Source organism: Bos javanicus, chromosome 16, assembly GCF_032452875.1.
Source record: "Bos javanicus breed banteng chromosome 16, ARS-OSU_banteng_1.0, whole genome shotgun sequence".
In the NCBI taxonomy this organism is placed as follows: Eukaryota; Metazoa; Chordata; class Mammalia; order Artiodactyla; family Bovidae; genus Bos; species Bos javanicus.
The window spans coordinates 2,993,850-3,136,626 of NC_083883.1; the positions used below are offsets into that span (position 1 = coordinate 2,993,850).

At 50.6% G+C, this 142,777-nt stretch overlaps 1 protein-coding gene, 1 long non-coding RNA gene and 1 other non-coding gene across 5 annotated transcripts; 1 reads left to right on the forward strand and 2 right to left on the reverse strand.

Annotated features, from left to right (window-relative positions):
• Window positions 1-6,401: 6,401 nt before the first annotated feature.
• On the reverse strand, window positions 6,402-14,404 carry LOC133227474 (uncharacterized). Its single transcript, XR_009729836.1, has 2 exons — window positions 12,846-14,404; window positions 6,402-10,197 (listed from the first exon to the last, which is right to left on the reverse strand). It is a non-coding gene; the product is annotated as an uncharacterized LOC133227474 (long non-coding RNA).
• Window positions 14,405-19,112: 4,708 nt separating this feature from the next.
• LRRN2 (leucine rich repeat neuronal 2) lies at window positions 19,113-80,388 on the reverse strand. Of its 3 annotated transcripts, none has more exons than XM_061381956.1 (2): window positions 80,299-80,388; window positions 19,113-22,138 (listed from the first exon to the last, which is right to left on the reverse strand). In XM_061381956.1, the coding sequence occupies exon 2, from the start codon at window positions 21,908-21,910 to the stop codon at window positions 19,772-19,774; it is 2,139 nt and encodes a 712-aa protein (XP_061237940.1). In that variant the 5' UTR covers window positions 21,911-22,138; window positions 80,299-80,388; the 3' UTR covers window positions 19,113-19,771. The 3 variants fall into 3 exon arrangements, with proteins under 3 accessions (XP_061237940.1, XP_061237941.1, XP_061237943.1); XM_061381957.1 differs by lacking the exon at window positions 80,299-80,388 and adding an exon at window positions 49,105-50,060; XM_061381959.1 differs by lacking the exon at window positions 80,299-80,388 and adding an exon at window positions 35,033-38,004.
• TRNAS-GGA (transfer RNA serine (anticodon GGA)) lies at window positions 73,509-73,580 on the forward strand. The gene has a single exon. It is a non-coding gene; the product is annotated as a tRNA-Ser (tRNA).
• Window positions 80,389-142,777: the final 62,389 nt, after the last annotated feature.

Consider the following 142,777-nt stretch of genomic DNA (forward strand, 5'->3'; position numbering starts at 1 on the left):
CCCTCTCCCTAGGCTGCCTGGAGATTCTCTTAAGGTAGCAAGCTGGGGCAGTCACAGGGATGACCTTGTTTATTTCCCACTTCTCAGGGATCGTTGTCCTTCATTGCCTGATGTGCTATGTTTTATAAATAGTTGTTTCATGTATTTTGTCTGGTGTTTGGATGTTTTAGGTGGGAGGGTGAATCCTGCCCTTGTTGCTTCATTTTGACTCCAAGCTGGTCTCTGGATTTTGGAGACCGACCTTGGGATGCTCTGTGGGTCCCATGGCAAACTCTGTCCTGAAGTTTTGGGAATGAACACACGCTTTGTCAGCTCACCATTCTTTTGAGAAATAGTTTTGGCTTATTGCCGGCCCTGATAGACTACATCTCTGACCACAGGATAACACATGACCTTGTAACCGCAGTTACTCATCACGACTGACAAGCCGTGAATTCAGGCCTGCCCAGCGGCACTCCATAATCAGCTGCGGGTGCTATCAGCGGGACTGGACTGAGTGACACCCATGGCTCACCTGCGTTCTCGTGGCAAGTCACTCAAGCCCCGAGGGTGTCCACTCCTGCTTCTCTGATGCTTCTTCCTCAGCTGCCCCCTGTGGCCTCAGGGGGAGGTGACTGAGGAGGAGAACAGCCCAGACTGCGCTGAGGAACTCTTCCTGATACGCTGGCTCCCACCTGAAGGGACTCCCCTCACACCGCAGCTCATTCTGGAGTGGCCCTCACATGGGGACAGATGCTGCCTGGGGTGAGTGCTTGGAGTTGGACAACTTGACTTGGAAGGAGAGACGGCCTGAGTTAAGGCCTAATTCGTGTGGCTTGGTCATGAACTTGGAAGGGATAAGATTCAAGAACTGGTGACAAGGAAGGAAGTTTAGAAAAAAGGTGTGTGGATGGGCCTCTTAGAATGTGCACAGAATGTGAAAATATTTGTGTTCCGCATGAATTTTACCAAGCTCCCTCTGGTAGTCAGGTAGACAAGATGGTCCCCTTTGTACGTTGAGATTCTCCCTCAGCCTCCCCCAGCGTTTGCTCAGTGGCTTGTGAACAGAGTGGCCACAGTGACCAGGTTGAGAGCCTGGCATAGCTCAGCCACGTCTTCTCACCAATGCTAAGCCGATCACTGCCATCGTTAAATGCCCAGCATTCCAAAAGCAGGAACCAACCCTGAGCTCCTGACTTGCACCATAATCTAAAGGGATGTGTCAGCTGCTTTAGGCTAGGTTGGTTAATTCAGATAATTGCTTCAAATTTCCTTCTAATTGAGATGTAATGTGGCTCCTGATCCATGGAGGGGGCTACGGTTTGTTCTCCTGGAACAGACACTTGTTCCTGGAGGAAAGAGGGTCCCTGCTAACCAGGGTCATTTTTGTAATGGTGGAGTCTGCAGCCCTTAGCTTGCTTACCCAAGGAATAGGTATCTGGTGAGCCAGGTTGTGGCAGAGAGATCTTACTGCTGGGCTGGGTCATCACCAGTGTCCAGAGACAGCCTGTGAACAGGGTTCAGCGTCTGTCGTGTTGGTGAGGGCAAAGCACTGTGGTGGTGGTGGTGGTGGTGGTGTGTGTGTGTGTGTGTGTTGCATGCCAACATCTCATCCTTCTGATCAGCTGGGGAGGGCTTTAAGGCAAGAAATGATTAAAGAGCTCTCAGATGGAAGGAGGAGTGTGAGGCAGCCTCTGATCCTTTGTCTATTCAGAGTCTAGCATGGTTTCTGTCACCGAGTGGTTTCATTTGTTGAATGACAAAAAAGAGGGAAAAAAATGAATAAGTGGCTCTGTATATCCTTTGAGTTGGAAAGGATCTCAGATTATCTATTCCCATCTCGAATCATTCTGAGACTCTCTTTGTTAGCCTCCCCCAACTGGTAGTCACCTAATTTCTGCTTGTTATTATATGTAAGAATAGTTGTAGCTAAAATTTATCAAGTGCTTATTACTGTGAGGTGGTAGTTGTTATTCAGCCGCCAAGTCATGTCTGACCCTTTGCAACCTCATGGACTGCAGCACGCCAGGCCTCCCTTTCCATCACCATCTCTCAGAGTTTGACCAAGTTCATGTCCATTGAATTGGTGATGCCATCCAACCAACTCATCCTCTGTTCCCTTTTCCTCCTTCTGCTTTCAGTCTTGTTCAGCATCGGCATCAGGGTCTTTTCCAGAGTCGGCTGTTTGCATCAGGTGGGCAAAGTATTGGAGCATCAGCTTCAGTATCAGTCCTTCCAATGAGTATTCATGGTTATGAGGTACTCTACTTTACATGTACTAATCTCATATATGCCTCAAAATTTGAGGAGGCAATTATTATGCTTATGTACCAATGAGCAAACAATTTCAATTAACTTCCTCTGGTCACACAATTAGTAAGTGGCAGTAAGGAATTGAAGCCAGATATATCTGAGTCTCTAGCTTAAGCTCCTAAACACTACGCTGTACTGTTTGAATACATGCTGTGACAGAGGTCTCAGCACCTCACAAGAGGACGGTGTTATCATTAGCAGCTTGGATTGTTAGGTTTTCTTCCCTTGAGTGGAAACCCACCTCCCTGTAACTCACGGGCCCTGTTCTGAGTGTCCATCCTGACCCTGCTGAGAACCATTCTCCTCTGCCTTCTGCCATCTGAAGATGGCTCTCACAGGCTGCAAGTGGGGAAGGATTCCCTCTAGACCCCCACCCCGCTTTCTGGAGGTCTTGCTGAAGGGAGCCCAGGTTTACCAGTGGCCTCTGCATGTGGCTCTTAGGCTGAGCAAGGAGAGGCCTGACCAGGGCAGAGAGTTTCCGGACCATTGCCTCCTGTCTAGACACTATACTGTTATTAATGCCATTTCGCCTCCCATTAGCTTTTTTGGCAAGAGAAATTCTTCCGCTGCTCTGGCCTGTGTGGGTGAATTACTGTGGTGCTTAGCTCAAAGCAGGAACTATTATGAGAGGGTAAGAACTGCAAGCCCCCTGGGTCTGGCCTGAGTCATCCGTGCGTCTGGTCCCTGGGTCTAAGTGCTGGGCAGAGAGGAGGCAGGAGGGTTTGCCTTTGAGCTAAGTGCTGGGCAGAGAGGAGGCAGGAGAGTTTGCCTTTGAGCTGGCTGTTCGTGGTTTGTCTCTGATGCTTAGCAACTGTCTCTGTTGGGGTGGAGCTGTGGTGTGTGTGTGTGTGTGTGTGTGTGTGTGTGTGTGTGTACACACATGTGTTTGTGTGTGATGTGGCAGAGTAATCTTCTAGAACAGCTGTCGAGTGCCTGTCTTCACCTCACCTATCTGGACCTTTCCTTTCTTACCTTGGCTGTAACTGAATCTCATTTTACTGGAAAACACCTTCTTGCAGGCTGAGCTGAGCTCTGCACGTGAGATGACCTCTGGACCACCCCCTGCATCCCCTCCAGTGCCCAGTGCAAAGAGATGACCGAGAAGGCTGCATCTGTGTGCAACCCAGGAGGTCCCCAAAGCCCGCTTCTGGTAACCTGGCCAAGACCGCAGGCCTCGGCCAACAATAGTGTCACACGAGCCCAGGTGAAGTGCGCTGAGACCCCTGTGTGTGTGGAGCTGGTTGTCACTCTCTGCTAATATGCGCCTTGCAGGAGAGCCCATACTAATCGCCTCAGATTTCCTCCTAATTAAGATGTACTGTGGACTTCTCTGGCCGTCCAAAGGTTAAGAACCACCTGCCAGTGCAGGGAATTCCCTGGCTGGGGAAGATTCCACATGCCGTGGGGCAACTGCGCTTGTGCACACAGCCACTGAGCGCGCGCCTGGAGCCTGGCTCCGCAGCAAGAGAAGTCACTGCGGTGAGGAGCCCGCACACCAGAGGAAGTGGCCCCTGCTTGCCGCAACTAGGGGAAGCCCAAGTGCAGCAACAGAGGCCCAGTGCAGCCAAAGAAAACTGCAGTGCGGCTCCCGATGCGCAGAAAAGGAGGCGCGAGGCCTTGGACGTGCTGTCCGACCCTCCCAAGTCCTGAAACGGGTAACCGTTGGGGAGCCAAGGTGCCCGGGACCGAGTGAAGGGTGTGGTGGGCTCTGTGGGCCCCCACCACGGTGCCCTCGGTTAGCCACATGACAAAGAAAGGAGCGCGTTCCACCTGCCTGCCACAGGACAGGCTGGGGAGCAGAAACGGCCCGGGCTCTGTGGCATGGCAGTGCCGTGATGTACACAAACCTGGGCACGGGGTCGGACCCCTGTCTGCCCTCCTCTCCCCAAATTGCTGCCCTTCCCTTCTGAATGCTCCTGGTCCAGGGCTTGCTATTTCTCTGCTGCGAGGGAGAGATTCAGGATGCTGCAGGGGAGACTGTTGTCTTGCCAGATCTCTACACGCCATGCAGAATGGCCCGTTAGAGCCCAGCTCTGAGGTGCACCACTTTTGTACCTGGGGCCTTGGGCCTCTTGGCCAGGGGGGCCCCCAGGCAAATGGCCATAGGTCACAGCTGTCTCCTAGCAATGGGGGTAGGGCCAGAGGGGACAGAGCGTGATCACTGTGCACAGTCTGGGAAGCCAGAGGAGGTGGAAGAAGCCATAAACTCTTCATCACTCAGGGTCACAAGACTGGGGACGGCCAGATAAATTCAAATATCCTGTTAGTCCAGAGCTTTGGAACAGTTCCCCAAGGAACTCCAGGGTTTATGCTTCATCTGTATGGTCCCTGTCCCCTTTTTGGAGTATCCTCATTTCCCCATAACTTTGGGGGACACTAAAAGCCAAATGGATGTGAGAGTTGGAATTTGAAGAAGGCTGAGCACCAAAGAATTGATGCTTTTGAACGGTGGTGTTGGAGAAGATTCTTGAGAGTCCCTTGGACTGCAAGGAGATCCAACCAGTCCATTCTGAAGGAGATCAGTCCTGAGTGTTCATTGGAAGGACTGATGTTGAAGCTGAAACTCCAGTACTTTGGCCAGCTCATGTGAAGAGCTGACTCATTGGAAAAGACTCTGATGCTGGGAGGGATTGGGGGCAGGAGGAGAAGGGGACGACAGAGGATGAGATGGCTGGATGGCATCACTGACTCGATGGACGTGAGTCTGAGTGAATTCCGGGAGTTGGTGATGGACAGGGAGGCCTGGCGTGCTGGGATTCATGGGGTCACAAAGAGTCGGACACGACTGAGCGACTGAACTGAACTGAACTGAACTGAAAAGCCAAAAGACAAGGATGAGGTTAAAAGCGGGGTGGAAGGAAGCCAATCCCCTGTACCTCCCAGGTCTCATCAGCCTCCTGACTAAAGCCTCCAATGCTTTTATTCGCACACTAATTCACTCATCAAAAATTTGTCATGAGCACCTACCCTGAGCCAGGCAGTATTCTAGGAGCTGGGAGAAACACAGACAAGACTCTGCTCACAGGACCCAGTGTCCTAGGAACACGAGGCACCAGGGAACATAACCTGCGGCACAGTCCCGAGATGATCCCCATGGTAATACTTAGAATCCTGGAGGCCATGGGAGGCTTCCTGGAGGAAGTGACATCTTAGCTGAGACCCAGAGGATGCCAAGAACTAGTTAGATGAAGAGAGGAGAGAGGGTGTTGTGGGGGAGACTGATCCAACTGAGAGAACATTATGTACAAAAGCCCAACAGAGACCAAGTGTGGCACGTTCTAGCAATTGGAACGCATTTGTGTGGCTGGATCTCGGAGTAGGAGGGAGGGACAGAGGAGATGCACTGAGAGCCGGGCAGGGCTGGGATGTGAAGGGCTGTGACTGTGTCAAGGAGTTCAGTCCGAGGGCAGTAGGAGCAGTGAACCACTTTCAGTAGGGAAGTGAGAGGACGGGGTTTGCATGTTCAAAGGCGCCCGCTGCCTGCTGCTGAGCCCGCACAAAACAAGGGCGGCAGGGGACCGGTTGCCGGCTGCTGGGGGCTCGGGGGGAGCTGGCAGCAGCGTGGACTTCCACACTCGTTGAGAAGGAGGAGCTCCCCACCCAGTCTCTCCCCCATCACCCCTTGCCACGCAGGCAGCTCAGCGTGGGGGCAGCGGCCCACTCCTGTCCTGGCCCGGATCTGTCCCGCTGCTGGGTGCTCCTGTTACTTGAGTACCATTGCGCTTGGGGATTTGTTTTGCGGGCTACCTGGGAAGACTTTGTTGCTTTTTTTCCTCCCTGGCCTGCTGGAGAGCTGAGGGCTGAGGGATGACGTGAGACCTCTGAGGATAAGGCCAGAAAGGACAGGACAGCAAGCATTGTGAGGTCCAAGCTCCTCATCAAACCCAGAGATGCTGGGAGCCCCTCCTTCTTGGCGACTCCTTAAGAGCAAAGCAGGATGGAGCGACTGGGACCCTAGTTCACCATTGGTGGGAATGTGAAACGGTGCAGCTGTTGTGCTGAAACAGCACAGCGATACCTCAAAAACATCAAAAATAGAATTGCCATATGATCCAGGAAGCTCACTTCTGGGTATATATAGAAAAGAACTGAAAGCAGGATCTCCAAGAGATATTTGCACACCCATGTTCACAGCAGCATTATTCACAATAACCAAAAGGTGGAAGCAATGCAAGCGTGCACCAACGGATGAATGGATGAACAAAGTGCGGTGTATACACACAATGGCGTGTCAGCCTTCAGAAGGAAAGGCGTTCTGACACGTGAAGTGCATGGATGAACTTTGAAGACATTATGTAAATGAAAGGAGCCAGTCCCAAAAGACTGTGCAGTTGCCATACCTGGAGTAGCCAAATTCACAGAAAGAGAAAGTAGAAATGGTGGTTTCCAGGGCTTGTGCGGAGGGGGAAATGAGGAGTCATTGCTTGTCTTCTTTGAAGATTTCTTTCTTTCTTTATTTTTGGCTGCGGTGGGTCTTGGTCGCTGCATGCAGGCTTTCTCTAGTTGCGGTGAGCGGGGCTCCTCTCCGTCGCGATGTGAGGACTTCTCGTGATGGTGGCTTCTCTCGTGGTAGGACACGGGCTCCAGGCACATGGGCTCAGTAGTCGCGGCTCCTGGGCTGCAGAGAGCTGGCTCAGCAGCTGTGGCGCCTGGGCTTAGTTGATCTGCAGCCCGTGGCATCGTCTGGGACCAGGGATTCAACCAGTGTCCCTTGCGTTGCAAGGCGATTTTTAACCACTGGACCTCCGGGGAAGACCAAGGAGTCATCGCTTAAAGGGAACTGAGATTCTGTTTTGCAAGATGAGAAAGTTGTGGAGGTGGTTGTACAACAGTGTGAATATCTTGAACACTTCTGAGCTGTATACTTAGAACTGGTTTTGCGTGTGTGCTAAGTCGCTTCAGTGGTGTCTGACTCTTTCTGATCCCATGGATTTTAGCCTGCCAGGCTCCTCTGTCCGTGGGATTCTCCAGGCAAGAATACTGGAGTGGGTTGCCATGCCCTCCTCCAGGGGATCTTCCCAACACAGGGATCAAACCCAGGTCTCCTGCATTGACAGGCACATTCTTCACCACAATACTACATTTTATGTTGTATGTTTTAAACCACAATTTAAAATGAAAAATTTTAAAATCAGATGATTTAAATTAAAAAAAAAAAGCAAAGCAGGGGCCAGGGGGTGGGGGTATAAACAGCTCCCCGTTTCTGAGGGCGTAGGAAGGGAGAGGTCGGCCTGTATTCTGACTCTCCTTCCCTGAGCAGCCCTAGGTGAGGACTCTGATTCCCAGGGGTCCCCTTGCCCTCACGGGGTCGGGGAGGACATGAGGTGGCTGTTGGGGCAGCAGGAGAAGTACTTGAATGTTGAGCTGGGACCCAAATGGCCAAGGTCACAGCTGTGGCTTCCCCATTGAACCTCACACACACACACACACACACACACACGTTGCATCTGCTCTGAGCACATACTTTCAACTGACTTTCCCCTCGACACTAGTCCTAGCTTGTCTCTTCTCGTAAATACAGTGGGGAGGCTGAGAGGTGGAGGCGTGACATTGCCTTGGTCCCACACTCATCTAGAGGTGTCTCTGGCTCCCTGTTTCTCCTCCCTGCTCTGTCTCTCCACGCGATCTTAGCCACAAGGCCGAGAAGCAATCTCTTTGCTTCTCCAGAGAACTGAGCTGAGGTCCTGCTGAAGACCCAGGTTGGGTTTCTTGGTGGGTGGGAAGCTCTTTTCACCCACATGGCGGGGAAGGCGGCTGTTGGCTCCCCTTTGCCTTCCTCACCCCTCCTCAGGCTGAGGCAGCCAGACCCACTGGCGTCCCAGGATTGTGCTGTTGGCGCGCCCCCAGACGGGCTGGACCGACGTAACCAGGGCCTTGAGTGTTTCCTCGGCCACCTCAGGCGTTCTCCGGCCCTCGGCCTTGCTCTGCCATTTGGTGTGGTCCATTGCTTGCTTAAGTTCCTGGGATCTTGACCAGAAACACGGGGTGTGCTGGATAGGTCAGGTGCGTTTGGCTTTCCTAAATTTGGGGGCCTCTTGACTAGGATGTGATGAGTATCCACAGAGGAGTCAGGAAGGAAGACGGGTGGTGTGTGTACATTTTTCTTGAAAAACAAGCCTTTTCCTGACAAAACCTTCCCTGGCCTCTCCAGACTTCACTGGTTCTCCTCTTCTGAAGTCAGAATCTGTGTTCCCCTTAACCCAACTCTTGATCGTCACTGCTGTGCGTTACTGGCATAATGTAGAAATTCTTTTATTGGGTAAAACTGAACTCCTTAACCAAATGATAGATTCTTAGAGAGAAACAGTCTTTATTTCTTTACTTTTGCAACAGGATCTTAAAGTGAAATTGAAGTTGCTCAGTGGTATCCGACTCTTTGCAGCCCCATGGACGGTGGCCTACCAGGCTCCTCCATCCATGGGATTTTCCAAGTAAGAATACTGGAGTGGGTTGCCGCTTCCTTCTCCAGGAGATCTTCCTAACCCAGGGATCGAACTCCGGTCTCCCACATTACAGGCAGACGCTTTACCATCTGAGCCACCAGGGAAGGAACACGATCTTAAAGAGGGTCTTCATTTTGTACAGCTATTACAGTGCTTCCTCCATTTCCCATGGGTGTCTCAATTTTGGGTGTCCAAATCATTTACTTTTGAGGTGACTACTGTGTATAATCCTTGTGGATTTTCTCTTCTTCATTGTTAACTGGTGTCCCCACCCCAGTGTTAATTCTTCAGTGGCTTTGTGGGTGATTTAAATATTTCTCTAACACTTTTCAACATTAAATATTTCTCTAACATTTTGTCAACAGCATTAAAATCTGCATTTTGGGGGCAAGATATGCAGTTTTACTTTGCAATGGGCTTGTATCTTGTTTGTTTCCTGCTAACCTCCCACAGTCAGCAGAGCCTGGACAAAGACCTTTGCCCCAGGGATGAAGTCAGCCTGAGGCTACAGAACAAAATTGAGTGAGGGTTAAGGTTAGAGTGTGGTCAATTCATTGTGTTTTTGTTTTACATAGACTTTTGTGTCCTGGCACAACCTATGAAAGCTGATGAATTAATACTCGGTTACCAAGAACCTCTACATTGCCTTTCCGACACTTCGATGGTAATCAGAAAGCACTCTCAACATGCAGCTGTAATCACCAACCCCCCATCCCACCACGAAGGCAGCTCTGCACAGCTGAGCCCACGTGGGCAGGGAGGCCTGGTGCGAGTTGAGAGCTAATGAGTGGGAGTCAAAGGGCTCTGCTTCTGTTCAGTCTGAGGGAAAACTTTTTAAAAGGTAGAAATGTTAAACCCCGTGGGCCGCCTTGTGAGGTAAGGAGCTCTCTTAGTATTGAAGCTAGGATGAAATGATGGGGTGGTTGTGGAGAGAGCTCCTAAGGCAGAGAGGAGGAGAAGCTGAGAACTTCCAAAGCTGAGAGGCGATTATTCCAGCTCCTCTGTGCTATGGCACGAACTCCTGTGGGCAGGATTGGATTCTATTCATTCTCGTACCCGCCTCCAGAGCACCTCATAAATAGAGCAACTTGGTTGTGCTGTGCTCAGTCGTGTCCGACTCTTGTGACCCCATGGCCTGTAGCCCACCAGGCTCCTCTGTCCATGGGATTCTCCAGTCAAGAACACTAGAGTGGGTTGCCATTTCATTTTCCAGGGGATCTTCCCGACCCAGGAACCAAACCGGAGTTTCCTCTATCTCAGCAGATTCTTTACCAACTGAACTATGAGGAAAGCCTAGCAACTTGGTTGTTGGTTAGTAAATGAATGACTGACAGCGTGCGTTGAATGAATGAACCAGTTCTCATCTTCCAAATGGTCCTCAGCACCTGGCCTTCCAGCAGTCAATTCAAGGTTACGTTTCCCCACAGTCCTTCCCAAGGGAACCAGAGTGGGTGATGGGGCCCTGAGGAAAGAATAGAGGTCATGAAACAGCGGCAGCTGGGTGGCTTGTACAGGGCGTTTTAAATGTGCTGAGCTCCTGCTACAGTGGCTCTCAACCTTGACTGTACGTTTAAGTCACCTGGGAACTTTTTTGAAAAAGTAGTAATGTCTGTATCTCACCTCTGGAGACTCTGATTTAATTGATCTGTGATGCTGGGCACCACTTTTCAAAGCTCCCTAGGTGGTTCCAATGCACAGTCAAGGTGGAGACCACTACTATACTAAGTGCCGGGGGATTTACATCTATTTTCTCATTTAATCCTCACAAGAACTCGCAGGTTAGGTCAGTGCTTCTCAGAGAGTGGTCCTGGACCAGCGGCACCCTCTTGAGAGCTTGTGTTAGAAATGCAAATTCTCAAGCTTCACTCCAGATTTGAGGGTGCGCCCCGCAGTCTGCGCTTCAGTTGCCCTCCAGGTGACTCTGATGTGTGCTCAGGCTGAGAACCATGGAGGTGCTAGCAGCCCTCCGTCACAAATGAGCCAGACAGGTGTAGTCAGTAGCCAAGGTCTCAGGGCTGGTAAGGATCACCACGAGGATTTATTTTTGTTTATTTGGCTGCACTGGATCTTAGATGACGCACGTGGGCTGTTCCTTTGGTGCACGGGCTTCTCTCTAGTTGTGGCAAACGAGCTCAGTTGCCACGTGGCACGTAGGATCTGAGTTCCTTGACTAGAGATACAACCTGCATCCCCTACATTGGAAGGTGGATTCTTAAGCATTGGGCCCCAGGGAAGTCCTTACGGCAGAGGTTTAAATTCAGGTGTATGGCTGTGTAGACACCACACTGCTGTGGGGAGGTGACTGGGTTCTCTTGCTGGCCTTGGGTTGATGATTCTTTCTCTTTCTCTTTGCTTGATGCCAACACATAGCTCCATCTGGAGCCCAACTGCTCTTGTCCTGGGGAAGCAAAGGGCAGAACATCCCAGGATTCATTCTAAAACAGTTTTATTAGGTGCTTAAAATAGCTTCTGGCAGATGGCGTGTAGAATGGAGACTGGAACAGAGCTGCAAATGACATTTACAAAGTTGTGTGTGTTTGTGCAAACACATGGACATGCACGTGTGCACACAGCTTGTGTGTGTGTGCATAAGGGGTCAGAGAAGTTGAGGAACTGGGGAAGGGGTCTAAAGGAGAAATAGAACAGAATGGATGACTCTAGTCTACTCAGGATTAAAGAGAAGGGCTTCAGCCTGGGTTTCCCAGGGAACTTCGGTGAATCCTGTGCCTTCCCTGGGCACATGCTTGTCAGATGGGTGCTGCTCAGTGGCTGAGTGAGCTCTCCTGGGGCTCTCAGGGCTGGGGGACCCATGCAGCTGAAGTGGGGGGTGCTGTGGAGTTCCAGGGAGCTTATAGGTTTTGATGAGTTGAAAGCTTGACGCTTTGTTTGGTTAGGGGCAGACAGTGTTTGCAAATGAAAATGCTGAGAATTCACTTCATCTTCCTCATTTTAAAGGAAATGTCTATATGAGGAAATCTGAATCCATTTAGTTTAAAAATCCACCTTCCAGTGCAGGGGATGCAGGTTCGATCTCCAGTCAAGGTACTAAGATCCCACATGCCACACGTCAACTGAGCTCGCTTGTTACAATGGAAGAGAAGCCCACACATCGAAGGATGGGGGATATTCATCAACCTAATCCTCCCGGACAGACCCACAAATTGTGGGTGGCCCTGTTTCCTGTGGTAACTCCCAGCAAAAGACCTACAGCTATGAGTGGGACTCTAGGACCCTCTAATGCAGTAATCCTTGGTCTTTCTGGATTTGAGGCCCATTGCAGTCTTACTAAATCCAAGGTGCCCTTTCTCCAGAAAATGTCACATATGCATGTGCACAGAAAAATTTGCCAGCCTTTCAGAGAGGCCCATGGACTCTCCAAGTCCATCTGTGAATGACTGACTCTAACGGAGGGCTCTGAGGAGAGTGCCCATCCGTCTCCCAATGACAAGTCCAGCCCTGAGTGGAGAGAGCCGGTCCCTCTCCTCCTCTCACTGTGAAATGCACAGAGATAATGATATTGAGGCCATTAGAAGGCAGGGGCTTAGGCCAGGGGACTCTGGGAGGCTGGCTTCAGCTGAAGGAGGTGGACTTTGCCATGCCCTGGCCTCCGAGCCCCATAGCTGGGCACTGCCCCGGCGTGGCCCTCTCTGCTGTGGCTCTGCTGCCTGGGCCAGCCCACCCCATGGTCCTGGAGCCCATCTGTGGGCTGTTGCTCCTGGCACCACTCACCAGCTTCCGTGAGCCAGTCAGTACAAGGGACTCCATCTCCTCTCTCCTCTGCAGTCAGTACCTGGTTATGTCCATCCAGCTTCGCCCCCTGCCCCCATCCTGAGAGGAGCACACATCACTCACTCCGTGTTCGGGACGTAGAGCACGGTGTGGGTAGGTGAGCAGAGCACGGGGATTCAGAATTAGAAGACCGGGCTCAAACTCCCATTCTACCTTTATTGGTTGTGTGACGTTGGGTAAGCTTAAATTTTCCAAGTCCCAGTTTCCTTACCTGCAGAATGGGAATAATAATCGTATCTGTACAGTACAACTCATTATGACTAAGAGCAAGAGAGAAAGCACATAGCAATAAGCTTAGTAATAGGCCACCACATACTGCACCTTGTTCTTATCATGTAGGTGAGCCTGGGTTCTTTCTTCCCTCAGAGGCTGACAGCCTGATGCTTTTTGAGTCCTGAGGGTAGCAATGAAGGAACGAGGGATCGCTCCTTAGTGTTTCCTCAACCAACTGGTGTTTTCTTGTTGCCAAGGGAGCTGCCATTTCCAACACTGGCTCTTCCGCTCTAAGACATTCACAAGCAAGACAAGCAGGTCTCTTTTTGTGCACAGCAGTGGTGGGGGCTATGGCAGAGGGAACTCTGGGTTCCCTGGCTGGGGACTGTAGGAAAGGAAACCGGAGGGGCACAGAGGCTTGGAGTGTGTGGTGAAGACGGGCAGTGGGGACGCTGGTTGACGGCTGTGGCGGGCAATGCAAGGTCGTAAGGAGCAGAGCCAGCTTTTGGATGAAGCTGAAAGGAGAATTGGACACTGTGGTATGAGAATGACGTGGGCCACTGGGTCAGAAGGGGGCTACGGGGACCGTGTTCTCTAAGGGATGCCATAAAACGGGCACAGAGGCCAGAGGAAGCAGTAGGAGGACTTGGTGCATTGCTTGGCTCAAAGTGGAGCCTGTGATGCATTCCTGACTTGGCCAGCCGATGTCTGAGCTCAGACGAAAAGGAAGCTCATGGGCAAAGGCTGCTCTGGATGTGATTCTGATCAACAGAGAACTGACTGATGAGGAGAGACAACGGAACCTCCAGGGGAAGCCACTGTGGAATTTTAGAGTTCACAGCATCTAAGGATGCAGAGGGAGAGGGGGCAAAATCAGACACCCGGGCTTCTAAAAGGCATGTTCCAAAAATTCAGAGAAAAGAATTAGAAGCTGTGGTTGATTCTCAAGAGAATATAGTTCAAGAGATTTTAAAACTGAAGGCCTGACAATAAAGCCACAAATTATCCTGAGTTTAAAAAAAAAGAGGGCAGCATCTAAAAATAGCTGTGGCTGCACAGAGAGTTCTCTAAAATCTGCACACGGATTTTAGAAGTGTCCGTGTTCTGGAAATCTATTGACACACTTTAAAAGTACATATATTTGAATATAGTACAGCAGTAGTTAAGACTGAGTTTTTTGGAATTAGCGTTTGAATCCTGACTTTGCCACCTACTTGCTGTGCGACCTTGGATAAGTCCTTTAGTTTTTCTGAGCTCTGATACCTAAATTTGTAAAATGGGGATAATTGCACCCACTTTATTTATTTACATGTTTATCTGTTTATCTTTGGCTGCTGGGCCTTCGCTGCCGGACGAGGGCCTTCTCTAGCTGTGGAGCGCAGGCTTCTCACTGTGGCGGCATCTCTCGTTGAGGGGCACGGGCTCTACAGCGTGTAGGCTCTTTTGTTGCAGCTCACAGGCTCTACAGCCTGGACCTCAGGAGCTGTGGTACAGGGTTAGTTGCCCCGAAGCATGTGGAATATTATTGGACCAGGGATTGAACCCGTGCCCCCTGCATTGGCAGGTGGATTCCTAACTACTGGACTACCAGGGAAGTCCTGTACCCATTTCATAAGGTACCTGTGGCTGAAATGAAGTGGTCCGTCGAAATCCCTTCTAGAGTGGCTGCTGCTAAGTCGCTCAGCCGTGTCCGACTCTGTGCGACCCCATGGACGACAGCCTACCAGGCTCCTCCATCCATGGGATTTTCCAGGCAAGAGTACTGGAGTGGGGTGCCATTGCCTTCTCCACTAGAGTGGCTAGCATATGGTAAATGCTCAACGTTAGCCATTATTACCGTTCTATAAAAAAATACAAAACACTTTTAATCAAAGGGCATCTGTAAAAGGATAGCCCAAATGGGTAACAATTGTACTAGGAGGCGAGGGATGTGTGTGAAACCTATGAGGAGCACACAAGGGTTCTTTTGGTAAAACCATCCAGTAGGAAGGTAGACTTCAGGCCTGGAACAGCCAATGGGCTGTCATCGCGTTGCTTCTGCAGCGTTTTTGCAACACTCCACGGCAATGCGTTGTTAGGGTTAGTCAGGCAGGATAAGGACTCCCGCCTCTGCTGTTTCTCCTTTGGAATGACTAACGTGCTTGAATGGCAAACATAATTAAGATGGAATTAAGGCCAGTGAAGATCATCCCTCACTACCTTGCGTAAATTCCAGTCTCTGTTATGAGGCAGGCTCAGGCAGAACTAGCAGACTTGATGATGGAGTCTTGACCTAGTGAGCTGCCGTGAAGAGTCACAGGGAGAATGAGAGGGGTCAGGAGCCTGCAAAAAAGTAAGTGAGGCTTTGATTTTCAAAAATGGGGGAGAGGATAGACTTAGGAAACGGGCACATTAGTGTGCGTCTCTGCCAAAGTTCTAGAAGCGGTGGTTAAGCTGAGGCCATTGCTGCTGTGGCCTCCTGAGTGGCCTCTCTGCGCTGCCCTTGGCCTCCCCACACGCCTGTGATCTGAGGAACCACATGAGTCAAATCCGGCCACGTCTGCTCAGCTCCGTCCAGTGTCTCCCCTCTCACTGGAAGGAAAACTTTGAGTCTTCACAGGAGCTTACAAGGCCCGGCCCCACCGCCAGGCTATTCCCTTCCCTCAGGGCTCACAGTTCCTCTCCCTCCGCCCTCCTCCTTGCTCTGCGCTTCCTGCCTGCCTTCTCCCTTGGGACCACTCTTCCTCCAAGATAACTGGTTGGTTCCCTCCCCCAAAGTGTTGCTCAAACATCAGCTTCTCAGCAAGGCCTTTCCTGAGCCCTCCAATGTAACGTCCCCACCCCAATTCACCCTCCTCCCTGACTCAAGCTTTTCTCCATGGTATTTGCTACTACCCAAAAGGCTACATATCCTTACTTATCTGTCCTGTTCATCAACTTTCTTCACTCACTAAAACGCAAGGTTTATGGACTCTGAGAGTTTATCTGCATCCCCAGTTGCTCGAACTGTGTCAACTGCATAGTCATGTTCATTAAATGTTCGTTGATGGGAAGGCAGAAAGGAGAACAGCAGAAAAGAAGGTGGCTGGTAGGCTGAGAAAGAGGTCACTAGACCAGCATGACCAACCATCCCAGTTTTCCCAGCACAGAGAGTTTCTGAAACAAGGGACTTTCAGTGCTGAGGCCAGGAAAGACCCAGTTGGTCATGCTACGCTAGGTCAGCCCGGCTCACTGACTCCTGAGCATGGGGACTGGTCTGAGGGCTTGCAGCACTGCCTTACACTCACTCTATCCTTGTGTTGGCAGAGCCTCCCATGAAGTCGGTCTCGTGGGAGAATGCAGGGACGTGGGCTGCAAGAGGGTGGGTTTAAGTGGTTTGTAGGTGGTTGAGCATCTCAGATATGTTGGTGGATGGGTCCATGCAGTGGGAAGGCCGCTGTAGTGAGCCACAGAACCACATCCTGGCCTCTGCATCTTCACCACCTGGGCCGCAGATGAGGACAGAGAGACAAGGTTGGATCCTGCAGAGGCGTGTCCTAGCCAGGGACAAGTCAGCAAGTCTGAGCTGGCTTTGGAAATCATCTCAATAGATGGAAATGATAGGCCCAATGGAACAACCTGAAATTCAAACAGTGACAAATACTGCTTCCTATTTAGCATTTTTTAAAAAGCAATCTTAAATATCCAGAAGAGACCAGGCTAAACAGCTGCTCTGTTTGTCTTAACCCCAGCATGTTTCGTTGCCCACACACCCAGTCTAGTTGGAAAGCTAAGACTTTGAATGGCACTTAGGTTGAATTAATAGAGATACAGGGCGTGAGTCCCACTGATCTCCCACTTGGTCGCAACACACCTGAGCCGCGTGCCCGGCTCTGTACCAGGGTAGAGGCTCTCATTTGATCAGTTTCTAGCTATTCTGGGACACGGCAACCCCAAAGTGTCTATCCCTCCCCTTCACAGCTGGCTTCAGCCTGGCAGCATCAGCTCTCTTTCCAGGAGAAAAGAGGCTGCTCACCACCATCCTTCCCCAGCTCACCTAACTTCTCTGGGGGCAGCCACATGCTCAGGACCAGGGAATTCAGTTGAGACCGGGTTAAATCACCATAATGCCTTTCCCCCCAGAAGAAGGGATCACCTTCAAGGACTCAGTGCAGGGAACTCCCGAGGACATGGAGCCAGAGCAGCACCCCTTTCCCTCAGGGCTCCCTGCCTGTAACTCAGGAGTCTTTGGGAAAGGAAGGTAGCAAAGATGTTTTTCGTCTTCCAGCCTTTCACCCTCCAACCCCAGGCACCTTTACAAGCATTTGCACTTGCAGGATCTGAGGTGTGCTGGGGTCACTTTTGGGGTTGTTATGATTGAGCCTGAGCTCTTAGAGGCGTTCTGGGTGGGAGTTCTGAGGTGGCAAAGGAGGTGTTGCTGGGAGATGGCTGCAGGGCTCACAGGGCTCTGGGTGCTTATATAAAGGACCAGCACCTGGATTCTCCTTGCCATGTGGGCCCGTCCAGAAGGTAGCACCTGCCCTTCATCCTAGACAGAGGAGGTGTTGACTTCTGACTTCAGTTTTCCGAGATCAATGCAGGTCCTGCCCTGCCTCTTCCCCACGGAGCTTCTGGATCATAGAGGATGAACCCTCACCAGCAGTGAATAGGCTGCCCCGAACTTGGCTATGATGGTCCTAAAGCTTTCCCAGCTCCCTCCCCTAAAGAGGGCTTCCATTGTGGCTCAGCTGGTAAAGAATCCACCTGCAAAACAGGAGACCTGGGTTCGATCCCTGGGTTGGGAAGATCTGCTGGAGAAGGGAAAGGCTACCCACTCCAGTATTCTGGCCTGGAGAATTCCATGGACTGTATAGTCCATGGGGTCGCAAAGAGTTGGACATGACTGAGCGACTTTTCTTTTCACTTTCCCCTAAGAACATGTAAGTTGCACATGGGGAAGACCACATGTGGGTGGAGCCTGCTGACTCAGGGCAATGGGCTGTCCTTTTGAAACGGGGCTGAGCAGCCCTGCAGTAGAGGGGAGAGGAGCCAATGGACCAGCCTCCAGCCCCCCCTACCCTGCAACCCTCTCACAGGGCCATAACCTATACCACTGTCTAGGAAAAAACAAAACGGACCTAGAGGAAGCAAAACATTGCAGCCACCCCAGGTTGGAGCTCCGTGGTTCTCCAGGTGTGGTCCCCAGACCAGCAGTATCAGTATCACCTGAAAGCTTGTTAAACATGCACACTCTCAAGTCCCACTTAGACCTGGATCAGAAGCTCTGGGGGTGGGACCAGCCTCCGTGCTGACCCGGCCCTCAGGTGACTGATGCAGGCTGGTGTGTGAGAACCCTTCTGTCCAAGAGGAAGAAGTCTTGTAACCTGGCTTTTTGCTGAAGGTCTTCAGAGAACCCTACTGTCTTTGTGTTCACTGGGAGAGGGGCATCACCCTCTGACTTGGGTGAGGGCTCTCTTTCTTGGGTCCATGGGGTCGGAAGCTCCGGCTACTGGTCTGGCTTCCTTGCATCTACATTTGCAACCTTGAGGGTGACTTAAAGCCCACTTCCTTCATGTCTGCTAACTGTGTCTGTAACATTGGAGTCCTCAGGTTCACATGTGGCTTCTTTTCCATCTCAAGAGACCCGTCTCAGAAACAAGAGCTGTTGTCTGGCAGCCTCTTGCTCTGGAACCCCCACTGGCTGGCCATGGCAGCCCCCTCCCCTCGGCTCTTCTGCTTTTCCAACAGATGTTTCCCTTCACATTTGGTCCTAAGAAGTTGATCCATTAAAAAAAAAAACTGCAAAAGCAAACCTGGCTCATTGCAAACTATACTGAAATGGACTGGAAAGGTAGATGCTACAGTCTCCCACAGCCCTACCCTCCTCAGACCCTCCATCACCCCCCCCAGACCCCTCCTACCCCAGTGAGCCAAAGTCCTTGCTGTCTTGATTTGAAATTCTCTGTGTGACTCTGCCTCTTGGGTTTGTTTAATTAGAAATAGGCTGGGAAGTGCTTCCTATATACTGGCATGTTAATTGCTTATCACAGAAAAGGAAGGGGTGACAGTGTGTGGTGATGGAAATTTCCACTGTCGCCATCTCCAGACTCTTCTCCATTTTTCTCTCCCTCTCACTCCATGTCTCCTCTTCTTTCCTCTCCTGTCAGCCTCTCCTGCGCACCATCCCCAGATCTCCTGCTCAGTTACAGGGCTCTCTGGGGAGCAGTCCGGAGGTGCCTGCACGTCAGACTCCAAACCTGCGGGGCAAACTGCGCCTCTAGCTCCAAGCTCCCCCAGCTCCCTCATCCCCCCAGCCCTCCTGTCACCCTCAGGCTCCAAAGGGATTCAGAACTGAGAGTTCTGTAGTCACACTCAGTATTTGAATGATCACTTCTCTTTTGTTCCCTTCCTCTCCCCTTATTGTTATTCTTATTTATTTTTATTTTTTACAAAACAGGAGCAAAACTGAGTTGAGGGGAAGTGACACGTTTCTCCACGAAGGTACAAAATTGCCTACAGAAAGTCACTGTCAGTGCGAGCCGGCTGCCGGGCAGAGCCGTTCCTGGGCATCCCTCTTCCACGCGTCCTTCCAATCCAGCGAGGCCGGGGCGGGGCCACGTGGGGAGCAGTTCTCCCCAAGGTGGGGAGGAGAGGCCTTCAGCCCTTGCCCAGGGTGGGGGAAAGAGCAAGCAACTGAGACTGCACAGATACAAAGAGGAGGGGGTGCCTCCTGTGGGCTGGGGCCCTGGGGACGCAGGCAGGGGACATCCAGGCAGAGGCCCAGGGCTCTCCGGGCACAAAGCCAACTGGGGAGGCAGGCGGCTCTAGCCAGAGTCCTTCCTGCTCCTTGGAGCTGCTCCTCAGAATGGCAGCAGAGGCGCCCCCAGAAGGTGAGGGCGGCTCCTGGAGGCTGCGGGGCACCCCTGGGGCTGGAAGCTGGTTGTCTCGGTTCAGCTGCCAGGCCTCAAGCACGTGGGTCCAGGTCAATTTCCTGGCGGGGCGTCTGGCCCAGATTGCTTCCCTCTTGGTGAAAAGTAGTCCGAGTTATTTCTCTACTGCCGAGAACAGGCTGAGCTTCAGGAATTCTGTGACGGTGGCGGGGACCGAGTCGCCCCTTCGGAGGACCTGGGCCACTTCCTCCCTGGATTCCAGTGCAGGACGAGGGGTGCCGAGACCACCCGGGCAGAAGGGGCGCTCCAGCCCCAGAAAGCCCAGACTGGGAGCAGGGGCCGCCCACCCACGCTCTGCCTGGGCTGGCCGGCGCCAAGCTGGGCTGCCAGCCCGGCTGCCAGCAGGAGGACGGCGAGAGCCAGGATGGCTATGAGCCCGGGCCGGTCCCCTAAGCCTCTGCGGCAAGGGGCGGCCTCTGTAGTCCTGGCCCACACACAGGCCAACTGGGTGTGGGCATCCGCGAAGGCCACCTGCAGGCAGGCCCAGTACTCCGTGGCCTGAAGGAGGCGCGTGATGTTGTAGCTGTGGGTGCCCCGTGGCAGGCGGGCCAGCGCGGTGGCCCTGTGGCCCCGGAGGGTGGAGGCGCTGGCCCAGGTGAGGTTGGTGGAGACTGTGTTGGGTGGGGAGACCCAAGACAGCAGGATGTGGTAGGGGTGGGTCTCCTGAACTCGGAGCTCCAGCCCCCACGCCTCGTCTCTGCCGCGTTGCAGCGGGGCCCGGCCGACAACCACACTAACCGTCTTCGTGTCGGCCCCAACCAGGTTCTGGGCCACACAGGTGTACAGCCCTGCTTCTTGCGCTGTCACCCTCCGCAGCTCCAGTGTCCCCTCGGGGTACACCCGGTACTTGCGGCCCGCCCAGGCGGCCGTCAGCCTAACCCCAGCGGGAGTCACCCAGTAGATCTCGGGCTCGGGCTCCGCCAGCGCCCGGCAGTGCAGCAGCAGGCTGTCTCCGCTGGCCACCTGGAGGCGCGGGGGGAAGCTGCGGGGGGAGATGAGGGGCAGGCAGTGGTCCGTCATCTCCCGGAAGGCCACCTCCCGCACTGGGAGGCGCTGAAGGTCTGGGGGCTCGGCACACAGCGTGGACTGGGGCTCGATGAAGCGGACGCGGGTGCTGGTGGCGTTAGCCCAGCGGATGACACAGTCGCAGCGGATGGGGTTGCCATGGAGACCCACCTCCTGCAGGTTGGGCAGGGACTCCACGGTCTGCTGGTGCAAGGCACTGAGAGCATTGTTGTTGAGCATGAGGGTCTCCATCTGGGGCAGGTGGCGGAAGGCTCGGGGGTGGATGAACGAGAGCCGAGGGTTGTTGGTGATGTCCAGCTTGGTCAGCTCGGGGAGGTTGACCAGGGCAAATTTGTCGATGGAGACCAGTTCCTCCATGTTGTTCAGCCCCAGCTCCTTGAGGTGCAACATGTTGGCAAAGTCCCCGGGCCCCACCCGCTGGAGTGGGTTCTTGTTCAGGTCTAGGAACTTGAGCCCTGGCACCTGCTCCAGCGCCCGCCGGGGCACACGGGCCAGCTGGTTGTCGTAGAAGGAGAGGCTCTCGAGGCTTTGCAGCCCCTCCAGGGCATAGTCAGAGATCTCCCGCAGGTTCATGCCCGCGAGCACCAGGCTGCGCAGGTTGGCCAGGGGCCGGAAGTTCATGTCCAGGATGGCATCCACCTTGTTGCCGCCAATCATGAGGATCTCCAGGCTGGGCAGCATCTCGAACCAGCGGTTGTCAACGGCCCGCAGCAGGTTGGAGTTGAGGTGTAGCCGTAGGAGGTTGCTGAGCCCCGCGAAGGCCCTGGGGGCGATGCGGTACAGCTGGTTGTGGTTGAGATAGAGCTCCTGCAGGCTGGCCAGCCCCGCGAAGCTGTGGTCCTCCAGCCGGGTCAGCTGGTTCTCCTCCAGGTGCAGGCTCAGCAGCTGGGGCAGGGCACGGAGATCACAGTCTCGGGGGTCTGAAAAGCTGTTCTGGGACAGGTCCAGCTCCGTGAGATTGGCCAGGTAGCCCAGTTCACTCTGGTCCACGCGGACGATGCTGTTGCTCTGCAGAAGCAGGGTCTGTGTGCCTGCAGGCAGCGCTGGGGGGACCGCCGTCAGGAATAGGTCATTGCAGTCCACGGTGGTGGCCTCGCGGTAGGACGATCGGGGGGTATACCAGGGCCGGATCTGGCAGGCACACCCAGGGGGGCAGGGCACGTGCCAAGGTACCACGGGCACTGTGGCAGTGGCACCAGCCACCCACGCTAGCAAAAGGGGGGCCACGAGGAGCCTCATGGTGGAGCTGCAGGGCAGGGGACCATCCACAAGAAGAGTCTGGAGTCCCAGTGCTCTTGGCGGCTCGCAGGCTGAAGGTCAGCAGCCCGGCCAGGACCCAGGGAACCACCCCCCCAGGGCAGTCATTCTATGCGGGGACGGGAAGGCACCATTTCCTGCCCTCCTGGGAACAGCGCTCCATCCTGGTGCCGGGTCTGCTCACTCGTCACCATGCCCCGTCAGGGCAGCCTGGAAGGAGAGGACGCAGAGTTAAGGAGGGTTCAAAGGATCCGAATCTACCCCCTCCTCCCACGTCTCCCGCATTAGACTCAAGAGGCCAAAGGACAAGATGAGCCAGGGCTCCTGCGCTCCATCCTACAGCCCTTCAGCTTTGTTGTCCTTTTCTCCCATCTGCTGGGGGAGGGACTGGGAGTCCTCAGGGAAGCAGCAAGAGATTGAGCCTTGGACGCTCCCGGGATAACTCGGGGAACGTGTGTGCGTGTGGAGGAGAGGGAGTGGCTGGAATTGCTGTCATCTTCAGAGCCCTTCTGAGCCCAGAGAGACGAGAAATAGACTCTCCGGCCTGCCTCTCTTCTCTCCTCCCTCTCTCCTCAGCTCACTGAGTAAATGGGAAATAAAGTGACAGTTTTCAGACATCTCTCTGCACAGTGTGGGTAGAAGGTCGCAGAACCAAATGTGGCTTCTCAATTCCAGGGTAAGCTCCTAAGACTTTGAAAGCTGAAAGGCAGTGGGCCCCAACCCTGTGCCCAGACCGGCTGGGGCAGTGGGGTGGTCGTCTGGGGTCTGCTTAGGCTGTCCTGGAATGGAGATCGGCTTTGTTTTTTGCCAACTTTCCTACCTGGAGGTAGGGGCTTTCCCTTCCCCAGCACCCTGGCCAAGCTGCTAGGAGGAGGAGGTGGGTTTAAGCCTGGGTCTGAGCTCTTCAGTCCTGCAGGTAAGACCTTAGGTGATCTGGCCTCTGCCCATTCTCCTAGCTTTGGCCACTGTACTGACTCACTGCAGCCAATATTCTGGGCCAAAGTTACCCTCGACATTCACCTTCTCATGGTCTCCCAGACAACTTCCACTTGTTCTTGAAAACTCAGCCTAAGGCCAGTCACCTCCTACAGAAAGCTGCTTCTCACCCTCTGCACCCTTGAAAGGCTAAGGGCCTGGCTCCTGCTCTCCCACTGCCCTCTGCTTTCTTCTGTCACAGACCTGATCACACCATGTGGAAATGTCTCTCCAGCTGGGAACCTGTGTCATTCATCATCATGCTTACATCCCAGGGCAGGGGCCCAGGGAGGGTTTATCATATAAATCAGTCTCTGTGGTCCCAGGGCTCCTTTCCCCAGGAGGCTGGGTCCTTACTCCTACTCCCATTTAGAATCTCAGCGACTGCTGTTCCTCCTTCGCAGGCATGGACAATCCAGTCTAGATTCTCTGGAACCCAGGGCCCGGCTGCATCACCCTTGATGCAAGTCCAGCCTTGGCCTAGAACCAATATGGGGAACTAGAGGACGCCTCCAAGCCTCATCTGACTCCCAAGTGAAGGTCTGACTGGGTAGTTTTCCAGCTGCAGGCGTCAGGGGAGCACACGGTTACTAAACACCTGCAGTTTGCCAGGACCCAAGGCTGTGCGTGTCTTATTTCACTTAACCATCATAAAGATTCTATAAGATATGCATTAATACTTCCAGTTTCCAGATGAAGAAACTGAGGTTCAGAGATGGTTGAAGAGTTTGGCTCAAGCCACACAGCTGGCAAGTGGCAAGAGCCAGGAATCCAGAGGGTGTGCTTTTTACACTGTCCTTCTCTGCCCCACATCTGGCCCGACCCAATCCTGGGCACCCTGAGCTGCCCTGGCCGCTGCAGCAGCAGGCTGGGTGCCCATTTGTGTCCCCTGAGGAGATGACTACTTGCCAGGGAGCTATGAGAAGCTGGGAGCTGTGTCTCCCATCACCTTCCAGGCAGGTGCCTCTCAGTCGGCCAGAGGCGCTCTTTGGCTTCCTCCTCCCGCTTCCAGGATGCTGGGGCTGGGAGGGGAGCAATTGGAGGCCTTCTCTGAGCAGGGGAGCGGCATGCCTGTTTACATTTGACTACTTCCCACCTTCCTCTGCAGCTATTTCTGAAGGTGGGAAAAACAACATGACTTAAAATGCACAGAGGTTTTGCGTGGGGGGTGTGTGTACACTGACACATAAAACTCAGGGCAAACAAACACACATGTACAAAAGCATGCACACCTCCATCCACGTGCAGAGGGGAGCCGGGGGACCTCAGCCGCCCAGGCCGGTGAGTGGCGGTCGGGACGAGGGGTGAGGACTCTGTCAGCCGCCCAGGCCGGTGAGTGGCGGTCGGGAGGAGGGGTGAGGACTCTGCAGTGTGCTGTGTGGTGCAGAGGAAGCAGGGCTGTCCCTGTCGTGGGGCTAAGACTGTGGTCCTGCCTCACGGGCACACCAGAGGCCTCTGCTTCTTGCCCAGGCCTGTCAGCAAACAGATCTTACTGTTACTTACCACTTCCTACCAGAGCACTTAGGGAAAAGCTGTTGACTATTCTGAGCATCTGTTCCTTAGTGTAGAATGAGCTCGTCATTAGGATTGAAGGAGCTGGGTGTGGTGCACACAGAGCTCAGGAAGTCTTAGTTCTCCGCATCCCCCAGGATGGGGAGGCACCCCAGCTCCAGGACTTCTCAGAGGGGAGAGAAGTTGGATCCTAGGACTTAACCAGTCCCTATGAAGCTTGCCCACTGTGGGCCCAGTGTCATCCCCAGGTGGGGTGGGGAGCTGGGGGCAGAACCAAATGCCACACCTTTAAGAGTGCCACTCTGGCAGGACCAAAAATGTAAAATGATTAGGAGAGCCCAAGACAGCTCGTGAGGGAAGAGAAGGCTGCAGTGGGTGGAGAGGGCCCTGAGGCCCTGACCGAGTCCCAGGCTCCTCTCCAGCGCCTCTGTCCCGGCGCCTCTTTCTGCTGATGCACAATGGTGTGAAGGGCATGGAGAAGCCACTTAAAAGCTCATTTAAAATGTTCAGAGACATGCCTTTCCCTCTACCCCAGGCTCACCCACCTCCTTGCCCCTGTGGCTGGGCTGGGGTGAGAGCCGGCATCTAGAGAGGGGCAGTGGCTGGATGCCTCACGTTCACATGCACCTCTGGCCCCGATGCTTGGCAAAGGCCTAGACAAGTCCTCCCCATCGCTGCTGAGCTTCCAGGATAGAACTCAGAGCTGCCCACTCACCTGCCATCACCACTTAAGGCTGTCTTGCACATGGCCCACTCATGCAGGCTTGATTAGCAGTTTCTGCAGGAGCTGCAGAGAAAGCTAATTGTCTTTTATCTATAATCTCCCCGGGTGAGCAAGAGTTCAGATTATCATGTGTATGCTTTCCCTGAGAGCTGGATTTCGGGCTCTTGGTGGCAGGGGCCGTGTCGTGCATGTTTTTGTGTCCCCATGGTGCCAAGTGTAGGACTGGCAGAGGGTACTGGTGAGTGGATACAAAGAGTGAAGTATGTAATGCTCCTATCAATCCTGTGTGCAGGCAGAGAAGGAAGAGATTATTTAGTCTCTGCAGCAGGAGCAACTGAGGCACCTAGAGGTTAAGTGACATGTCGGAGGGTACATGGCTTCTGACGTGGTGGGGTCAGAATTCAAACCCAGGTCTCTGACTCCATAGCCTGCCTCCCCGGCCCACGGCTCACTGCCTGGCAGACCGATGCTGGCCGGCCTGGTGGCCCAGCAAGCCTGCCTCAGTGGCCAGCCCCTCAGGGACGACCTGACCCTCTACCTCTCCTCCCCAACAGCGACCTGAGGGGGCCCTCAGGCACCATGCCTTGATTCCTATCTACAGGGACTCCCCTGGGGACACACAGAGAAGCCCCTGCTCCTCTGTGTGGTGGCACAGACCTCAGTCTGCCTCTGGACTGGGGGCTGGGGGCTGCTGTGTGCAGACCTCTGCAGCCTTGGCCTTCAGTGAGGGGGACATGGGGGGTCTAGCCCAAGAGAAGAGAGGAGCAAAGCTTCTTTTGGAAAAGCTGGCTCTGTGAGCTCTGACGGACCCCCTCTTCCAGGCAGCTGCTCTGGAGCTAGCAGAAAGTATGGAATGGACTCCAGACACTTCCCACTGAACCACGATCCTTGGCAAAGCACCGAATGAAGAATTCTGGAGAAGCTGGCGTCAGGGGCAGAGCGGCCCTTCTCCCGTTTCTCTGGCGCAGCACAGCTGGGGGCTCCTGCCAGCAGACAGCGATGCTCCTCCAGACGGCCGTGGGTGCAGAGTGGATCTATCCCCCTCCCCTCCTTGCAGCCCAGCCCCCCTGGGCTGGGAGCCCTCAGGAGGGAGGAGCAGCAGGCAATGATCGATAGCCTGGCCTTCACTGCAGCTTCAGTGCCAGGGCCCCCTGAGCTGCAGAGACAGATGGGCAGCATAATTGAGTGTAGCGTTGATAAACTCCGGCCTCCTCACTGGCAGATAAGCTCTGGGTGGGGGGACACGAGGGGCGGGGGGCGGGCAGCGCTCCATCTGTACACCTGGCCCCTGAGAGCTCCTCCTGGGAGGGGAGCATGGCCCTCGCTCCCGCCTCCCATTTAATCACAGACAACCAGGACCTCAGGGCTGCAGGAGACCTCAGCGTTTATCTAGTCTTCCAGAGTCTGAATTCCATAAATAACTTATGCAAAGGAGGAGTGGTGAAGCAGAAGAAAGCCGGCCTCTGCGATCAGTTTTGAGTTTGGCTCTGCCGCTCACTGTGTGACCTTGGGCAAAGTCAGCGCCCCGGGCCGGGAGGTGAGGATGAGACCCTCTCACAGAGCTGCTGTGAGGACCCCGGATCGAGGTCTAGGACGTGCCTGTTCGTGGCCCTCATGGCCCCCTTCCCCATTGCCCCTCCCCCCATCTTAGCTCCTACTTCTCAACTCTTACCTTTTGTAGTTAACTTTTCCTTTCTCTTATTCAGGTATAATAAGAGAGCACATAAATGGCACAAATCCCAAGTGTGCAGCTTGATGAATTTCTACATTAGTAGATACCAATATAACCACCCCTTGAACAAGAAACAAATACTTCCAAGCCCTCCTGAGGTTCCTGTGCGATGCTTCCCAATGTCCAGCTCCCACCTGGAGCAGCCATTGTCCCCCTGTTTCTGTCACCATCAGTCAACTTCATCTTTTAAGCACAGAATTCCCCTTCCTTCCCCATCACAACTCGAAACCACGGCTCTGGAAATATTGAGTCAGGCTCTAGGGAACTCCAGAACCTCAGACTTGAAATTCACTTAATTCATCCTCCTGCTTCACAGTGACTAGAGCTTCTCAGGGTCTCATTCTTAATAAGTGATCTCCAAGAAGGGAGATGCCTCTATTTCTCTTTCTTGATCTACAGTCCTACATCTTAGGGTCCCCTCTCGGGTTGGAACCCTATGACCTGAACCCGTGAGTGCTATGCTGCCTCGAGGCAAAGGCAGGATGACCTCCTGGCCCCACACACCCCTGGCAGCTCTTCCCCAAAGCCCTGCTGGGCCTTGGCCTCCTCCTGGGGCAGCACTGCTGGCCGCTTTCTGCTGCCAGATCTATAGATATTCTGATGACAGAGTCTGCGGCAGCAGGCAAGGGGACAAGCGGGGGAGCGGCCAGAGAAGAGAGACCCAGACCAGACTCTCTCTCACTGCCCCGGGCCCCTGCACCTACCCATTTCAGAGGCTCCTCGCACTCGATGGGCCCCAAGCCCAACATCTCCCAGCAAACCTGCTCAGGCAGCACCAGCACCCACCAGTCTCCAAGACTGGAAATCGCCACCGTGACCCTCTCCCGCCTCACACTGCCCTCCGCAGTGCGCATGCTTACGATCCCTTCTCATCGCTTGTCTTGACTCTTATGATAGCCTCTTTTGGTGTCTCCTTCTCAGCCCTGAGTGACCCTCTTGTTCCCAAACACCTCATGCTCCCCCCAAACTAGACCTGCTATTTCCTTCCCTTCCTCAGGCCTCGCACTCAACCGGCAAAACCTCTCCCCAACTTCAACTGTCAAACTCCTCTCCAGTCATTAAAAACCCATCCCAAATGCCACCTCCTTGTGACATGTTCCCAGAGTCCCTCCGAGAAAGGTGGTCATGCCCACTGCAGCCCCTGGAACCCGGAACAAACCTCCACTGTAACAGCATCTGTCTTACTGCCATTCAGTGAGCCTGTTTCCTCAACCAGGATGCAAGTTCCTGGAGGAAGGAATGGTTTGGTACTGATTTTTATCTTCTCAGAACCTAGGGCAGTGCAGAGGGTGGGAGGTGTTTACAACCATGAACTATGAGCGGCAACCCATTAGTGGGTCATGAAAACAGTTTAAAGTGGATAACAATGTGCATTAAAAAATGAAATAGACAATAGAATGTGTGGTATGTAGCTAGAGGAAGCAATGTTTTAAGAAACGTTTTTCTTTCTGTTTTATACACACACACACTTGTACACAGTCAGATATGATGCAAAATCATGCATTTTTGCCCTTGAGTCGCAGCTATAAAAGCTTGGAAATGATGAGTCTGCAGGGCCTCTCTGACTGAGGTGAGTCCCTTCAACTCTTGTTGACGCCGCAGGAAGGATGATATAAATCAGTGTCAGAGGGAAGATACATTCCTGAGTGCTTTGTATATGCCAGATTTCTATTTTTTGGCCCTTTACATACCTTATCCTATCCTTCCAACATCCCTGTAAATGGGTACTTTTTAGAAGAGAAACTTCAACTCAGTGGAGCCCAGGGATCAGACCTAGGTCCCACAGCTCGGATGTGGATGGGCCTGAGTGGGAACCCGGCTGTGCCTCACACACCAGCCCTTTCTGCTTCCATGATTCTGGTACCAGAAGCTGTTCCAAGAGTGGAAGATGTTGGGGAGACTGGAGGAGATCAGGGATAAAAATGGGGGGCATCTCTTGGGGAAAGGATGAGGTCTTCCCATCCACCTTTGCCCTCTCTTCCACTTTGCAGTGAGAGGAGTCACTGTTCCAGTAAAAACTTTTCCTGGCTTGGGAGGGAAGGGATTTGTTTCCAGAAAGAAATACCTGCATCTCCAGGTCTCTGGACTGGCTTTGGACTCTCGGGGGCCTTAGATTAGGTCAGCCATTCAAAAGAGGGCTTTGGAGTCAGTCTGTACCTGAATCCTGGTGACCTTGAGTATCCCTACTCAGGCTGCTCCTCGGTAGCTGGGGAGAGACCTCCCTCATGGGGGAAATCTGAAAGAGGTGATGCCTGCCAAGCGCCCGGCATTCAGTGGAGCCCTTTTCCACTTCCATCTCCCTGGGTTTGTCTGGGGCACAGTCTCCAGCTTCCAGGCCGCCCCCACACCAGGCCCGCCCCAGACGGCTTGCCCGTGGATGTGTGCCTCCTAGTTTGGGCAGCCCTTCCCAGGAGCTCTTCCATCTCAGGCTGACACTCCTTCTTGGTGGAGCTGCCCTCTCTTGGGTCAACTCTAAGCACTCCCTGCGGCTTCCAATCAGGGTTCTGTTTCTAGTCTTCAGGACTCTAGAAGGCTCTGGAACTCAGTCCACTTATAGATCACCAATGTCTGACAGTCTCACCCAACAAACAGTTCACTCTCCTTGGCTTAGGTGAGCAGCACCTCCATTTGCCCAGGTGCTCCTTGGAAGGGTCGAGAGGGCCCTTCCTAGCAGCGCTGCAAGTGTCCCAGTGTGACTGCAGCCCACAGACAGTCTGCACTGGCCGCCAGCCCAAGGGGCAGCCAAGGCCAAGCGCCAACCTTCAGCCTCTCCCGCTCCCTCCCTGTAATTGCCCCTGCCCTTCCTAGAAGCAGCCGGGGGTGCTGGGCAGCATTTCAGCAGCCCTTAAGACGCAGTGGGTCCCTGGGAGCCAGGTGCAGGTGGAAGGAGGGGGAGGCTTCAGAGAACGGCAAGCAATGCGCCTTCCTGCTCCGCTGCTTCTGCACGTGCAGGGGCCTTGCCCAGAAGTCCCTGTCGCGGCTCGTGTACCCTGGGAATTCTCTGCGGCCTCTCTCACACTGTCCTTCTCTCAAGTCTTCCATTACCACCCCGCCCCCAGCTAATTAATCCCTTGCTCTTTTTCTCATCGAGGAACCCACATCCAGTATGATGCTCAGCTCCTGTGTCAGACTGTGAGCCCCTCGAGGGCAACTCTGTGACCCCTGTGCCCAGAACTAAGGGGGAGAGGAGCACCAAGGTGAGCACAGTGGGGGTGCGCTGGGAGGGGTGCCTGGGGGGCGGGCTCGGGGCTGAGGAGAAAGACGCGGAGCCAGTGGGGAACAGACCAGTTACACAAGGAGAAAGGCCAAAGCTCTTCTAACGGAAAAAGAAAATGAAATCAGAATGAAAATTGATGAGGCGGAGAGAAAAGGAGACTCGTTTCATCAGCAGGTTTGCCAGATGAAGCTCCGAGATAAATGGCGCGTCGGAAGGAGCCTCGGCCCCCGGTGGGGCTCACCGCCTCCCCTCTCTGTCAGCTGTCTCGGGCAGGCCTGCGAGACAGATGGCTGCAGCCGAGCCCTGCGGAGGGCCCCCCGCAACCGACCGCAGTGAGCACGGCCTGTCCGCGTGGCCTCCTCCAGGCCCGCCCTGCCCAGCCTGGGCCTGCCCCTTCCCGGGGCCCTCCCCGTCCCCTGCTTCCGCCCTGTCAGCACCCCCTCGTCCTGCCCCGACTGGAGCCTTTGTCAGCGGCCCCGTGTGACCTGGGCCCGCATCCAGCTTCTCTGCAGTCAGGGCGGGAGCAGAGGTCACGGGAAGTGGCAGAGGGCGCGGGGCGGGACAGGACTGGGTTTGCCCCTGGCCTCACTGGCCTGGGGATGTGTCCGGGCCCCTCACCTGTGACCTGGGGGCTGGGCCACAGAGCGCTTCTAAAGCTGAGGTCCCTGGACCGGCACCATCGGCATCACCTGGAAATTTGTTAGCTGTGCAGATTCTCCAGCCCACCGCAGACCTCCAGGATCGGAGGGTGGGGCCTAGTTATCTGTGCTTGAGCAAACCCTCCAGGTGCCTCCGATGGGCTCCATGTTGAAGAACTGCTGGGCTGGATAATCTCTAAAGCGCCCCCCAGCTGAGCCTAGAATTCTGTAAACAAGAACAATGCCAGCTAGGAATGCTTAATTAAAACTCCGCATATGATGAGCTTCATATCATTATGCTGATAGGTCAGGGTTGAGTATTCCAGACGCCTCGCACCTCTGCTCTGGCCACAAGGAAACTCTCTACCCGATGGGCATTAATAGAGTCGCGACTGTATGCTGGCACTATGGGTGGCTAGGGGTACAAGGTCACGGGGAGGGCAGGTGTGATCACAGATTAAAAAAATCCCCACTCTACTAAAGCATGATAAGAGTTGTCACAGAAGTACCTACCAAGGGTAACAGGGACACGGTCCAGAGGAGAACACACAATTCTGCCTCATGAGGGACACTGGGCAAAAATTCAGAGGAAATTTCCAAAAGTCATTCAATTATGCACAAAAAATGGGTAGATCTGAAGGTATGAAATGTACCAATAAAGTTGTTTTTGTTTCTTTAAAAAACAAACCTCCCAGGGAAGTGTTGTCTAAATCAACAGGTCAACAGATGCACAGATGATGAAAGATGTTCTTTACATACTGGGGACACCAGAAACAAAGGTCCCGGGACAAAAATGATGAAGAGAACTTCAAGAACTGAGTGGTCCCCCTTAGTTTCCAAGAGTGCAGGTGGTGTGAAGAGACGGAACAGCAGGCTGGAACCAGAAGGCACATGGTTCGCAGACAGAGGGCATGGAAGGCAGTGCCTCCTGTAGCCATCAATAACAATACCCCTTATGACCGTTTGCACCTCGCAGTTTAAATTCTTCCACCTCCACAATCCTGTGTGAGTCTCACAATAGGCTGGCAAGGTCATAGATGTCATCACTCCCATTTTAATGGAAAGGATATTAAGTGACTTGCCCAGGATCATATAGCAAGCAAGTGAAAGCCACGGCTTTTAGCTAAAAGACACTGTGTGCTTCCAAATCCAGATTTATTATCCCAGAGGGACAGCAATGTTAATAATGGTAGCCATTGACTGAGGACTCTCTCAGCCAGCCTTAGGCTGGGCTCTAACATGAGTGCTCACACTCAATGCTCAAAACCACAGCAAGATAAGGGGATTACTAGCCCCATTTCACAGATGTGAGAGGATATGTCCCTCACCCAAGAACATCCAGCTGGTAAAACTAGGAGTCAAACAAGGTCTGGCGGCTGCCAATGCCCTCGCTCTAAACCCTGACCCCACAGCACCCTCCTCCAGCTGCCCCTGCCCAGCTCTCTTCAGGCCTGGAAAGGAATGGAAAGTTTCCAGCTGATCAAATTCCCCCAAGCGTGGGCCAGCCCAAGAGAAAGACACTGGCCCCTGGCCTAAGCTGAATAGCCCTTCTGGGAGAGGAAGGCCCTATCCAACCTGGCAGGGGCTTCTTGCCTCCAAGCCCATCAATGCCTTCTGAGCCCCACAGACCTGCTGGGGGACCACTGGCTTCTAGGGCCCAAGGCCTGGTGGAGGGAAATGCTTCCATCCCATGATCAATATCAGGCATAATTCAGTGACTGCAGCAAGTACAAAGGAGTGTAGGTTAAATCAATATTTAGAAGCTTCGAAATGAAACTAATTAAGAGCAAGCCTTAATGATTTTTACTGTCTGGGAATAAAAAAGACAAAAAAGCCTGCCTCTATTTCACGATTCCACCTTAGTAGCCTGTAATCGTTTGGGAAGAGCGGAAGGTGAAAAGCGATCCGAGCCAGCCCCACTTTCTTCATTGGAGGAGAGGGGAGTGCCTCGTCCTTGGCAGAGGAAGCCACAGAGGAGAAAATGGGTGGGATGCAGCACAGGATGCAAACAGCATTGCAGAAGTCCACTGGACCCTTACGGATTGAACTGTGTCCCCCACAAAAGATGCAACGAAGACCTACTCCTAGAGCCTGCGCATATGACCTTAATTTGGAAACAAGGTCTTTGCAGAGGTAATCAAGTAAAGATGAGGTTATATTAGGTTGCTGCTGCTGCTGCTGCTAAGTCACTTCAGTCGTGTCCGACTCTGTGCCACCCCATAGATGGTAGCCCATCAGGCTCCCCCGTCCCTGGGATTCTCCAAGCAAGAACACTGGAGTGGGTTGCCATTTCTTTCTCCAATGCATGAAAGTGGAAAGTGAAAGTGAAGTCGCTCAGTCATGTCCGGCTCTTAGCGACCCCATGGACTGCAGCCTAGCAGGCTCCTCTGTCCATGGGATTTTCCAGGCAAGAGTACTGGAGTGGGGTGCCATTGCCTTCTCCGATTATTAGTTTAGAGTGGGCCTTAATCCAATACTGGTGTCCTTGTAAGAAGAGGTGAACTTGGACACAGACGCGGAGACACAGGGAGAATGCAATGAGGTGATGAAGAACGCAAATGAAGCGCTGCAGCTCTGAGCGGCCAAAGACAGCACCAGGGGCTGGGGGGGAACCTCCCCTCCAGGCTGCAGAAAGACTACGCCCTGCCGCCCGGCCAACATATCGATTTCAGGTTTCCAGCCTCCAGAACCCGAGGCGATTCAGTTACTCTTGGTTAAGCCATCCAGTCTACTTTGTAGTACTTTGATATGGCAGCCCCAGCAAACTTACGCTGGGATCCTAGGTTCTGGCTGTCACTCTACCACTTACTAACTGTACAAGCTTGGCAAAATGCTTAATCTCCATGAGCCTCAGTTTTCACTTCCGAGAAATGGGGATAAGACTAGTGCCTTCTTTGTCCAGAGATCTGGTTTAGATCTAATGAAAACATGAGTGTGAAATATGCTAAGGGCTGTGATATACCATCTAGGCTTAACTGCTAGTGGAAAAAATCTGGGAATAACTCAGGAGCTGTCTGTCAAATGGGCAGGACGGTCCTTGCCAGCTCACAAGGCTGGTTTAAAAATCAAATCAGATCACAGGTGTGAGGTGTCTTTGCCTCATTAGCAATATTATATACATGAAAGGGATTCTTAGTGTTGTTCTCAACAGGGATTCTATTTGTTGCCCACTTGGCCCTAGTTTTCTTATCTGTAAAATGAAAGGGTTGGACAACATTAAGATATTTTTTCTAAATCAATTCCTTATACATATATATGTTGATATATATTTGATATATACGTATATATTTAAAGTGGGGGCTTCCGTGGTGGCTCAGAGGTTAAAGCATCTGCCCGCAGTGCAGGAGACCTGGGTTCGATCTCTGGGTCAGGAAGATCCCCTGGAGAAGGAAATGGCAACCCACTCCAGTATTCTTGCCTGGAGAATCCCATGGACAGAGAAGCCTGGTGGGCTATAGTCCACGGGGTCACAAAGAGTCGGATACGACTGAGTGACTTCACTTTCACTTTCTTTCCAGATATTTTCCTAAATCAATTCCTTATACATATATATGTTGATATATATTTGATATATGTGTATATATTTAAAATAGTACACCTTAGCATCCTAACTTCGTTCTCATCCCAGCAGCCCAGGAGAATGCAGAGGGGGGCCAGCCAAGTGCTGTGGTGAGGGACGGGAGTGCTGGGCTTTGCACCCTTTTGCCCCCTATTGCCTCAGGGAGGAAGCCGAGCCCTTTTCCTCTGTCCTCACTCAAGCTTACCAGGCATGAAAGGAACAGGAAACCACGCAGGCAGCAAATAAAATCTCTATCGATCATGAGATGGCTGGCATCCCAGGTCCAGCTGCTCAGAGCTGCTCAACTTAAATTTTCCTAATGATCCACTCGCACTTAACGCTAGAGCTGCGTCTTGTTAAAGCACAATGAAACGGGGCGGCTGACCGCGGGGCTACTGCTCTGTCAGGGCCTCGTCCAGGGCTCCAGGGGTGCGGCTCTCAGGTGACCTCTCAGCATTTTGGAAGGAGCTGCACTTTGCAGCAGTGGGGTTCTCAAATGGGGGACCAACCTTCCTGCCATACGACGACCAATATTCTTCCCAGACGGGCATCAGTGTGGTGAGTGAGCATCTGTTTGCACGCCCTCACAGGAAGGGGAACATTCGCAGCAGCACATGACAGTCGCCACCACGCGGCAGCCACCTGGGGTTGACACCACGCTGGTGGTCACCCCACCTGCAGCACACCGTCTCCATCAGCATCACCCCGTTGTCGCCCTCAGCTGTGACCCCAGGACCCCTCACTCACTGTCTTCACCACGCATCACTGTGAACACCTTTCAGTAGCATCATCATCCCTGCACCCGCTGCCTCGATCCCGGTCATCGTAAGTACCCTGATCATCCTAAGATTTGTTCGGGTTCACCTCTGTGACTTGTACACCGTCTGAAAGAGATATGGATTTTGCCATTGGGAAATACAGATGAAGAGACCCTGTAAGGCTAACATGAGTGTGAGTGGATTCACATGTACACCCTAAAAGCAGCATGAATGTGGGCATGTGATGCATACACAGTACCGGAGGAAGGGAAGTGGGGCTGGGAGTGTAAACGGGGACAGGCAACCAGAGCTTCGCATTCTCCTTGGGGGAATAAAAATGATCACTCTTTGCCTCCTGTTATCTCTGTTTTTCAAGTCCGGCTGCACCAGAGATTCATATGAGGATCTTTTAAAATATACTCATATCTGCATCTCACTCCAGACCAATTAAACCAATCTCTGGGGGTGCAATGCAGGCATGGAATGAAAACTCCCCAGAATTTATTTGCATGTAAATTTTACATAAAAAACAAATCTGTAAAATAAAGTTGAACTCCATGGTTGTTGAAGCATTTAGGGAAAATGTACTAATACCAGCAATTTACTTTAAAATGCAGGAAAAATAAGATGGATTGATGGATGGGAGGAGATATGATAAAGCAAGTGTCATCCAAGGTTAATGGTAGAATCTAGGTAGTGGGTATATGACTGCTCACTGTTAAATTCTGTCAACTTTGCTGTGATACAATATTTAAAATTTTTCATAATAAAGTAGAGGGGGAAATACCCAACTGGTTTTGCTGAGAAGCACTGCACCTAATGGAAAATTCCATAAGCAAGTGAGCGTCTCTTTCCTCCACCCTCCATGTGTGAAAAAACATCCTACCCTTTTCTCATCAGACTCACGGACTCTCTACCAGTGTTTCCCAGCCCTCCCTGGGTCTCAGCACACACAGACAAGGGTATTTGGGTGGGCACCAGGGGAGATGGAGCGGCTGCCCACAGGAGCGGGCAGCTGGGGAGATATCCGCTGCCCAGGCCTCAAGGGGCTGCCCAAGTGCCAGGGCAGGGCCCATGACCACTGCCACGCAGGCAGGCCAGCTCTGTTCTGCTCAGTGTCCCCAGGTCTCCCCTTTCTAAAGCCTCGGCTAGCGTTCTTGGCAGGGATTGAAACCTCTCCCAGGAACACCAGGGTATACTGTAGTGTGTGTGAGTGTGGGGGGGCAGACACTGTGGGCAGGGCCAGGCCTGTGGTGTGTGTGTGGGTGACTGTGTGTGTCTGGTGTGTGTGTGTGTCTGTGGTGTGTGTGTCTGATGTGTGTGTGTGTGTGTGCCTGGTGTGTGTGTATGTGGTGTGTGTTTGTGTGTGTGGTGTGTGTGTGCCTGGTGTGTGTGTGTGTCTGCTGTGTGTGTATGTGGTGTGTGTGTGTATGTGGTGTGTGTGTCTGCTATGTGTATGTGGTGTATGTGTCTGTGTGTCTGGTGTGTGTTTGTGTGTGTGGTGTGTGTGTGTCTGGTGTGTGTGTGCGTCTAGTGTGTGTGTCTGGTGTGTGTGTGTGTCTGGTGTGTGTGTATGTGGCGTGTCTGGTGTGTGTGTGTGGTGTGGTGTGGTGGACGCTGCGGGCAGGGCCATGCCCCCGCCTCATCTGTATGCTCCTCCAGGCCGGCTGGCCCTGCCGGGAGAGCGCCATGGCAACACCACGCTCTTTAAACACAGGAGTCTGTGCTGCCATCGCAAAGCAGCATTAGGCAATTTAATTAAGGAGCTGGCGGCAGACAAACTTTGTGAGTTAAAGGCATTTTATTAAATCCCATTGTATTATGCAGCTCGGTTCCCCCAGGAGCTGCAGAGCTGGGGGAGGACAGAGGAGAATTTGCTGGTGTTTCTTTCCTCTTCTTTGCTTTTTTCTGGCCCCCCTTCTGCTTCATGAATGCATTCACTGAGCGTAGGGGCCCCTGGCCATGACTGTCCGTTCCCCCGGGCCCGAGCGCCAGGCCCCGGCAGAGAGCCTGCCGGCTGCAGTCTGGGCTGCAGGGCCAGGCCTCCAACCTCAGTCTCGAGATCATACAACTAGGAAGGGGCAAGAACCAGTGGTCTTAACAACCCCATTTTATATATTTATAAACTTTTATATATGCATGGGGGCTTCCCCAATGGCTCAGTGGGTAAAGAATCCACCTGCAATGCAGGAGATGTGGGTTCGATTCCTGGAGAAGGGCATAGCAACCCACTCCAGTGTTCTTGCCTGGAGAATCCCGTGTACAAAGGAGCCTGGAGGGCTACAGTCCAAAGGGTTGCAGAGTTGGACACGACTGTGTGATTACAGACACACATATACGCAAGCACATGCATATGCATGTGAGTATATATGTATGTGCAGTATATATAATTATTACAGTTATACATAAATAATGCTTTTCGGATATAATTCATGTGCCACAATTCACAATCACATTATATTTGAGAGGTAAATTTAGTGGCCGGATTTGCCACCAAGTTCAAGGATGTTTTATTATTACCAAGAGGAAGCTCCTCTTGGAAGGGCATCCAGCTGTCTGAGCAAACGGAGCCGCAGCCTGGCCACGGGCTCCCTGGGAGTCGGTGGGCCCCGCCTCCTCCCAGCCTCCACCTCTTTCCTCACCACTGCCCTCTCTCCTTGCCCCCTCCCACCTTGCAGGTCACCCATCATTCCTCTCTCTGCCCCCACCAGCTCCTGATGCTGCCATCTGGTTGGGGGTCTCCTCTGCCTCCACACCCTTGCCCCCACCTGGCAGAGACTGGGTGCAGCTGCAGCCCAGGTCAGCCCTTGGAGAAGTCCCCAGAGGGGTGGCCATGTGTGTGCAGCCCAGGGGTGATGGAGCTGGCTGCAGTGGGAGGCCCAGGTCCACTCTGCCCCCATGGAAATCTCCCGAAGAAACAGCAGCTCCACCACTCATCAACTAGGGGACCGCCCCCATGGAAATCTCCCGAAGAGACAGCAGCTCCACCACTCATCAACTAGGGGACCGCCCCCATGGAAATCTCCCGAAGAGACAGCAGCTCCACCACTCATCAACTAGGGGACCCCCTGCCTGAACCCCAGATCACTTGTACAATGGGATAAGAACATCTTCTCTGAGTTTTAGCAGGTACAATTTAATGAACACTTACTCTGTCCTGGGCCTCTCCTAAAGTTTCTCTATTCTCTAACCCATGTGAACAGCCCCCTGAGAGTGGCAGGTATATGCACTGCAGGGGAAACGGGGGCTCAGAGAAGTGAAGCCACCGCCCAGGCCCCACAGCTGGCATGTGCAGAAGCCACGACACACGTCCAGCCCGTGACGCTGGGCCCTGACTCCTCACCACACCATGTGCCAGGCCGCGAGGGAGCCCACTTGTGGATGGTGGAGGTGTTCACAGTGCTCCTCGACCGAAACCTCCAGAACAACAGAAGCAAGGGTCTTCTCCCCAACTCCCACACCGTTCTGCTGTGGCCTGGCCAGCTTTCTCCCACTGACACAAGAAGAAGTGCTCCAGGGGCTGTGCCCCCTCCCTTCTGCTGGAGCAGCTCAGGCTGCACACATGTGAGGGTGCGTGTGTGTCTGTGTGTGTGCACATGCGTGAGGGAGAGGCGCAGAGCCGGCCAGGTGAACCAGCTCGGAGGGGAGCAGATACAGAGCCTATTTTATTTTTTTTACCACTTCTTGCTCTCCTGGGCTCAAGGCCTGAGTGGTGCCAGCTCGTTTTCCCAGGGAATTAACAAGGGAACATTCTTCTCTGTAATAATGATAAAAATAATAATAATTAACACAGCTGTGGCTTATATTTCTCCAGCGTCTCTCTCCCCAGATCTCAAAACTCTGGGCAAATAGCAAACCTGCTGGCTTTCCAGTCATAGTCGCGAGCCTGGGAAGCCTCAGGCCCTGCCAGATTTCCTGTCTGCTCCAGCTGGGCAGCAAGACAGGTGCACAGGAGACTGTTCCAGAAGCTGCCCCCTCAGGTTACTAGCGGAGCTGGGAAATGACCCCTGGTGCCCTGCCTTCTCACTCCTTCCCATTCTGGGCTCACCCTGTGCCCAGGAGGTGAGCAGGTGAGGAAGGAAGTGGGGTGTCAGCCGTCTTTGCCCAACTTTGAAAGGTGACCCCCTCTCCGGGCTCCTAACACAGGGGCGCTGCCTTCGGGAGGACGACCCCCGCTCCTCCAGCCAATGGAGCCACGGCCGGCAGGTCTGGTCCCTGCAGAGAAAGGCTGATGGCTTTTTCTGGTCCCAGCCAGGAGTCATTACACACCAAATGCCTAGTTTAAACAAGTGATTAGGCAGCTCTATTACAAGCACACGTGCTTCCCGCCAGGGAGGGACAGGAATGTCCAGAGGTGGCCGAGGGGGAGGAGCAGGTCCTCAGAGCCTTGTGGCAACGGCTGTCTCCTCCAGAGCAGTCTTCAGGGAATTCAGGGCAAGGAGAGTTCCCGAGGTCCTGAGAGCCGGCATCCTGACAGACTTTTAGACACAGAGCCCACTCCCAACCGCTCAGGCAGCCCACCCAGCCCTCACAGACGTGAAGGCCTCTGCAATTTAATACAGAGAAGCCAGAACTCTCAAGCAGTCTGTGGCTTCGCCTCCCCAAAGACACACTTGAAAAGCAATTACTGGATTTGAGCAACACTTCCTTTGCTTCCTCTAGGAGCCATAGGACGAGGAAAGGGTCAGAAGGGTAAACACAGACAGCAACTCTGTTTATCATAAACACGTCCCCCGTGTCTCTGGAGAGAAAGCCTGCTTAATCTCGAGTTCACAGCTGGACTGAAGAGCCTGGCAAATACCTGAAATCGTGTGTGTGCACGTGAGTGTGGGCATATGGGTATGTTTCTCCTTGAGTGGTATCTATGGCCTCAAATGTTAAGGACCACTGCTCTATTCCTGGGTCAGTTCTGAAGAGGATGGACTGGCCCCTTTCCATAAAATTCTCTTCGTCCTTCAGAAACCAGCAGTGGATTTTGAGGCCTGGATCCCACCAGCTTGAAGAAGGGGTCTAGGACAACTCTGGGGACACAGCAGAACAACCATGACAGGGACACTTTGCCCAGGCAACGCTGTGGCCGCCTCCAATCGAGCGGCGGGGATGAAGTGCCTTCCTTGTCACCTTTTCCCCGCGGTGACAGCTCCATATCTGCTGTTCTCTGTCACCCCAGTGACAGCCTTCTAATGACAAAGGCAGCATCAAAGTCCTATAAATCCCTCCAGAACCCCGGGGGCTAGATGAAGAACAGGCTCAGGAAGCTGGGACCAAACGCTTTACACAGCAGCATGGAGAGAACACAGCCTTCAGAATAGGAAAGATTTGAGCTCAAATCCTACTTCTGCTTCTTCCTAGCTGTGTGACCTTGAACAAATTACTTATCCTCTCTGAGTGTCAATTCCTACATCTGTAAAATGGGAATAATGTCTCACAGGGTTATTGAGGATTCAGTGAGATTGTTGCTGTTCAGTCGCTTAGTCATGTCTGACTCTTTGTGACCCCGTGGACTGCAGCACAACAGGCTTTCCTGTCCTTCACCATCTCCTAGAACTTGTTCAAACTCATGTCCATTGAGTCAGTGTTGCCATCCAACCATCTAGTCAAAGTTATAGATGTGAGAGGCGGACCATAAGAAGGCTGAGTGCCAAAGAATTGATGCTTTTGAACTGTGGTTTGAGAAGACTCTTGAGAGTCCCTTGGACTGCAAGGAGATCCAACCAGTCCATCCTAAAGGAAATCAAACACATCCTGAATATCCATTGGAAGGACTGATGCTGAAGCTCTAATACTTTGGCCACCTGATGCAAAGAGCTGACTCATTGGAAAGGACCCTGATGCTGGGCAAGATTGAAGGCAGGAGGAGCAGGGGTCAACAGAGGGTGAGATGGTTGGATGGCATCACTGACTCGATGGACATGCGTTTGAGTAAGCTCCAGGAGTTGGTGATGGACAGGGAGGCCTGGCATGCTGCAGTCCATGAGTTCGTAGAGTCAGACACGACTGAGCAATTGAACTGAACTGAGTGAAGTAATACTTACAAAAAATCTGGCACAGTGCTGGCACACAGCAGGAGTTCAACAAATGAATTCTATATCCCAGCAGACGTGGCTATGACATGCACACCTACACCCTCCTGCTACACTAGTGCAGTATCAGAGAAAAAGGGCCCCAGGGGAGAATGGCTTTTTGGTAACATGTGAATGGGCCAGAAGCTACTGCTTCCCAAATTGCTGAATCTCCCAATCCTTCATGTGCCCCTGGGGTCCCCTTCTCCTCTGGGTGCTCCATCTGTCACTCAGTCCCTCTGCCTCAGCTCTCTCCTTGTGATGAGGGAAGCCACCAGCTCTCCTTGACCAAATGCAGACCCCGGCTGCTTGAGCAGCAGCCCCAGCCCCATCTTCCCCACCCCCCTCTGCAGGGCCTCCCCTCCTCTCCTCATTTCCTGAGCTGAATAGGAACTAGATGTTCCCTTCTGTGCCTGCAGGCCTTTTAACTCGCTCTGGAATGCTCTTCCATTCACTGCTGGGGAAACTCTTAATTACCGTCCATCGTCAGCTCAACTGTCACCTCCTTTGTGACATCCCTGCCCTCCGTCCTCTCCCTCTCCCAGCACCAACCCCAGCTGAGCAGCAGCCACGGGGTGGCTGCCTCCCGGGCCTGAGTTTCTCCAGGGCAGGGGCTGGGCCTGCTCCACCCTGGCTTCCCCTTCACCTCACACGGGGGTTGGCACATAATTGGTGCTCAATAAACGTGGGTTGCGGAGAAGGCAATGGCACCCACTCCAGTACTCTTGCCTGGAAAATCCCACAGGAGGAGCCTGGTAGGCTGCAGTCCATGGGGTCACCGAGGGTCAGACACAACTGAGCAACTTCACTTTCACTTTTTACTTTCATGCATTGGAGAAGAAAATGGCAACCCACTCCAGTGTTCTTGCCTGGAGAATCCCAGGGAAGGGGGAGCCTAGTGGGCTGCCGTCTATGGGGTCGCAGAGTCAGACACAACTGAAGTGACTTAGCAGCAGCAGCAGCAAATGTGGGTTGGAGGTAAAAGAACAAGTAGTGTGACTGCCCATGCCTGGCAGTGGGGCTGCCCTTAACAGGAGGCTTCCTGAAAAGGGACAGCCCCCCATTAAAAGGTGGCCAGCTGGGGCTCTGATGGGGGAGATCTAACCCCGCGTCTAGACTACATGAGCAGTGGGTGACAATTAGAAGGCGGATCTGCACGTGCCTATTTCAAGCCATGGGGCCAGGGCACAGGGTTTCTGCCAATCACTGCAGACCGTTCTCTACCTTGCACCTGCATCAGGAGGAAGCAGATGTGAAGGGAGAGAAGAGGGGAATTAACCATCAGGAACACTGGCAGTGTTAGGGCAAGCTCTGAGAGGCTGGCATCCTCCACTCACTTCACAGGCGAGGACACTGAGGCTCAGAGGCGACTCACTGGCCCAGAGCCAGGCAAGAAGCTGCACAGAGCTGAAACCGGAGCCAAGATGGTCCCACTCTAGAGCCAGAGCTCTTTTCTTCCCAAGATGCTGTCTTCTGCAGAAATCATAACAGCACCCAGAGGGAAGAATGGGGAAAGGCTCACACTGAAAGGCTGTGCGTGCACATGCATGCCTGTGTGATATTTCCCCTTCATCACCAATGAAGAGAGAATGGATTGAGGAAGGTCTGGACAACCTCTCCTCCCACATGTCCAGATGCAGGTCAGGGGATTTCACACAGGGTTCGGGGTCACAAGGAGAGCCTCTGAGCAGCTGTCACCATCTCCAAGTACTGGTAGGGAATGGCTCTCTCAGCACAGAGACGAACAACCCAGGGGCTTCAGCCCACGCTTGTTTCTATCCCATGTTTGCTTACTTGACCAAAGTCTCAGCCCCAAAAGGATGGGCAGGAAGTGTGGGGAGAGGGAGGGTGAGAGGAGAGGGGGCTCCAGACACAGGGGTGAAATGAAGGACGGAGCCAGGGGCCAGCTGCTTGGACGAAACCAGCCCACCTCAGATTTCAGTACCTTTATTTTCTATCAGAAACATGTGATCTGGAAAATCTTGAGACTCCTGTGTGGTTTTTTTTTTTTTTTTTGCATGTGCACTATCATTTTTTAAAAAATGTTTAATGCTCCTTTTCAAAAATCTACTCTTGTTTCTGTTGAAACTGACAGGAAATCAGGACTGTAGGCACCTAGTTAGTGCATGGCTGGGGGCGCGGTCCCGCGGGGACTCTGCAGTTGAGGAAGGGTGGGACACAGAGAGGGGGAGACGGAGGACCGCAACCACACCAGAGTGAACAGCGACCGTGGAGCGTGCCAGCTTTCCTTGCACACGGGAACTGCTTCAGGTCCACATCAACTTCATGGGCAGCCCCAGCGCCTGAATTCAGAGCCAGGGCCCTGCAGCAGCTGGGCAGTTTTCACAGCTCCTGTTCGGGTGCCAGGAGGGCGGCTGGCTTGCCTCCCGCTGGAGTGGAGGTGCCATGGAGCCTGTGGTGACCGCAAGATCCTGACTCCAGGTGCAAAAGGCGCAAGGAGGCAAAAGCAAGGCTGGCAAGTTAAGGAGAAAAGAAGACCTCGAGGGGCCTGGTGTGGCAGGGTTAATCGCTTCTTTCCTTCAAGAGAGATTTCATGCCACGTTGAATAAATAAAACACTACGCAACTGCAGAAGAGAGGTTCCGCAGCGCATTAGATACCACCACACTCATTCCCGTCTGTCGGTCGCCATCACGGTGACTGATGACTTATCAGAAACCACACTGACATTTCCAAATGAGATGTTTTGATAGAAGTGCCATTCAACAGGGCCAAAAAAGCCAGATATAACCTGAATGTAAATGAGGGACATGTCACCTTTGTTTCACCTACTTAAAGGTTTCTTGTCTGACAACAAGATCTCCAGGAGAGAGCTCAGGAGAGGGGGGCATGAGAGAGGTGGATGGGAAGATGGGCAGGTGAGAGGGAAGGAAGACCACAATCCTGTAAGAGCCCAAAGGAAGAGGAGGCCCGCCCCCGGGAACAGCAGGAAGTCAGGGCAGCAGAGGCCAGGGGACGGCTCTGACTTTCATGCTGAGTCACTGGGCGATGCAGCACAAACAAGCAGCTGCGAAAACCTCGGCCTGCACTGCCCAACATGGCAGCCCCCATGGCCACTGAACACGTGAACCGTGGCCAGTCCAGACTGAGAAGTGCAGTACACTGCTGTCCATGCCAGCTTACACAGGTTTAATGTGCAGAAAGAATGAAAGTACTAGCAAATCTGTTACTCCCATTACATGTTGAAATGATAATCTGGGCTGATACACTGGGTTACACGTTATTAGCATCACCTGTTTCTCTTCACATTTTTAATGTGGCTGTTGCTGTTCAGTCACTAAGTCATGTCCAACTCTTTTGTAACCCCGTGGACTGGCCCTCCAGGCTCCTCTGTCCATGGGATTTCCCAGGCAAGAATACTGGAGTGGGTTGCCATTTGCTTCTCCAGGGAATCTTCCTGGCCCAGGGATCAAACCTGTGTCTCCTGCATTGGCAGGCAGGTTCTTTACCACTGAGTCACCTGGGAAGCCCTTCATGCGGCTACTCCATATATAAAATGCGGTTTGTATTATATTTCTATTGAGGAGCAATAGCATAGACTGCAGTTTAGAAAGATGCAGGTCCAGATCCTACCTCCATCACTCACTCAAGGCTTCCCCTTCCTAGTCCTAGGTAGGAGCCAGGACTGAACACTCCCCAAGTCTCATCACTAACTAGCTGCAGGCTTAACTTTTCCATTGGCCCTCTCTGAGAGTCTGGGAAACTGTTACCCCTTGGCACCTTGGTTTTCTCAGTGTAAAATGAAGGGTGGGCCAATGACTTCTGAGTGTGCCCCAAAGCTCTGTGACCTACCTAACTTCCAGGCGCCTGTTCCGTCACCTGTCTTTGAGAGGGGCAAGCAGCAGTATCGGAGGGAGGTGCAGTGGTGATGTTCCTGACCTCCTAGGGTAGCCTGATGTGCTTGCGTCTTGTGGCAGACACCACGGCTCTGGGCTGGGGTCTGGACCGGGGGCACGGTGCTGAAGCCCCCACATCACCAGTGTGTGCAGCCTGGGCTGTGACCAGCCTCGTGAGCCCAAGTGGGGGATTCAAAGTGCATCTAAAGAAGGTGAGGGAGCATCAGAGCATCGCCTAGTCCCTGGGGAAGCAAATACCCTTCCTAGAGCTGGGCCAGCTCCCAGATACTGCCCACAGCCAGCCCCTCTGCTCTGCTGAGGCACGCACCTCCCAGGCCAGTGCAGGAATAACGATGAAGACCTGGATTACCAGGGGCACCAAGGCAGGAAGGGGGTGCTGACAGCAATCTGAAGATCCCGGGTGAGCCAATACTCCAGACCCCTGACCAAGTCTGGCTGGGGGCCAATGCTTTCTCTCTTTGACCCTGAACTCCAAGGCCTTAAAGAGCAGGGGAGAGCTCTTCTCACCACACCTAGATCAAGCAACCTTTCATGGAGGGTGGGCCACGGTCCTCTTACACCAGAATCGGGTTCAGGGTACTTACTAATCCTGCAGATTCCTATGCACACCCAGACTTCTGGAATCACATTCTCTGGAGGTGAGACCCAGGAACCTGCAAGCTGAACCCACTCTGGAGGTGGTCTTTGACAAGCACTGATGGAGATCCCAGTCAGGGTCAGCCCAAGACTTCCAGGTTGGGGAGTGCCCTCCCTGCCCCCAGCCTGGAGCAGGCTGCATTGGCCCCATCAGCGGGTGAGCGGGGGAGGTTCAAGCATACGTGAAGGACCAGATGTGCATCGCAGGGGAGGGTCGCTGCACCCTCTTGTCGCAGCCGTGTATGTCAGAGCTGGTTCCCACCTGGGGAGCGGGCCATGCCGCGGCAGCAGGGCCGCAGTGGGGATGTCCCAGGTGAGGAACCAGCCATGCTGATGTATCTGGCCTCCCGTCCTCAGGGACAACAGGACGATGGCAATGAGCTCTAAGCGCCCTCAGAGCAGCAGGGGTCCTGACCTTCCCATGCCTTTCCCTCAGGCACAGGTAGGGACGGGAGAGGAGGGACCTGGGCTGGTGGCCCAGCCAAGCCAAGAGGGGCAGGAGCAGGAAACGACCCAGGGCTGGGGCCAGCTGGTCCGGGCGTGGGCAGACCATGGGGAGCACGCAAAGAGAAGGCAGCAGAGGGGCAGTCGCCTGTGTCTCCCTCAGGAAGAGGCGACGGAGGGGCCAGGGCAGGGGCCTCCCTCAAGGCTGTCCTCAGCTGCCAATGTGCCTGGCACCATGGAAGCCTGGGAGAGGATGCTCTGAGAGATCCCTCTCTCTCCTGACTCCCAGTTTCCACCTCCCCACGAGTCAATGCTCCCACCAAACTGAAGGATGGCACTCAGATGTGGGGCTCCTACCAGGGTGCACCAGCAATACCTGCTTCCTCTCCTGTGGCACCAGCGGTCACCTAAGGGGCTGCATGGCTGCCCACTGCAGCGCAGACCTTCACCTGCAGGCCTAATGGGCTCAGGTCATGGGGGTGGCGGCAGCCTGGAGCCAGGCTGCTCCTGAGGAGCCTGGGGCCTCCCACCAGCCCCACCGGGTCCCCATGGTGGGGGACCCCAGCCGAGTCTCCAGAGGGCGCCGTACAGACACCAGAGCCCAGCACCCTGGCTTCAGGAGGGAGGAGAGGGTTTGCGGAAGGCCAGAGAGAGAGAGCCTGGAGAAGGCAATAGCACCCCACTCCAGAACTCTTGCCTGGAAAATCCCATGGACGGAGGAGCCTGGAAGGCTGCAGTCCATGGGGTCGCTAAGAGTCAGACACGACTGAGTGACTTCACTTTCACTTTTCACTTTCATGCATTGGAGAAGGAAATGGCAACCCACTCCAGTGTTCTGGCCGGAGAATCCCAGGGATGGGGGAGCCTGGCGGGCTGCCGTCTATGGGGTCGCACAGAGTCGGACACGACTGAAGCGACTTAGCACAGGCAGCGCCAGTGGCAAAGCCGGGATGAGGAATCCAGATTCCTGACGCACACCTAACTCCACAGGCAGCAGTGACGGGAGCTCAGGGTGCTCTGCGGCAGGGGTGGGGCCAGGGACCAGGGCCCGCTCCCTCACCTGCTGCCAGTCAGGGTCAGAGTCGGTGCTCACTGAAGACTGGCCCATCGGAGGCTGGGGACCCAGGGCTGAATGGCTCCACACACGAGAACCACGAGGCTGGGAGGTCCTCGAGGGCAGGGAAGGGCCTTGTTGGCCTTTGTGCTCCAGCATCTGGCGTGGTTCCCAGCACACATTGACACTGACAGGTGAATGAATGTGAGTGAATGAATCAACCCAGCCAAGAGGGGTGAGGGGCTTGGTGCACTCAGGACTTCGCACACGCCTCATTCCCTGCATCTGTGAGGATGCCAGGCATTGTGCTGGGGGAAAGCCAGGGGCAAGAGAGCAAGGAAGCGCCCGAGGAGACAAGAGGCAGACAGGTAAGCAATAAGCAGCATGGTGGTGTGCGCTCCTTCTGAGGCCAGGCCCCTGAGTGACCTTGAGCAAGTCCTGGTCTGTGCCAGCCCTGGTTTGTGCAGCAGGAGCAGGGTTGAACTGAATGATGCCAAGTTGCTGACACCAACCCCGTGACTCTCCCGGCTGCGGAGAAGCACAGCTTCAGCACAGGAAGAGTGGAGAGGGTGGGCAGGGGCACCCGGCCTGTAGGGGGGAGAGGCTTCCGGATGCTGGGTCCCCAGAGACCGCACGCCAGAGGTAACTGGCTGTGACAGAGGAGCGAGCCAGCAGTCAATTCTGTTCAATAAAACTCTGTTCGTTTAGGAGCCGCGTAAACAGGCAGCTTTCCTGCGGGCCCGAGGCACTCTCTTCCTTTCTCCTTCAGCCAGCCTCTGCTCCGCCCAGCCCTGGGCTGGGCCGGCCACCAAATGGCCCTAAGTCTCTGGCGCAAGGCGGACAGCCAAGGGTTAACTGCCTGCCCAGGTGAGGGCCCAGGGCCCGGACAGCGGGAGGCGGAGGGAGCGGGAATCACTTAGCCTCATTAGTCCAAATTAAAGTCAGGAGTGAGATGACAATTACAATTTGCAGTGGGCTAATTGTTTTCCCTCAGAAGCTGATCGTTGTGCAGATGGGGAAAATTAATTGTTGGAAGTCCCAGGTGGATTGGCTTTGAACCCAGCCGCTGCAGCAGTCCCTGCCTCCTCCCAGGCTGGCCTGCAGTCTTCACCGCCCCTCGGGCCACCAGCTAGCTTGAGGCTTCTGCCCTCTGGAGTCCTCAGGCAGGGAGACACTGAGCATCTGGGGGCTCCGGGAGGAGGAGGGGGACACTGGCAGAGAGGCTGGGCTGGTCAGAAGTCAGTGCCAAGGGCACTGGAGCTGCGGGCGTCTCCCTGCCGGACCTCCTGCCATCTGCTCCGTGGGGGGCAGGCTCTGAGAAGCCTCGTGCGAGTTGCAGAACTTGCCCTTTCCACCGGGTGTCCAGCAATCACTATAACCATCGAACAAACTGTGCCACGCCTACCGCACGCCAAGCACTGGAAAGGGCCGGAGACACTGCAGGGAACGATACCGATGCCGTCCTGCTCATGTGGCACTTGCATTGGGAGGAGAGGGACACACGGTAAACGGAGAATAAATACCTATGCAAGCAAGACACCTGCTAGTGGCGAGGGCTCTTAAGGAGCGTGGGAATCAGGATGCCCTCTGCTGCTGCTAAGTCTCTTCAGTCATGTCCAACTCTGTGTGACCCCATAGACGGCAGCCCACCAGGCTCCCCCATCCCTGGGATTCTCCAGGCAAGAACACTGGAGTGAGTTGCCATTTCCTTCTCCAGTGCATGAAAGTGAAAAGTGAAAGTGAAGTTGCTCAGTCGTGTCCGACCCTCAGCGACCCCATGGACTGCAGCCCTCCAGGCTCCTCTGTCCATGGGATTTTCCAGGCAAGAGTACTGGAGTGGGGTGCCATTGCCTTCTCCAAGGATGCCCTCTAAAAACCCTGAAATCTGCTGAATCCGTTACCTTTTGCACAGCAAAAGGGACAGTGCAGATGTGACTACGGTTGCGGACTCTAAAGGGCAGTGACAGGGATTATTACATGAGGCTCACCTGGTCACAAGTCCCTATTACGCAGGAGTTTTGTCCAGCTGAAGTGGAGGGGGAGTCCAGGCACGCAGGGACTTGGGGTCCTGTTGCTAGTTCGGAGGCACAGGAGCTACGCCCAGGGCTGAAGAGAGGCCTCTGGACACTGACAGCCAGCACGGAAGAAGGGACATCAGCCTCACGCCCGAAAGGAGCTGGGCTCCACCTGCCACCCGCCTAAGTTCACAGGTGGGTTCTCCTAAGAGCCTCCAGATGCGGCGTCCAGCCTGGCTGACAGCTTGATTTTGGCCTTTTGAAACCTGAAGCAGAGAAACCACGAGAACCAACCCAGATGGACTGCTGACCTACACGCTGTGAGACAACAAATGCATGTTGCTTTAAGCCACGAAATTCGGCGTGGTTTGTTCCAGGAGCAATAGAAAACCAACCCAGGAACAAAACAGGATTGTGACTTGGTGGTTCTGTATGCTGGGGTCTGGGAAGACCTCTCTGAGGAGGGACTCGTGGACCCAGACCCGAATGAGGAGGGGGCAGCCGAGGACGACGACCAATCTGTCCCCGGTTCCCAGCTTTAAAGTCCAGAATCCCCAAAGCCAAGTTCCAAGCAAACCAAACGATTGGTCACCGGGAGGCAGAAGGGAGAGCAGGCGAAGACTCTGGGGCGGGGCTTTCTGGTGACCTGGCACAGAACGCATCCCAGGGGAGTCAAGGCAAATATCAGAGCAGGTGACCCGGAGCGGCTGGCGGGCTCATTTCGGAACACCGTCCTCCCGGCGACGGCCTGGTCCAGCCCTCTCCCGGGCGGCTGCCCTCGCCCTTGCTCTGCCGCCTTCTTCAGCCGGCCCCCGCCAGGGCCCAGGGGCCCAAGTGTCTGCCGCCGCTTCCCCAGAGGGTGCGGCACGCAGCCAGCGGCTCAGTTAGTTCAGTCACTCAGTCGTGTCCAACTCTAGCAGGGCAATTCTTCGAGGACAATGAGAAGCTGGGAGAAGGGAAGACAGAGGTAAAGGATGGCTTCAAGCCCTGTCAAAACGTGCCTGGGGGAAGGAAGCCTGAGAAGAGAGGGAAGAGGACTCTAAGAGGCAGCTGCGCCCCAAGCCCGCCCCCCGGGCAGCCCCGCCTTCACACGACCCCATCCTCCGGCGGTGCAGCGTGTTCCCGCCAAACACTGGAGGCAGGCGGAGAGCCAGAGCTGCATAGTAGGACAGCAAAAAAGGACCTCAGCTACAATTCCGGCTCTTTGTCGCATTAGCTGTGCGCTGTCTGGCAAGTTAATTGTTCTGGGTCTCGGTTTTCTCCTCTGTACAATTAGAGTAATACCTACTTTGCCGGCTGGTGGTTGTAAAGATGAGAGATGTCAGAAAGTGCCCCACATGGGGTAGGTACGGGATAAATGGGAGCTATTTCAATTATGAGCACTGAACCTCCCAACCCTAATCCCAGCCCCCTGAATCCATTTCTCAAATCAGAGTGCACGCAAGAATCAGTTGGAGTGCTTCTTAACATGCAACTGTAAGTCCCTGATCGTGCAAGCCTGGGGGTGGGGCCCAGAAACCTGCAGATTGAACTCACTTCTAAGCGGGCGATTCTGATGCAGGCAGCTGGGTCCACACCTGCTGTCCCACGTGGTCCGGCACCGCACTTATCTCAGAAGTTGCCTCCACAGAGGGAAGGAGCTGGCTGGGAGGCAGAGGAGGCGTCTGCCTGGGCAGCCTCCACACCTAAGTAAGGTGAGCTGGTCCTCAGCCTCCTGGGATGCGTGTGCTAAGAGCCTCGGGTGGTCAGCGCTCACCTCAGTCACCTCATTTTGCTTCCCGGCTTTTCAGTGGACGAACCAGAGGCCCAGAGTAGGAAGAGACTGAGCAGGGCCCTCTCACCGGATCCTGGCTTCTGAGTCTGAGCTGTAAGATAAAAGCTACGTAACCACTGGTCCCTCTCAGCGGTGCAGTTCTGTGCTTGGGGAATTATTACTCCAGGAGTTGACTCCACTGGCCCCCGGTGGAGGATGCCCAGGGCTGACTACCTTCCTTGACCTGTAGTCAACTTCTTTCATTTCCAGGCCAGCAGATCTGTAAAACTCTGACGCTGTCCCTACTCCCAGGTCTCATTCACTTTATGGTCTACGTTTGGTAGGAATTCTGTTCTTTCCTGTTTCTGTTTTCCTCCTCCCTTTCTCGTTCCACAGATTCATCCAGGCTCTGATTCTGTGCCTGCTCTCTGTGGGCACTAGGGGTATACACGGTAGACAAGAGCCAGCCCTTCCCTGGGGAAGTTCTCAGCCTAGCAGAGCAGACAGACAGACGGACGCAGGTCTGATTCAGCCCCAAAGGCTGCAACATGTCACAGGGGCGCTGCAGTGGGAGTAATGGAGGGGAGAGCCAGCAGAGGGACTCCTCTCTGCCCTCTGCGCCTCGCTCCTGCCTTCCTCTCTCAGCACGAGACGACACGTATGTAGTCACGTAGGTGCGATATAGCATTGTTATTGAAAAGTGAGGAAAACACATGGAGAAGGTTTAAATAATCTCCTTTTCCCCCTCCCAGTTCCAACTAACCGATACTAGTATTTTGGCGCAGGTCCTTCCAGGCTTTTCCTATGGTAGCAAACATTCTCACTGCTTCTTCCTCTGCCTGGGTTTCACGTCGTCTTTCTTGTTTTGGTGGGGCACACCAGCAAGTTACTTGTTTGAACAAGAGGTGAGTTTCTTGACAATTGGCATGCTTGAAAATGTCTTAATCTCCGTAATTAATTGATGGATTGACTGAAAATATAATTTCAGATTTTAAAAACCTTCCCTCCTGTGTTTGGAGGAATCTTTCCATTATCTGCTGGCTGCCAGGGTTCTGTTGAGAAGTCTGCTGTTATCCTAAAGCCTGTAGAATCTTCATTTATCACCAATATTTTGAAATTTTAAAATGTGTCTTTGTGAAGGCCTTTTGTCACTAATTATGCTGGCCACCTAATGGATTCTTGTGATCTGGAAAGTAATCATTTTCCTTTAAGAAACATGAAATATATTTTAAGTTTATAAGAGTTCATTCTTGTTCTTTACATTTTCACTGTCTGCAAATCACCCAAATGTCCATCAACCGATATATGGATAAATAAAATGTGAAATATCCATACATGCAATATTATCCAGCCGTAAAGAGGAGTGACATACGGATAATGCCACAATATGGATGAATCTTGAAAACATTATGCTAAGTGAAAGAAACCAGACCCAGAAGCCGCATGTTGCATGATTCCACTTAGGAAATGTCCAGAATAGGTAAATGGACAGAGACAGAGAGTAGATTAGTGGCTGCCAGGGGCAGGGGGAAGAAAGAATGAGGAGTGATTGCTTTCGGATGCGGGGCTTCCTGGGGATGATGAAACATTCCATAATTACATAGTGGCGATCTGACCTTGTGGATACCACTAAGACCCACGAAACTGTTCATTTTTAAAGGACCAATTTTATGGTATGTGAATTATCTCTCAATTTTTTTTTAAAGGATGCTTGTTCTTTGGGCACAAAAAAATCCTCCCTTATTTCTCTGAGGATTTCAATCGTGATGGTGGTGGTGTTTACATTTTCTTTTGCTCCCTGCATAGTTTACGGTCCTCAATTTGTTTTATGTTTATTTTGGCTCATGCTTTTTTATTTTGGATGCCTTCCTTAAAAATCTAGTGGTGCTTGGCCGATGGCTCGTATTTACAAGTGAGGCATCTGGAAGCTCTGCGTGCATGTGTGGATTTCACCAAGGGAGGTGTCAGTGGAGCCCCCCAGATGCCACTGTTTGCCCAGTCACTGGCATTCAGGGAGCCAACAGGGAGAACAGGGCAAGGGGGTCTCCCCATTTGGCTTGCGAACATTCAGCACGTGCCCATTTTTCAATAACCTGCTTCGTCTCCACCCACGCTTGTAGCCGTGTTCCCACGCCAGCACTTCCTGGGTTCAGGCTCTCTGGAGAATAGTGCTCTCCAGGATGCTACTTGGTGGTGAAAGGGTGAGGAATCACTCTTCTGCTTCTGGCCCTACTCCTTACCCTATCGTCAGATGCCACTGATTTCTGAGCCTGTCTGTGGTTCAATGGCGGGAATCTGTCCATTGCTCATTGGCCTCTCCATCGGGGATCTCTAGGTTCTACCTGCTCCATCAAGCCAAGTCAGTTAGCTTCTCAGCTTGCAAAGCTGCACGGACATCACCAGTTCACTTTGGTCTCCTGCCCCTTGCCCTGTGGGCTTGCACCCCTCCTCTGCTCTTGTTTACATGCGGCCGCAGAGAGAAACATGGATGAGTTCAGCCTACCCCGTTCCATCACCGTCCCTCTGTGCTATCTGCTGTTTGAAAAGCAGTAGACACTTGGCATTCTCAAGTTTATCAGAAAGTGGCTTACACTGCAACCAGCAGCCGACATCTGACATGAAACAGTGCGTGGCCTTGACTTGCAGCCTATTGAGTCAGATTCAGGGAAACCTCCCGGTAAGCTGAGAGTTAGGTAACTTTGCCCTCATTAGCTATCCTCGTTACATTTCTCAGCCATATGTTACTGTGCTTTACGGGGAAAATTATAGGGTAGTTTTTAATCCATTGATTCATGACGGGCTATGATGTCTCCCTTGAGAATGTCAAGGGTCTAGTGTATCTTTGTCACTATAGAAACTTGTTCCCTGGTGACAATCAGGCTTAATTAAAGACATTCACAGTGGTAGGATGCACATCGATTCTGGCTCTGGTAACGGGCAGGGAGCAGTCCCTGGAGAACTGGCCATACTCAACCTCACGGCCAGTTTCACCCTTCAGGGTATCTCCTAGATCTCCTCTCTACACGGGCACCTCACCCCACCCTAGCAAGGGGCCTGGCTTGAAGCACTTCAGCTCAGAGAATGCAGAGGCAGAGGGGGAGTCTGTCTGACCCACCAAGATTGGATCATCCAGGGCCTCCTGGAACTGCTCCCAAATCCAGCCTCCCAGCACTTCTGCTTCATGCTAACCCAAGCAAGGGAGAGTTGGCTCAGAGTTCTTTCTGTGGCCACCAGTTCTTAACTTTCAGAGTGAGGAAGAGGAAAGGAAATGGATGGTTTTTAAGTTACATGTGTTTGTTTGGCTTTGAACCCCAGACCACAGCATATTTACTATGAATGAATAGGGTTAAGTGCTTACAACAGCCTGGCTCCTGGTAAGTGCTTTACAAGTGTCTTCTACTGTTATTATTATTACAAAAGCTGTATTTAGCTTACATCCATAAGAAAACAAATTTGCATTCCCCGCCTCTCTGCAACTCCCTCAGCTCGGAAAATGTGTAAGGTCTCTCAACCCCGGGATTGAGAACTCCTGGGTCTTTGACTCCTCTTCACAAAGAGCAAGTAAACGATCCTCCAAACATTTTGCTTGTTGGTGTTCCTCGTTCACTAGATCGGTGCGCGGACTCCCTGTCACCTCGCCTGGAACCAAGTAGCTGCTGTCTGTAAAGCACTGGTGAGCTCTCCCGGCTGCCCCTTGCAGTCCAGGAGACAGGCAGGCCGCCCCTCCCAGGCCTTGGCCTGCTTTGTACCTCAGGCTCCAGGATGTCCTGGGTGGCTGTGGAGCTCGGCCGGCTCCGTCCCCGCGGTGTGAGCTGACCCCCGCTCTCCTGCCCATCCCGCTTCTTCCTCCCAGTGTCCCCTCCCTCTGCCAGGCATGTCCTCTTGCACTTGCTGTCTCTGACCCATCCTCTCGCTTTCTCTCTTCATGTCCCCTGGGCTGGGAGCCCCACAGGGCTCTCTACTTTTACAGTGTGAACACTTAGCGTGGGGCTGGGCGCACAGATTTTCAAAAAGTTTTTTCCTTCCTTTTTTGGAATAATGAGCTCTTCTTTCTGCATGGTGCGATTCGGCATCTGCTTTGTGTCCCCTACCTGTACCCCCTGCCCCACCACCATCTCACACTCGGCTCACACCCTGGCTGGCTTCCTCTCGAAACCTCTCTGACCGCCCCTCCGCTGGGCTGGGAGCGGAGGAGCTGGTCTTCTCAGCACGGGGGAACCCTGCAGACCTCGGCGGGAGGGAAGGGCCTGAACAGGCTGCACAGCTCCGTGTGTCAGGACTGATACCTACTGATGAGGACTAGGCTTGTTCTGTGCAATTTCCATCTCATTTGTCTTTTCATTTGTAGCTAAAATTGGCCAATTTCATCTGGAGTGTGCCTGGACTCTGGCAATCTGCACACAGCAAATGCGTGTCCCTAGGAGCTGTGACAGGGAGACGGCAGGGGAACAGGCCTGGGTCCTCTGGCGGCACAGTGCTGGGTCCTGGGCCTCCAGAAACACTAGAGCTTGAAGGATGGTGACCAAACATGACACCTCCAAGGCCTGGGGTGGAGGACAGGGAGGAAGGTGCAATGAGGGGGGGTTAGGGTTAAGCTCAGAAAAAACTTGGGGTTTTTCCCCCCTTTTTTCTTTGTTCCTATCTCGAGGGAGAGAGTAAAGTACAGGCATTCTCCCTGGTTAACCTGGCCTTTGGGGGTCAACACACAACACGTGTGGAGTGCTGTGTCCCGGGGTGCCCTGCAGGATCTGGACTGCTCTGATGCCGGCGGGGAGGCGGCCTTCACGGACCCTCCATCCTGCTTCTGCATGCACGTGGGGATTATTCACTGGACGGCTTCTCCCCAGCAATGCTTTGATTGTTGCTGCCTCTCCTCTAGGCAATGCAACCAGTGCTCTCCAAATCATACCTAATTAGACCAGCAAATCAGTGCACTCGAGTCATCACCTCACTCTCCAAGCACAAGTGGAAACGCTGTTTGGATTATCCGACAAGGAGCATGTTGTGTCTGTTGGTGTTTCCTTGGATTATCCACTCTGCTTCCCGCCTTCCGTCTACTCCCTAATGGAGAGGCAGGATGCAACCCCCACAGGCTGGCATTCATCTTCCCTGCCTGACCCTCTCGCAGGCTATTTAGCTGTTGTTGCAAGACCAAGGAGAGGAGAAAAATGAAAGCAGGGCCCAGAGAGCAGTGAGGGCAAGTGGGACTCTTAGAACCGGATCCACCGGTAAGTCAGGGCAAGAAGAAATGACCTCAGCCTTTGAGAGGTGGAAGACTCCTCAGATGGCAAGGCCAGATGGATGGACCACCTGGCTGGGCTGTTGGCAGGAGGAGGCCAGGCTGGGAAAGCCTCTGGAGAAGTCTAGGAGCCCAGGTCCCAGGAAGTGAGGCAAAGATTACTGGTGTCAATGCCACCCCATCTTAATGAAAAGATTAGCAATTTTCCCTACCCTCCCTCGTTCCTTTCCTCCCAAAGCACTGCAGGAAGAAGAGAAGCCAGCAGACCAGCCGCGTAGCAGACAGCCTCCCTGGCCCGCTCCCTGCTGCCCAGGCACATGCTGAGCGCCCTTTCCCAGACCTGCTTCTCCCTGTCTGCTCCCTGTCCTCTGAAGGGGCTGATGGGCTGGGCAGGCGCTACCCCCTGTGCCCCCCAGCGCTGGGCCTCTGTCCCCACCTCGCCCAGCGGCCCGTCTTCTCTTCCTTCGCTCCGTCTTAAGGAGAGGGGTTTTCTCTCTTTAAACACCCTTTAAACACACTCATCCCTTCCCACCTCCAGGAAACTCAGTCCTTCACTAACCCTCTCTCCATCTTTAAAACCAACAATAAAAATGCCATTTTGGTCTGCTCCTCCTCCTAAATAGAGGCTTAGAAAAGTGCCCTGTGAGCTGCTTTCCAGTCTCACCATTCTTCTCAACCTGGCAGCATTTTCTTCGCTTTCAGCCTCCAGGAACCCTTGACGGAATCAGCCACTCAGCGAGGAGCCCTTTCTCTGAGGAACCCTCTCCCCGTCTTCCGTGCTCCCAGTTCTCACCCCCGTCTAGGACCGGCCTCCTGCAGGCTCTTCCCCGCCCTCCTTGGCCCTTCCCTGGTCCCCCCCTTGTCACACTGGCAGCACCACCCCGGTGACCACCAAGTGCTGTGATCTTTTCTCTCCACTCAGTCCCTAAGCTACCAAACTCCAACTCGAGTCCTTCAAACACTGGCCCCAAATGAGACACGCCACACCCTCTCCCCGGCATCAGCGGAGCCCCCAGCGAGCCATCCTCCCAACACCCACGCTGCCTCTCCACCCAGCACTCCACGCTCTTGAGGGAGGCAAGCCAACTGCTCCTTCGAAGTGGCCCTGACCACAGAGAGTGGTCATGCTTTCCTGGGGGTCTGAGGACACCATCCCAAGGGGCCTGCAGAAAGGTCCCAGTGGCTCTGCAGTCTTGGTCTGACTCTGTGAACTTCACGCCGGACCCACACTTGCTTTTCTCTGGCGTTTCCTCCCTGAGCCTCTGAGTCAAGGAGGAGCTACCCCCGAGAGGCACACCCACCGGGCTGACCTCCTCCAGGACACTATCTCCAGTTAACAGCCTCTTTTTTCCACCAACCGTCACTGGTGTGCGGGCCTGCACCATTTAGTTTGGTGTTTAAATCACTGCTTTGAGGCTGGGTCAACACCATAAGCAGTTCCTTGAGGGCAGGGCTCACCTTTTTGTTTGACCCTCCAACACGCACCCTTGGTGAGGACTTGACTGGACTCCTGGAGGAGGGATGGCACAGGGGCTTGAGCAAGCCCGTCCCTTGGGTGCCGTGCCCAGGTGGAGATAAGTCCACCTTGCGGGGCCCTGCCAGTCACTTAATCGCATTTGGCTCCACACCTGAGGCTTCCAACTGCTCCACAAATCCTCCTTAATTAAACCTCCAGATGCCCCTGCTGAGGGACAATAACTCCGGTCCTCTTCGATGGGCAAAAATGCCCTGGTGGCCTTCTTGGCTTAGGGTGGGTACTTTCAGGACCCAACCATGGTCTGTGCAGCCTGCACCAGCCAGCCTGCCTGGAGCAGCTGAGAGGGCGGGGGTGACAAGCAGGAGCTGGAAGGGCCTCTCTCCATTGTGCTAAAATGAGCCACCTGCAAATTAGATGCAAAACACCACGCAAATATGGCATATATTAATTTGGAACCAACAGCTTTGGGCATTTTAGGCAATAAAATGCCAGCCCTGTATGTGATCATATTTACTGCCCCAATTTTCCTTTTCTGATATTCCAAGTGAAACTGAAAGTGCGGTTATGTAAGCTATCAAATGTCTCTCTTGCAAATGTCTAGGCACAGGGATAAGTTAGACATTACTGCTACCTATGTAAACAGATGCAATTGCAGCCACATCCTCATGGCAAACATCACTGAATACCTACTGTGTGTAAGACACCAGGCTGGGAACTAACAGAAGAGCACGAGGTGCCCTCAGCTGAGCTTAGTACAAGAGACATCTATTTGGTGCCTACTACTAAACCCTTATGAAATGCCAGCTACTAGTTATGTGACCCTAGCAAGTGAGTTTTCTCACCTGAAAATGGAGTAATGCAAATATACTTCAGGGGGTGAGTAGTTAAACTGTAGTGCATCCCTATCAGGGAACACCACTCAGCAACAAAGAGGAGCCAACTACTGATACAGGGAACAACCTGACTGAACCTCAAGGAAACTGTGCTGATGGGAAAGAAGCCAATGGCAGAGGATATAGACTGCATGATCCCATTGACGTAACATCTGTGAAATACCACCACAACAGAGATGGGGGACATGTTAGAGGTTGCCGGACGTTAGGGATGGGGGTGTGTAGCTATGAAGGTAGCAGCAGGGAGCCCTGTGACCGTCCAGTTAAGGATCCTGACTGTGGTGGTGGTTACACAAAGCTACATGCACGATGACATATGGATAAACTGAATTTCATCAGTGTCGGTCTCCTGGTTTTGATATGGAACTGTAGCTACATAAGATGTTAATGTTGGGGGAGGCTGGATGAAGCACACTCAGGAATTCCTGGTACACTTCTTTGCACTTCCAGTGAATCCTTACTTATTTCAAGACAAAATGTTTTTCTGAAAATAGGGTATATAGCACCTACAGGATAAGGTTATTTTGAAGTTCAATGAATTAATATAGAGCACTTCACAGAGCATCTAGAACATGGCAAGCCTTCATTACCTGTTGTTACTTCTTCCTGCCAGTTGCTGGGAGAACCACATCAATAAGTCACAGAGACCTCTGTTCTCAAGGAGCTTCCAATCCAACAAGATAGGAAGACACGGGAAAGAGATTTTTCATATGGCATGCTGAGTGCGCTAGTACAGGGAAGAGGTCTCCAGGCTTCGGGGAAGCTTTCCTGGGAAAGATGTCACCAGGGCTGAGTGCTGAAGCACAGGGAGAGCCGACCAGGTGAGTGTGCGTGAAAAGCACCCAGGCAGGGGGAAGAGCAGAGCAAAGCTTAAGGTGTGGGGCGGCAGAGAAGGGCATTTAGGGGGCAGAGAGCGGTAGGGAGACACTGCAAAGCAGGCAGGAGCCAAGTAGGGAGCTGCGGATGCCCCGGGAGCCCGGAACCCTCCATCCGGAGATGGGCATGGAGGCCGCTGTCCCATGCCCTCCTCAGTCACCTTGTCCTTTCCTCTGGATTCCCCAGGCACTCTGCTCCTGGGGTCGCCAGAGCCTGACCGGTCCCGCTGTCTTGCACTGAACGAGGGACCCTAAGAGCCTGGGAAAGGTGAGAGGCCCGTGCAGGCTCCGCAGAGCCCACTGGGATCGCCCTGAGCCGCGCAGCAGGTAAATCTACACAAACCAGATTGCATGTCACTTTCCAACCCACCTCCTCCCTCCCCACCCATGTAGGTCTGTCTGTTTTTTTTGGTACCACTCCTTCCATTCCTATCAATAACCCAGAACTTGTCTCTTTTTAGAATACAAGCATGAATGGAGCAGGGCAGAGAGCACAGAAGTGGGGCCACACTCACTAGGTTTGAGCTTGACTCTTCGCTGACCAGCCCCATGGCTGCAAGTAAGCCACTAAACCTTTCTGAGCAGTCGTTTCCTCTGCTGTGAAACAAGTGATCATAACACATACCCCAGCTTCCTCATAGGGGTGGCTCAAAGGCCTTTAAAAAACACCATGATGACATATGTGAAAGAGCTTTGTAGGCAGAACTATTGGTGAAGAGGAGTCTACCCCTCTGGCTGGAAAATCAGAGTAAATCTTCTTTGAAGCTAGGCAAGGTCTTTAGCTGGGGTAGGAGGGTGAAGGGAAAGGAGACAGGAACATCAACCCTGCTTCCTTTTACAGTAGAACACAGGTAAGGCAGTGGTCATCTGGTCTACCAACACTGCATTTGGGGTTGACTTTTCCCTTCACCTTTTCTCATGAGATCCTTTTTGTATTTAAAGATCTTTCACTAAACTCCCCAAATAATTTTTGTATACCTGTGTTACAAAAGTGAACTTAATGGCCAGTGTGTCTCACGGGGTCACAGTCTAGTGGCAGAGACAGACATTTGTCCAACAAGCACCCAAGCATACAGGACACTATGAGTGTGTTCAAGAGGCCTGAAGAAATTCTGGAGGCACCCTGGGGAAGCTTTTTTTAAAAAAGAGTTATCTGAGTTGCGATCTGAAGGCTAACTAGAATTGAGGGAGAAGTATGGAGTGGGAAGAGTGACGCAAGGCCAGGGCACAGCATGTGTGAAAACCACGAGTCAAAAAATCTAGCAAAGAATGGCAAGAAGCCAGTGTGCAGAGTGCAGAGCATGAGGGTGTAGGGGCACTGGGAATCACTGGGGAGTTTCGAGGAGGGAAAGACTGGGGCCAGATCAGATCTGCGTCCATAAGAGCATTCTAGCAGCTATTTGGAGACCGGATTGGCGAGGGCAGATGTAGACACTCGAATCAGAAGGGGGTTCCAGTGTCCTAGGCAAGAGGTGAAGGCAGTGTGGAGGGAGTGTGTAGATGGGGAGTGGGGGACATGGGTGCTGTTCCAGAGACTGGACAGGGCCTGTGGGTGGACTTAGCAAGTCCATCCATAAAGGGGTAAACGGAAGAGTTGACAACGACTCCCAGAACAGAACTGGCTTGAGGTGGTGCCATTCAAAAACCAGGCAACGCTGCAAGGGGACCAGGCAGGGGAGCGGAAAGGCAGTGGAGATTTAGGAGGACCGTGACTCTGTCTTTAGATATGCCACGTCTGAGGTTTCTCGAGACATCCCGCTTAGTCAATTAGGCAGATGGACACAGGGATATGGAAGTCAGAGGAAAACACGCAGGCGAGACACCCACCTGCACAGGGCTGATAGTACAAGCCTGTGCGGTCATTAAAAAATACCTTGAGCCAGACTATAAGCAATGCCAACGCTGAGAGGCAGAAAAGGGAAGGATGAGTCAGCAAAGAAGATCTGGAATAACCAGGAAAGCCAGGAATAGGGGGTCAGAGAAGCGGAGGGAAAAGAAGTGTCGGAAAGGAGTGAAAAACAGTTCTGAGAACTAAAAACTGTTGCCTGCGCTTAGTGCCATGGAAAGCTGTTTCATGGAGGCGGCGGCGGCCAGGCAGAGCCGGGAGAGGGAGGGGCGGGAAGGCAGAAACAGAGAGCCAGCGCAACCAGCCAGTCCTCTCAAGCCGCGCGGCCCCTAAGGAGCAAGGGGGCTCGTGTTGCCCCACGGCAATGCTGGGGACGCTTTCTGTTGTGGTTGGAGTCAGGAGAGGCATGAGCATGGCTGGGAGGACGTTCTGAGACCAGAGGACAGGGTGTGCCGCAGTCGGAGCAGGAGCTGGGCCGCGGGGGCCACACCGCCTTCCCCTCGGCTCAGACAGGCAGGAGGAGCAGGGCTGGGCCATGGGGGCCACACTGCCTCCCGCCTTGGCTCAGACAGGCAGGAAGAGCAGGGCGAGGCAGAGGCAGGTGGGCTTCCGGGCTTGATGAAAGAGTTGAGGTTGTCCTCCTGACGCTTCTGTGTCTCTGTGAAGTAGGAAGCGAGGTCTTGAGCTGAGAGTGAGGGTGTAGGTAGAGTTTGGGGAAGGAAGGTGTGAACTAGTCATCGTGGAGAGTTGAGAGGGAGATAACCATAGGAATGTGGTAGGAACACCAGGCAGTTCTGCAGGGTAAGTTGGGTTGGCGATGGTGAATTTTTACAGGTCCCAATCTGCCTCATTTTGAGTCTTTTTCTAGCAGATTTGTTGACTGGATGCAGGCAGAAAGCAGCAGATAGCGTGGTTAATCCAGAACTGGGACTTTGCCAGTTCTGGGACAATAAGAAGACAGTCAGGAGAGTTTAGGATATTGGCAGGAGAGTTCTTAAAGTGATGGAACATGGAATCTCTCTGGATTCAAAGAAGAGTAGGCAGATGAAGGTCACGGATGGCAAGAAAGCAGAGGTGCCAGTGGACCGAAGACTCTAGAACATAGGTCCCAAAGGACCCACGTCCATGTGAACCAAAGGTCTCAGTGAGGTTAAAAATGGCTGCGTGGGAGTCTGAGATAACAAGCTGGGGGGCTAGGAGGTGGTGGCCAGAAAGCAGGGGACTCCATCAGGTGACCTCCAGGCAAGGGAAAGATCCCGTGTGTGACCTTGGGAGTGGCCGGCTGAGGGGGAGGCCCGTAAAGGGGCTGATGGGCCTGGGGGTAGAACTCATTGCCCATTGAGTCACTGAGCTCACTCCGAACGATGGACAGACTTGTTCCAGGGGAGGATGCCTAGGGGCAGATACCAAAGGCTTCTATGAACAAGAAGGCGCTTGGTGATGACAGGGGGAGGTGGAGATGAAGCCTAATTTTATGAGATTTGGGGAAGAATGGTCTCTTAGGGGAATTACATTCCCTTGCACCTTAAGTACTTTCTCCAGAGTGGAAGGTCAGAAAGGAAAGCGGAAAGAGTCTTGAGAAGAGGCAACAGATCGAGCACAGGGCCAGAAGTCAAATGAACACCAGTCCTGATGACACTTACATGCTGTGTGGCCTTGGGCGGGTCCTTCCCCCTCCCCAAGCCTCAGATTTCACATCAGTAAAAATAGGCTGGGGAATTGGCTAAGCTAGTGCTCCCCAATCCACATTAGGGAGCCCCAGGTGGGTTACAGGCATGCTCAGACACGGATCCCCCCAGCCCCGAGTCAGAGTTCCTGAGCCGCTGTCATCATGTCTGTGTGCTGTTCCGTGCACAAGAGGGTGGGGAAGCGTGGGCCAGACTCTCCAGGCCCAGCCGTCTCAGTGCTCCATCTCGGAAGGGGCTGTGGGGAGGCCCACGGAAGAACAGACAGACTCCGGCTGCAGGCAGAAGCCCATCTGCTGGCAGAGACGGAAGCCAAGTCCCCAGCTCCCTCCTGCCCCCTGCGCCTCCCTCCCAGCAACAGCTTGAAGGGCTGGGATCTACCCAGCTGCCCAGGTGAGCCGCAGCTGCATCTGCTCCTCTTCCGTCCTGGGCCTGGGGGTCACCGGTGGCCCTCTCAAGCCTCCACAGCAGCTTCTGGAAGTGGAGGTGTGACCTCCTCCTGGCTCCTGCACAGACTTCCCGGTTCTAAAAACAGGCTCCGCACTTCCAAGGAGGCAGGCAGAATGTCTCACGGTACCTGACCCAGAAAGAGCCTTCACAGTGCAGACCGTTCTCCTGGGGCCAGCCACTCCTCGGAGACCCACAGGAGGGCACTACAAGGCTGACCCTGGGCTCCCCTCTCTCTGCACCAGCCCTCCTCAGCACCCCCCACCTCCTGTCCGACACCAGTGCTTAGGGACTGCACAGGCAACTTAGCCATGCCCTAATCATAATATTAGGAAAGACCGCCATCTGGCCCAGGACTTTGTACACAGTAGGTACTTGGTAAATATTTACTGAATAAATGAAGACTCTTTTCAAATACTTAAAAAAGAAAACCTTACCAAGCCCACCAGAATTGTTTAAATTATTGATCACATTGCTCCTATTTATTGGTATAGATAAAAGATTATATCTTAAATTCTTTGATAATTATTGGTGCCAGGGGCTTCCCTGGTAGCTCAACTGGTAAAGAATCTGCCTGTAATGCAGGAGACCCTGGTTCGATTCCTGGGTCAGGAAGATCCCCCTGGAGAAGGGAGAGGCTACCCACTCCAGTATTCTTGGGCTTCCCTGGTGGCTCAGACAGTAAAGAATCTGCCTGCAATGCGGGAGACCTGGGTTTGATCCCTGGGTTGGGAAGATCCTCTGGGGGAGGGCATGGCACCCCCCTCCAGTATTCTTGCCTGGAGAATCCCAATGGACAGAGGAGCCTGGCAGGCTACAGTCCATGGGGTCACAAAGTCGGACACAACTGAGCGACTAAGCACAGCACACTACTACATGCCAATTGTTGAAGGGTGAGCTGGTGCCAATTGTTGAAGGGTGAGCTGGCTTCATTTCCAGAACCCTGTGAAATGGGTCTGTTAATCCCATTTTACAGATAAGCAAACTGAGTTTCAAAGAGAGGTTATGAGATATGTCCAAAGTCATAGAAGTGGTAGACAGTGGCTCTGGGACACTAACCCAGATACATCCAACTTTAAAGATGGTGTTTTTTTCAACACACCAAGCTACCTCTCACCTAAAGAGACCAGAATGAAGACAGAAGTGAAGACGGTGGCAGAGAAGGGTGAAGACTGTGGGGCACACAGGCAAGGCTCCCCGATGCCTTGCCCGAGGCAGCGGCTTCGAGGCTGGGTAAGCTTTGCTGAAGAGAGGTGCAGAGAGTCAGGCCCTTGCTCATCCCTCCCACTTTGATTGCTTGGCTGGATCGCCCACTGCCTATGCGAGCTGGCATCCCACTTAGCACGACCTGGCTTGGTTCTCTGAGTGTGTGAGGCCAAGACGCAGCAAAGACCTGTCGCCTCCCCACAAGGTGGAGAGACTCTCTGTCTAAGAGGGACCCTTGTTCTCAGGGCCCAGGGAGCACGCCGGAGACGTCAGAGAACAGAAATGGTCTGACCTGCACGGATGGACATGGCTGTCAGCCCATGCCTGCACGCCACTGCCTGACAGGTGAGCAGCTGTGCTCCACATCTGTCTGTCCATCTGCATCTCAGGGGCCTGCAGAGAGCTGATGCTCCTCAGAGAGGGGGGCCCTGGACCTGAAGGACCTCCTTTGCTGCAGGTGTTAATTAGTAGAGAACAGGAAGGGTGGGCTGGGAAGGAAAGCATGCCTCGATTGCCATCCCAAACCTGAACCCCCTCCCCACTGCCAAGCCCCCCTCTGCTCCCCCACAAACGCCCCTAGCTCTGCCTGCCAAGCTCTGCAAATTACCACACATGCCAATAAGTCATTAGGAACCAGAACAGCAAATGTGGGGTTGCCATGGAGACCAGCACCGGGAGCTGGCAGCCCCGGGGACCGGCCTGTGGCCCCGGTGTGCTGCACGCAGGGCTGGCAAGACCGAACCGCCCAGCAGAAGGGAGAGGCAGCCCCAGCAGGCGCGGGCTGCGGTGGGGCGGGGGGGGGGGGGGGGCGGGGAGGAGTAGCGGGCCAAGCCCCCCACCCTCCCCCAGGCCCTGCACGCTGCCAGAGGGCAGGAGCAGCCGGGCCAGCAGGTAGCCCCTCCCTTCAGAGAGCTGCCGCTCTGCCCGGAGGAGGTGACGAAGCACATTCGGGACCAGCCCCAGGGAGGAAGGCTGACACCGGAGCAGCTGGCCCGAGTCTGGAGGAAGAAGCCCGAGGGCTGAAGGCAGGACTATGCTCAACCACCCTCTCCCACCTTCCTGAACGAGGTACTCACATGCGCTTCGGCCCAGGGCTTAGCACACACATCCACTGGCCACAAACAAGTGAGTAGATGGGAATGAACGTGGTCAGTACCCGAGATCTCTGACAGGATAGGAGCAGGCCCTGGACCGAACACCAGTCTAGGGGGACTCTGACAAAGCCACTTCTCTCTGGGCCTCGATGTCGTCATTGGGAAAATAATCAGACTGTGTTCCAGACACAGTGTACCTCAAAAAGGCTCTGCGGAGCCTCTGAGTTCTGGAGCGATTCCTCCAGTCGTGGATCAGGAGGAGGCTGAACAGTGGGGCTGTGCCTCAGCATTGCTCTAGCTACAGCAGCCGGTATTAATTTCCTGTTGCTGCGGTAACATACTACCACACATTTAGTGGTTTAAAGTAACATAACTGTCTACAATTCGAAATGCCAGAAGTCCAAAATGGGTCTCGTGCGTGTGTGCTAAGTCGCTTTAGTCATGTCTGACTCTGAAACCCCACGGACTGTAGCCCATCAGGCTCCTCTGTCCACGGGATTCTCCAGGCAAGAATCCTGGAGTGGGTTGCCATGCTCTTCTCCAGGGAATCTTCCCAACCCAGGAATCGAACCCTCGTCTCTTACTTCTCCTGCATTGGCAGGCAAGCTCTTTACCACTAGCACCACCTGGGAAATCCAAAATGGGTCTCACTGGGCAAAAATCAAGATGTCAGCAGGTACGTATTCCCTCCTGGAGTCTCAGGGAGAGCCTGTTTCCACACCTTTTTCAGCTTCTTGAGGCTGCAGCATTCCATGGCTGATGGCCCCTTCCACCTTCCAAGCCAGCAATGGCCAGTCTTCCTCACATCTCGTCACTCTGACACTGACTTCTGCCCCCTCCTCCACATTCAAAGAACTTGTGATAATAACACGGGGCCCACCTGGATAATGCAGGATAATCTTTCCATTTTAAGGTCAGCTGATTCACAGGCTTCATTCCCTTTGCCCTGTTACATAACAAATTTACAAGTTCTGCAGATCAGGAGGTGAGCATCTTTGGGAGGCCATTATTCTACCTACATACATATAGCTTTGTTTTGAAAAATGGATCAATTTCTAGCAATGTTTGAAGCCACATGACCAGAAGACTCTCAGTTGCCATCAGTTTTAAATGCTATGACCTGGACACCTCCTTTTCTCCCTGGGGGACCCTTGCAAGGAAATTCAGAGGAACTCTAGGGCCTGCCCATTCAGAGTGAATGCTGACAGCTTAGGCTGTCCCGGCAAGGCATGCAGAGAGGTAGGTCTCTGTCCACCAGAAGAGCCCTGTTTTGGGGAATCCACCAGTCTCAGCTCTTTCCTCTCCCATCCCTCTGTATCCACATATTACCACATCACCCTGCAGTCATCTGTTCTTGTTTTTCCTTCCGGTCAGGTCGGATGGAGTTGTGTGCGCAGTGTATCCAGGCGTGCAAGTGAATGACCTCCCCCATCAGACCGGGTGATCCCAGAGGCCATGTCCTTGCTTCCTTTGCACCCCATTACCCATTCCCATCCCTCAGCACTGCATCTCGTGCAGAAGGTGTCCTGATCTGATAGTCAAGAAGAGATAGCACCCCTTCTTCCCTCACTGTGACCTCAACACTGTCCCCCTCCTAAATCCATCCAGAGGAGCCCCCAGATGATTTGTAATAAACTCAAGAAACAGCACCCAAGTTCAGAAAGCAAAGGTCTTAGAATCTCCCGGGTAGCGCGTCTCTAGGCCTCTTGGGATCAACACTGGCCCTGGGGGAGACGGTGGCCCTCCCATACAGTATAACCTCTGTTCTCACCTCTGCAAGATAGTCCCTGCCAAACTGCCTGGGACCCAGTGGAGCTGAGTCAAATTCTTATGAGAAAGGTACCCTGGGTATTAATCATGGCCCTGGTGTTTTTTGAGTTTATGAAAATTATTCCTCTCTCAGCCTTTCTTCCCCCCTGGTATCAACCGATGGCTCATTCCCATTCCTACTTTTATCATGTGCCTCAGGGAACCCTGGAGAAGAAACGTGATACAGGAGGGGAAAGTTGTTCTTTGGAGGTGCGGCCTTGGAGAGATTGAGGAGAAGAGGAACTAGCATTTACTGAGCTTATACTCTGGAGCAGGCACTCTACACAGATTAACTCATTAGCTCACTTGGTTGAGAACCAGGGCTCTGGAGTCAGAGACTGGGGGCTGAATTCCGGTGCTGCCATATGCTGGCTGTGTGTGGCCTCAAGCAAGTTACTTCATGTTTCCCAGCTTTAGTTTCCTCAACAGCAAAATGGGAGAAAATAACATCTACTTCACAGCATTATGCGGATTAAGTGGGATGAATGCAGCAAAGCTTCTGGCATATCACAAGCACTCAGCAACTCAGCTGTGATCATTAACAAGCCTATGAAGTGGGTGCTATTGATTCAGATGTAGAGATGAGGAGACTGAGGCTCAGAGAGGTAAAACGCCCAAGGGCATATGGTCAGGGAAGGGACGCTAAGCAGCTCTGGTAACAGCTCCTCTGAACGGCAGGCGAGCCCCAGGCGCAGGCCTGCATCCTGGAGGTGACGGTGCTAGGCCCTTCTTCCTCAGGCTGCCGGGGGCCCCAAGGAGGAAGAGCGGACCACTGGGCAGAAGGCTTCGCCCAAGGGACGCTTGGCTCTGGGTCGGCCGGCATCCTGGGCAGGGGAGGGCACCACCAATGATCCCACCCCACCCCAGGGCTGTCTCTCTTCATACTCCAGAAGGAAGCCCGACCCCCAGGACCCAGGCAGCCTCTCTCCAGGACAAAGAGAAGGATGGGGGCACATCTGGGCAGAATTTCATTTCCATCTTGTGCTCTCTATTCGCTCAGTCATGTCCCATTCTTTGCGACCCCATGGACTGTAGCCCACCAGGATCCTCTGTCCATGGGACCCTCCAGGCAAGAATACTGAAACGGGTAGCCACTCTCTTCTCCAGGGGATCTTCCCGACCCAGGGATCAAACCCAGGTTTCCTGCACTGCAGGTGGATTCTTTACTGTCTGAGACATCAAGGAAGACCCCATTTCACTACACATTAAACTACTGTAATGTTCTAGGAGTAACCCACCAAAGAGGAGCCTAGGCAATGAGGAATGAAGAGAAGTTGGCTGCAGACGGGGCAGAAAAATGGAGCTCAAGGGAATTGCAGAGAACTGAGTCCCGAACATGAGGAGGCTGGGGGCTCATGGATGGGCCCCAGACTGTGAGACAGTGGGTCCATGAAAATGACCAGAGAGCTGGGACTGGGGATGAGAAGAGCAAGAGGTTCCAAGGGACAGAGAGCAGCTGGCTCTGCAAAGGAGAGGCCAAGAACACTAAATGGCTGCCCTCCTGTTCCCCAAGAGCATAAAGGGGACCCAGAAACCCAGGTGATGGGAAAGGGCCACTCCAGAGACAAACGCCTGCCCTTGCAGCTTCTACACCCTCCCCTGGCCTGGCCACCCGTCCCCCCTCCCACTCCACAAGCTCCCCTCCAGAGAGGAGTCCTCTCTGCAGATCCAACCACCACCCTGTTTTCCAGGCCCAAATCCGCTGCACCTCCTCAGGGAAGTATATACTCCCACACAGAGCTCACAGTTCTGATAACATGTATAGTCTAAATCACACAGTTTAGTGCTTGGTTTTAAATACGGTCTGTTATTATTCCCTCTTTATTTCTTGCGACTGTAAGTTTTGCCTTTCCAATGACTGGGAGGTTTCCTCACCAGTCAAGACCATGTCTACTGTTTCTTTATCTTCTCTCCCCTCCACCCGCTATTGCCTGGGAGGCTGTGCCCTTCATGAGACAACTTTTTGGGACAGTGCAGATTGACTAAACCAGCTTCAAGGCCTGGAGAACTTCCTTTCCACCTAGTAAAACACTGAAATGGATGGCCCCAACCTTGGGGTTTCAAAGGATCAGACCATACCACCCCCTGCCCTAAATGCTGCAAAAACTCCCCTTGCTCTGAGAAAAAAACAAACTTCCCAGCCCAGCTCCACCACTCACCAAGATCTGGCCTCCTCAATCCTGCTAGGCACAGCCCTGCCTCCAAGACTGTACCTGCGCCTTCCTCTTTCCTCATGTCACTTTCTCAGTACGGTCAGCCTGTACAAAGCTACACTTTCCTCCTCTAAGACTCTTCTACCCCCCTTCCTGGCTTTATTTTTCTTTTTAGCACTTGCCAACTTTCTATTAGGTTGGTACAAACATAATTGCAGTTTTGGACTGACTTTTAAATCATTATAACTAAACTCAAATACTCTCTTTGGGATTGGAATGAAACTGACTTTTTCCACTCCTGTGGCCACTGCTGAGTTTTCCAAATTTGCTGGCATATTGAGTGCAGCACTTTAACAGCATCAGTGTTTGTGTGTTAGTCGCTCAATTGTGTCCGTCTCTTTGCAATCCCACAAACTATAGCCTGCCAGGCTTCTCTGTCCATGGAATTCTCCAGGAAAGAATACTGCAGTGGATTGCCATTCGCTTCCCTGGAGGATCTTCCTGACCCAGGGATCGAACCCTGGTCTCCTGCGTCGCAGGCAGATTCTTTACCATTTGAGCTACAGGAAAGTCAATCATCATTGTTTAGGATTTTAAATAGCTGGCATGTCATCACCTCCACTAGCTTTGTTTGTAGTGATGCTTCCTAAGGCCCACTTGATTTCACACTCCAGGATGTCTGGCTCTAGGTGGTGATCACACTATCGTGGTTATCTGGGTCATTAAGATCTTTTTTGTACAGGTCTTCTGTGTATTCTTGCCACCTCTTCTAAGAAGTATCTTCTGCTTCTGTTAGGTCCTTGCTGTTTCTGTCCTTTATTGAGCCCATCTTTGCATGAAATGTTCGCTTGGTACCCCCAATCTTCTTGAAGAGATCTCTAGTCTTTCCCATTCTATTGTTTTCCTCTATTTCTTTGCACTGTTCACTTCAGGCTTTCTTATCTCTCCATGCTATTCTCAGGTACTTTGCATTCAGTTGGGTATATCTTTCCCTTTCTCATTTGCTTTTCACTTCTCTTCTTTTCTCAGCTATTTGTAAGACCTCCTCAGACAACCACTTTGCCTCCTCGCATTTCTTTTTCTTGGGGATGGTTTTGGCCACCACCTGTTGTACAATGTTACGAACCTCTGTCCATAGTTCTTCAGGCACTCTGCCTACTAGATCTAATCCCTTGAATATATTCTGCACCTCCACTGCAAAATCATAAAGGGATTTGATTTAGGTCATACCTGAATGGTCTAGTGGTTTTCTCTACTTTCCTCAATTTAAGTCTGAATTTTGCAATAAGGAGTTCATGGTCTGAGACACAGTCAGCTCCAGGTCTTGTTGCTGGCTCAGAGAAAAAGCAAGGGAATTCCAGAAAAACATCTGCTTCTGCTTCATTGACTATCCTAAAGCCTTGGACTGTGTAGATCACAACAAACTGTGGAAAATTCTTAGAGATGGGAATACCAGACTACCTCCTGCGAAATCTGTATGTAGGTCAAGAAGCAACAGTTAGAACTGGACATGGAACAACAGACTGGTTCCAAATCAGGAAAGGAGTATGTAAAGGCTGTATATTGTTACTCTGCTTATTTAACTTATATGCAGAGTACATCATGTGAAATGCTGGGCTGGATGAATCACAAGCTGGAATAAAGATTACTGGGAGAAATATCAACAACCTCAGATATGCAGATGATACCACTCTAATGGCAGAAAGTAAAGAGGAACTAAAGAACTTCTTGATTAAGGTGAGAGAAGAGAGTAAAAAAAGCTGGTTTAAAACTCAACATTCAGAAAACTACGATCATGTCATCTGGTCCCATTACTTCATGACAAATAGATGAGGAATAAGTGGGAACAGTGACAGATTTTATTTTCTTGGGCTCCAAAATCACTGTGACCAACGACTGTAGCCATGGAATTAAAAGATGCTTGCTCCTTGGAAGAAAAGCTATGACAAACTTAGTGTATTAAAAAGCAGAACATCACTTTGCTGACAAATGTCCATCCAGTCAAAGCTATGGTTTTTCCAGTTGTCATGTATGGATGTGAGAGTTGGACCATAATGAAGGCTGAGAGCAAAGAATTGATGCTTTCGAATTGTGGTTTTGGAGAAGACTCTTGAGAGTCCCTTGGACTGCAAGGAGATCAAACCAGTCAATTTTAAAGGAAATGAAACCTGAATATTCATTGGAAGGACTGATGCTAAAACTGAAGCTCCAATACTTTGGCCATCTGATGTGAAGAGCTGACTCACTGGAAAAGACCCTGATGCTGGGAAAGATGGAAGGCGGGAGGAGAAGAGTGTGACAGAGGATGAGGTGGTTGGATGGCATCACCGACTCAATGGACTTGAGTTTGAGCAAACTCCGGGAGATAGTGAAGGACAGGGAAGCCTGGTGTGCTGCAGTCCATGGGGTTGCAAAGAGTCAGACACAACTTAGTGACTGAACAACAACAGGGTCAAACACATCTTTATTAATCAAAGTAGAAACCATTATAATCAATACAGTTTTGCCAAGGAGAAATGTTTGCTTATTCCTATGGCATAAAAATTCATGCTTTGGGATTCAACCAGCTCTTGGAAAGCTTTTTCTGCCTCCTGCTGGTCGTTTAAGTGTTTTCCCTGCAAAAAGTTGTCAAGGTGCTTGAAGAAGTGGGTTGGGGAAAGGTCAGGTGAATATGGCGGATGAGGAAAAACTTCGTAGCCCAATTCGTTCAACTTTTAAAGCCCTGATTTTGCGACGTGGGGTCGGGGCTTGTTGTGGAGAAGAACTGGGCCCTTTCTGGTGACCAGTGCCAGCTGCAGGCGTTGCAGTTTATGGAGAATCTCACAGGTTAGCTGAGCATACTTCTCAGATGTTCACCGGGATTCAAAAAGCTGCACTGGCTTGGCAGCTGACCACCCAACAATGACCATGACCTTTGTGGGGGGCAAGTTTGGCTTTGGGAAGTCCTCTGGAGCTTCTTATTCCAACCACTGAGCTGGTTGTTGCCGGTTGTCATATAAAATCCACTTTCTGTCATATGTCACAATACAATTGAGAACTCGTTTGTTGTTATTGTGTAGAATAAGAGATGATGACACTTCAAAATGACAATTTTTTTGATTCGAGGTCAGCTCATGAGGCACCCACTTATCGAGTGTTTTCACCTTTCCAATTTGATTCAGATGTCGAATGACCACAAAATGGTCGACACTGAATTCTTCGGCAACTTCTCGTGCAGTTTTAAGAGGACCAGCTTTGATGATCCTCTCAGTTGGTTCTTGCCAACTTCCAATGGCCGGCCACTGTGCTGCTCATCTTCAAGGCCCCCATCTCCTTTGTAAATCTTTCTGAACCACCACTGCCCTGTAGGTCCATTTGCAGTTTCTGGGCCAAATGCACTGTTAATACTCTGAGTTGTCTCCGCTGCTTTATGACCCATTTTGAACTCAAGAAAATCGCTCAAATTTGCTTTTTGTCTAACATCATTTCCCTAGTCTAAAATAAATATAAAACAAACAGCAAGTAATAAGTCATTAGCAAAAAACCATAAAGCGAGAAATGCATGTTAAAATGATGTATAACATAACCACATTTATTTAAGAATATATTCCAATATAAATAGGCAAAGTTCGCCAATGTAAAACTGCAATGACTTTTGCACCAACCTAATAATACATAGCTGACTACTGAACGATGTGGGGTTTGGGGCACTGACCCTCTCTCTGCACAGTTGAAAATCTGAGTTTAATTTATAATCAACCCTCTGTTTTGCAGTTCTGTATCCACAGATTCAGCCAAGCATGTTAGGGGTAATGGAGTGCTTCAGTATTTACTATTGGAAAAAAAAAAATGCAGTTAAAACCTGTGTGGTTCAGGGTCGACTGTACTATTTATTTACTGTATCCTCAGACAATAAGGGCTTCCCTGGTGGCTTAGAGGTTAAAGCATCCGCCTGGAATGTGGGAGACCCAGGTTCGATCCCTGGGTCGGGAAGATCCCCTGGAGAAGGAAAATGGCAACCCACTCCAGTACTCTTGCCTGGAGAATCCCATGGAGGGAGGAGCCTGGTAGGCTACAGTCCATGGGGTCTCAAAGAGTCAGACACGACTGAGCAACTTCATTTTCACTTCAGACAATAAAGTATAAACTCTGTAAGGGTGATGATCTCTGGTTGCTCAGTTATTTGTACCCAGTGTCTGACACAGGTGCTTCATAAATACTTGCTGAATGAAGACACCCAGCACCACCCTGGTCTGAGATGGCCGAGGCACAGCTGTGCTCAGAGCAGGACAATGGACAGGAAATTCTGTAGGGTGTAGGTTCTCCCTAGATGAAAGTGAAGTGAAAGGCTCTCAGTCGTGTCCGACTCTTTGCAACCCCATGGACTGTATAGGCCATGGAACTCTCCAGGCCAGAATACTGGAGTGGGTAGCCCTTCCCTTCTCCAGGGGATCTTCCCAACCTAGGGATCGAACCCAGGCCTCCCGCATTGTAGGCGGATTTGTTATCAGCTGAGCCACAAGGGAAGCCAAAGAACACTGGAGTGGGTAGCCTATCCCTTCTCCAGCAGATCTTCCTGACCCAGGAAGCAAACGGGGGTCTCCTGCATTGCAGGCGGATTCTTTACCAACTATCAGGGAAGCCCAAGGGTTCCACAATGCCAACCCCAGGCCAACTCTGGGCAAGCACCTTCTGTTTGGAGGCCTGGAGCTGCGCAAGCCCCAGTGACCTTCATCTCATTGGGAGGGCTGTCCAAGGAGAAGGCGGAGGGTGAGGGTGAGGACCGGGCAGAGCCAAGTGTCAAGCCCCTCCCCTCCACACGTACAGCGCTTACGCTTGCAGCCTGCCCATCAGCTGCCCCTGTGTTCGCTCCATCTCCTGGGCATCACCACCCCTGTCCTCCCAGGCCACTTTCGTCACCTGCCTCCAATGCTCATTCTGAGAACACTGTGTAAAGGAACACGGCCTTCCCTGCCTTTCCTCTCTCCTTGCCCCTTTTCTTCCCACTCTGGTAGGGATGAGGGAAGACACACCTGCTTTTCCTGGGGGACCCACGCTGGCTGCCTAACAACCGCTGCCCCTTCTTCCACATGTTTGCTCCTGGAGGCTCTGCCTTGCAAGATATTTGCAAAAACGATGTTTGCTTGTTCTTGTTCTTCCCAACACACAGGAGTCTCCCTTGTAGAGACACCCCACTGGCAACACTAATCGCAAGCTTTCCCCCACCCACCGCCGTGTCTGGACTCTGTAGTCTGCTTCCCTGGAGCCACTGGGAGCAGACCTCTCCCAGAAGTCACCTCTGCGTCAGCCCCACTACTGTGTCGGTCCCCAGGGACTGACTCTTAGGGTGTAGCTCCTCTGAGGTCACTGGCTCCATGTGGCCCCTGAAGCACTTAGCTGAAGCAGAAGGAAAAAATGTTGGTTCTCCAGGAGCTGTCATCTGAGGGAAAAAAAGGGAGACCCTCCTTGAGGATCCCCAAAGTGGGGCAGGCAGTCCCTAGCCTGGACAGGACTCGGGGGGCATCTTTTTTTTTAATCTTTTTAAATTGAAGGATAATTGCTTTGCATAATTTTGTGGTTTTCTGCCATACATCAATAAGAATCAGCCATAGGTACACCCAGATTTCCTCCCTCCCATCTCCCTCTTTTGGGGAGCAGCTTACTGTAGGAAGGAGTGGGGAGAACGGGCAGGATGCCACCAGGGCACCTCTAGGCCCAGGAACACTGGGTTCTGGGGGCGTAAGGAGCAGGAGCCCTGCAGTCAGAGAGAATGTTGAGGCCTCCCTCAGTTTTTTTCTAGCGACACGTCCTTGAGCAAGTTACTGAACCTGAGTCTCAGTTTCCTGGTGTTTAAATTAGGGATAATAGGAGGACCTACCTAATGGGGTACTTTTTGAGGGCTTAATGGAAAAATGTAGGTAAAGCACGCGGCACTGTGCCTGGCACATAGTTAGTGCTCAATAAATGCCAGCTGCTATCATTAATGCCATCACAACGTGTGAGGTGGAGGCTGAATACCAGTCAGCGCCCCACGAACCCCTCTGTCTGCTCTTCATCCTGGAACTTCAAGCCCATCAAACACTCAGCAGCAGGGAAGGTGTGGGTGGAAGAAATGTACAGACAGAAACTGAATTCTAAACCAAGCCTGGTTCAACTCACCTTCTAAGACAGGCTCTCAGGCCAAGGCATCTCCTGGGTCCCCAGGAAGAGCAGGAAGCCAGAGAACAAGGCCTGTGGCCGCTCTGGGTTTGGAGCAGAGACTGCTTGACGAAGCTTAGAGCAGTTAAGACGCCACGGTCACGAGACCAATCCTAGCAATCTTAGGGGTGCACCAGGTCCCCGGCCCAAAGACCAACTGTTTGAGGCTGGCGCGTGTTGGGATGCTTTGGGTGACCTGCCAGCCCCACAGGAAGCCCAGCTCTGAGCACTGGAAGCAGAGGCTGCAGTGGGATGTGTCCAAGGGGCTCCTGCCCTCCATAGAGGGCAGCACGCACGCAACACGGCCCCCTCCACATGCGGTCCTGAGCGCCGGGGCCTTCAGGCCCGCTGCCTCTGCCTGGCTGACTCCTCTTCAAACCGTGCCCCAGTATCATGGCCTCCAAGGTCCGTCTCGTAAACTGGAGACAGACACAGTCACCTCTTTATCTGAGATCCCTGGATTACAGCACTTGTCTTGTTACTGTAAGACTAACTGCTGTATGTGCTTAGTCGCTCAGTCGTATCCGACTCTTTGTGACCCTGTGGACTGTACCCACCAGGCTCCTCTGCCTACGGGATTCCCCAGGCCAGAACACTGGAGTAGGTAGCCATTCCCTTCTCCAGGGCATCTTACCCAACCAGGGATCAAACCCAGATCTCCTACATTTTAGGCGGATTCTTTACCCTGGGTTGGGAAGATCCCCTGGAAAAGGGAATGGCTACCTACTCCAGTATTCTGGCGTGGAGAATTTCATGGACTGTATAGTCCCTGGGGTTGCAAAGAGTCGGATACTACTTGAGCGACTTTCACTTGTACCATCTGGACCACCAGGAAAGCCCTGTATTATAGCACTTGTTTCATTACTGCAAGTACATAACTACTCCACTTAATAATGCTAAAAATAATATTTATCTGGTGCTTACTGTGCCAGGCACTGTTCTAAACTCAGGACATGTATTAACTCATTCAATCATCACAATTCTATGAAGTAGGTACTGCTATTATCCCATTCATACACGAGGAAACCGAGGCACAGAGATGTTAGATAACCTGCCCAAAGTCACTCAGCTAGAAGTGATGGGGCCTGGATTCAAGCCCCAGTGATGTGGCTTTAGAACTCCTAGAAGGCAGGGCCAACACCTGCTGTGTTTCTATCCCTTGCACCTAGCACTGGGCTGAACGCACAGTAAGTGCTTAGAAAAGATGGGCTAAGCGTGTGCCTGCATACGGCTAACGTGGCGAACGTTCCAGCCTCTGAGCTGTAGGACAGAGAGACCAAGCCCCTCCAGAAAGTATCAGATAAAGGCATCCTTCTTCACCCTCTCTTAGCAAGTGCACCATATCCTGCAGTCTGTCCTGCCCGCTGTGTCTTTTCCTGCATGTCTCCTGCCTTTGTCTGTTCCTTGGTCACTCTCCCCCTTTCCTGTCCCATTCAGCCTCCATCCATCGGCCCTGTCCTTCCGTAAAGTTCTTGCAGGCTTAAAAGCCTTCCACCCTCATTCTCTGCCTTAGAGCTTTTCTAGAATCCAGACTTCCCCAAGGAAGCTGAGAACACCAGTGACACTGATTCATTAGACTGGCCACGGACCAAGCTCCTACACACAGACCCTGAATGAAAACAGTGATCTCTGCGTACGTGCTGTGTGTGTGTGCCTGCCTGTAGCTTGTCACAAACCTGTGTTGGATCAGGAAGATCCACTGCCCTCCCTGTCTCTTCTCCCAGGGTCCCAGCTCCTCCAGGAAGCCTTCCCTGATCCCTTGAGAAAGCTTATTCATGCAACCATTCAGCAAGTCTTTATATATCTTAATATTCGGAGGAGACAAGGCATGCTTCTGAAAAGTTTGGTTAAAATGTGACCTTCAGAGAACTGCATAAGTTACCAGATGTCACAAACACAGGTGCCAAATGCACTGCAAAGATGCAGTGATTTCAAAATGGAGACCTTTGTGACCCGGGACAAGTGGCTTATCCTCTACGGTCCTCAACGTCCTCAGTTATAAAGCAGATGACAATCCAAAATTTAGAAGGTTATTAGGAGGATCAAATCAGATAATTTTTGTAAAGTTCCTGACAGACTGATGCTTAGTAGGTACTCAGTAATAAATGCTTCTTTCTCCCTTCTCTATCTAAGGCACCGGCTTTCTATTCAGCCGTCCCAGATAAACGATGAGACATGAACTGATCCATCCTTGGAGGTCAAAAATGTCTTAAGGACAGGATGACCTTGGTCCGGAAGCTTTGCAGTACCTGGTTTATTGTAAGGAGATGCGCCTGTCACATTAGAGGTTACTCAGTATGATAAAGATGACAATTTACTAGGACTGTTCACGCCCCTCCCCCAGCAACACAAGTAATGGGTAAAAAGCCTAGTGGGCAGAGACTTGATCAGCTGGGAGGTCCAGATACAAATTCAGCCCTGAGATATAAAGGTGTAATGGCTGTATCCTCAGCTCCTAAGATAGTGCTGAGCAGAGTAGGTGCTCAATAAATTGCTGAATGAATGCTTTTTTTTTTTTTTTAAAGAATGGATTTTCCTTCCCATTTCAAATTAAAAAGAGAGAGAGGGTAGGAGGGGCAAATGCCCTGGTACAGGAGTGATGCCAGGGAAATGCAGCTGCCAGGCCGGCCACCCAGGCTCCGCCCCTGCAAAGGGGATGCAACAAATCTACCAGCGCAGGTGTCCCCATTCGGAGGCTCGGAAGCCAGGAGTCCACGCGCCGCCCTGCTTGTGGCTGAAGCTGCAGGTTACAGAAGAGAAGGGAAAAGGTGCAGACAGGCCTGGAAGGGAGGGAGGGAGGGAGAAGTCTGGGGAGAGGAGGAGGGTGAGAGAGGAAGGGGAACACTGTTGGAGAGGGGGAGAGGAAGAGACTCCTGAAGCGACAGGAGGAGCACGGTGGGGGGGGGGGGAGGCACCGGAAATAAGGATGGGGAGTGGGTAGGAACTGTGGAGAGTTCCCGAGGAAATCTGCTGTCTCAGCCTGGGTGGAATTGCCTTAGCGAGACTTCTGAGTTCCCCCTGCCACTCAGCGTCTCCTCTGGGTTGGGCTGTGCAGGGGGAGGCTGTAGATTTGGGGGTGCCCCTAGATGCCAGGTGTCTGCCAGACCCTGGGCAGGTCCCAATCCTGAAGCCTGAGGCGTTTTGCTCCATCCTTTCCAAACAATGAGGTTTCACCCTAGGTCTAGAGGGTGGCCCCTCCCCAGCCACCATGGGAAGGAGACTCAGTGTGAGCCAGCCCAGGGGAAGGAAAGGTATCCAGAAGGCTCAGACCCCTCGCTGGTCTCTCTTTCCATCTTCTCCCCACAAAGGCACCTGGCCAGCCAGGAAACTGGGTCAGGCCGCTCACATGTGACTTTCTTCTAACAACAGGCAAGGGGGCCTCGGTGCCCTGTACACGACCCTGCCCACCCCATGCCCAGCGCTCTTGTTGGAGGGAACTTTAAGGAGCAGTGGGCAGTGGGAGGGGATCCGTGCCTTCTCATTCAGGAAGAGGACATGGGCCAGAGCCCATCCCAAGCTGTCAGGGAAGGGGGAGCCTCCGGCTATCAGGGCGCATGGAAAGACCTAGATCTTCCCATGATGATGGCCAAGCTGGCAGGGAGCCACCTCTACCCCCCTGACCTGGGGGAGGGGGGTTGGTTTCCTCTACCACCCACCTTCTGGGGTCTTCAAGAAGAGGGCCCAATCGGCCCATCTCTATCAACCGAGCGCTGCGCCCAGCCCACCCCCTCCCGACCCTGCCGGTTGCCCAATTAGAAGCTGCGTTGGCTCCAACAGATGGGAGCTGCGGCAGGCTGAAGAACAGAGCACAAAGCCCAGCTGACATTTTCCTTCCTGTTCCTTTGGTGGGGGAGAAAGGGCAGGGCCAGAAGGGGGGCACAGCAACACCCCCGGGCCCCCGCTCCAGGTCCCAGTCTCCCGCACCTCCGGGGCTTCTCGGAGCTCAGTTTCCCCCCACCCGGCGGCGCCCCGCTGCCGGGGCAGCCGGAGCCCGCGCCGCCCTCCGCCCGCAGGACGAACGCACCACCTGTGGCTGGCCCACCCTCGGTCGGCCGGCGGCCGCGGCGGCCCGAGCCGGCCCCTCCTCCACGACGCAGGTCCCCGCGCAGAGGCCGCGCACAGACTCCGGCCGCCCGGGAGGAGCCGGGCTCCGGGCTCCAGAGACTTCGGACCGACACGAAGGCCACCTTGGACGCCCAAGCTCCAGGGAGGGCAAGTCCGCAGGCTCCGGAGCCCTCCCTGGCGAGTCCGCCCCCGTCACGCCCCCCCTAACCTCGCGGCCCCCCGACATCTCGGGGCCCCCGCTCTGCCCAGCCACAGTCTGGGGCGGCTCGGACCTCTCCGGGTGCATTCAGGCTCGGACGCCCCTTCCTCGGGTCCAGCCCGCGCGGCCCGCAACCTTTCCGGTCTCCGGCCCTCCTTCCCTGCCCCCACGCGGCTGCCCCCCGCCCAAGCCCCCGCTCCCCAGCGGGCCCCCCGGCCCCCGAGGTCCGCCCGCGAACCGCACACTCACCCCGGGCGCCGTCTGCTGCCCGCGCACCGCTCGGCTCCCGCCCGGGCCGGGCTCAGGGAGGCCGCGCGCACAGGCCGGGGCGGGGTCGCGGGCGCCTCCCCGCCGCGGAGTTTTCCTGGGAGTGGTCCCGGGGCAGAGCGGGGTGACGGCGCCGGTAGAAGCACCCGCTCCCCGCCCGCGCCGGGCCCGCGCGCCGGGCTGGAGGGCGGCGGCCGAGAGCGGCGCTTCCTCCGCCCTCCGCGCGTTCGCGGGTGCGGCCGGCAGGCCCCCGCGGCGCCCGCGCCCCTCCGCGCGCCCTCCGCCCGGCCTCTCCTCGCCGCTGCGCCGCGCCCCGGCCTCCCCTGCCCGCGCCGGGCGCCTCCTTGCCGTCTGCCTGCCGCGCCGCCCCCTCCCTCCAGGCCCGCTGCCGTTTTAACTCCTGAGTGGCCGGCGGCCCGCTCCCGACACAGCCCGCGGGAGGCGGGGCCGGGCCGGATGCTATGGCTGGGCCTCCGGGGCTGCGGAGCCCTTGCGCCTTCAGACGCAGCTCTGGTCCGAAAGAAGAAGGGAGATCCGAGAGGGGAAAGGGGCCGTTCTCATATTGCCTCTTACTCCCTTGCAAAGGAAGACAGAAGGGAAATCCAGCAGCTTCTAGAGGATAGGTGCAACCCACAGGCACAGCATTTTTGCCTTGCGCGGTGCTGTCACCCCCTTTCCCCCCAAGTTAACAGCGGACTAAGGAACGCAGAGAGTGGGTTTGAATTTGTCCACAGGCACAGGCGTCTCTTATCCTAAAGAACAGTGTGCAATATACACTCCACCCCCGCCAGTTCCATACCCTTCTAGCATGGCCCCCTGAGCTCGGCAGCTCTGACCTTCTGGAAGGTTCCATCCTGGTCTTTAGCAAGGTGTCCATCTCCATAGGTGTTAGGAACTGGCAAGCCCACTCAGGAGCTTGGCTTGGGCGAATGCCCCCTCTCCGAGCCGAGCGTTGTGAACACTAGGAAAGGAGAGCAGGGCGCTGAAGGTGGTGCTCGGCTGCTACGTGGTGGTTTACAAAGACTGGGTCACCACCCTGTCAGAGCTTAGGAGTGTGTCTCCTGCTGGGGCCAACTGCTTGAGTCCCATGCCTCAGCGGGGCCTTTGACCTGGACCGCTCAAAACAAGCTCAGATCCATCACCAGAGCCTGCAGAAGCAACCATAGAGAAGCAGGTGGGCTGGAGCCCAAGGGATGGGGAGTTCTGCCAGGAGCAGCATCCGGTCTTCCTTCCTCCATCCAGGGCTTGAGCTCAATGCCTCCTGTGAGCTTCAGAGAGCTTTTTCGCTCTGCCTTCTCCAAGGGCACAGCCAGTGCTAACTCCGTGCCTGGAGGCTTTTATCAAATCAAATCAGCCTGAAGGTCTGTATGTCCTGTATGCACAGAGGGGGTTCTCACCTTCTTGTATTCAGTAAGCATGTATTAAGTTCCCATTGTACCTCCTAACCCACTCCCATGCCATGCTCTCCACCCCTGCTGTGGGGCATGATGGCCTCTAGGAGCTTAGAGGGACAAGTTGGAACTACAAGAAACAATTTTAAACATTTCAAGGCAAAGGAAGTGCCATAGAAATACAGAAAGAAAAGGCTCTTATAGGTTAAGGTTATTCAGGAAAGCTTTTATGGAGGAGGTGAGCTTCAGGCTGAGCCCAGATGGAGGAACTGACAGAAAACAGGGGCCAGCACATGCAGGCAAGTGGAGACCTCAGAGCGGAGTGGGTTGCTTGGAGGGCAGGGGGCAAGGGAGGGAGTTTGTGGAGCTACTACTGGATACCAGGCGTTTTCACACGCCCCGCTCATTTTATCCTCTGAGTTGACTCTTACACCTCCCTTTAACAGACAGCAGAATAGAGGCTCAGAGAGCTTAAGTTCTATAGGCCGAATCTGAACCTCTTCTTGGAACCACAGTGCCCTTGCTGCAGACCATACTGGGTCTGCAGAACAAAGAGCATGAATTTCCAGGCTGAACAGTTTAGCCTTGGCCCAGTACACAAGTGATTGGGGATAAAAGAAGCTGGAAGATGGGAGGCTAGAGAGAAGGCTGTTAGTGGAGCAAAAGGGAGGGGAGCAGTGAGACTGGAGAGTAAATGCAATAGGCCTCTGTAAGATTTGGTAGAAGTCTGACACTGACTGAGTGAGTGAAAGGAGTCAAAACTTGACTCTAAGCTTTTGAGCAGGAGTGTTGGAGTCCCTTGTCAGTTCACCGTCCTGAGGGACAATGTCAGTGTATTCAGGCTACTCTTAAAAAGGAGGAAATGTCACCAGCCCTTTGCCAGCTGAGCGACACTCCAGGGCCCCAGCCCCTCAACACCCATCCATGCTTCGTAGTGTGTCTCAGCTCCCCACCCAGATGGCGACTTCTGGAGGCTGAGACTTCCCACGGAGCACTGAGTCAGGACTAGGGGCTCACAGTTCTTTAGTTGCTAAGTCAAATCCGACTCTTTTGCGACCCCGTGGACTATAGCCCGCCAGGCTCCTCTGTCCATGGGATTTCCTAGGCAAGAATATTGGAGTGGGTTGCCGTTTCATTGAGGAGCGAACCTGAGTCGCCTGCATTAGCAGGCAGATTCTTTAGCTCTGAGCTACCAGGGAAGCAATGCCTTATAGTAGATGCTCAATAACTGATAATTAAAGAATAAGTGGGGTGAAAGCAAGTAGCATTGCGAATTGGCTGTTTCTAAGTGGCAGACCTGTAAGACATGTGCTGGGTAAGGATAGGGAATTGTATTGTCTCAGGGCAGAGGATAGGGGAGACTTCTTGAGCTGACTCCAGATTCCTTACAATCCAATGGAGCTGAGCATTGGTTTCAAAGCCTGAGGTTTGAAACTCTCCTCATCACTTTCTCTTTCTTCGGGAAAAGTGCTTTAACTTCTCTGGGTTCCAGTTCTTTTCTATGAAAATAATTCAAGTAATAGCAGTTAATACTTCTTGAACACATACTACATGTAAGGCATAGTTATGCCTCAGCTCATTGAAAATTCCATCAACCCTAGGACTCGAGATAGGAAGACAAAAGAGGTTTAAAGTTATGTAACCAGTACACAATAGAGCTGAGATCTGAACTCAGGGTATCTGATGATAGAGTCCCAACACTGAACCACCAGCCTGCACCGCCTCTTCAAGTTGAGGGGATACGTGTGTCTGGCAGTGAGCATGTTACCTGGCATGTAGCACATTTCAGTAAACGGTCGTCTCTCTCTCTCTCAACTCGTTTTCCATGGTTTCCATTCTGAACCAGACACTTTTCTGGGGAAAGATGGGCACTCAACTCAGTCCTTTGGAAGCTCTTAGGTAATTTCGCAGGAGATTTAATGGCCTGGTTAATGACCTTTTGCCCTCCAAATTTAATCTCTAGGCTTAGCTGTGCATCACTACTGCCAGAAGCCTGGAACTCTGTGACCCCAGAGTGTCTTGGGAGAAGGATGCCGGGACTACACACCACTGCAAATGATTCTCAGCTCAACTCCACTTGGCTCTTTAATGTAGGGGTCAGAGACTGAGCTGGAAGCATGCTATTTGTGTGGTGGGGGGCAGTGAGAAGAGGAGGGATCCTCCTGGAGCCTGGCGGTGAGCCAAGTTAGAGAAGGGAGGTTGGAGGGTGGTGCCACCTCTTTCAATGAAACCCCCACTGTTGTAGCCTCTGCTCAGCCCCCACCTCAGGAAGCCCTGAATGAGGCCCTTGGAGTCGTTGAGGACTGTTGTCCCACCAGTGACTCAACTCAGTAGAGACTGTGGCCCCAGAGCGGTGGTCCTCAGGCTTAAGTGTCAGCTAGAGCATGTGTACAAATGCAGCCTCACAGGTCCTACCCCAGAGTTAGATCCTCTAGTTCTTGGAATCTGCAGTTTGGCAAACTCTCTAGGTGATTCCGATTCAAGTGGCAGATGAACTCTGCTTTGAGACACTGGCCTGGAGTATCCATCACTCTCTGATCTCTCTCTGCCTGGGCACAGCAAGTACAGAGCCCTATGTTCTGGCTGTTGGGGAACAACAGTGAAAAGAGAACACAGGGTCCCTGCCAGAGGCAGATTCACGATGAAGCTGATGAAGTTTCAGCTTTATGGTTGTTCACTTGAGGGGATGAGGGGAGGGGAGGTCAGTTTACAAACAGCAAGCATTTTTATCCAAGCATTTCTGGTGAACTGAATGAAGAGGTATCAGAAGAAAGGGATCTGAATTTCCAAGGTTCACATACATTGTTGTGATCTTTCTAGTTCTAAAGAAATGAAACCATTGGGGCTAATTTTGTATTTGTTCTTTTTCTTAAGAGGGCCCCACAAAAACTGGATCTTCCCCTGGCCCTGCCTTCAGGGAGCTCCCAGGATCCACACCCTTGGAGCACAGAGCACCAGAAAGGCAAGAGGACACTGCAGACGGCCAAACTGAGGGAACTGCAGGGAGTCCACAAATGTATCTGGGGTTATATTTCTAGAAAAGATATTGCAGGCAAAATGATGTAGGTTGAATCTGTTTCTGCCCAGAAACAATGTGATGATGGAAATTACAATCCTCACCAAAGTCCTGGTGCCCAGCTTTTTAAAGGAATACGTATAAACACCATAAACATCATATTTAATGAACTTTAAATGATACACCTGCACTCTGTATTTGTTAAATTGACTTTGAGTATATAATATAATATAAAACAGCTAAACTGGGCAATATGATAACCAAATCCCATTCAGTTTAACTTAATGAATTCAGAAGATTCCTGGGAGAAATGCTGTTTTGGGGGAAAGGAGGGAGCCACAGAGGGGGCTGCAGAGTCTCCTCCTTCCCTCCATTGTTCTTGTTCAGTCGCTCACTCATTTCCGACCATTTGAGACCCCACAGACTGCAGCATGCCAGGCTTTTCTGTCCTTCACCATCTCCCAGAGCTTGCTCGAACTCATGTCCATTGAGTCAGTGATGCCATCCAACCATCTCATCCTCTGTCATCCCCTTCTCCTCCTGCCTTCCATCTTTCCCAGCATCAGGGTCTTTTTCAGTGAGTCAGCTCTTCACATCAGGTGGCCAAAGTATTGGAGCTTCATCATCAGTCCTTCCAATGAATATTCAGGACTGATTTCCTTTAGGATTGACTGATTTGATCTCCTTGCAGTCCAAGAGACACTCAAGAGTCTTCTCCAACACCACAGTTCGGTTCAGTTCAGTTGCTCAATCATGTCCGATTCTTTGCGACCCCATGGACTGCAGCACGCCAGGCCTCCCTGCCTGTCACCAACTCCCGGGGTTTACTCAAACTCATATCCATTGAGTCAGTGATGCCATCTAGCCATCTCATCCTCTGTCGTCCCCTTCTCCTGCCTTCAATCTTTCCCAGCATCAGGGTCTTTTCCAATGAGTCAGCTCTTCTCATCAGGTGGCCAAAGTATTGGAGTATCAGCTTCAGCATCAGTCCTTCCAATGAATATTTAGGACTGATTTCCTTTAGGATGGACTGGTCGAATCTCCTTGCAATCCAAGGGACTCTGAAGAGTCTTCTACAACACCACAGTTCAAAAGCATCAATTCTTTGAGGCTCAGCTTTCTTTATGGTTGCACATCCATACGTGACTACTGGAAAAACCATAGCTTTGACTAGACGGACCTTTGTTGGCAACGTAATGTCTCTGCTTTTTAATATGCTGTTTAGGTTGGTCATAACTTTTCTTCCAAGGAGCATACATCTTTTAATTTAATGGCTGCAGTCACCATCTGTAGTGATTTTGGAGCCCCCCAAAATAGTCTGTCACTGTTTCCACTGTTTCCCCATCTATTTGCCATGAAGTGATGGGACCAGATGCCATCTTCATTTTTTTGGTGTTGAGTTAGTTTTAAGCCAGCTTTTTCACTCTCCTCTTTCACCTTCATCAAGAGGCTCTTTAGTTCTTCTTTGCTTTCTGCCATAAGGGTGGTGTCATCTGCATATCTGAGGTTATTGATATTTCTCCTAGCAATCTTGATTCCAGTTTGTGCTTCCTCCAGCCCAGCTGGATGTTTCTCATGATGTACTCTGCATATAAGTTAAATAAGCAAATAAGTTCTAACAAGATTAGAACTTAACAATAGAAAGATTTTACCAGACCCATTCCCATAATATACAGTCTAAGATATCAGGGTTAGTCAGAAGGTTTTCAGGAAGGAAAAACTGTCCTCAAGCAGGGTATATTGTTATTATATAATCCTTAGTCAGAGTTTAAACTGAGTTGTTTGCTGTATAATCATCAGTTCTGGGCTTAACACCTTTCACCTTAAGCTATCAAGTTCCTTATCTTATTTGCAGACTTTTTGGAATAAATAGCCATGGTTTGATAGACCCATGGTAAGATATTCATTGAACACCATGACATAGTACACACATAAGATTTCATGAAACTGGAGCAAAAGTATTAATAAAAAATTATTAAGAAAAATTAATTAGTTGTATGTAACTAGGACTAAGGAATGTAGAGAAAAAAAGATGTTTGTCCTCTCCTCCTCCTCGAGAATTCCAGACCCCTAACTCCTCCTTGAGAGCCCCAAACCCCTATCTCCTCCTTGAGGACCCTTGACTTCTTAACAACCTGCCTAGGAGTTGACTCAATCTCACATTTTAAAACTAAGGTGTTTACTCAAATCCAGCTTTTTTCCATGGCATGACTTCTCTCTGATTTTTATTCTTTTCCAATCAGACTCTGTTCATTTCTGAGCATTTTATTCCAGAACTGGTTGGCAGGGCAAAGAAACCAGGACTCCCTGTATCCTAATCCTGTCTTTTGCTCTCGGCACTGTCTTTAACCCCTACATTTTCTTTTTTTTAATTAATTAAATTTTTTTTACTGAAGGATACTTGCTTTACAGAATTTTGCTGTTTTCTGTCAAACCTCAACATGAATCAGCCATAGGTATACAGATACCCCCTGCCTTTTGAACCTCCCTTCCAATCCCACCCCTCTAGGTTGATACAGAGCCCCTGTTTGAGTTTCCTGAGCCATTCAGAAAATTCCCGTTTGTTCTCTATTTTACATATGGTGATGTAAGTTTCCGTGTTACTCTCTCCATACATCTCACCCTCTCCTCCCCTCTCCCCATGTCTCTATCTGTATCTCCATTGCTGCCCTGTAAATAAATTCTTTAGTACTATTTTTCTAGATTCCATATATATACGTTAGTATACGATATTTATCTTTCTCTTTCTGACTTACTTCACTGTGTATAATAGGTTCTAGGTTCATCCACCTCATCAGAACTGACTCATATGCATTCCTTTTTATGGCTAATATTTCACTGTGTATATGTACCACAACTTCTTTATCCATTTATCTACTCCATTCATTCTTTATCTGTTCACGGACATCTAGGTTGCTTCCATGTTCTAGCTATTGTAAATAGTGCTGCAATGAACAGTGGGATACATGTGTCTTTTTCAATTTTGGTTTCCTAAGGGTATATGCCTAGAAGTGAGATTGCTGGGTCATATGGTGGTTTTATTCCTAGTTTTTTAAGGAATCTTCCATAGTGGCTGTATCAATTTACATTCCCACCAACAGTGCAAGAGCATTCCCTTTTCTCCACACCCTCTCCAGCATTTACTGTTTGTAGACTTTTTGATCATGGCCATTCTGACTGGTGTGCGGTGATATCTCATTGTAGTTTTGATTTGCATTTCTCTAATAATGAGCTATGTTTAGCATCTTTTCATGTGTTTGTTAGCCATCTGTACATCTCTGGAGAAATGTCTGTTTAGGTCTTTTTCCCACTTTTTGATTAGGTTGTTTGTTTTTCTGGTATTGAGTTCTATGAACTGCTTGTATATTTTGGAAATTAATCCTTTGTCAGTTGTTTCATTTGCTGTTATTTTCTCCCATTCTGAGGGTTGTCTTTTCACCTTGCTTATAGTTTCCTTTGCTGTGCAAAAGCCTTGAAGTTTAATCAGGTCCCACTTGTTTTCCTTTTGTTTTTATTTCTATTACTCTGGGTGGTGGGTCATAGAGGATCTTGTTATAATTTATGTCACAGAGTGTTCTGCCTATGTTCTCCTCTAAGAGTTTTATAGTTTCTGGTCTTACATTTAGGTCTTTAATCCATTCTGAGTTTATCTTTGTGTAGGTGTTAGGAAGGGTTCTAATTTCATTCTTTTACAGGTAGCTGTCCAGTTTTCACAGCACCATGTATTAAAGAGGCTGTCTTTGCTCCATTGTATATTCTTGCCTCCTTTATCAAAAATAAGATGCCCATAGGTGCATGGGTTTATTTCCAGGCTTTCTATCTTGTCCCATTGGTCTTATTTCTGTTTTTGTGCCAGTACCATACTGTCTTGATGACTGTAGCTTTGTAGTTATCTGAAGTCAGGAAGGTTGATTCCTCCAGCTCCATTCTTACTTCTCAAGACTGCTTCGGCTATTCATAACACCTATATTTTCTTTCTTATTTTCTCTCAGAGAAGGAAGTCTTTATGGTCTTACTTCCAATATTTGAATTAATTCCAGCAGAGATCTTAGAGCTCACAGGGCTCTGCAGAGATCACTCCTAAGGTCCGTCCCAGCCCCCAGTTCCTGGGTCTAATTTTGCTTTCTAAACTCATGCTTCTGAAACTGTGCATACAAAAGAACCCCCTGGGCAACTGATTAAAATGCACTTTCCTGGATCCCACATAGCTCTGAAGTGGGGCTCCTGAACTGCGATTCTGACCAGTTCTTTAAGTGATTCTGAGGACCACACTTTGAGAAACACTATGTATTTATAAACCGTGGAGAAAATTCACCTCCTTGCAGGAAGCTTTCTGATTCACTTTGGATTCTGATCACTCCTCTGTTTCTCTTCTGCAGGAATAGTCTTACTTTTGCCACTTTATGTTTATTTGCAATCATTTGCACTTTGAAAACTTATTTTATCTGGGTATCTCACCTTCCTACTTAAATTATGAGCTCCCTCAAGGAAGTGTATCATTCATTACTATTTCCCCAGAGTGCCCAGCAGAGGACCTTGCTCATGGCAGACTTCTCATATGCTCTCTGTGCATAATACAGAATCCTCCCGTATATCCCCCTGCCCCTTGCAGCCCCTGTCTGCTTAGGTGGTAGTCTGTCCCCTGAGTGCTCAGGGCAGGGGTAAGTGTTTGCGTCGTTCCCTGGATCAAGCAGCCTTATTGATTGGGTGATTTCAGCTGTGTCTGACTTTGTCCTTTCCATCTCACCTCCATAGCATTAGGGAGAAGTGAATCGGTAAAAACTGATGTGTCTAGATGACCCTGCTGGGACTGTAGCTTCATCAAAGGCTATTATATGCTCCCCATTCAGAAACACGTTGAAGAGCAAAAGCAGGGGTCTGAGCAGCAAGGCTAGTTCTAGAATGAGGCAAGCTAGCTGCCTACGGGGCAAAATTTAAGGCAGTGCCCGCTCTTAGATGGCTTCCCTGGTGGCTCAGTCGGTAAAGAATCTGCCTTCAGTGCAGGAGGCTTGGGTTTGATCCCTGGGCCGGGAAGATCCCCTGGAGAAGGAAATGGCAACTCACTGCAGTATTCTTGCCTGGAAAGTCCTATGGGCTACAGTCCATGGGGTTGCAAGAGTCAGACAGGACTTGGTGACTAAACCACCACCACCACCGCCGCCGCCACCACCGCCACCGCTCTTAGATGCTGACCTTGCACTTACAGATCCTTGAGAGTGGGCACCTCCTTAACTCTCGGCTCTAGGCAGCTTTCCTCACCCTACTCCCAGCGCTGCTGAGCAGCCTAAAGCAAGCATCCTGGGCCCTAAGTTTTGACACTTAAGCCTTAAAATGGACAGACAGAGGAAGGCACGAACACTGTCCTGTTCCTGGATTAAATGCTTCTTCAGGCAGAGGTCAGCTTGGTCCATTCTCCTGTTCCAAGGCATTGTCTTGCATGATAAGCAACTTGGATAAAATTGACTCTAAGTTCCTGGTTCTGTGCAAGGAGTGGTCAGCGTGTGGTCTCCCTTGGTCCTTATGGGTTCCACCAACTCGGGCCCATGTCCTCTGGTCAAAGTCCTCTGTGTCTTTCTGTTGTTCTTTGTTTTCATCCCCCTCTGCAGTTCCCCAGCCTCCCCATCCCACTATTCCTGAGAGCCACTTGTCAAAGGGATTAAAATCTTCACTGTCAGAAAACTCATCGTTATGTTTTATCCTTATTGCTCCTCCTGCCACAAACCACATTTCTTCCTGTTTTAACCTCGGGGGGGATGAAGAACGGCCTGTCACCGGTCACCAGCTTCTGTATGTGGGAACCCCTTAGCCTTTGGCTTTATGAAGTCTTTTCTGTCTTTTCTTCAGGCACTGTAAACTCATCTCCTTTGCTGGTGGTCGGGGTGGGGGGCTTCCTTTTCTTTTCTGGGAGAAGAAAAATTTTGAGAGGAGGGAGGAGAAAAGCAGGAGAAAGAAGAGAGCTGCAGCTGTAAATCAGTCCCCCTCTTCCCGAGCTGAGGGAGGCTGGTCTGTCTGAAAGGACGACCTGAGCGGGTGACCTGAGCAGGTGGTCCCCCTATGAGTGCTGAGCTCCTTGCAGACCAGGACCCGACAGAGAGCCAGGCATCTTGGGTCACTTCTGTCTGCTTCTGCACGACTGGCTGGCTAGTGGTGCACATCCATTCAGACCCCAGCCCCTGTTTCTGCTGATGGGTCCCACCCTGGAAGGGAAGATGGGTGAAACAGCCTCTGGAACAAGTTGCCCCTTGCTCACTAGGACACTCCCCTCCCAGAGGACTGGGATTTCAGACTCCAGATGGGAGAACAGGAAGCTGAGGCCCCAGGTCCGGCACCCAGCCCCTCTCCTTCCCTGCCCCCACGCCCACCACGCACAGTGTCAGAGATGACCTCCCCACACTGAGGAGGGTGGCTGGAGGGGATGACTAATGCATGTCATTTTCAAGATGCTCTCTCTGCAAAGCAAAGTACACGCAGATCCAGGTTTTAATTGTGTGTGATTTTAGCTGAGATGGCGTTAATTTGTTTCCTTTGCTACTTCAGCGGTTCTTCTCCTTTCATCACAGTGAAATTATCTGGAATGTATCTTTTTTTTCTTAAGGACAAAGAGAAGCTGATCTCGCTCCTTTTCCTCTGATTGAGGTTTAGAACATTCTGGGGGCTGCCAGATGCGTTTAGTGGGTGCGACAGGATGGAGGCCCGACAGTCTCCCACTGCCCAGCCTTCCTGTCCTATTGCTACCAGATTCGCCGAAGGATTGCTTGATGTGGCAGGACCCTCACTACCAGACTGACCTGACAAGGTCACCAAAAGGAGGGCGTTTTCAGCCAGGGCCAGCTCCAGTTGGTTTCCCCAACACGTGGTGCATTTTTCTTGCAGAACCTTCGGAGAAAAGGGAAACATGTGGACATCCATAATGGGCTTATTGGAGGAGGGCACAGTGTCAGAAAGAAAGATGAGACAAGCGGCCTCGCAGGGCCCCTGACAGGCGCTCCAGAGCTTGTGAAAGTGGGCAGGGCAGGGTGATTATAGTAACCCGATAATATAATGTGGTTTTTTTTCTTTTCACTCAAATTTTCTTTGTGATGACCGTAAAAATAGTACACACCCTTTCAGAGATTCAGCAGCATCTCACCCCAGAACTTTACCCTCTTTGAGAATGATTGTTGTTCTGTGTATCTGCGCTAGCTGAGAACATTTCATCAAGCCTAACTTAATGTAATTTTTATGATAAAAATTAAAATTTTAATTTTCCAAACATAGATTTATAATATCATTTGAATATACTCTTTCAATCTCTGTGTAAGTCCCACATTGGAGATCAAATTTCCCCACCCTTCTCCATGGAGAATCACTGAATCACTGCCATAACATCCAGCACAGGATAAGCAGAAAAGCACCAGCCATGCCAGGTGGGGACTATCCAAGGACACTTTAGTCTCTTGTCCAAGTCACTCCCCTCATCTTGAGAAATCAGTGTCTTCTTCAGTCATCCAGGCACACAGGAGGAAACTCATTAAGTATATACTGCATGAAACTTACATTATTAAATTTCAAGTCTTCATCAATTTACAATGGGCTCACATCCCAATAAACCCATCATAAGCTGAAAATATCTGAAGTCAAAAATGCATTTAACATAACCTACTGAATAACATCGCTTAGCCTAACCTATCCTAAATGTGCTTAGAACACTTAACATTTGCCTTATTGGGAAAAATCATATAACACAGAGCCCGTTTTATAATGAAGTGTTGAATATCTCATGTAGTTGATTGTAACTGTACTGAAAGTGAAATATAAAATGCTTGCATGTTAAGAAGTGAGAGGGTATCAGACTGCATGTCATCAGCCAGGGAAAAGATCAAAATCTAAATCTGAAGAAGGGTGTGTACCCAAGGGTTTCTTTTGTACCATCATAAAGTCAAAAAATCTGTTAAACCATCATGAAGTCAGGGACCATTTATCTTGTCAAATGCTCGGCATACTGCTGGTGTCGGTGGTGACCAAGTGCTCGATAAGAGGTGGCCACTGTCCCTAAGGCCCCGACACCTTGCCTTCACACACGGCCTGTTGGCTGCCCTCTCTTAAGAAATGCTGTCTGGTGAAGATGCTAACTTTCTTAAGGTACCTTGGACAGCCCTCAACATTCTCTTGTTTGCCCCCCGGATGTTGACCATCTACTGGTTCCTTTTGGTTGAATCAGACGCCTAGTACATTACTGTGCACGTGAGCCTCCACTGATGCCCGCTGAGAGAGTGACGGAGTGATCTGGTGCCTTCCACTTGGCTGCCCCTCCGGTCCAGGGAGGCAGAGCCAGGGCAGGTTGGGGCTGGATCATAAGGCAGCTCCTTAGTGAACAAGTGAGTTCTTCTGATTGCATTCTTTATGTGCAGGGCTCTGATTTACCAGAATGTGGTTAAGTCTTGAAAATCATCTGGGCAACCCATCTTTCTTCCATGTTTAGGGGTTTATTGGAGGCTAGTATTACTTTGCTGTTTAAAATTTGTCTCTCTAGATTGCTTGAAATAGCTCTGCCGTTCAGATAGCTCTTCCGTCCAGTTGCTTTTGCCCATTTGCTGCTGGGTCAGCTGACATCTCAGTCTCTGTAGCCTGGTAAGTATCAGTTACTGCCCCAGTTGGACCTGGCCAGACTTAGTGGCCGCCTCTGATCGTGTGCCGGAGGTGCCTGCACTTCCCAGATGTGCCTGTTTATTTGTCCTAGTTGCTGTTTCTTAAAAAATAAATATATACTTACCATATGATCCTGCAGTCATCTTTCTAGACAGGTACCCGAAGAAATGAGAACTTATGTTCACATAAAATCCTATACATGAATGACCAATTTTCTTTGTAATAGCCCCAGAGTGGAAACAACCAAAACATCATTCAGAGGGTAGATGGTTAGACAGTCTGGTCCCTCCACACCACACAGAATACGATTCAACAACAAAAAGGAGTGAGCTAGTGATGCATGCAACAACTTGGATGGCTCTCAGAGCATTGTGCTGAGTGAAAAAAGCCAGTTTCAAAAGTCACTTCTGCATGATTTTGTTTATATGACGTTCTCAAAATGACAAAACTGTACAGATTGTACAGAGAACTGGTTAGAGGTTACCAGGGTATGAGGAGGAGGGGTGGTTTAAGAGGAGAAGAGGGATGTGATGTGATCATAAAAATGTAGCATGAGGTGTGACAGGAGCAATTCTTCATCTTGACTGTGGCACGAGATCCATGAATCTACACACGTGATACTGGGCTTCCCAGGTGGCTGGTGATAAAGAACCCACCTGCCACTGCAGGAGGCATAAGAGATGTGGGTTCGATCCCTGGGTCGGGAAGATCGCCTGGGGGAGGACATGGCAACCTACTCCAGTGTTCTTGCCTGGAGAATCCCATGGACAGAGGAGCCTGGTGGGCTACAGTCCACGGGGTCACAAAGAGTCAGACACGACTGAAGTGACTTAGCATGCACGCACACGTGTGATAAAAGTACATAGACGTATACACACCACACACATGAGTGCATGTAAAACTGGTGAAATCTCAGTAAGCCCTGTATGTTGTGACAGCATTCAATTCCTATTTTGTTTTTAAAAAAGAACCTCTCTACCCCTTGCAACCACTGTCTGTCAGTTCCTGGGCTGCCTTTATTTCTGGCTTGATGTTCAAGATAGGTTTGGAAGGGCCAGATTCTGCTGGCATCCTTAAATATTAGAACAATAGCTAAAATACTTTAGTTCTCCTTCTAACCTACAATGAATCCATTTCCCCCAGAATCATTATAATCTGGTTTGGGCGCTCTGCATGTTTCCATCCTGTGCCTTCTCTTGGGGTATTCTTTTCTAAGTGGATTATCTACCCTGTGAAGTAGGAGCATAAACATATTTTGTTTATTTGATTATTCTAAGTCTAATCAGCTTCACCTTCAAGTTTAAGGAAGATCCTGAGTTCAATTACCAGAAGACTTGCTTCTGTTGCTGCTTTATTTTGGGGCCATGTCTGCATTCTCTGAACCCGTGGTGTGTACCTGGAGATCTGAGGCCCCACCCTGCTGTTGGCATGGGTTACAGAGAGCAGCTTGCCCTAGGGGAGTCCAGGGTAGGGGCCTAAAAGAGTTATCCTAAGACTTGCTTTAACCACACTCACCCCTCCCCCTTGTGAATGGCCCCAGGAGCTCGGCTCTCTCCCTGCTCGAAGTCCCTGGTGGGGAAGGAGCCAGGCCTGTCCTGCTTCGATCCCATGCCGTCTCCTTACTGCTCATCTAGGCCCACCCTCATCTTTCCCGTCCTGATCTCGTGGGGCTGCCAGAAAGGTAGGCAATAATCCAGGAGTGCATGTCCCCCTTTTCTCATCTTGTGTCCAGGGTCGCATGGACAAGACGCTTCATTTTGTGGATGAAGACCCTGAGAACTTGCAGCAGCCAGTGGCAGAGCTGGTCTGCAGCCCACCATGGGACTCCATGCTGCCTCTTTTGGAGAATGAGTTACATACATTTATTTCTGGCTAACTGTTGTGGTTTGTAACTGGGAGACTTGGTGATGACAGATGTGGGACTTCACCTGAACTACCCTGGCAAACAACTCAGAGTCAGCTTTGTGGGTCTGTGCCCCACCCTACTTTTCCTGGGGCAGGCATCTCAGAAGGGGCTCCAGCAAGCTTAGGAAAAGGGAGACGATGCCTCTGGCTCTTCTGGAGGTTCCTTTGCTTTTTGGTGCTCTGGCTCTTCGGAGCACCAGTTTTACACTGCAGGATCGGCCCAGTCCAGGGCCAGGAGGGCTGAGCTTGAGGGTGTGGGCAGTTGCAGTGATGGTGGTGGTACTGTGGGCAGACGGACTAAACAAGTGTTCTCCTGAACCAACCCCCCCGCCCCACACGCACATGTATGCAAACATGAATGTCATGGGATTTAAGCATACTTCTTCCTGACCTCTAGTATGGTACATAGGGACATAAAGGTTACGCTCCATCTGACCTAGTTTGAATCTTGACTCTGTCCCTTCCTGGCCATGTCACTTTGCACAAGTCTTATGGACACTCTTAGCCTGTGTTTCTTCATCCCTAAACAGGGGTAATGAATAGCATCTGTCTTACAGGGATATCGTGAGTATTGGAAGAGAAGAAATGTACAGTGCTCGGATTAGTCTCTGGCACTCAGTGAAGGCTCAACAAATGTCAGTTATTTTGACGACGCTGATTATGATGATAGTGACTATGGATATTTTTAAAATCGTTCTATATTTGTGTCCCTCATGTTTCAGCTTAGAAACTACTTCCTCGAGAAATCTTGCCCGAGTCTACACGCAGGGATGGAGGGCCCCTCCTCCGGGTCCCCTAGCACGCAAACTTGTGTGCCTTACTATCTTCACATGTATTGCTGGTCTTGCCAACTAGACTGAGTTATTTGAGAACAGCATCCATAGTTCATTTCTCTGTCCCCAAGGTTTAGCACAAGGCCTGACAAAGAGTAGGTGCTCAAGACATATTTGTTGTGGTGGAGATGGTGGAGAAAAGGGAACACTTCTATGCTGTTAGTGGGAATGGAAGCTGGTGCCGTCACTACGCAAAACAGTATGGAAGTTCCTCAAAAAACTATCCCACCCCAGGCATATATCTGGACAAAACTGAAATTCAAAACATACATGTCATAACAGCACTATTTACAAGAGCCAAGACGTGGAAACCACCGAAATGTCCATCAAGAGATGAATGGAGAGAGAAGATGTGGTTCGTGTATTGTTGTTCAGTCACTAAGTCGTGTCCGACTCTCTCAGCCTCGTGGACTGCAGCACTCCAGGCTCCTCTGTCCTCCACTGTCTCCCAGATTTTGCTCAAATTCATGTCCGTTGAGTTGGTGATGCTATCTGACCATCTCATCCCTTGCGTCTCCTTTCTCCTTTTGCCTTCAATCTTTCCCAGTATCAGGCTCTATTCCAATGAGTTGGCTCTTGCATCAGGTGGCCAAAGTATCAGTCCTTCCAGTGAATATTCAAGGTTGATTTCCTCTAGGACTTTGGCTGGTTGGATCTCCTTGCAGTCCAAGGAGCTCTCAGTAGTCTTCTCCAGCAGCACAGTTCGAAAGCATGAATTCTTTGGTGCTCAACTTTATGGTCCAACTCTCACATCTAGACATGACTACTGGACAAACCGTAGCTTTGGTTATACAGCCCTATGTCTGCAACGTGATGGCTCTGCTTTTAATATGCTGTCTAGGTTCATCATAACTGGCTTCCAAGGACCAAACATCTTGTAATTTCATGGCTGCAGTCATCATCCACAGTGATTTGGGAACCCAAGAAAAGAAAGTTTGTCACTACTTCCACTTTTCCCCTTCTGTTTGCCATGAAGTGAAGGGACCATGATCTTAGTTTTTTGAATGTTGACTTTCAACAGAATATGACTCAGCCATTGAAACAATGAAACAGAGACTGCCCCAGCAGTCCAGAGGTAAAGAGTCTGTGCTGTCACTGCAGGGGAAACTCACTCACTGGTTTGATCCCTGGTCAGGGAATCAAGATCCTGCATGCCTCACAGTGCAACCAAAAAAAAAAAAGAATTAAACAATGCCATTTACAGCAACATGGATGGAACTAGAGATAGTAAGTCAGAGAGAGAAAGACAAATACCGCATGGATCACTTATATGCAAAATCTCACACATGAACACACAACTCAAATGAACTTATCTATGAAACAGAGAAAGACTCACAGACATTGCAGACAGGCTTGTGGTTAACAGTGGAGAAGGCAGAAGGGAGGGGGGGAAGGATTGGGAGTTTGGGATTAACAGACGCAAACTAGTATATATAGAATGGATAAACAAGGCCCTACTGCATATAGCTCAGGCTTCCCAGGTTGCTCGGTGGTAAGGAAGCCACCTGCCAATGGGGGAGATACAGGACGAGACGAGGGTTTGACCCCACTCCATGATTCATGCCTGGGAAATCCCACGCACAGGGGAGCCTAACGGGCTACGGTCGGTCCAAGGGGCCACAAAGAGTTGGACACGACTGAGTGAGCACACACACACTGTGTATATTGAACTATATTCAGTATCCTGTGTTGGTCACAGTGAAATGAATATAAAAAAGAATGTATGTGTATGTACTGAACCACTTTGCTGTAGAGAAGAAATTAGCACAACTTTGGAAATAAATTGTACTTCAATAAAAAATATTTATTGAACAAATGAATGAGTAAAGGGATGAGTGAGTGAATGAAAAGATAATATGTAAGCTCAGGACTCAATATCCCCTCTCCATACTGAGTCAAACCCTGCCTCTGGGCCTTTGCTTGTTCCATTTCCACCTTCTGGAATGTCTGTTCCTACCTTTCCATTTTTCCTGAAGATTCATTCCCCTCCTCCTGGAGTGCCCACCTTCTCTGTAAAGCCTTCCATGATTATTAGGAGGCTCACCCACTATGATCCCTCCTGGGTTAGAGTGCACGTGGGAATTATTTGGAAATGACTGTCAGTTATCCACCATCATGCCAGGGTTTTCTGCTCCACTGTGGGCCCCTTGAGGGCGAGGGCGAGGACGAGGTATCCCTCAGGGTTCCTTCCCCAGCATCTCGCATTCTCCTCTTTGAGGGGAGGCCCACGCAGGCTGCTGAATGGAAATGAGACTGACTGGAGCTGTGGTGGGTGGGTGGGTGGGAGGGTAGGTGAGTGGTGCTGGTCACGTGAAAGATTGGAAAGGGCGGCAGTCGCAGTCAGCAGAGGGAGGCTGCCTGGGCAGGAGGGAGCAGCGGAGGGGCTCCCATCAGATGTTAGCCAGGGTCTGGATTAAAGGATGCGCAGGGGAGTCACCTGGGCTCGCAGTTCTAAGGACAGGGATTTCTGAGTGGTAGAGGTGAGCTTGCGGTCTGGGTGGCTGCAGAGCTCAGAGCTGTGGTCGGGCCTGGGTGTCTGTGCTGAGCCACGGCAAACAGGCTTCATCAACAGAGTAGCCACGACCTGCCCAGCTTTCCGTGGTTCAAATAGCTGTCTCCCCTGCTTTAGCCAGGAACCTCGGTTTTCAATACTTATCTGGGTGACACCCTCCTGGAGGCCCCGGGAGACATTGTCCTTCTCTGCTCTTCCAGCGTGATTAAGGAGGGGAGCCAGGCCTTGACGCTTCTCTCTGCAGGGGAGACTGGTCGGGGCCTCAGCATCTGACCAAACACGTCCTGTGTTTGCCCCCGACAGAAGAGTGGCTGTGAGACATGGCCGGTGCCCTGGCCCTCCTCCCCAGGTCCAGCAGGCAGGCCCAGATGGCACGTGCCCCTCCCGGGATGGGCCTGCACACTTGGCCCCCTTCCATCTGCTTGCTGCCTCCTTCACATGTTCTCAGCCCTGCCCTCCCAGAACCACATTTAATCCCTGTAGGTGCAGGTCAGCTGCCCTCTGTGGGCCCACGTGTGACGAGAAGGGGGCCCAAAGCCGTGTAAGGTGTCATTTTGTAGAAGACACCCTTCCCCAGGGCACAGTGCCCATCATCATGTGCCATCGCTCATGGCACTGTGGTCTGCAGGTGAGCAGAGCCACAGCTGGCCCGTCCCAGGCAGGGTGCACCCTGGGGGGCGATGTCATCACCCCTTCCTTCTGCTGCACGTCCTTCCTGGCGGCTCCGGGGAGAAAGGACCACAGGGCGGACCAGGCATGCTCAGCCAGGAGGCGGGGAAGTCTAGGCACGTCCTCGTTTGTCTAGAGGGCCAGGAGCTTTCTCCTCGGGCATCCAGCTCAGGGGCCAGCCTTGAATGTTTCCCACCAGCCCCCTGAACGTCTCTCCCTCCTCACAGGCGCCTGGGGGAGTCACTTTGGAGGGGCTGTCACAGAGTACCTCAACTCCCTGGCCCTTCAGATAGACGCCCTGAGACAGCAGACAGGCTGGGAAGGCCCAGGCCCAGGGCAGACATTGTTCCTCTGGCTGCTTATTTCTTTGGTTTGTGGCTGTTTGACAACAGCAGTAAAAACAGCTTATAAATTAGGTGCCCAGCTGTAAACTGCAGAACAGCCGTGGTGCGAGGAGCTCTCCTCCCTGTGTCTCCTGGCTTCACAAGCAGGGCAGGACCCTGCGTCTCCCAGCCCCGGGCCAGGCTCTGGGGGAGGGCTGGGGCCGTCACCCCCTGATCACTGGGTCCCAGGAGCTGCTGTGGCTCCTTAGAGGCCCTTCAAATGTAAGGATGTTTATGTCTTTTCCTTGAGGTCCAAATTACAAGCAGGAAACTGGAGCCTGGGGAATGTAAACCAAGGGATACAAGGTAGGAAGTTTTTAGTCAAGCTTGATTTAAATCAGCCTCCAGAAGATCTCGGATGAGGCCCATGGTGAAGAAGAGCTGCAAGAAGAAGGCAGGAGGCCTGGCATCCAGGAGCTCAGAGTGCCCTGCTGTGCCCTGACGTGTCCTCCTTGGCAAGCTGGTCTCTCTCCCAGCCTGCTCACGGGGCCAGTTACTGTAGTGGGAGGGACCCCCTTCTCCCCCGCAATGGAACTGAGGATGGGCTTTCTGCACTCAGGCAGCAGACTGTTTCTCTGGCCACAGAAAGTCACTAACCCAGCCCTCTAGGGAAGTGCCTTCTCTCTACCCCTTGGCAGAGACAATATCTATCTCTTGCAGCTTTATCTTCCTGCCCCAGCCCCAACGGGAGCCTCAGCCTGGGTCAGAGCCCAGGGGGCTGTCCAAGCTTCCACCCAGTCGTGCTCAATGCAGACTGTCTGCGGAGGAGCCCCGGGACTTCTGTACCGGTTAGAGCTCACCCTTAAAGTTAGTTTCTGAACCGCAGACACAGCCGCCTGGACTCAGCACCCCCGGGTCCGCACTCTGCCCCTGCCCTGCACCCCCAGCATGGCTATGCAGAGCTGCCACAGCTGGGCTGTTCCTCTGCATTTGTTTCTGTTTTCTTTGCCAGGGTTGCATCGCTGTGTGTACAGGCAGCCCACATAAGGAGAGCCTCGGGCGCGGGAACAGGGCTGCCCCCTTTCCTAGATCCAGGATTCTGCTCTCGAATAGGCCTGGCCACAGGATGACAATAGCAAGGACAGGACACGCAGGAGACCCAGGGAGAGGGCGCCCAGGTGACATGTGTGCGTGTGTGCATTCACACAGAAAGCAACTAGCACAACAGGGGCTGCTTTCCCCAAGCATTCTAGAGTTTTCACTTTTTCCTGGTCTTTTAGGGCAGTTGCTGACACATTCCACCCTGGTCCAAGCCCAGGAGGTCTGAGGGGCAAATTCCTGGGCTGTATTAGACCAGTGTTAGACTTGACATGTTTTAGACCAGTGAGCTACCAAATAATATGCCATATCTTTTTGAGAAATAACACATTTCTAACCCAATGGAAACATCTGGGAGGTTATCAAATCCAATAAGCTGTGTGACCTTAGGCAATTCAGTTAACCTCTCTGAATTCAACCTTTGTCTTGGAATTTGGGAAAGTGATCCCCATGAAACTGCTTTGAGGATCAAATGAGATAATGGATGAGAAAGAGCTCTGAAAAGTCAGAGTGCTCTAGAATGTCCAGATTCTAGAGCAATCACAACAAGCGTTACGATCAGCAGGTGTAGACTGTAGTGAGTACCAGGAAGAAGCTGTGCTCTGTAAGACCTTATCAAGCCCACGCTCTTACCTCCTGTGCTGGCTAACCTGATCTTCTCTTTCTTCCCCATGTGGTGCATGTGATCTAGCCATTTTATGCGCGCGCACACACACATACACACACACATGCCCCGGATGCTGCTGATTGATGCTTGACCAACTGTGCTGCCCACAGTGCCCAGGATCCCAAGTGTCTGCACAGGGTGGAGCCGTGGACCAGGGCTGAAAGCGCTTCACATGCAGCCTTGCCCCTCACCACCCTTAGCTGTACTCTAGGACCCTGGAGACTTAAAGGTGACTCTGCTGTAAGTCTGGATTCATCTGGGGAGGGGGGGCGGCTCTAGGGTCAACAGTTTCTATGGGGGGCAGGGTGACATCCTGAAACACCCTATGGCTGTCCGACATCTAGTGTAGCCTTCCAGAGTTGAGGATGGGCTCCGAGATGGGTAGTTTCACCCCCCAAAAATAGGGATCTGTAAGATTCAGGAAATGTGTTTACAGGCCATTAGGAATAGCCGCAGTCTCAACGGTGGGTTTACGACTTAAGAAGTATCACTGTTTTGCAGTATTCCCACTGCAGAATGGGAATCAAAGGGCCTTTTTCATTAACGAACTTTTAGTTTCAATTCTGGAGAAAGTCTTCCTCACCAACCCATCCACATCAGACGTTCAGACCAACCTGCCCTCTCTGTCGGCCTCAGCTGGGGGGTTTTCCAGCACAGAGGACTGGCCTGGGTTCCTGCAGAGCCCCAGCTCTCCTCCCGTGGTCATCACACATGACTCTGCACAGGGCTCTGTCAGCTTCAGCCAGCCACAGTGCACAACAGCTAGGATTTCTCTGGGGCTGGTCCCAAGGTGAACAACACTCAGGAACGGTCCAGTTTTTCTGAGTCTGAGATCGCAGGTAGCTGCAGGGTGTCCACACAGAAGAGGGGGCTGGGTGCGACCCCCCTCTCCTCCCCTGAGTTTTGGTCTCCCACCGCCCATCCCAGAAAGGGCGATGCTGGGGTGGGGTGCGTGGGTGACCCGTGTGCCCAGGAGAGTGCCCCCTGGGCTCTCTGCTGCTTCCACTGTGGCAGGAGGAAAAAGGCCTGACACTAAAGCACTCCTCCCTGCTGTCCCAGCGCAGTATTTTTCCACCCACTCCTCTGGCTTAGTATCGATTTAAATAGAGAGAAGGCAGGTGGGGCGGGCAAAGAGTGCGACCAAGGGAACAAGAGGCGGAGGAAAGCAGAGAGAGGAAGAGGAAGGGAACAGCGCGCTGTGGGCGTGGAGACGGCGCTGGGAGGGGGTGGGGGGCGGCGGGGCGGAGCAGGAAAGATGAGAGCTGGGAGAGGCAGGGGACCGGCGGGGAACGGAGAATAAAGGAGGAGGTGGCAGGGATTCCTGCGGCCACCCGCCTCCAGCCAGCCGAAGGGATCTGTCTCCTGCCACCCCCCTGCCCCCTCCCAGGGAGGATGGAGCAGGGCCGTGCCTCGCCAGACCACCGGTGCTGGTGATGAGTCCTGGGTTCCCTGGGCAAGGCCCACCTGGTGGGAGGCATCTCCTCTGCCCCCCACAGCTCCAGCACTCCCGGTGCCCAAGCTGCACCTCTCAGCTCCTCTCTGTAGCGGGAGGCACCCTGCATGAGCGGCTGCCCTCTGTCTGCCCTGAGGGCAGAGGCGGCCTCCTCCGAAAGGAGGCCCCAGTCCGGCCCTGCCCTGGCCCCGGGAGCGTCCAGCCGTGCCGGGGGCAGGCTCTTCGGCGGGGATCGCACACCCCGGGCTCTGCTGTCCTCACTCGTCTCTGTCCAGGGAGAGCCTCGGGGGCTCCGGGTTTAGGAATAGACTCGCAGACGGCGGTGTTTACGGCACAGTCGGGTTTGCCTGTGTTGCCATGACAACAGTGAGGCTTGCCTCGGTTTGCTCCCACCCCATACTCGGCTCCTTGCACAAGCTAAAAACCTCTCTCCGTCTCAGTTTCTCCCGCTCAGCACCCCCTCCCCCACCGTCATTCCTAACTTCCGTGGGACTTAAATCCCTGCCGGCCCCGCCTCTCCCTCTGGAAGGAGTAGGGCTACACGCTTTCCAGTCCTCCTAAGAGCTGTAGATTTCCAGGAGCTGGTGCCAAGCCCTGAGGGGGACGTGTCCTGTGCTAGAGCCGGGAGCAGGGGGCAGAGGACCCGAGTGAGGTTGGTGGGAATGCTGGGCCTCACGCCTCCAGCACGGTCTGAGAGACTGTCTTTTCCTTCCTGAGTGCCCCCGACCCCTTCCCAGCACCCCGGCATCCGACAGGACCCCCTCCGCCCTCTCTGACCCTGTGGGCCTCTCTCTTCCTGTTCTCATTCAAGGTTTCCCTCCCCGTCAGCGCCTGCTGTTTAACCCCGCTGACCCGGACCACCAGGCTCCCCTCAGCGCTTAAGCGCCCTCGGGGTGAACCTGCCCTCGCACGCACCGTCGGTGCCCACCATCCCGGGCTGGGTGTGGGGGTCTGCCTCCTGCAGCCGGAGCGGCCTTTCTTCTGTCCACCCTCTCAGCCCTGCACCAGAGCCCTCTCCTACGGCAGAGCCATCTGTGTGCCTGGGCAGCGTGAGCAGCGCCCTACCCGCTTCACCCTGCCTAACCTGCCAGGCCCCACAGGGCCTTCTCTGATCAGGACATGACATTAGGACCTGGGTCTCTTCCTCTGGACTGTGAGCTGTAGGGCAATTTAGCTTTGGGCTTCTAGGGGCCACCTTCCCCATCAATGGCACGTAACAGTGTCTTGATGAATATATTTACCCTTCATGCTGGAACCTTCTTGAGGACCAGAGATGTATCACCCCTACCAGACTGGTGTTCCCGGGGCAGGGGCTGGGTTCCCCAATCAAATGGGAGCTCCCCAGGTAGGCCTGTTTCTTAAGCAGATTAGGTCTTGGTAGTTTAATTGGTAAAATATCAGGCATTTAAGGCTCCTCATCCAAGGTTGAATTCTTTATCTGGATCACTTTATAATAATCATACCTGATTATAAACTCCACCTGGGTAGTGACTATCTTGCTCGCCCTGCAAGAAGCTGAGCCTAAAGAGAAAGGCAAGTTATCTTTGCCCTTTGGGGATTTGCAGTACAGCAAAAAGCCTTGTCTGTGCTCTGACAGATAGTGTCCAGTGGGGGCAAAGCAGTGGCCATACCACCAGAGAGCAGGTCTGGAAAATCTGAGAGAAGTTCCCCAAACCAAGTCCTGAGGGAGGTAGACACTTGTCATCTGGGTAGGGTGGAGCATGACCTTCCAGTGGGAGGGAGCATCCTTAGCAGAGGTGGAAAGTCGCCTGGGGCTTAGAAGGCATAGGTGACCGTGAGAAATGAGGGTGAGGCGAGGGCACCCTAGTGCTCAGGGGCATCGTTCCTTCTCCTGGCCGGGACCCTCTCTTGCAGCAAACCTTCATGGAATCATCTGCAGTTGTGTGAACTCTGCAGTCTTTGAGGGCAGGGTGAGGACGCTGGGCTACACCTTACCTCACGTTCAGGTTACCATTAGGCAGAACCTTCAGTGGCGAGTACCAGTAACCCGTCTCTGTTAGAGACACAGATAAATTCTGAAATGTATCAAAAGATAACCAGTGTGATCTGCTTCATTGGCTTAGGAGACAAGTCAGGTCACAGATGCTTTTTAGTATTTAAGTTAAATCCTCTGAGCATCCACCTGCCCAGTTTAGCAGGAAGTCCCTTACCTCTTTCTTGATGCCCCTCTCTTCCGCCAGAACTCCTGGCCCTTGTAAGGAAAGTCCTAGGCCTTGTGAAGTGGGAAGAGATGGGTGAGCAGGCAGTTGGAAACCCTGACCAGTCCATGTTGCGTCACTCCTCCTGAAACGAGGCTCTGACAGCAGTCTCCCGGCTCCAGAGGCACTTTTCCATGGCTGCCTTGATGTCCTCGCTGCTCAGGTTCTCACACAGACCAGCACGGGGATGCTCCACTCCCGGGCCTCAGACTCACTGCGGATGAACGTGTGCTTACGTGTTCAGCCACGGTCCCCAAAGGCCGCCTTCGCAGCTGGACTGGGGAGCGTTGCTGGCTACAGCTATCCTCTGTGCCAGAACCAGCCGCTCTGCTACCAAGATAACCTGGGCTCCAGCGTTACGGCCAGACGGCCAGTCTAGACTAGGGCTTCTCCAATTGTATTGTGTATTGTATTAGAATTCCTGCAGAGCCTGTTCAAACACAGACCTCACAGATTCTGACTGAGCGGGCCTTGGATGGGGCGTAACCGGTTCATCTCATCCCACACGATGCCTATGCCAGTACCGGACCCCCTGCAGAGCCTGGTCTACAGTCTCCTTTCCTCAGGATGAGTTCTCCCTGGGAGACCTTGGTGTCCATTCTCCCCAGTGGTGTCTACGGTCACCACTGCTTGCTGAACTTAAGATCGGTGATTTGGTCATGTTCTTTTCATGAAGCTTCTTGAGCCCTGTGCAAGTTTGTCTAGTCCTTCCTCAGTTATCTTTGAGCCCACCTTCCCAAGGTCGGGTCCCTGGATCAGCAGCATCAGCTGGGAACTTGTTGGAAATTCGAGTTCTCAGGGCTCACCCTAGAGCTCTTGTACTATGTTCTTTTATGTGGTTGTCAGTCAGGTGCGGCCATAGGAAGAGACACTCAGGGAAACACGTTTATTATACTCACAGCTTCTAGAAACCGGAAGCTTGCCTCACAGGGAGGGCCACATGAGGAAGCACGGTCAGGAGGCAGGAGGTGCAGGAGGATGGGGGCAGCACAGCCTTTACTGAGGCTTCTGTGGGAAAAGCTGCGCTATGGTGTTCCCAGTGCTCACGTGTGGGTATGAGAGTTGGACCGTAAAGAAGGCTGAGTGCCAAAGAATTGATGCTTTTGAACTGTGGTGTTGGAGAAGACTCGTGAGAGTCCTTTGGACTGCAAGGAGATCCAACCAGTCCATCCTAAAGGAGATCAGTCCTGAACATTTATTGGAAGGACTAATGCTGAAGCTGAAGCTCCAATACTTTGGCCACCTGATGCAAAGAACTGACTCCTTGGAAAAGACCCTGCTGCTGGGAAAGATTGAAGTCGGGAGAAGGGGACGACAGAGGATGAGATGGCTGAATGGCATCACCGACTCAATGGCCATGAGTTTGGGTAAACTCCGGGAGTTGGTGACAGACAGGGAGGTCTGGTGTGCTGCTGTCCATGGGGTTACAAAGAGTCAGACACGACTGAGTGACTGAACTGAACTGAATTGTGGGAAAAGCAAGCAAGACAAGGTTGGCAGGTTTGCACAATTCTGGAGGGCTCTGAGCGATAAGGTGTTGTTAGTTGCCTGGTACCCAGCCTTGGGATGATTAAGGCGGAAGCATTGCCTCCTGGGGTGTCCCAGCCAAATATTAGAAGAGATTTGGCTTCAGATTGGTTAGTTTGCATATCAAAGGAAGATGTGCTCCCAGCTGGACACTTTGCTACCTGATTAGCCCAAGAGGCAGTCCCTCTTCCCAGCCAGAAAGGTTTCCATGATTATAAAGTGCCTTACAATACAAAAAATAAAAAGTATACCCTGACTGATCTAGAAACTCAGGGGGCGGCGCTCAGCCCTCCGCTTCAACCCCTGGAGGTGACGGTGACGGTAACGCTGAAGTGTGAGACCGTCCTACACCGCGAGATCCTAGAGGGCCCGCCTTAGTCAAGGCATTAAGCGGGCCTGGTCACTGTCTCCTCTTGGGGCGTGCCTCCCTGGCTATACCTGAGCTCCTGTGACCCCGCAGCTGCGCCGTGCGCGGCTGGGAGGCGGTGCAGGGTGAGGGGCTGTGGAGCTGTTTCCAGTGAGCCCCTGCCTGGCTCTGTGTCTCTGGGCTTATCATCAGCCTCCTCGTGTCTCCTCGGCAGAGGTGACGACTGCGCCCCTGATCTCCCAGCCCCGAGTCTCCTTGCGTCTCCTTATCACCCTCCAGTGTCCTTATCTGTAAAACGGAGATAGTGCCCACCCCCGGGATTATAGAGACGATGAAGTGAGGTGATGTGTGCGGAAGCACCCAGCATATGGTAGAGGCTTGATAGATGTTAGTTGAATTTTAAATTACTTCCTTCTCCTCCCAAGTTTGCCACAATCTTCCTTTACTTCTTATTTCTGCCCTTACTTTGGGTGTTCATCAGGCCTCAGGAGCCCTCTCCTCTCTAGAAGTGTCTTCTCTTTATAGAACCAGCGTCCTCACACCCCACAGATTTGGTGGGGAGAGAAGCTCCCCTTGCGCGTCCTCAAGAATCAGGTGGTAGAGGGAAGAGTTGGGGGCATGCAGGTTGCTCCAGCACCCAGGGATATGTGACCGAGCTGGCCTGCTCCAGGCATCTGCTTGGTCGCTTCCTGCTAAACCCCGGTTCCCGCTCCTCTGCCAGGCCTCTACCAGCCCCGCTATCGAGCGAGAGCCCAAAGGAGACCCCCAGGTTTCTTTCCTGCCTGTCACCACCCCAACTCCATCTCCTCCCCCTCCTGCCCCTCTCTGCCAGGGTGCTCTGCCAACGGGTGGCTATTTATATCCCAGCAGCTGCTGACAGACAGCTGGGAGCTGGGAGGCGGCTGACGGGGATGAGGCAGAGATGACAGGGTGGTGGGCGGTGCTGTCACTCAGCGGCACTGCCGGGCAGAGCCTGGTCCCCTTCACCCAGGGGGTGAGATGTCCCCTTCACCCAGGGGGTGAGACCCAGGCACTTCAAAGGGGAGGGAGCCAGGACTACGATCCTCGGAATGGCAGGCGACTGGCGTGGGGCTGGGGGAGATCTTTACCCCAGCTGAGCTTTTTCAGAGGGGAAAGAGCAGGTAGAGCTTAATCCTCTAAGCACTTGCCCTTGGTGTCTGCTGCTCAGGGGCTGTATGACCTTGGTTAGGTCACTTCCTTATTCCAGGTAAAATGAGAGGGTTAAACAGGATGGGTGTTGTCTAAATTCTTTTCTAGCCACATTAGTAGAGAGATTATAAACACAGATTCTGGATTCTGCACTCTGGCTCTGTTATTTGTTGGCTGTGTGACCTTGGACAATTTACTCAACGTCTCTGCACCTCTCTTTCCCTCTCTGTAGAATGAGGGCTCTTAATAGCATCTACATCAAAGGCTTTTTGCAGGGATGAAATGAGCTAATTAATATATTGTGATGGCATGAGAGTGGTGCCTGGCACATGGTCATCTAGTCTAAATAAAACCTCAAGTCTAGATTCTTTGAATGTGTCTCCTTGCTCTAAGAAGTTAACTGTATCAGAAAATATCAAAAAAGGGTGGTCCCCTCTTTATATACATTTGGCAGGGGGAGGGGAAGGTTTCATGGGTTCATGCACCTTGTATTATAAAATAAGTAGCCTGCAAGTTGGAAAACGTGTGGGCTCAGGCTGTGTTTGTTCTGAGCCTGAGACCTCATCTTCTAACTAGTCCTTCACCAGTAATTTCTGGGGACTCTTTTTATTCAGAATAGCAAAAGGTCAAAAGGTTACTGTGCTCTTTTTTCTGACCCTGTCTGTCTGTCATTTTTCCTCTGTCAGTGCCTGTCTTCCTCCAAACCCTTTGCTGTCCTTTTATTTTATAAACGAATACCTGATCTGGGAGAGAACAGAATCCCAAGCATGTAATTAAGTCCCTGGGCACAGCTGTGCCTGCACTATCAGCCTAGCTGTCAGGGTGAGGTGAAGCCTGAGCAGGAATCTGGGGGGCAGTGACCTTGGAGCAGGGAGTGTGTCTGTCCCTCCACCAGCTAGGAGCCCCGTGGGGGCAGACCCCTCAGATTTCCAGCAACAGCTCCTTGGCTGTGGTGTCAGTGGGCAGTTGAGGCATTGGATGAGGGTCCCTTCTCTCTTTCACTACTCTTGGCCCTCCTGTTTAGAAAAGAAGTATCCCCATAATAGAGGAGGAGAAGAGAGGGAAGCATAGGAAGCTGATGGGTTACCACGGAAACCAGCTCAGCACAAACTCAGCTTCAGCTAATAGTTGACTTGCAGAAATACTTCCACAACCACTACTTAAATGAAAATACACACACACGATGTACACATGCGCATGCACATTTATATGCACACACACACACACTCGCACACACCTGTAAAAGAATAACAGTTGACTCATTCTTCTCTAATCTCAGGAATTAGGCTCTAATGTTCGAGTCCAGATAAGAGGTGAGGATGAGATGAGTCCATTCTCTTTTAGATAAGCTCCTTGCCATCCATTCTCTTCTTGGGAACTTGGGACATTGGTTCCAACATCCTAACATTGCCCAGAAGTCACACATGGGAGACAGCAGTGCCTAAATCCTTTGCTGAGTCACGCTGGTTATAGACCTAAGCCGTCTGGTTTTAAGGAGTCCTCTTCCCTTGGCCGACACCTCAGTAGTGGAGAAGGGAGTGTTATTAGTTAGTCGTTTATTAAACATTTCCTGATAACTTACAATGCACCGTGCCAGAAATTAAAAGTGATAATACAATTAGTAAATAAAACCTGGCCCCTGTCCTCAAGGAGTGTGTCCAGGCAGTATGTGGTATAACACAAATTATCTGTTACTAATAACAAAGGATCACATTTGCTAATGATTTTTATACATGCACGAATACTGCATTCAAGGTGACCCTGCTGTCATTGTACTTCCTTGACGAGAGAAAGAGAGCTGGGCTTGGGAGAGAAAGGGTGAGATCGCATTTGCTAGCACCCTGAGTCCTTCCAGCTCCTCAGTCACTCTGCTTCTGCAGTCACCTGCCCCAGCTGCATGGCTCCAACCCCCTCCCTCCCCGGGTTAGCTGCCTTCTCAACTCAAAAGCTACCTCCTCCTGAAGGGGTCAAGCTTATGCTGTACTGGAAGCCACACAGTTTCTGCAAGACTCACACGGAGAAGGTGCTTTTAAATGAGCACACTGCCCTCAGGTTTAAAGTCCACACACGCTTACACAGTATATCATTTAATCACCGAACAGCCCTTTAGGTCCCATTTAAACAGGTGGGTTACTGGGAGCCAGTCAAGCACGAGGTCGCACAATTGTTGGGATCCAGCTCAGGCTCCCCCAGGCAGGTCTGCAGATCCTGAACACGTTCATCCGAGTCCAGACAAGAGATTTGAGTGGCCAGTGGAGTCAGGCCTGGATTTCCAGCCTCACTGTTTGCAAAATGCTGTTCAAATGTGTCTTTATCAGAGTTCTTCCCTGACCACCTTTTCCAAATTGTGTTTTTCCTCATATGGGGCTTCCCAGGTGGCACAGTGGTAAAGAATCTGCCTGAAATGTAGGAGACCTGGGTTAGATCCCTGGGTCAGGAAGATCCCCTGGAAAAGGAAATGGCCTCCCCTCCAGTATTCTTGCTGGAGAATCCCATGGACAAAGGAGTCTGCTGGGCTATAGTCCATCTCTCCAGCCTGGATTTTCTTCTTTATACTCATTGCTATTTGCTATAATATATATTCACCCATTTGTGTATTGTCTGTCTCCCTTTATTAGGTTGGAATCTCATTCCCTGCACCTGGGATATTGCCTGGCACATAGTGGGCACTCACTGTGTTTGTGGATGAGTGAATGAACCTCAAACAATCTCCCTGCCTTCTGCTCTGCCCACTTTGGGGAAGCCAAAGGTCTACAGAATGTGGCAGCTGAGGATGGTCCCAGACCATCCCAGGGACAGAACTCACCCCTTCTAGGGACCCCAGAAGCCCAGCCAGGGCTGCCAATGGACAATTTCAAGGCTGAAATAAATGGGCCGGAGCTTCCCAAGAGCCTCTGCTCAGAGAGGGCTCAGAAACTTTTAATAAGACAAAATAGCAAGTGTAACAGTTTGGACTTTGGCGCTGTTTCCCACTCCTACACACACACACACACACACCCCACCACACACACACCCGCCCTCCCCTCTCTGTTTAGCATCATTAGAATCAGCGCATCCCCAGCGGCTGCAGAGAGGCTGGTTTTCCCAGTCTGCTCCCCATTGCACAGCCAACTTCCTCCCAACCCTCACTGAGGCTTCCAGAGCTCCTCTGGAACCTTCTGATTTGCATCTCCAAAGAAATAAAATAACTTCCACTAAACGCTGTTTATTTTTCCTTCTGTTTGCCCTGAGGCAGACCTGTTACGGCTCCTGGGATCCAGAGTGGGTAATCAAGATGATTTCTGTGGTTGGGGAGCTGGGGACCTCAGGGGTCTTCACAGTAAAAAATAAAAGGAACCGCAACTCCACTTTGAAAGGGGTAGGGGGTGGGGGCGGGGAGACACAGTAGAGGAGAGATAAAATGGCAACAAAACCTGCCTGACACAATTACAACCACATTTGCATAACAAAGACAGAGAACTCTCTTAGAAGGACTGGTAATTAGATTCTCCAGTGATTAGGGACACATTCCAAACCTGGGAAGAGGACATGAAACCCAGCCTTGAAGTGGAAAAAGCTGTAAAGAACTGAGAATGGCTAGTGGGTGGTGGGAGAGGAGGAGGGTGACCTGCCAGCAAGCAAAGGTTTGCGACCCAGATTTGCTTGTCCAGATCCAATAGGATAATGTTGAAGGTCTGCAAACCTGCACTCTAGGGCAATTTCCTGGTGAAGGGCACAGGCCCGCTGAAACACGCCTGGGCATTCGTGCACAGCAGGGGCCTAGTGGCAGGAGCCAGGGTGAGCCCCATAGAGGGTAGAGAGGAAGTGGAGCTCAAGCAGGCCCTGGACATCCACCGTGGGCCCTGGCTTTTACTCTGAGCAAGGGAGAGGCCACTGGAGGGCCTGGGGGAACAGCAATGACGCGACAGATTTTCCATAAAGACCATTCCAGTTGCTGTTTGACAGACTGTACACGCCAGGCTAGAAGCAGGGCACCCATGTCAGGAAGTGAATGCGGCAGTCTGAGGGCCGTGTCCATGGCTAGGAAGTGCTAGGAGCCCACAGAATCGGCTGCTGGATGGAATGTGGCAAATGAGAGAAAGGATTCAAGAATGATGCCCAAGATCTTAGCCTGAGCAACAGGGGCTACTGTTTATTGGGTTGGGAAAAATTAGGGAGGGAACATATTGAAAAGCAGAGACATTACTTTGCCAACAAAGTTTCATCTAGTCAAGGCTATGGTTTTTCCTGTGGTCATGCATGGATGTGAGAGTTGGACTGTGAAGAAAGCTGAGCGCCGAAGAATTGATGCTTTTGAACTGTGGTGTTGGAGAAGACTCTTGAGAGTCCCTTGGACTGCAAGGAGATCCAACCAGTCCATTCTGAAGGAGATCATCCCCGGGTGTTCTTTGGAAGGAATGATGCTAAAGCTGAAACTCCAGTACTTTGGCCACCTCATGTGAAGAGTTGACTCATTGGAAAAGACTCTGATGCTGGGAGGGATTGGGGGCAGGAGGAGAAGGGGACGACAGAGGATGAGATGGCTGGATGGCATCACTGATTCGATGGATGTGAGTCTGAGTGAACTCTGGGAGTCGGTGATGGACAGGGAGGCCTGGCGTGCTGCAATTCATGGGGTTGCAAAGAGTCGGACAAGACTGAGCGACTGAACTGAACTGAAGGAAAACCACTAGGCCATTCAGGTATGACCTAAATAAAATCCCCTACAATTATACAGTTGAAGTGACAAATGGATTCAAGAGATTAGATCTGATGGAGTGCCTGAAGAACTATGGACAGAGGTTCATGACATTGTACAGGAGGTGGTGATGGAAACCATTCCCAAGAAAAAGAAATGCAAAAAGGCAAAATGGTTGTCTGAGTAGGCCTTACAAATAGCTGAGAAAAGAAGAGAAACAAAAGGCAAAGGAGAAAAGGAAAGATATACCCATCTGAATGAGAGTTCCAAAAAATAGCAAGGAGAGATCAAAAAGCCTTCCTCAGTGATCAGTGCAAAGAAATAGAGGAAAACAATGGAATGGGAAAGACTAGAGATCTCTTCAAGAAAATTAGAGATACCAAGGGAACATTTCATGCAAAGATGGGCACAATAAAATATAGAAAAGGTATGGACCTAACAAAAACAGAAGATATTAAGAAAAGGTGGCAAGAATACACAGAACTATACAAAAAACATCTATATGACCCAGATAACCATGGTGGTGTGATCACTCACCTAGAGCCAGACATCCTGGAATGTGAAGTCAAGTGGGCCTTAGGAAGCATCACTACGAACAAAGCTAATGGAGGTGATGGAAGTTCAGTTGAGCTATTTCAAGTCCTAAAAGATAATGCTGTGAAAGTGCTGTACTCAATAGGCCAGCAAATTTGGGAAACTCAGCAGTGGCCGCAGGACTGGAAAAAGTCAATTTTCATACCAATCCCAAAAGAAAGGCAATGCCAGAGAATGTTCAAACTACCACACAATTGCACTCATCTCACATGCTAGCCAAAGTAATGTTCAAAATTCTCCAAGCCAGGCTTCAACAGTATGTGAACCGAGAACTTGCAAATGTTCAAGCTGGGTTTAGAAAAGGCAGAGGAATCAGAGATCAAATTGCCAACATCTGTTGGATCATAGAAAAAGCAAGAGAATTCCAGAAAAACATCTGCTTCATTGACTATGCCAAAGCCTTTGACTGTGTGGATCACAACAAACTGTGGGAAATTCTTCAAGAGATGGGAATACCAGACCACCTTACCAGTCTCCTGAGAAATCTGTATGCAGGTCACAAGGCAACAGTTAAAACTGGACATGGAACAATGGACTGGTTCCCAAATGAGAAAGGAATACATCAAGGCTGTATATTGTCACCTTGCTTATTTAAAATGTATGCAGAGTACATCAGGTGAAACGTTGGGCTGGATGAAGCTCAAGCTGGAATCAAGATTGCTGGGAAACATATCAATAACCTCAGGTATGCAGATGACACCTCCCTTATGGCAGAAAGTGAAAAAGAACTGAAGAGTCTCTTGATGAAAGTGAAAGAGGAGAGTGAAAAACCTGGCTTAAAACTCAACATTTGAAAAATGAAAATCATGGCATCTCGTCCCATCACTTCATGACAAATAGATGGGGAAACAATGGAAACAGTGACAGACTTTCTTTTCTTGGGCTCCAAAATCACTGCAGACAGTGACTGTAGCCATGAAATTAAAAGACGCTTCCTCCTTGGAAGAAAAACCATGAGCAACCTAGACAGCATATTAAAAAGTAGAGACATTACTTGGTGGACAAAGGTCCATCCAGTCAAAGCTATGGTTTTTCCAGTGGTCATGTATGGATGTGAGAGTTGGACCATAAAGAAAGCTGAGTGCCATAAAATTGATGCTTTTGAACTGTGGTGTTGGAGAAGACTCTTGAGAGTCCCTTGGACTGCAAGGAGATCCAACCAGTCCATCCTAAAGGAAATCAGTCCTGAATGTCCATTGGAAGGACTGATGTTGAAGCTGAGACCCAATACTTTGGCCACCTGATGCAAAGAGGAGACTCATTGGAAAAGACCCTGATGCTGGGAAAGATTGAAGGTGGGAGGAGAAGGGGACAACAGAGGATGAGATGCTTGGATGGCCTCATCGACTCAAGGGACATGAGTTTGAACAAAGTCCGGGATATGGTGAAGGACAGGGAAGCCTGGTGTGCTGCAGTCCATGGAGTCACAGAGTCAGACCCGACTGAGCAACAACAGCAACAACCGTGGATTCTATACTGCAAATTCTCTTTCTCACTGAAATTTATTCCTCACCCGCAAATCAATGCTCAGGGTGTTTTGTCAGTCGTGTGCAGAGCGGGGAACAAGTTGAGTTGCCAGAGGCATGTGTTCTGAGGTGAAATGAGGTGCCCCTCTGCCTGGTTATGTCTGCTCTTCTTCTGTAAACAAGTGCCCTTTTCATGGTCTATTTAGTGCCACATTTTCCTTGTCTCTACGCTCTCGTTGGCGATGTTGCTGTTTACCATGGTCCCCAGGCACAGTGCTGAGGTGCCGTCTGGAGCTGATGAGCAGGGGAAGCTGTGACGCGCCTTATGCGGAAAACACGGGTGTTAGATGAGCTTCCCTCAGGCACGAGTCCTGGCGTTGTTGATCGTGAGCTCATTGGTAATGAATCAACGATATAATTTAATAAGGTTTCTTTAATCAAAAACGTATAAAACAGAGTTACGTGTTGACTGGTTGACGAGGTCTGCACAGGCAGCTAACCCTGTGTTTCTGGAGGAGCCGCGGCTCAGGGTTTGCTAAGGCAGTGTCCTCAGTCCTTTGAAGATCCTAACTGCCGTGGATAACGAGTGTTAGATCCAGTGCGAGCCACCCCTGAGGCAGCCGCAGCAGCGCGAAGGCAGAGCCCTGTGAGAAGCAGGTTTCCTGACTAGAGTACAGCACCTGTGTGGTCTTTTTTGTCCGTTGTCTTATTGTGTCCAGTCAATTGCTTTCTAACGTTACTTAGCTTTGGTTCTTTTCTTTCCCATCCCCTTCAGCATAGGTGTATGGTATATTTACATACAATTTTATATATTAGAGTATTCCATTTTGAGTGCCTCCAATACTCTGGCTATTTTTTTTAATTTGCATACAATAACATTCACTTTTCTTGGTGTGTACTGCAATAGGTCTCAACAAATGCAGAGTTGTGTATCCACCACTACAGACATGATACAGAATAATTTCATTACTCCAAAATCCCCTTTGCCCTGCCCCTTCATAGTCAGTCTCTCTCCCTACCAATAACCCCTGGCAATCACTGATCTGTTTTTTGCCCCTAAAGTTATAAACATTTTCCAGAATGTCATTTAATGGAATCATGTAGTATGTAACCTTTTGAATCTGACTTCTTGCACTTAGCAAAATTCAGTTAAGACTGCTCCACATTGTATGTCAACTAGCACTTTGTTCCTTTTTATTGTCAATTAGTATTCCACTCCACAGAGGTACCGTGCATGCACGCATGCTCAGTCGTGTCCAACTCTGCGACCCCACAGACTGTAGCCCACCAGGCTCCTCCATCCATGGGATTCTCCAGGCAAGAACACTGGAGTGGTTGCCATTTCCTTCTCCAGGGGACCTTCCCAACAGAGGGATTGAACCCGAGTTTCTTGCGTCTCCTGCATTGGCAGGTGGATTCTTTACCATTGAGCCACCTGGGAGTCCCTCATGGAGGTACCAGAGTTTGTTTATTCATTTACCGCTTAAAGAACATTTGGGTTGTTCCAGTTTTTGGTGATTTTGAATAAAGTTGCTGTAAACATTCATGTACAGATTTTAGCATGAATATGTTTCCATTTCTCTTAAGCCAAGGAAAGTGGGATTGTTGGGTTGTATGGTGGGTATATGTTTAACTTTATATGCAACTGCCCGACTGTTTTCCAAAGTGGCTGTATCACTGGCAAGATTTCTGTTGTTCCACAAGCTAATTGGCACTTGATAATATTGTCATATATAAAAATATTTTTCCAGCCATTCCAACAAGTTTGTAGTGGTATTCCATTTTGGTTTTAACATTTCCCTAAAGAGTAATGATAGTGAACACATTTTCATATGCTTATTTGCCATCCCTGTATCTCCTGTGGAGAAATGTCTATTGTAATCTTATGTCCATTTTTTAGTTGATGTCTGTTGCCTTATTGTTGAGTTTTAAGGGTTCTCTATATATTCTGGATATATATTCCTTTGTAAAAATGTGATTTGCAAATATTTTTCCGCAATCTGTGGCTTGTATTCTACTAACAGTGAAATTTGCAGAAGAAAAGTTTTAAATTTTGATAATATCTAATTTATCATTTTTTCTTTTATGAATCATGCTCTGGTATTATATCTGAAAGACTCCTTGCCTAATTAAGGTCACAGAGTTTTCTCTTATGCTTTCTTCTAGAAGTTTTATCATTTGATGTGTTACATATGATCCATACGTAAAGTGGTCCAACAGATCAGATCAGTCGCTCAGTCGCGTCCGCCTCCCCACAACCCCATGAATTGCAGCAGCCAGGCCTCCCTGTCCATCACCAACTCCCGGAGTTCACTCAGACTCATGTCCATCGAGTCAGTGATGCCATCCAGCCATCTCATCCTCTGTCGTCCCCTTCTCCTCCTGCCCCCAATCCCTCCCAGCACTAGAGTCTTTTCCAACGAGTCAACTCTTCGCATGAGGTGGCCAAAGTACTGGAGTTTCAGCTTCAGCATCATTCCTTCCAAAGAAATCCCAGGGCTGATCTCCTTCAGAATGGACTGGTTGGATCTCCTTGCAGTCCAAGGGACTCTCAAGAGTCTTCTCCAACACCACAGTTCAAAAGCATCAATTCTTCAGTGCTCAGCCTTCTTCACACTCCAACTCTCACATCCATACATGACCACAGGAAAAACCATAGCCCTGACTAGACGAAACTTTGTTGGCAAAGTAATGTCTCTGCTTTTTAATATGCTATCTAGGTTGGTCATAACTTTCCTTCCAAGGAGTAAGCGTCTTTTAATTTCATGGCTGCAGTCACCATCTGTAGTGATTTTGGAGCCCAGAAAAATAAAGTCTGACACTGTTTCCACTGTTTCCTCATCCATCTATTTCCCATGAAGTGATGGGACCAGATGCCATGATTTTAGTTTTCTGAATGTTGAACTTTAAGCCCACTTTTTCACTCTCCACTTTCACTTTCATCAAGAGGCTCTTTAGTTCCTCTTCACTTTCTGCCATAAGGGTGGTGTCATCTGCATATCTGAGGTTATTGATATTTCTCCCGGCAATCTTGATTCCAGCTTGTGTTTCCTCCAGCCCGGCGTTTCTCATGATGTACTCTGCATAGAAGTTAAATAAACAGGGTGATGATATACAGCCCTGATGTACTCCTTTTCCTATTTGGAACCAGTCTGTTGTTCCATGTCCAGTTCTAACTGTTGCTTCCTGACCTGCATACAGATTTCTCAAGAGGCAGGTCAGGCGGTCTGGTATTCCCATCTCTTTCAGAATTTTCCACAGTTTATTGTGATCCACACAGTCAAAGGCTTTGGCATAGTCAATAAAGCAGAAATAGATGTTTTTCTGGAACTCTCTTGCTTTTTTGATGATCCAGAGGATGTTGGCAATTTGATCTCTGGTTCCTCTGCCTTTTCTAAAACCAGCTTGAACATCGGGAAGTTCACGGTTCACATATTGCTGAAGCCTGGCTTGGAGAATTTTGAGCATTACTTTACTAGCGTGTGAGATGAGTGCAATTGTGCGGTAGTTTGAGCATTCTTTGGCATTGCCTTTCTTTGGGATTGGAATGAATACTGACCTTTTCCAGTCCTGTGGCCACTGCTGAGTTTTCCAAATTTGCTGGCATATTGAGTGCAGCACTTTCACAGCATCATCTTTCAGGATTTGGAATAGCTCAACTGGAAATCCATCACCTCCACTAGCTTTGTTCGTAGTGATGCTTTCTAAGGCCCACTTGACTTCACATTCCAGGATGTCTGGCTCTAGGTCAGTGATCACACCATCGTGATTATCTGGGTCGTGAAGCTCTTTTTTGTACAGTTCTTCTGTGTATTCTTGCCATCTCTTCTTAATATCTTCTGTTTCTGTTAGGTCCATACCATTTCTGTCCTTTATCGAGCCCATCTTTGAATGAAATGTTCCTTTGGTAGCTCTGATTTTCTTGAAATCAGAGCCCGAGGCCAGAGACAGCGGGCAGGAGGAGCTACCCCACGTCCCCACACCCCCACGCCCGAGGCCAGGGATGGCAGCCGGGAGGAGCAACCCCATGTCCAAGGAGCCGTGGCTGAGCGGGCCCAGGAGGGCCTAGAGGAGCACCCCACGCCCAAGGTAAGAGAAACCCAAGTAAGATGGTAGGTGTTGCAAGAGGGCATCAGAGGGCAGACACACTGAAACCATACTCACAGAAAACTAGTCAATCTAATCACAATAGGACCACAGCCTTGTCTGACTCAATGAAACTAAGCCATGCCTGTGGGGCAACCCAAGATGGGCAGGTCATGGTGGAGAGATCTGACAGAATGTGGTCCACTGGAGAAGGGAATGGCAAACCACTTCAGTATTCTTGCCTTGAGAACCCCATGAACAGTATGAAAAGGCAAAATGATAGGATACTGAAAGAGAAACTCCCCAGGTCGGTAGGTGACCAATATGCTACTGGAGATCAGTGGAGAAATAACTCCAGAAAGAATGAAGGGATGGAGCCAAAGCAAAAAGAATACCCAGCTGTGGATGTGACTGGTGATAGAAGCAAGGTCTGATGCTGTAAAGAGCAATATTGCATAAGAACCTGGAATGTTAGGTCCATGAATCAAGGCAAATTGGAAGTGGTCAAACAAGAGATGGCAAGAGTGAATGTCGACATTCTAGGAATCAGCGAACTGAAATGGACTGGAATGGGTGAATTTAACTCAGATGACCGTTATATCTACTACTGCGGGCAGGAATCCCTCAGAAGAAATGGAGTAGCCATCATGGTCAACAAAAGAGTCCAGAATGCAGTACTTGGATGCAATCTCAAAAACGACAGAATGATCTCTGTTCGTTTCCAAGGCAAACCATTCAATATCACAGTAATCCAAGTCTATGCCCCAACCAGTAACGCTGAAGAAGCTGAAGTTGAACAGTTCTATGAAGACCTACAAGACCTTTTAGAACTAACACCCCAAAAAGATGTCCTTTTCATTATAGGGGACTGGAATGCAAAAGTAGGAAGTCAAGAAACATGTGGCGTAACAGGCAAATTTGGCCTTGGAATATGGAATGAAGCAGGGCAAAGACTAATAGAGTTTTGCCAAGAAAATGCACTAGTCATAGCAAACACCCTCTTCCAACAACACAAGAGAAGACTCTACACATGGACATCACCAGATGGTCAACACCAAAATCAGATTGATTATATTCTTTGCAACCAAAGATGGAGAAGCTCTATACAGTCAGCAAAAACAAGACCAGGAGCTGACTGTGGCTCAGACCATGAACTCCTTATTGCCAAATTCAGACTTAAATTGAAGAAAGTAGGGAAAACCACAAGACCATTCAGGTATGACCTAAATCAAATCCCTTATGATTATACAGTGAAAGTGAGAAATAGATTTAAGGGCCTAGATCTGATAGATAGAGTGCCTGATGAACTATGGAATGAGGTTCGTGACATTGTAGAGGAGACAGGGATCAAGACCATCCCCATGGAAAAGAAATGCAAAAAAGCAAAATGGCTGTTTGGGGAGGCCTTACAAATAGCTGTGAAAAGAAGAGAAGTGAAAAGCAAAGGAGAAAAGGAAAGATATAAGCATCTGAATGCAGAGTTCCAAAGAATAGCAAGAAGAGATAAGAAAGCCTTCTTCAGTGATCGATGCAAAGAAATAGAGGAAAACAACAGAATGGGAAAGACTAGAGATCTCTTCAAGAAAATCAGAGATACCAGAGGAACATTTCATGCAAAGTGGTCCATATGATCCATTTTTAACTAATTTTGAGTTAGTTTATATAAAGTGTGAGATATAGATTGAGACTCATTTTTGTGCATATATATATCCAGTTGTTTCAACAGCATTGTTAAAAAGACTAAGACTTGAGTAGTCTTTTTAAGTAAATTGAGGAAAACTGAGTTTCACAATGGATTGAGATGGTAGTCCAATTCTGGCACTGATTCCAATGTGTGTGTGTGTTGTTTTTTTTTTTCCAGTGCTACCAAGAGATTAACTCAATTCTGACAGTATCTACCTAGGACCAGTATCATATCCCACAGTTCCATCGCTCAGTCTCATAAGTGTGCACCTCCCCACCCCAGATGCCAATCGGAAGTCCAGTTGCCTGTGTTTCTGATTTGTTGTGTTCAGTGGCTTGGTTGTGTCCAACTCTTTGCAACCCCATGGACTGCAGCACACCAGGCTTCCCTGTCCTTCACCATCTCCTAGAGCATGCTCAAACTTATGTCCATAGTGTGGGTGATGCCATCCAGTCATCTCATCCTCTGTCATCCCCTTCTCCTCCTGCCCTCAATCTTTCCCAGCATCAAGATCTTTTCTAATCAGGTGGCTAAAGTATTGGAGCTTCAGCTTTAGCATCAGTCCCTCCAATGAATATTCAGGGTTGATTTCCTTTAGGATTGACTGGTTGAATCTCCCGGCAGTCCAAGAAACTCTCAAGAGTTTTATCCAACACCACAGTTCAAAAGCACCAGTTCTTTGGCACTGAGCCTTCTTTACAGTCCAACTCTCATATCCATACATGACTACTGGAAAAACCTTAGCTTTGACTAGATGAACATTTCTCGGTAAAGTAATGTCTCTGCTTTTTAATATGCTGTCTAGGTTTGTCACGGTTTTCTTCCAAGGAACAAGCGTCTTTTAATTTCATGGCTACAGTCACTGTCTGCAGTGATTTTTGAGCCTAAGAAAAGAAAGTCTGTCACTGTTTCCATTGTTTCCCCATCTATTTGCCATGAAGTGATGGAACCGGATGCCATGATCTTAGCTTTTTGAATGCTGAGTTTTAAGTCAGCCTTGTCACTCTCCTCTTTCACCTTCATCAAGAGGCTTCTGATAGACTGGCTATAAATCACCACCACCCCCTCTTCAGTTCAAATAATTTGCTAAAGAGGCTCACAGAACTCTGAGAAACAGTTTACATATTGTTATTCAGTTTATCATAAAAGGATGTGATAAAGGATACAGTTGAACATTCAGAGGGAAGAGATGAGCAGGGCAAGAGTGTGGGATGGACATGGAGTTTCCATGGCTCACACTGTTCTAGCACCTCCACGTGTTTACCAACCTCAAAGTTCTCTGGACCCCATTCTCTTGGGTTTTCAATTGAGGCTTTATTACATAAGCATGATTGATTAGATCATTGCTATTGACAGCTGATTCAGTCTCCAGTCTCACTCCCCTTGAGGTCAGAGGGCAGGACTGAAAGTTCCAGTCCTCCAATCACATGGTTAGTTTCCCCTGCAACCAGCCTCCATCCTTAGTTGCTTTCCAAAAGTCACCTCATTAACATTAACTCAGGTGTGACTGAAAGGAACTTGTAACTATCAAGACATTATTGTTCTTATTGCTTAGAAAATTCCAAGGGTTTTAGGAGCTCTGTGCCAGAAATAAAGATCAAATATATATATAGATAGATATACATATCTATCTATCTATATATTTCTTATTAGCAAACGTTCCAGACCGTGCAGAAGCATGCCAGCTGTAACAGACCACGCAGAAGCGTGGCTGAGAGGAGCTACCCCACGTCCGAGGTCAGGAGGGGCAGCCGTGAGGAGATACCTCTCGTCCAAGGTAAGAGAAACCCAAGTAAGACGATAGGTGTTGCAAGAGGGCATCAGAGGGCAGACATACTGAAACCATAATCACAGAAAACTAGCCAATCTGATCACACCGACCACAGCCTTATCTAACTCAATGAAACTATGCGATGCCATGTGGGGCCACCCAAGACAGACAGGTCATGGTGGAGAGGTCTGACAGAATGTGGTCCACTGGAGAAGGGAATGGCAAATCACTTCAGTATTCTTGCCTTGAGAACCCCATGAACAGTATGAAAAGGCAAAATGATAGGACACTGAAAGAGGAACTCCTCAGGTCAGTAGGTGCTCAATATGCTACTGGAGATCAGTGGAGAAATAACTCCAGAAAGAATGAAGGGATGGAGCCAAAGCAAAAAGAATACCCAGCTGTGGATGTGACTGGTGATAGAAGCAAGGGCCGATGCTGTAAACAGCAATATTGCATAGGAACCTGGAATGTCAAGTCCATGAATCAAGGCAAATTGGAAGTGGTCAAACAGGAGATGGCAAGAGTGAGTATCGACATTCTAGGAGTCAGCGAACTCAAATGGACTGGAATGGGTGAATTAACTCAGATGACCATTATATCCACTACTGTGGGCAGGAATCCCTCAGAAGAAATGGAGTAGCCATCATGGTCAACAAAAGAGTCTGAAATGCAGTACTTGGATGCAATCTCAAAAACGACAGAATGATCTCTGTTCATTTCCAAGGCAAACATTTCAATATAACAGTAATCCAAGTCTATCCCCCAACCAGTAATGCTGAAGAAGCTGAAGTTGAATGGTACTATGAAGACCTACAAGACCTTTTAGAACTAACACCCAAAAGAGATGTCCTTTTCATTATAGGGGACTGGAATGCAAAAGTAGGAAGTCAAGAAACACCTGGAGTAATAGGCAAATTTGGCTTTGGAGTACAGAATGAAGCAGGGCAAAGGCTAATAGAGTTTTCCCAAGAGAACACACTGGTCATAGCAAACACCTCTTCCAACAACACAAGAGAAGACTCTACACATGGACATCACCAGATGGTCAATACCAAAATCAGATTGATTATATTCTTTGCAACCAAAGATGGAGAAGCTCTATACAGTCAGCAAAAACAAGACCAGGAGCTGACTGTGGTTCAGACCATGAACTCCTTATTGCCAAATTCAGACTTAAATTGAAGAAAGTAGGGAAAACCACAAGACCATTCAGGTATGACCTAAATCAAATCCCTTATGATTATACAGTGGAAGTGAGAAATAGATTTAAGGGACTAGATCTGATAGACAGAGTGCCTGATGAACTATGGACGGAGGTTCATGATATTGTAGAGGAGACAGGGATCAAGACCATTCCCAAGGAAAAGAAATGTAAAAAAGCAAAGTGGCTGTTTGGGGAGGCCTTACAAATAGCTGTGAAAAGAAGAGAAGTGAAAAGCAAAGGAGAAAAGGAAAGATATAAGCATCCGAATGCAGAGTTCCAAAGAATAGCAAGGAGAGATAAGAAAGCCTTCCTCAGCGATCAATGCAAAGAAATAGAGGAAAACAACAGAATAGGAAAGACTAGAGATCTCTTCGAGAAAATCAGAGATACCAAGGGAACATTTCATGCAAAGATAGGCTCAATAAAAGACAGAAATTGTATGGACCTAACAGAAGCAGAAGATATTAAAAAGAGGTGGCAAGAATACACAGAACTGTACAAAAAAGAGCTTCACAACCCAGATAATCATGATGGTGTGATCACTGACCTAGAGCCAGACATCCTGGAATGTGAAGTCAAGTGGGCCTTAGGAAGCATCACTAGGAACAAAGCTAGTGGAGGTGATGAAATTCCAGTTGAACTGTTTCAAATCCTGAAAGATGATGCTGTGAAAGTGCTGCATACAATATGCCAGCAAATTTGGAAAACTCAGCAGTGGCCACAGGACTGGAAAAGGTCAGTATTCATTCCAATCCCAAAGAAAGGCAATGCCAAAGAATGCTCAAACTACCACACAATCGCACTCATCTCACACGCTAGTAAAGTAATGCTCAAAATTCTCCAAGCCAGGCTTCAGCAATATGTGAACTGTGAACTTCCAGATGTTCAAGCTGGTTTTAGAAAAGGCAGAGGAACCAGAGATCAAATTGCCAACATCCTCTGGATCATCGAAAAAGCAAGAGAGTTCCAGAAAAACATCTATTTCTGCTTTATTGACTATGCCAAAGCCTTTGACTGTGTGGATCACAGAAAACTGTGGAAAAATTCTGAAAGAGATGGGATTAATAGACCACCTGACCTGCCTCTTGAGAAACCTATATGCAGGTCAGGAAGCAACAGTTAAAACTGGACATGGAACAACAGACTGGTTCCAAATAGGAAAAGGAGTATGTCAAGGCTGTATATTGTCACCCTGCTTATTTAACTTCTATGCAGAGTACATCATGAGAAACGCTGCGCTGGAAGAAACACAAGCTGGAATCAAGATTGCCGGGAGAAATATCAATGACCTCAGATATGCAGATGACACCAGCCTTATGGCAGAAAGTGAAGAGGAACTCAAAAGCCTCTTGATGAAAGTGAAAGTGGAGAGTGAAAAAGAGGGCCTAAAGCTCAACATTCAGAAAGCTAAGATCATGACATCCAGTCCCATCACTTCATGGGAAATAGATGGGGAAACAGTGGAAATAGTGTCAGACTTTATTTTTTGGGCTCCAAAATCACTGCAGATGGTGACTGCAGCCATGAAATTAAAAGATGCTTACTCCTTGGAAGGAAAGTTATGACTAACCTATATAGCATATTAAAAAGCAGAGACATCACTTTGCCAGCAAAGGTCCATCTAGTCAAGGCTATGGTTTTTCCAGTGGTCATATATGGATGTGAGAGTTGGACTGTGAAGAAAGCTGAATGCTGAAGAATTGATGCTTTTGAACTGTGGTGTTGGAAAAGACTGTTGAGAATCCCTTGGACTGAAAGGAGATCCAACCAGTCCACCCTAAAGGAGATCAGTCCTGGGTGTTCATTGGAAGGACTGATGCTAAAGCTGAAACTCCAATACTTTGGCCACCTCATGTGAAGAGTTGACTCCTTGGAAAAGACCCTGATGCTGTGAGGGATTGGGGGCAGGAAGAGAAGGGGAAGACAGAGGATGAGAACACTGCATGGCATCACTGACTCAATGGACATGAGTTTGAGTAAACAGTTGGTGATGGACAGGGAGGCCTGGTGTGCTGCGATTCATAGGATTGCAAAGAGTTAGACACGACTGAGTGACTGAACTGAACTGAACTGATAAGTCACAACATCACACATGAGAACTAGGAGAGGATGGAGGAGGGATCAGAGAGATGGTTCTTGTAGCAAACAATCCACCAGCAGATCAAAACCAGAGGTGATTAAAAGAAAATGAGTCACCCAGGAAATTATACCAAGGCTTCATATTTTGCATAAGTCATTAGTGGGGAAAGCTTGCTGAGTCAACCTCAGGCAGATCTGCTGGGGAGAATGAACCTAGCTGACATCTTAGTACCTTCAGCAGTGAGGTACATTTCTTTCCCAGGTTCTGGCTCTTGGCACGGCCGGTGAGGGGGGTGCTGCAGCCTGGCTGGAGCCAGGCTGACGCCTGGGCCTAGGGCAAAGGTTGTTTTGCTTGCTCTCACAGCGAGCCCGTTGCAATAACAGCACCAGTGTGTCTCGGTGCTTTGACTGCTCTCTCCCTGGGCTCCTAATGGAGATTGATGGGATCTAGCATCCCAGGTAATTCTATGTCAGTTTCAGCAGCCTCCTATACCTCATTAGACAAAAGAAGAGAGAAATGAGCAAAGAAGGAATGTCAGCCCCAGAGCAGAGGGGGCCTGTTAGAGTGAGCAGCTTTCAGAGATGACAGGTAGTGAAGAAATTATCTGGGTCTTCCACCTGGCCCCTCCAGGTCCTGGGTAGGGCACTGGGAGACTTTCAACGAGGCACTGCTGCGGGGTGCCAGGGTGGACTGTTCTGGGTTTCGCGGCAGGCCCTGCTCACTGTGGGATGCAAACAGGGGAGGCCAAGGGAGGCTGTGTTGTCCAGCCATTGGGTCCCAGGCTCCTCCTGCTGGTAGGACCTATCTGGGAGATGTCTCTGGGTGCCTAGGTGTGAGCGGCAGGCAGGTAGAGTTTTGGGGGTCCAAACCTCAATTGATTTATCCAGACCTTTAGGATTTCACTCTGGATGGATAAATTGTAACAGGCTATGGGAGAGAGAGTCCTGGAACTCCAGGAAAATAGGAATCTGTCATTGTCCCGCACCAGTATTCTGTCCCCACCGTCCCCCGGCCAGAAGCACACACCGACTTAGATACACATATAACACACCCAGCACACACATATTGAGCCTCTTGTACAAATGCACACAACACTCGCTCATCTACTTGTACACAATTTTGAACACACTAGACCAGATATTCATGCCCAAGCCACATGACACATATAGGTTTATGCTTGAAAGATTCGCCTGCAAAGTTCCTGTCTGTGGCTTATGGCATCAGCCTTTTTGCCATCTATTTACATCTTGTGTACAGCTCATATGCACGTTAACACCCACCCGCCATTCTCACAACACACAGCACGCACTTGAACACCCAAGTCACAAACGTACTCACGTACCCCAAAACACGTGTGCCTCTCCCATGGTCTCTGTGCGGGAAAGCTCCCCACCACGCCCAGCCCTCAGACGCCTCCACGTGTGAACACACGTGTCTTCCCTCTCCCCCGCAGGCTCTCGCAGTTGGGCCGGCGTTCACACAGACCGGCAGAGCAGGGGTGGTCTCCACCTCCCTCCTGTCATTGACATGCAGCACCTGTTCTCTCGCTCTGGCTTCGGCTGGGTTGAATGCCAGAGTCTGCCTGGCACGGAGCCCAGAGCCGCAGTCCAGAAGCAGCTGTCCGGTGAGAGTGAGGCTCCCTGAGCCTGGGAGGGGTGCGTGCCGTCAGGAAAGCAGCCCCCTAGGTGATCCCGCCCTCACGGTGTTCAGGAGCGCCACGGCATGAGTCAGCACGCGGCACGCTCTTCCCAGCCCCTTTTTCTCCTCCTCAGAATCCTGGACATATGGGAGATTCCAGGCCTTTCCCAAACTGGAAGAAAGAGTGGAGCTAAAAGAGATAGCAGCTTAGAGAACCCAAGGGAGTCTGGGCTGCTACCTTGTCCGTTAGCCTTTGCTTCTGCATCAAAAAGCCCCATAACCCTGAACATGCCTGCGACAATGCCTTTCAGCTGAAAAGCATGAACGTGTGCCACCCGGGAAATAGGGCCAACACTGCTTTGTCTCTCCGGGCAGTCTGTAAGTTAAAAAGAGACGTGCAAATATGGGGAATTTTTGCCATTACCTTGACCAGCACCAGGTAGGTGAGTCATTTTCTTCTCCAGCTCACCTGTTTCTGGTCCAACCCACTCCCTGTACCTGCCACTATCAGTTCTGTCCAGTCGCTCAGTCGTGTCCAACTCTTTGCAACCCCGTGAACTGCAGCACACCAGACCTCCCTGTCCATCACCAACTCCTGGAGTCCATCCAAACCCATGTCCATTGAGTCGTTGATGCCATCCAGCCATCTCATCCTCTGTCGTCCCCTTCTCTTCCTGCCCTCAGTCTTTCCCAGCATCAGGGGCTTTTCAAATGAGTCAGCTCTTCACATCAGGTGGCCAAAGTATTGGAGTTTCAGCTTCAACATCAGTCCTTGCAATGAACACCCAGGACCGATGTCCTTTAGGATGCCACTATCTGTCACCATTATTTGAACATCTAAGCTCCAGGTACTATACTACCTTACAAACATCTCATTTAAGCCTCACAACATCCTTGTTAAATAAATATCACTATCCCCATTTTATAGTCAGGAATCAGAGGTTTTGAGAAGCTGAGTATCTTGTCCAAGATCACATAGATAATAAACAGCAGAGAGAGGATTTGAACTCAGACGGTTGTTTCTCTAACCCATGCCTTCCCATCTGCACCAAGCTTACATCTATAATCACCAGTTGTAGAATGTAAATTCTGCTCATACATCCATCGTCTAAGTCTAAACCTCCCTTTCCGTCTGTGTTCATTTCTCAGTCTTAAGCTATAAGCCTAATTGAAAATGGCAGAAATGGTGTTTATTGAATTCATTTTACAGTGCTCAGCATACTTCCAGACATATATTTGATTACTTTTTTTAAAAGTTATGGTCTGTGAATTTCAAATTGTTTCTGGAGTGAAGAGATCAAATTCTAGCTGATTTTAGAAAAGAACAAACTTCGGGGAGACCTAGGTTTGACTCCAACACCGTGCCTTCCTAAGAATGTCTTTGCTCTTATCATTTCCTCTCTCTGACCTCAGGTTGCTCCTTTGTAAAATGAAGTACTAGATGTGGTGATCTCCTGGGTTCTTTCCAAACATGACTTTCCAAGGGCCTATTGTGTCACACGATGCAGAGTGCAACTGACAGTCACGCTCAGTTCACGTGCTTGGAGAGCAGATGCCTTCCTGAGCACCGTCTTCTGACCCGCCCAGTGTACCCTCTCGGTTGGTCAGCTCCTGCTGGAGTCCAGATCACACATGCCCTTTGACAGTCTGCCTACATGACAGCTTCCAGGAGCTTCCCAAAGCCGCAGTCAGTCACTGTGCTTGTGAGCCCGGCACTGCATTTACTGAAAACCCCTAGTACTCTTTACGAGCCCATGTTAGGAGAATGGTCCAGAGAGATGACTTGAAGGGCTGTGAGAGAGGGGGCAGCAGAGGGACAAATGAGCTGAAGATGCAGTTGGTCAGACTCTGCTGTGTGGAAAGGCCCCAGACACCTGTTGGCACACGTAATAATAAGATCAAGGAATCTGGGTCGTTCAGGCCTCACCACTCTGGAGGTGTAACCAAAGAATGCAAATCACAGTAATGGGTGCAGACAGTAAGGTTCCCTGGGGAAAGTCCCCAAATATTCCTCTTCTAGTTCAAAGACATCTTGGGCCAGAAAAAAGTGGCTGTGACCCTCTTCTTCTTCTATTTCCATGACATCCATTCTCTGTTCTCTGTCATTCTTCATTCTCTTACCACTCTCTCTCTTAAACCTCTTGTAACTGGAAGCTCTGGTCCCAGCATTGTACAGGTTTCAGCTCAGCTCTGAGGTGAGGGGAATGCCTGATTTGTAGGGTTTACCAATTATCAAGGTGTAAACATGCCCACCAAAGCTAATTTCAAGATATCAAAAGTGACATCATTGAATGTAAAATCAGGAAGAGCTGTGCAGAAGTACACCATTCAGTATTTTCATAGGCAAAAATAACCTCAAAAGCAGAGATAGTAATAAAATGTAGGAAAATAATTGGGAAGCGATGAATTTTGAGTATTTATTACCTTTTCTTTTATAATTTATTTAGTTGTAACTTTATGTAATTTGCTTTTTAATGGGTGTACTTTAACAACTTTCTCATAAAATTTCTGAAAAATGCATAGTCCTCCCCATTCTGTCCTCAGAAGTACTTAGAGGTTTGCAGAAGTACTGAGTTGAGGTCCTTGCTGTGGGAGCCTTGTGAGTGAAATAGGGGCACTGATTCCTGCATGCCCATTTTGTCTCCCTTCTTCAGTTTCAGTTTCCCCTATCCACCCTGTAAAATCTTCCTCCCATGTGATACACCACATTAACAAATTGAAAGACCAAAAGCCACATGATTATTTCAATAAAGACAGAGAAAGCCTTTGACAATATCAATACCCATTTATGATAAAAATTCTCCAGAAAGTAGGCATAGAAGGAATGTACCTCAACATAATAAAAGACATAAATGACAAACCCACAGCAAACATTATCCTCAATGGCAAAAAACTGAAAGCATTTCCTCTAAAATCAGGAACAAGACAAGATTGCCCACTCTCACTACTACTATTCAACATAGTTTTGGAAATCCTAGCCACAGCAATCAGAGAAGAAAACGAAATAAAAGGAATCCAGATTGGAAAAGAAGTAAAACTCTCATGTTTGCAGGTGACATGATTCTCCACATAGAAAACTGTAAAGACTCCACCAGAAAATTACTAGAGCTAATCAATGAATGTAGTAAAGTTGCAGGATATAAAATTAGTATACAGAATCCCTTGCATTCCTATACACTAACAATGAAAAGTCAAAAAGAGAAATTAAAGAAACAATCCCATTCATGATTGCAACAACAACAAAAAATACTTTTAGGAAGAAATTTACCTAAAGAGACAAAAGACCTGTATACAGAAAACTATAAAACACTGATGAAAGAAATCAAAGATGACAAAAATAGATGGAGAGTTATACCATACTCTTGGATTGGAAGAATCAATATAGTAAAAATGACTATACTACCCAAAGCAATCTATAGATTGAATGCAATTCCTATCAAACTACCAACAGTGTTTCTCATAGAACTAGAACAAATAATTTCACATTTGTATGGAAATACAAAAGACCCCAGCTAAACAAGGCATTCTTGAGAAAGAAGAATGGAACTGGACGAATCAACCTTCCCAACCTCAGACTATACTACAAATCTCCAGGCATCAAGATAGTATGGTACTGTCAAAACAGAAATATAGATCAATGGAACAAAATAGAAAGCTTGGAGGTAAATCCACACACTTATGGACACCTTGGGAGAAGGCAATGGCACCCCACTCCAGTACTGTTGCCCGGAAAATCCCATGGATGGAGGAGCCTGGTAGGCTGCAGTCCATGGGGTCGCTAAGAGTCAGACACGACTGAGCGACTTCACTTTCACTTTCTATTTTCATGCATTGGAGAAGGAAATGGAACCCACTCCAGTGTTCTTGCCTGGAGAATCTCATGGACGGAGAAGCCTGGTAGGCTGTAGTCCATGGGGTTGCACAGAGTCGGACACGACTGAAGTGACTTAGAAGCAGCATGGACACCTTATTTTTGGCCAAGGAAGCAAAAATATACGATGGAAAAAAGATAGTCTCTTCAACAAACGGTGCTGGAAAAACTACATGTAAAGGAATGAAATTAGAACACTTTCTAATACCATACACAAAAATAAACTCAAAATGGATTAAAGATTTAAATGTAAGACCAGAAACTATAAAACTCTTAGAGGAGAGCATAGGCAGAACACTCTCTGACATAAATCACAGCAGGATCCTCTATGAACCGCCTCCCAGAGTAATGGAAATAAAAACAAAAATAAACAAATGGAACCTAATTAAACTTAAAGGCTTTTGCACAATGAAGGAAACTGTAAGCAAGGTGAAAAGAGAGCCCTCAGAATGGGAAAAATAATAGCAAATGAAACAACTGACAAGGAATTAATCTCCAAAATATACGTGCAGCTCATGAAGTTCAATACCAGAAAAACGAACAACCCAATCAAAAAGTGGGCAAAAGACCTAACAGACATTTCTCCAAAGAAGACGTGCAGAAGGCTAACAAACACGTGAAAAGATGCTCAACATCACTCATTATCAGAGAAATGCAAACCAAAACCACAGTGAGGTGTCATCATTCACATGAGTCAGAATGGCCATCAAAAAGTCTACAGACAAAAAATGTGGAGAAAAGGGAGCCCTCTTATACTGTTGGTGGGAATGTAAACTGATACAACCGCTATGGAGAATAGTATGGAGATTCCTTTAAAAAGTAGGAATAAAATTACCATATGACCCAGCAGTCCTACTATTGGGCATATACCCTGAGGAAATCAAAATTGAAAAAGACACATGTACCCCAATGTTCATTACAGCACTATTTACAGTAGCTAGGACATGAGAGCAACCTAGATGTCCGTTGGCAGATGAACGGATAAGAAGTTGTGATATAATAAGAAAGCTGTGGTACATATACACAATGGAATATTACTCAGCCATTAAAAAGAATGCATTTGAATCAGTTCTGATGAGGTGGATGAAGCTGAAGCCTATTATACAGAGTGAAGTAAGTCAGAAAGAAAAACACCAATACAGTATATTAATGCATATATATGGAATTTAGAAAGATGGTAACAATGACCCTATATCAGATCAGATCAGATCAGTTGCTCAGTTGTGTCCGACTCTTTGCGACCCCATAAATCGCAGCACGCCAGGCCTCCCTGTCCATCACCAACTCCCGGAGTTCACTCAGACTCACGTCCATCGAGTCAGTGATGCCATCCAACCATCTCATCCTCTGTCGTCCCCTTCTCCTCCTGCCCCCAATCCCTCCCAGCATCAGAGTCTTTTCCAATGAGTCAACTCTTCGCATGAGGTGGCCAAAGTACTGGAGTTTCAGCTTTAGCATCATTCCTTCTAAAGAAATCCCAGGGCTGATCTCCTTCAGAATGGACTGGTTGGATCTCCTTGCAGTCCAAGGGACTCTCAAGAGTCTTCTCCAACACCACAGTTCAAAAGCATCAATTCTTTGGTGCTCAGCCTTCTTCACAGTCCAACTCTCACATACATACATGACCACAGGAAAAACCATAGCCTTAACTAGACGAACCTTTGTTGGCAAAGTAATGTCTCTGCTTTTGAATATGCTATCTAGGTTTGGTCATAACCTTCCTTCCAAGGAGTAAGCGTCTTTTAATTTCATGGCTGCAGTCACCATCTGTAGTGATTTTGGAGCCCAGAAAAATCAAGTCTGACACTATATATGTCTGATACTATATATATATATATATACACATATATATATATATGACATATATATATATGACCCTATATACCAGACAGCAAAAGAGACACAGATGTAAAGAACAGTCTTTTTGGACTCTGCAGGAGAAGGCAAGGGTGCGATGATTTGAGAGGGTAGCATTGAAATGTGTATATTATCATATGTGAATCAGATCGCCGTTCCAGGTTCGATGCATGAGACAGGGTGCTCAGGGCTGGTGCACTGGGATGACCCTGGGCGACGGGATGGGGAAGGAGGTGGGAGGGGGGTTCTGGATGGGGAACACATGTGCACCCATGGCTGATTCATGTCGATGTTTGGCAAAAACGACTACAATATTGTAAAGTTATTAGCCTTCAATTAAATAAATTAATTAAAAATAAATGAAGTTGTGGTATATATACATAATGGAATTTTACTCCACTATAAAAAGGAAAGCATTTGAGTCAGTTCTGGTGAGGTATATGACCCTAGAGTCTATTATACAGAGTGAAGTAAGTCAGAAAGAGACAGACAAATATCGTATATTAATACATATATAAGGAATCTAGAAAGATGGTACCGATGAGCCTATGTGTAGGGCTGCAAAGGAGACACAGACATAAAGAACAGACTTTTGGACCCAGTGGGAGGAGAGGCTGGAATGATGTGAGAGAGTAGCATTGAAACCCGTACATTACCATATGTGCAATAGATGAGCAGTTCGAGCTTGGAACTGACACGGGAACCCAAAGCCACTGCTCTGTAGGAACCTGGAGGGACAGGGTGGGTAGGGAGGTGGGGCGGGGATGCAGGAGGGGGTGATACATGGATGCCTGTGGCCGACTCAGACTGATGTATGGCAGAGACCATCACAAAACTGTCGAGTAACTATCCTCCAGTTAAAATAAATAAATAAACAATCTTCCTCTCAGAGTCCCCTCCCTTGTTAGGATGGTATTGAGGAACACAAGTTCCAGCAGCTGTAACACCGTGTATCTGATGGAACCTCATGGTTGGCCCAGAGCTTGTGCTAGTTCTCATACCAGTTCTGTGAAGCGAGGCAGGTGGAGAAGTGAAGTTAGTGGATGACCCATTTCACACGAGATCAGCAAACTTTTTCTGCAGAGAGCTAGAGAGTAAATAGTTTAGGCAATGTAAGCCATATGGCATCTACTGCAACTGATCTTGTTGTAGGTTGAAAGCAGCCGTTGACAATGTGTAAGAAAGCAAGACGAGTTCTGTTCCAATAAACTTCTACTTATGACAATGAAACCTGAATTTCATATAATTTCCACCTGTCACAAACCATTCTTCTTTTGATTTTATTAGCCATTTAAAAATATAAAGATCATTCTTAACTCCCAGGCCATATAAAAACAAGTCACAGGCAGAATTTGACCGGCAGGCAACATTTTAGCATCCTTAACAGAAGAGGAAATTAAGCTTTGAAGAGAACATGACTCATTCAAGTTGATATAAATGGTCAGAGCTGGGACTGGCTGAACTTTCCACTAAACTAATCTGCCACCCAAAGAAGCCACTCTTGTTCTTAAATACATCTTCAGGACCTGCAGGTGAATTTTCCGCTGGGTGACTCTCTGTAATCCCCTGGAGAACGTGAGTCATCTTTCTTTACTGCCCATTTAACTGTAGTGAGCTGTCCTATGCATCAATCAGAAGGGGTTTTAGGACAATGTAGCTCCTGCTACTGCTGCTAAGTCGTTTCAGTCATGTCCAACTCTGTGCGACCCAATAGACTACAGTCCATGATCCCTGTCTCCTGTACATGTCACGAACCTCATTCCATAGCTCATCAGGCACTCTATCAGATCTATTTCCCACTTCCACTGTATAATCATAAGGGATTTGATTTAGGTCATACCTGAATGGTCTAGTGGTTTCCCCTACTTTCTTCAATTTAAGTCTGAATTTGGCAATAAGGAGTTCATGGTCTGAGCCACAGTCAGCTCCTGGTCTTGTTTTTGCTGACTGTATAGAGCTTCTCCATCTTTGGCTGCAAAGAATATAATCAATCTGATTTCGGTGTTGATCATCTGGTGATGTCCATGTATAGAGTCTTCTCTGGTGATGTCTATGTATAGAGTCTTCTCTTGTGTTGTTGGAAGAGGGTGTTTGTTATGACCAGAGCATTTTCTTGGAAAAACTCTATTACTCTTTGCCCTGCTTCATTCCGTACTCCAAGGCCAAATTTGCCTGTTATGCCAGGTGTTTCTTGACTTCCTACTTTTGCATTCCAGTCCCCTATAGTGAAAAGGACATCTTTTTGGGGTGTTAGTTCTAAAAGGTCTTGTAGGTCTTCATAGAACCGTTCAACTTCAGCTTCTTCAGCGTTACTGGTTGGGGGATAGACTTGGATTACTGTGATATTGAATGGTTTGCCTTGGAAATGAACAGAGATCATTCTGTCGTTTTTGAGATTGCATCCAAGTACTGCATTCCAGAATCTTTTGTTGACCATGATGGCTACTCCATTTCTTCTGAGGGATTCCTGCCCGCAGTAGTAGATATAATGGTCATCTGAGTTAAATTCACCCATTCTAGTCCATTTCAGTTCGCTGATTCCTAGAATGTTGACATTTATTCTTGCCATCTCTTATTTGACCACTTCCAATATGCCTTGATTCATGGACCTAACATTCCAGGTTCTTATGCAATATTGCTCTTTACAGCATCAGACCTTGCTTCTATCACCAGTCACATCCACAGCTGGGTATTCTTTTTGCTTTGGCTCCATCCCTTCATTCTTTCTGGAGTTATTTCTCCACTGATCTCCAGTAGCATATTGGGCACCTACCGACCTGGGGAGTTCCTCTTTCAGTATCCTATCATTTTGCCTTTTCATACTGTTCATGGGGTTCTCAAGGCAAGAATACTGAAGTGGTTTGCCATTCCCTTGTCCAGTGGACCACATTCTGTCAGATCTCTCCACCATGACCCACCAACCTTGGGTTGCCCCACGGGCATGGCTTAGTTTCATTGAGTTAGACAAGACTGTGGTCCTAGTGTGACTAGATTGACTAGTTTTCTGTGAGTATGGTTTCAGTGTGTTTGCCCTCTGATGCCCTCTTGCAACACCTACCATCTTACTTGGGTTTCTCTTACCTTGGGCGTGGGGTATCTCTTCACGGCTGCTCCAGCAAAGCGCAGCCAATGCTCCTTACCTTGGACGAGGGGTATCTCCTCACCGCCGCCCTTCCTGATCTTCAACGTGGGATAGCTCCTCTAGGCCCTCCTGTGCCTGCGCAGCCATGGCGTGGGGTTGGTCCTCCCAGCCGCCGCCCCTGGCCTCGGGCTTAGGGGGGTGGGGTAGCTCCTCCCACCGTGAAAAGAAGAGAAGCGAAAAGCAAAGGAGAAAAGGAAAGATATAAACATCTGAATGCAGAGTTCCAAAGAATAGCAAGAAGAGATAAGAAAGCCTTCTTCAGCGATCAATGCAAAGAAATAGAGGAAAACAACAGAATGGGAAAGACTAGAGATCTCTTCAAGAAAATCCGAGATACCAAAGGAACATTTCATGCAAAGATGGGCTCGATAAAGGACAGAAATGGTATGGACCTAACAGAAGCAGAAGATATTAAGAAGAGATGGCAAGAATACACAGAAGAACTGTACAAAAAAGATCTTCATGACCCAGATAATCACAATGGTGTGATCACTCACCTAGAGCCAGACATCCTGGAATGTGAAGTCAAGTGGGCCTTAGAAAGCATCACTATGAACAAAGCTAGTGGAGGTAATGGATTTCCAGTTGAGCTATTCCAAATCCTGAAAGATGATGCTGTGAAAGTGCTGCACTCAATATGCCAGCAAATTTGGAAAACTCAGCAGTGGCCACAGGACTGGAAAAGGTCAGTTTTCATTCCAATCCCAAAGAAAGGCAATGCCAAAGAATGCTCAAACTACCGCACAATTGCACTCATCTCACACGCTAGTAAAGTAATGCTCAAAATTCTCCAAGCCAGGCTTCAGCAATATGTGAACCGTGAACTTCCCGATGTTCAAGCTGGTTTTAGAAAAGGCAGAGGAACAAGAGATCAAATTGCCAACATCCGCTGGATCGTAGAAAAAGCAAGAGAGTTCCAGAAAAACATCTATTTCTGCTTTATTGACTATGCCAAAGCCTTTGACTGTGTGGATCACAATAAACTGTGGAAAATTCTGAAAGAGATGGGAATACCAGACCACCTGATCTGCCTCCTGAGAAATTTGTATGCAAGTCAGGAAGCAACCATTAGAACTGGACATGGAACAACAGACTGGTTCCAAATAGGAAAAGGAGTACGTCAAGGCTGTATATTGTCATCCTGTTTATTTAACTTCTATGCAGAGTACATCATGAGAAACGCTGGACTGGAAGAAACACAAGCTGGAATCAAGATTGCCGGGAGAAATATCAATGACCTCAGATATGCAGATGACACCAGCCTTATGGCAGAAAGTGAAGAGGAACTAAAAAGCCTCTTGATGAAGGTAAAAGTGGAGAGCGAAAAAGTGGGCTTAAAGTTCAACATTCAGAAAACGAAGATCATGGCATCCGGTCCCATCACTTCATGGGAAATAGATGGGGAAACAGTGTATACAGTGTCAGACCTTATTTTTCTGGGCTCCAAAATCAATGCAGATGGTGACTGCAGCCATGAAATTAAAAGATGCTTACTCCTTGGAAGGAAGGTTATGACTGACCTAGATAGCATATTCAAAAGCAGAGACATTACTTTGCCAACAAAGTTTCGTCTAGTCAAAGCTATGGTTTTTCCTGTGGTCATGTATGTATGTGAGAGTTGGACTGTGAAGAAGGCTGAGCACCAAAGAATTGATGCTTTTGAACTGTGGTGTTGGAGAAGACTCTTGAGAGTCCCTTGGACTGCAAGGAGATCCAACCAGTCCATTCTGAAGGAGATCAGCCCTGGGATTTCTTTAGAAGGAATGATGCTAAAGCTGAAACTCCAGTACTTTGGCCACCTCAAGAGTTGACTCATTGGAAAAGACTCTGATGCTGGGAGGGATTGGGGGCAAAAGGAGAAGGGGACGACAGAGGATGAAATGGCTGGATGGCATCACTGACTCGATGGACATGAGTCTGAGTGAACTAGGAGTTGATGATGGACAGGGAGGCCTGGCGTGCTGCGATTCATGGGGTCGCAAAGAGTCGGACACGACCGAGCGACTGATCTGATAGACGACAGTCTACCAGGCTCCCCCTGGGATTCTCCAGGCACGAACACTGGAGTGGGTTGCCATTTTCTTCTCCAATGCACGAAAGTGAAAAGTGAAAGTGAAGTCGCTCAGTCATGTCTGACTCTCAGCGACCCCATGGACTGCAGCCTTCCAGGCTCCTCCGTCCATGGGATTTTCCAGGCAAGAGTACTGGAGTGGGGTAGAGTTACAAGCAATTTGTAACCTTGCAGAAAATAAAGAGCTACTATTGTTACAACTGCTGATTTTATGACTGTCCTATTTTCTCCCAGGTATCTTAAATTTTCACAAAGCAGAAACTACCTTTCCGTTCTTTATTCTGTAGTCTCAAGTGTATAGTCTAGGACTCTTCTTGCAGGAAGAGCTCGGTGACTAATGATCAAGTTCCCTCAAGCCAAGGTGTTGTGACAAGAGGTGGGTGTGACTCAGCTGTATGATTTATTCTTCCCCAAATATATTATTATAAAAATTTAAACACCCATAAGAATTTAAAGAATTGCATAATGAATTCCCACCCCTTAGATTGGATAACTAACATTTTGGTATATTTGTTTTATCACACATCTGTCCATCTATCCGTCCATCAGTCCATTCTTATGCTTGACACATTTCAGTGTAAGCGGCAGACATCAGCACATTTAAATTCTAAACACTTTAGCATCTTATTAAATGCTTATTTATTCATGTATCTATTTATGTTTGGTCTGGTATACACTGGAGAGGCTCTGGAAACAGTCTCCAGAAGCTAACTCCCCACTACATTTACTCCTGAAGACCTTACTTGGGCATTTCTTTTTTTGGCTTTTCCAGGGCTTTGATAATGCAAATGCCTTTGGTGAAGAGAACTCAGCTCTACCCAGCCATGGCTGGGGTAGTGGAAACAGCCTTTGGCCAGCCTGGGGTTTGAATCCCCACTCCATCACTTAATAGGTGAGTGTTCTTGTACAGAAAAAAAAATTTTTTAATCTCTCCAAATCTCTTCACATGTAAAATGTAGTTAATAATAACTACCTTGAGATAATAATAGTGAGGCCCATAAATTGTGCTTATGAATTACCTGGTAAATGGTAGTGTGGTAAGACAGCCAGATTGAGAAATTATTGTGTTTATTTTCCTGCCTATAGGCATGTCACAAAAGAGAGCAATTTCCAGCTTCTACTCCAGGAAGATCATCCATGCTTTGAATACTAATATTTAGGCTCTTTTGATCACTTTGGGTGGAACTGACAGCTTCCTGTGTCTCCACTCTAAAAGATAAAACAAAAGAAAATCCACCTTACCAAAGGCATGGCTGGGAAGAGTTGGTTCCCTGGAAGGAGAGGGCGGCTGTTGCTTGAAGTGAAGCTGGGGGAGTGGTCTGAACCCCAGGGGAGAATGAGGAGTGAGGCAGGAGCAGGTTCAGTGAGTGGAGGAGGCCTGCCCTCCACACCCACACAGCAACCCAGCACAGAGGGACTAGATCCTAGTCTCCAAATTGAAAACACCCTGAACACTCAGAGCACCTTAGAAAGAGGAAGGGGGTACCCCAAGCAGAGTGGGATGACCCACCAACCAGCTAGGCAGCATCTCAGTCATACTTCATTCAGAGAATGAACAATCCACCCTTGCAGTGTTCCTTCCTTCTCTCTTCCTCCAACAGTCTGTACCTTGAGAGATGTGCCAACAGGAAATGGTTGCATGACAGAAAGTGAGTTAGGAACGCTGGTGACTTTCTTGCCCCCTGGAAGAGACTTGTCCTAAGAGACACTGAGGAGAGAGCGCTGGCTCAGGAGGCCCGCCTCCGTCTGTGGGGAGAGAGCCTGAGGAGGGGCAGGGAGCCGAGGGGAGCCAGGTAGAGAATGTCCTGAGAGACACTGAGGAGAGAGAGCTGGTTCGGGAGGCCCACCTCCGTCTGTGGGGAGAGAGCCTGAGGAGGGGCAGGGAGCAGAGGGGAGCCAGGCAGAGACTGGCCTCTGGGCTCCTGGAACCTTCTATCCCAGGGTCAGACAGGCTCTCCCCGCCCATTTATCTCTCAAGCTGCTCTTTCCTGTAGCTTGTCTGCTGGAGAGTAAAAAACAAATAGAGCTTGAAAAACTTCAGCAAAAATAATTACCGGTTACCACAGATCAGTTGGAACTGTGTAAATAGCCACAGGCAGGTAGCCGAGTCAGGGTTCTCGAGCTTGACACCCGTCTTCCCAAGGCAGCTCTAGTGTGAGTTCCAGGACATGAGATCAGAAAGAGGACTGGATGTCTGAGGGTCTGGATGTGAGTCCCAAGCCCATCCGGACCAGCTGTGTGAACCTGGACAACCCACTCCACCCTTCCTCACCTCGGTTTCATCACCTGGACTGAGAACTGAATTCCACATACTACGCAGTCTCTGTCATGGCTCGTTGGGGGAGATGCATCTGGAAGGATGAGTAGATGCAGAAGTGCCTCAGCTGACCTCTTGAATCCGTCCGCTTGTCTCCAGTGGGGGACAGCGGCTCCTTGGACGGACTCCCACCGTCTCTCCTCTGACTTGCTGCGGTTGCCCTACCAACGGGCCTGTAATCTGTTCTAGCTCCATATCTGATCTCTTCAGGAGGCTTGCAGCCAGCTTGATTCGCTACAATCCAAAGTCTGACCGCATAGCTGGGGCTGCCTAGTCCCCACGGACTGAAGGGAAAGGGGGACTGAGGTCTCGGGGGTAAGGGTAGTTTCAGTGAAGAGAGAGGGGGTGCACTGGAGAGGAGGGTGGAAGCAAAGAGGTGCTATTCAACAGCATGCGTTGTGTCTTCTGTGCTGGGCATGATGCAGGGATGTCAGGGGTCTGTTAGAGTCCAGCCCTTGTGTTAAGTTTGCAACTGTGAAACAAATGGAGTGCAAGTCAATGCAAAGTTGTGTGCTTCTGATCGTAAAGTAATTCGGTCTGCAGCAGAAACCCTGGGAAGCTCACGGTGAAGGCTAGAATTTAAGACGAGCAAGCTGGATTACAATGAAGAGAAAGGATGGGCTTCTGGCCAGGGGACCAGACTGGGCCACTCTCGGGCAGCAGGGGACTGTGGTGTGGGGACCACGTGGCTGGGGAGAAGGGATCCAGCACCGCAAGCCGGCTGGACTCTGTGGGGTGGCTGGCTGGGTAGCGGAGTCAGGTGAAGCAAGACTTCAAAGTCTAGCCAGAGGCGATGAGATCTAATTTAGACTAAGTGTGGATAATCTGATGAATTATTGATTTGCTCAATAGATAATTTCATAGCTCAGAAGTAGAGGAAGCAAGGGAGAAATTCACTACTTTGGACTGAACTCTGAGCAGCCCCAGGGAACGCTTGTTGGCCATTAAGAGACTGAGAGGCTGGGGAACCTGTCAGCCTGGAGTGGTCACAGCAGGGAGGGCATCCTGGCACAGAGGGCGTCAGTGCTAAGTTTGAGGAAAAGGCATCTGAACATCCCTGCTTGGGAAGGCAGAGGGGTCAGTGCCCTGGCCAGAAACTCAGGAACAGTTGTGGCAGGGCTGGGATAAGGAGGGGTGGCTGAGTTCATGGCAGACATCGGCTCTGAAGATGGAAATCTGAAATTCAGTCACAAGTAACTGTGACAAGAGAAGGCACTGCTTCTTCCCCACCATCACTCACTCATACACACACACACACACATATGCACACTCCTGTGCTCCGCTCCCATGTCTGTCATCAGGCATTCAGGCACTTAATTCTCCCAGATACCCCGCTGAGAGAGCCAGAAGCCTTGCACAGTGGAAGTGGTGTGGTGTCTAGAGTCCCTGAGGGAGTCCGTGAGGACAGGTGTTCCCCCTCCATCGGCTTCTCCAGGAGGCCCTGTGCCTCTCGCCTCAACCCCGACCCACCCTGGCAGATCGGGCACACTCCCAGCCCCCCTCAACTCTGCCCCGGGGCTCTGGCCATGCCCACTCTCTGCAGGCCCCCTCCAGCTTGCTGATCTGAGAAAGGTCCTGGCTCTGTGCTCTTCGGAGCTGAGGGGGCCTGGAAGGGGAGCCCAGGGATTCCCAAGCCAAGCATGCCACCTTCCCCCAGCGTTGGCCCAGAACAGCTTACAGGGAGGCAGGTGTGGCATTCCACGCCCCCCCTCCCGACACGGAGGGGCTTCTTGCCACCCCAGGGCAGCGTCTGGAGCAGGGCAGGCACGTCAAACGAGCAGTGGGTGTTTGAAGCACTTATGGGCACTTGCTCTGTGCATTTCTCCAGGCACTTGGGTTGGGTGAGTGAGCGGAAGCAAGAGAATTCCCTCACCGATCAGGCTTCCACACTAGGGAGGGGAGAAGGGCAGCAGCAGAAAAGCTATGTCAGAAGGTGCTATGCGCTACGGGGAACACAGAGCCCAGCTTAAGGGGCTGGGGAGAGAGAAGGCACTGACCTTTCAAACCGGGTAGTCAAGCCAGGGCTCACCCAGAAGATGACACTGAAGCAGAGACTTGACGCGGTGAAGGAGAATCACGGGCAGTGCAAACAGGTGGAGCAAAGGCCCTGAGGTGGGCTTGGCCTGCTGCAGAAAGTGGTGCGGGGGAGACATGTGGACTTCTACTGGGATGCACCACTGAATTCAGGCCCCAGATCGAATGTTGCCTTCCTCCCGGTCCT

Coding starts and splice junctions, on each gene's coding strand:
- LRRN2 (XM_061381956.1), bottom strand. CDS start 21,910: ATGAGGCTCCTCGTGGCCCCCCTTTTGCTAGCGTGGGTGGCTGGTGCC.